The 144,179-nt window shown below is 35.0% G+C and overlaps 8 protein-coding genes across 21 annotated transcripts; 1 reads left to right on the top strand and 7 right to left on the bottom strand.

Annotated features, from left to right (window-relative positions):
- Positions 1-330: 330 nt before the first annotated feature.
- Positions 331-1,859, bottom strand: LOC113733766 (transcriptional regulator SUPERMAN). The gene has a single exon (XM_027259945.2). It carries the CDS (start codon positions 1,367-1,369, stop codon positions 671-673), a length of 699 nt encoding a protein of 232 aa, XP_027115746.2. The 5' UTR covers positions 1,370-1,859; the 3' UTR covers positions 331-670.
- Positions 1,860-7,792: 5,933 nt separating this feature from the next.
- Positions 7,793-12,978, bottom strand: LOC113734239 (cellulose synthase-like protein G2). Its single transcript, XM_027260662.2, has 8 exons — positions 12,206-12,978; positions 12,037-12,126; positions 10,210-10,338; positions 9,895-10,107; positions 9,602-9,701; positions 9,013-9,203; positions 8,586-8,933; positions 7,793-8,513 (listed from the first exon to the last, which is right to left on the bottom strand). The coding sequence occupies exons 1-8, from the start codon at positions 12,797-12,799 to the stop codon at positions 7,959-7,961; spliced, it is 2,220 nt and encodes a 739-aa protein (XP_027116463.2). The 5' UTR covers positions 12,800-12,978; the 3' UTR covers positions 7,793-7,958.
- Positions 12,979-23,410: 10,432 nt separating this feature from the next.
- On the bottom strand, positions 23,411-28,260 carry LOC113734237 (cellulose synthase-like protein G1). Of its 2 annotated transcripts, XM_072081951.1 has the most exons (8): positions 27,581-28,260; positions 27,084-27,170; positions 26,869-26,991; positions 25,200-25,412; positions 24,979-25,081; positions 24,683-24,856; positions 24,246-24,592; positions 23,411-24,003 (listed from the first exon to the last, which is right to left on the bottom strand). In XM_072081951.1, the coding sequence occupies exons 1-8, from the start codon at positions 28,199-28,201 to the stop codon at positions 23,455-23,457; spliced, it is 2,217 nt and encodes a 738-aa protein (XP_071938052.1). In that variant the 5' UTR covers positions 28,202-28,260; the 3' UTR covers positions 23,411-23,454. The 2 variants fall into 2 exon arrangements, with proteins under 2 accessions (XP_071938052.1, XP_071938053.1); XM_072081952.1 differs by lacking the exon at positions 26,869-26,991.
- A 5,440-nt stretch (positions 28,261-33,700) lies between these two features.
- LOC140037561 (cellulose synthase-like protein G1) lies at positions 33,701-38,799 on the bottom strand. Its single transcript, XM_072081950.1, has 8 exons — positions 37,902-38,799; positions 36,841-36,930; positions 36,077-36,205; positions 35,780-35,992; positions 35,534-35,639; positions 35,262-35,443; positions 34,830-35,177; positions 33,701-34,323 (listed from the first exon to the last, which is right to left on the bottom strand). The coding sequence occupies exons 1-8, from the start codon at positions 38,505-38,507 to the stop codon at positions 33,775-33,777; spliced, it is 2,223 nt and encodes a 740-aa protein (XP_071938051.1). The 5' UTR covers positions 38,508-38,799; the 3' UTR covers positions 33,701-33,774.
- A 965-nt stretch (positions 38,800-39,764) lies between these two features.
- Positions 39,765-43,945, bottom strand: LOC140037560 (cellulose synthase-like protein G1). 2 transcript variants are annotated; one of them, XM_072081946.1, is made up of 8 exons: positions 43,310-43,945; positions 42,366-42,455; positions 41,918-42,046; positions 41,560-41,772; positions 41,354-41,453; positions 41,020-41,198; positions 40,423-40,770; positions 39,765-40,308 (listed from the first exon to the last, which is right to left on the bottom strand). In XM_072081946.1, exons 1-8 carry the CDS (start codon positions 43,895-43,897, stop codon positions 39,835-39,837), a joined length of 2,121 nt encoding a protein of 706 aa, XP_071938047.1. In that variant the 5' UTR covers positions 43,898-43,945; the 3' UTR covers positions 39,765-39,834. The 2 variants fall into 2 exon arrangements, with proteins under 2 accessions (XP_071938047.1, XP_071938050.1); XM_072081949.1 differs by lacking the exon at positions 41,918-42,046.
- A 6,736-nt stretch (positions 43,946-50,681) lies between these two features.
- LOC113734236 (uncharacterized) lies at positions 50,682-91,375 on the bottom strand. 12 transcript variants are annotated; one of them, XR_011841470.1, is made up of 10 exons: positions 90,045-90,266; positions 88,326-88,437; positions 83,530-83,599; positions 80,206-80,462; positions 79,123-79,239; positions 78,539-78,590; positions 76,877-77,442; positions 71,653-71,739; positions 58,598-58,675; positions 50,682-51,404 (listed from the first exon to the last, which is right to left on the bottom strand). XR_011841470.1 is itself a non-coding variant. In XM_072081944.1 (9 exons), the coding sequence occupies exons 3-8, from the start codon at positions 88,419-88,421 to the stop codon at positions 76,889-76,891; spliced, it is 1,146 nt and encodes a 381-aa protein (XP_071938045.1). In that variant the 5' UTR covers positions 88,422-88,437; positions 90,852-90,978; positions 91,141-91,375; the 3' UTR covers positions 71,435-71,739; positions 76,877-76,888. The 12 variants fall into 12 exon arrangements, 4 of the variants coding, with proteins under 4 accessions (XP_071938045.1, XP_027116452.2, XP_071938046.1 ...); XR_011841466.1 differs by lacking the exon at positions 50,682-51,404 and adding an exon at positions 57,750-57,922 and having other exon boundaries at positions 58,115-58,675; XR_011841467.1 differs by lacking the exon at positions 50,682-51,404 and adding an exon at positions 57,750-57,922.
- A 9,718-nt stretch (positions 91,376-101,093) lies between these two features.
- On the top strand, positions 101,094-113,068 carry LOC140037559 (TNF receptor-associated factor homolog 1a-like). The gene is made up of 13 exons (XM_072081941.1): positions 101,094-101,375; positions 102,096-102,322; positions 103,926-104,037; positions 105,000-105,088; positions 105,196-105,264; positions 105,337-105,466; positions 105,923-106,081; positions 106,989-107,337; positions 107,724-107,836; positions 109,238-109,382; positions 109,796-110,253; positions 110,328-110,526; positions 111,470-113,068. The coding sequence occupies exons 2-13, from the start codon at positions 102,142-102,144 to the stop codon at positions 112,886-112,888; spliced, it is 3,423 nt and encodes a 1,140-aa protein (XP_071938042.1). The 5' UTR covers positions 101,094-101,375; positions 102,096-102,141; the 3' UTR covers positions 112,889-113,068.
- A 22,807-nt stretch (positions 113,069-135,875) lies between these two features.
- Positions 135,876-137,694, bottom strand: LOC113734234 (syntaxin-related protein KNOLLE). The gene is made up of 2 exons (XM_027260645.2): positions 136,931-137,694; positions 135,876-136,465 (listed from the first exon to the last, which is right to left on the bottom strand). Exons 1-2 carry the CDS (start codon positions 137,534-137,536, stop codon positions 136,136-136,138), a joined length of 936 nt encoding a protein of 311 aa, XP_027116446.2. The 5' UTR covers positions 137,537-137,694; the 3' UTR covers positions 135,876-136,135.
- Positions 137,695-144,179: the final 6,485 nt, after the last annotated feature.

Raw genomic sequence — 144,179 nt, 5'->3', positions numbered from 1 at the left:
AATTTTATTTGTTGACATCATCTTCTTGACTATGATTCCAAAACAATACTGGAATCCCAAATTAACTGTTTCCCTTATCCTAATTGACTTCCCTTTCTTGTTGTGTTTTGCTTGATATCCTTCAACATAATTCTAGCAAAATTTCGCTGCCTATTAAAAAACAAGCAGAGTTCAAAAACGTCCAAAAGTGAAGAAGGAAATGGAAGAAACCATAGATGGGACAAAGTATCAAAGAGAGTCATAGAACAGAAAACCGGAAATAGAGTTTGAATTTCAAGAAAGTATTTTACCTATATATCATACTAGGCATGAACTCGTGAGAACGAGAAATGTTCAAGGCTTCAAGCTTTGGCTCATTTGCATAAATGTGATCATAAAATTGGAAACATAAGTTAAGCTACCATATCTATTTAAAATTGAAAATTTGCATGGCCTTCCGCAATAACACAACATATAAGCTAGTTAAAAGTTTAGAAATCTGAAAAGGTACTTCTTCATGGAATCATCTCCCTGATCTCTAGTACTCCTACACTCTAATTTATCCCTGACTTAAATACTGCAATGCCATAATATAAAGCACTACACTTTCTTACTTTCCCTTATATTCCCCCAGAAAAGTTGAAAAATGTTGGAGGCTAAAATAAGACCATGAGATTCTTTAGGACTGCTCTCAAGTGTATCCCAGTCGAAGTTCCAAATCCAAATCCTGCTTTGCTTCACCAACTAAGCCAATTTCCAATTCCAGCTTAACAATATCTCCCCTCTTCAAAAGTGAACCTTCTTTCTCATGCAGCTCAAGAAGTCTTTTTGTAGCTTTACTCTTCATTAAGTCTTGATCTTTAGGATATGAATGGCTCAGTTGATGAACACCACCGCCATCTTTATCACCCCATATTCTCATTCCAGTGACAGTTGCTGGTGGAGTTGTGGAAATAGTGGAAACTGGGGGAGGAATTGGAGAAGGAAACGTGGAAGGCATCAAAGGACATCTTGCTGAAGGACTAGGGTTAGTATTGAAAGTACTGAAGTTAGGGTTTGGTTCAAGGTTGAGATTTAGGAGGGAATACTGACCATCCCTTGGTGGAGATTGTCTCAATCTAGCTCTATCCCTCCTATGAACATTCATGTGACCTCCTAAAGCTTGAGCGGATCTGAACTCCCTTTTGCAAAAGCTACATGAGTAAGATCTTGGAGGCCACGAAAATAAACCAAGTAAATCTGCTTCTTCAGTGCCATTGCAATCATTGAGAAAATCCCATGGAGGATTCTTAACCTTATAGCATCCTGCGTTCTTCTTGTGGCTATTGTTGTTGTTCATCTCTTTCATGCTTCTTCCACCACTATTTCCCCGAGCACTGTTTCTCTCCATTCTCTGCTTTCCACTTCAGTGACTTAGTCAGACCTAATAAGTTCTCTGGGTTGAGTACAAACTGCGGCAGTTACTATATATAAATTGTATCAAAGAACACAAAGAATTTCCTCCCTTTTTTCTTTCTTTCTCTCTTTTTTTTTTTGTTGGGATGAGTGGAGGGGAGGAAAGAGGTAGGTATAGGGGTATATGTGTGTATTTTGTGTGTAAGTGAGAGGAAGAGAGAGTGATGAATGAAAAGGGGGAGAAGTAATGTGAGGTTGCTGGCAGAGCCCTCAAATTCTCAGCCAAGAAGAAGCTGAAAATCCCATTGGAATTTGGGATGCATTAACACCAACAGTTGGCTAAGTTTGGTCATTACTTACTAATAATAGAACCTCGTCCTGCCAGATTATGCCTTTTTGCTAATTCTGGGAAACGACCCCTATGGATGATCCTCACTTCTCTTTTGAATTCGTGTCATATATCATCACACTTCCAATTGTTCTCTCTCTCTCTCTCAAGATGAGGTGTTCCTTTTTTCCTCTATTTGCAGACTTGTATGTTAGGTAATTTTCTGATTTTATAAGGTACTAATTAAGTGGGAAATTCCTTTAAATTCTGCGTTTTTAAGTTTAGTTCTATTTGAGAAGTTTCGTATTAACCCTTTTTGCTTCTTGCTTCACATGTCCAATAATCTAATACTCACTACATTTCTTCTATATTTCAGCATTAGATATCTTATTACGAGATATAAAGCCTTCTTCCTCTGACTTGAATGGGAGAACAAAATAATCCATAGATGAAAACTCACACATGTTGCCGAAATGAACATAGACATACGTTATTTTAGCAATAAAGCTCTCTCGAATTTAAATTCAAGAGGATGATTAGTATCTTGATCGAGAAATAATTTAAAATTTTCTGTTGAAGAGATAATAATATTTCAACAGCAATTAATTTGTCATCATTACGCTGAGGAACATGCATGATTTCGAGGTTCAAGATTCAAAGATTTATATCTAGGTACTTGGTTAGGCAATTGTCGTGGCACACATGGCCAGGATCCATCCACTTCATCAAATGCGACTCTAAACAGTTGAAATTTCCAATAATTCTCTCAGCAATACTTCACCGTGAGAGGTGGGATGTTGCCACATACTGGCAAATTGTTGAAACGGGATTGAGACTTTTATATGAACAAGTAACTTGGGATTCAACAATTAATTTTGAAATGTATGACTAATCAAACCTATACAAATATATATACGTATATTGGGTTTTAGCGTTTGTCACATGGTTGTGCAATTGATATAAATAGAGTATCAAGTGTTAATTTCTTGAAATAGTGAAATCAAATTAATAAAGCGTTTAAATGTGGGAGGAATAATAGATGTGGATATATACATGCATTTATTTTTGAACCAGATGCACTAACCTAGTGTGAAAAAGTCCGCAACGGATCTTCTGTCCCACACTCTGTGCCATTCTCTGTTCCACTTTTTATTATATTGCTATTTCTCCTTTATAAACATCATATTTTAGTTCTTTTTTGTTTCCTTAAGATCCAATAGCTATTAATTCAGCAATACACAAAATTTAACAAACTCAAAAAATTAAAATGCATAAAAATGAGATTTTTTATGCATTTTCTGCTGTATTTTTTAATTTTCTATTATATATTACTTTTTTTAAGCTATTATATTTATTTTTTTACTGAATTAATAGCTATTGAATCATAAGGAAACAAAAAAGAACTAAAACATGATGTTTATAAAGGAGAAATAGCAATATAATAAAAAGTGGGACAGAGAATGGCACAGAGTGTGGGACAGAAAGATCCGTTGCGGAAAACGTCCATATAATTTGTGCAATAGGGGCATTAATTTGCTCATGCACATGACCGCTATTGACATTCCGGGATCTAGCAGCCAAATGCAATTTTTTGCCTGTAAAACAAGAAAAAAAAAAAGTTTAGGTTATTATATTTACGGAGCAAGTAGTAACATTTTCTGAGTGCAAAAGAAAAAAAAAAAAAGATGAATCCATTCCATGTTCTATTCGTTCAAATTCTTTGGGGTGGGTCATATATACCAATGTGTTTGCAAGTCATGATGAGTAATAAGTGGTTGGTCACGTTATTTTGAAATGGAACAACAGTAGTGACAGCCAAAATATTCACTGAAAAAAGCTTTGATAAATGACTACAAAGCCTTAGATTTCAAAGGTGTAAGGATATCTGAGTGAACCCCAGATTTCCTTTGCCATTTTCTTTCTTATAAGAAGGAAAGTTTTCCAGAACACCCAAACAAACAAAAGATCGTTCCTCATATAGCTCAGATTTTGTGATTGACTGGTGGCCAATTGGATGGTGCGATCCCATTCTATAAACAGTTGTGCCTTTAACAAGTTCAGCTGAGCCGAAATTGCAGACATTACCCTTAGCATATGTACATTGTATAAATTAAATTAAATACACACTAATATCAGCTCTGGGTGTTTCCTTGAAGGAAAAGATAATCATTGAAGCATGCAGTAAAGGAGGAGACTTTACTTTTATTAAAAGCTCATCTCAACCAGCATAATTATCTGTGAATCCTTGCTTAATTTGTATAAGACAAAAAAGAAGGAGATAAAGGGAGGCTAATTTTGCTATATATTACTTTGATTGACAAAAGGCATGTGTATGTGTTTTTATCGTTGTTCCATCTGCCTTTTCAATTCTGAACAGCTTCAAAACTCGTATCCTCCTTTTATTAGACTGGTGGTGTAAATAATTGTTCTTATATGCTCATGATTTCCATATTTGCTTTAGCTTCCCTAATGTTACTTTAAAAAGTTTTTCGAAAGTTAAAAGGGTAAGCTTTTTCATGTCTTAAAAAAGACCTTCTTAATTCCTTTTATAAGCTTTTTTTAAGAAAACCACCTAGTTGATGAGAGGTCCTAATTAATTTACTTATAGGACAAAACAAAATTAACAGAACTGAAATTTACCGCTTAAAGTTGGTAAAAGGATGCATGAGCCTTGCTATTTAACCAAGTGACTAGGGAAGGGTTGGATTGAATGTTAAGGTGAGAGGAATTATAAATAGGAGATTCTAAATTTAAGGCTTTCCACTTATTAAAAAAATTTAAAAAAAAACTAGTGACTATGACCTGTAACAAGAGAAAATTAGAAAAGGCCATTGATAGGTTACATTTTTATCATTAATTGTATGATTGTTTTCCTCATTTATATTACCAAATATTGTATTAATTGATTGATTCTACTTATATTTGGTATTTTGTGTCAATTATAGGAAGGTGGAGCAAAAAGTAATAAAAAAGGTGATTTTTCAAGAGTTTTTCAATTCAAGATGGAGTCTACGTGGAGTATTGGATGAAAATTAGGAAACTATCACTTTTTATTAAATGTCTTATCAGGGAACAATTAACATTAGATGGAGAAGTTTTCTTTTGCAATTAGAATTCTATTTTTGGTTGGCCAATGGACGGCCGAAGTAGTAGACTTCAATTAGAAAATAAAGAGAGAGAAAAGGCCGGAATCCCGTGTGATTACTACCTTGGTAGGGAACAAGAAAAAGGAGACGGCTGCTGGTCTCTTTTTTAGTTAGTCTTTAGGGAAAAATCAGTGATTATCGATGGTGTCCCATGGATCTCCCTTGAGAATGTGTAGCTAAATCTCCATTTTCTAGTCGAAAGTCAATTTGAGAACTCGGTTCCGAATATCTGTGAGATCGAATTATTTTACTTATTTTTTTATTCATTTGTATTTGTACGTTTCCTGATTTAATTTCTTATGATTGTTATGTTATTTGAATGTCAAGGGTCTGATATTCGAATTAACCTAATAATCTACTGCCAGATTAATTGACTGAATTCGTAATTGTTCAATTGATTAATATCAGTGGCGACTAGCTTGATTGGTTTCATGTTAGGGAAACGTATGATCTAACTTAAACGAACCCTCGTAGCATGTTTGTTGGTTAGGGTTGGGTTTTTCTAATTCTTATTGCAATCGAGAAATTAAATCATATGGTCGTATTTAGGGTTATTTCTTAGTTAGGAAAATAGTTAATGGTCGTACCTTGACTATAAAAAAAGTAAGAAAAAACCGGTTGCATGTGTGTGACAACTACAATCTATTAATGAGTAATTGAATTATCTTTGCATCGATGATCAGTTGAATGGACCGTGTTTGAAAAGTTGGACCTTTGGCTAGAGTCGTATTGGTTATTGATTAATTCCTGTTTATTTCTATTAGTTGTTCCATTAGTTGGTTAATTAGTTATTTTATATTTTCCGAAAACCCCTCATACTTCAAACTTTGGAAGAAACAAATTATCCCCAGTTTTTGTGGATTCGACCCTACTCACCATTATATCAAAATTTGTATTTTTCTCGAGTAGGTTTTATTATTACACAGGCTCGATAATCTGTCAATTTTTGGCGCTGTGAATTAATTGGGATAACTTTGCTCGAGTAGAAGTCTTCAAAAGCTACCTTTTTTTTTTTTTGCTTGAAAAGCTAAATTGTACTTTCATTAAAAAAATCTCTTTCTAAAATTAACCGTTTTAAACTTATATTAGCTGATATAAGGGGAAAAAAAGGAAAACACATCAAAATATATAGTTCCTGTCCAAAATGAACATATAATCTAGACCCATTCTGAGCTAATAATTAAGAAAATCCTCAAGGAATCAAAGGCTTAGAAGCCAAACTTGCGATTAGTACTAGGTTGGAACGAAGCCCTACGATCTATAATTTTTTACTAATTAATTTATGTTAAAACATTTTGTAGTTTGGAATCTCAAAATTGTGCCTGTAGTAGTTTTTTTTTTTTTGGTCGAATTGCACCTGTAGTAGTTGCCTGAAGTGAATTTGTTTGATTCTAGAGTTGAAAGATGAACCAAGTTTCTTGACACTCATCAAGCTCCACTTGATAAAAACTCGTTTAAATTTGGTTCACTAACTAGTTAAATTAAAATTGAACAACGTTTTATGTTCGTTAGTTTTCAAACTCGATAAAAAACTCGCTCATACTTGGTTCAGCAAATTGACAAGTGATACTTGAACAAAATTTCAAATTCATTAAAATAATTAATAAACTTGAACACTAGAGTATTCAGTTTGATTAGACTGGTTTATATTCTTATTTGGTTTAAGCGTACTGCACTATTCACCGACTACCTTGGTTGTTTAGCAAAAATCAACTATGTACTTACATAGGGTATAGCCTAATTCATGGCATCATGTATACCTTTGACAATTTTGGAAGGATTTTTTTTATACACTGACAGAGAAGTAAAATTTTTTATAATAGCAATTTTGAATGTATGACATATGTACATGATTTGAAGTTCAAAGTCAAATTCAAATTCATGTTATGTGGCATGATTTAAAATTGATAGTATAAAAAAAATTATACACTAATCATGTATTAGAAAGTTATCCATTTCCAAATGCAATGCAGATATAATTTTCCACTTAAAAGGAAATACGTGTTTAAAAGGTACATAATATACTAGTCTTTCATATGTTTCCGCTAGTATCTAGTTTATTAGTTTGCTTTATCATGATATTTACGTTAATTACAAGTACTACTCTTGCACTGCAACTGTTACGGGCGTGGAGGCAGGGGACCAGGCGACCTGCACGGCCCTTGCGACCGGGACTTCTAATAATTGCATTTTTACCTATATTATTTTATAGTATTTTATTTTTAACCCCTTATCTTGCCCCTAGCTTTTTCCTCAACAATATTATAGTTATTTTCCTTCTTAAAACTTATATTTGACTGATTTTTACAATTATCCGTGGTATTAATTTGTGCAAAGAGGATTAATTTCTTCTTTAATCATATGTAGTCATTATACATTATGTGCAATTTCTGTACTTTTATTCTTCGTGCATAGAAAAAAATATTTCATTTGATTGAATCAGTTTTTATGTGCAAGCATTAGTTGTAATAATAAATACTAGAACTTTACTTCCAAATTAAAATTCTTTAACCACAAAGAGTTACAATTTTCCTTTTTGTTTTTGTAAAACAACTTATATGCGGCTTCTTGTATCCAAATTCACTCTCCTATTGTCCAATTCTAACTCCGCCACTGCACGCGTAGATATTTATTATCTCAAAAATGTCAGGTATGATCCATAAATGTACAAATGCATTTCTCCTAAAATGCTAATTTATTACAAATAATAAGCCAAAAAATATGTAATATCCACTTTATTGATGGATATGACTTTCTAAAGGTATCCACTCTATTAGAGGAATGGCTGAGATGTTTTTGTTTGATAGAGTTGACGAAGCCCTTCACTTGGCCGAAGGATCAACAGAGATGACTGCTACCCATAGAGTGGAAGGTATGCATGGATGCTCCAAAAGGAGGTGAAAGAATGGAAATGAACGATCACCATAATCTTCTTTAGCTATGGTTGGCAAAAGAAAACAGAAAATATTCTTGATTTGATTGCTTGAATTTTGGAAATCCGGATTAAATGGTCCCGTCCTGTAACTATTTTCACAATGAAAAGAGAGAAAAAAAGGAAAAATAGCATACTCTGTATAGAACTTACATTAGCTTTTAGCAATACCTGCATTTCAGCTCCTGTAAAAGAAAGCAGTATAGCCGAAAAGCAAGATTAGGAACGAGCACGCCAAAGAGAACAAAGTCGCAGATGGTGGAATACGTCCCTTGTCCTTCCTCAACATCATTCCTTCAATTATGGGATAGTTCACAATCAAGATGAAAAATGAAAGGAAGATTTGCCCAAACAACTCTCCCCATCCACCAGCAAGGGTCGATTTTCCAATTCCCCAGATGAAGGACACCATGTTCAATATGACCAGTGTGACCAGTGGTGCAAGTAGCATTGTTGATGCTTGGAAATCATATATGCCCAATTGATATCTCTTGACTTGTTCACCATCAGCAACTTTATTTGTGGGCACAAAACTGGCTTCTTTGACACCAAATAACTTCAATAAAGCATCCAAGCTTCCATAGAAATATGCTGTAACTGATTTTATCATCCATACACGCCATTCATTCCACCAAATCCTTGTTGTTCCTCCTGTTCTGAGAACATCCCACAGATGGATGCCAAGAGTTGATAAGAAAGCAACTGAATACGGGATAAACCAAGGACTTGATACCTGAAAGAGAAGAAGGGTCATGTGGTGCTATGGTTACTGATAACTTTTTTAAGTAATGACGACGGAATGTACCCTGGGATACACTGGGATGCCATTTAACAGACACAACTGAGGCACAATAGCCAAACACCAAACCGGGAAGCAGTACAGAGGCTGAGCAGAGAAGTAGGCATAACACATGCAATCGAGAAGAGGGACTCTTCCTAACCCGTAAATAATAGGACAGAACCTTGAAAGGAAAACCTCAAGCAATCCGGTATTCCATCTCGTGCCCTGAATTAATGTGTCACTCAAATTAGTGGGAGAGCTGCCCAAAAATGCTGGCCTTTGGGGATTGCAGAAGACAGAACTCCATCCTCTGCAGTGCAAAATGAATCCTGTGAAGTAATCTTCCACCACAGAATCGTACAAGAAACCTATCTGTTATAGTACATGTATTAGTCGATCTGCAGAGACATATAATAAGAAGAAATCACGTTTGAGATCGCCAATTGCTTGCCTCTTTACCCCAGGCTGTGTTTGTCTCATAAGTTGGGGAGCCTACAAATCTTGTTTCTTGAAGCAGTGCAGTTCCAGAGTCCTGATCATCGACGACCTTGTTATCGCTGTGGCTCGTTCTTTTAGTTTTAAGTGATCTTAGGAATTCATTGGAGGGGCCAAAGGATTGCTTGAGCTGAACGAGATCCACATCTAGTCATGTAAACAACAACGCACGTCAACTATTGATTCTCGTATTGCAAAATGCAAATACAGAAATTAAAGTTTCTCCGTGGATGACAGGAAAAAGCTGGACAAAATACATCAGAGTTGGAGATTAAATTTACAGTTGCATGCTAAAAATTCCAAGACAGGATGTGTCATAGGGAGTTGAATCAAAGTGATAAATCTTTTTTGCAATCGTGTTAGCTTGGATTGTGGCAAGAACTATATAACCTCCGACTGCAAAGGGAAATGGTACTATTTATAGTTTCATCAGGAAGCATTCCTATCTGCCAGAAAGGACACGCTTGGCTATCGAATTTCTGCAATTATAAGCAATTCAAAGGGAAAGGGTGTAGATTTTGCAACAAATTCAGGGCATGATGTACCTTTTTCTCTGCTACGCCCATATAGTGCTTCTCTTTTGATGTAAAAGCATGTACCAGACAATATTGGTCCCCTAAGCCCATCCATACCAGGCCACATGACCTGAAATTTAACCCAATTGTTACAACATACAATTAGTCGGAAAGATGGAACTAGTTAGGAGGCTGCTGGAGAAATTCTATGCTTTCAATGTATAAGTTGCCATTCCGCAACAATTTTTGTAGAGCACTACCACTTCTGAACCAAAAGTTCTTTAAGAACAGGAATGATATGAGGAACTGACATTTAGACATACCACAAATATATATCTCAGAGCAGCATCATATATGTCATTCTTGCTAATGTTACCGAATTTCTGTGGAAATTGGACAAAAGCAAGGGAAGAACACATTTTCTGGTCCAGATGGAAGCACATTGCTTGACGGGCCGATGTTGAATCATTACAGTACATGTCACAGTCCAATACCAATATGTAAGGGCTGTTGCTTATGATGCCAGACACCCGAAGCTGCAAAATTCATCACTTGTTGATCATATTAATATGACTGAGATGTCAATTGATATATAACTTTTCCAAGCATGTCAAAATTTAGGGGGAAATGTGGCGTACAAGAACATTCAGGGATCCAGCCTTGAAATTATGGGGATGAGATGGTCTTTTCTCTCTAGAAACATAAACCACCCGGGGCATCTTGGCATCATCGGAATCTGCTATTACTGGATCTTTGGAGCCTATTATCTGCAAAAGAAACAATGACTATCGACACGGTTTACAAATAAAATAACTTTTTTTGACCACGATTAGATACTTTTTTACACGTTCTGATAACCTTATTATTAATCAGTTTTAACTCTATAGAGGCTAAAGAAACCATGGCGCCATGAATCAGCATAAATCAAGCTAGACAGCTCCAATATGGACAAATTCCCAATACTCTGGTCATCAGTTACTAATGCAACAGAAAGGTATCTGCTGTCATTTTCTGGGATTAAAGTCACATCTTTATGGAACTTCCTATCAAAAAATTATGGTAAAAACAGGATTGAGAATCAGTTCTGAATGACACGCATATTTTCGAATGAGAATATAATCAACCCGTAAGAAACTTGAAGCTCATAAAATTGCTTCCCTGATTATACACTCTTTACATGTTAATATATGTAGTCAAAGACTTGATTGAATCCAGGAGAGGAAGATGAACCAACCGCCTATATATTTGAATCCCCCTCTGTTTGATAAGAACTCGTTCGAGTTAGTTAGCTGGCTAATTAATTAAGTCAAGTTTGAACAGCGTTTTGTGTTTAATAACACTAAATAAAAAATTTATTCAAACTTAGTTTGGCAACTAAACAACCCTCGACAACTAAACAACCCACAATTAAACAAACTTAAATATTGGGGTATTCTACTTGATTAATGTCATTTACATAACTAACTAAATTAATCAATAAGCTGTTGGGTTTTTGTTCACCAAAATGTGGGTGACCCAAACAAAAAGCCCATTAATGAAACTTGCCCAACTTGACTTGAGAAGAAAATAAAAGCCCAGTTACTTTCACTTGAGAAAGGATAGCCCACTGTGTGTGGCTTAAAGCACAATGCAAACTAACTAAATTTATCCAAGCCTAGCCTTGTGAGTTGCACTTGAGAAAAGAAAGCAGTGCTGGGCCCGTGAGTTGGATGAATGAATAGAGAGGAAAAGCTTGACGAAAGGGAGAGAGAAAGATGGCTGTGGGGTTGGGAAGGCCCAATAAAAACCTCACAAAGAAAATCCAGTTGGGGGTCCAATCCATTCACTACACCAAATCAACTTCCCTTTGCCAAGTTAGCTACAAGGCAACGAATAAATCCAGTCTTTGATTACAGTGCTGCTTTTGTAAATGTGGTAGATTGATTTTACCATTTTTCCCCTGGAGTTTCGTTCTTTATAACATTTGCTATCCTTCTTTAGCTAAACTATTCATTAGGTCCATTCTCATTTGTATATCCTTTCACGAACCTGCTATTTTTCAATCCCTAAATCATATTCTTCCCAGCTATACACTACGTTAGATTCTTTTTTTTTTTTTTTTTACGGCAACAATAATATTTTTACAATCTAATCAATCCTAATCTAGAGGAAGAAAGCTTGAAGAGACTATGTATAAGGAGATAATAGGTATAAGAACCTGATTAAATCAAAGAGATGCTCTGACACTTTTTTCAAATTTTTTTTATTACAGGTGTAATTCGAACCCGACCTATAACCTATAATCAAAGAGGACTTGGTCCCTTTTTGGTTTACACTACCCTTCGATCAAGCAACATAAAGATTCAGGGCAAGGGGGCCAAAACACGTTTCGGACTTAAATGTGCAGAACTTTATAGCTTTATCCGCAAAGAGCGGACCTTTAACTGAAGTTAAAAAGAGTATTGAGTCAAGTACCAGGTGGGTACCTCAATCATGGCGGGGTGATCTTGACTACTTTTAGCCCCTATACTTTCTCCAGCTATCCTCAAGCTCTCCTTGAACTTCTCATACTCCACCTGTGGACAGAATTAACCAGTCAATAAAATATCTGCTCTTTTTTTGGAGTATAGTCAGCATATTATATCATGAGCAAACCTCAATATTTTTCTGTTCTTCTTGGAACCCAATTTTGTTACCATGATCATCAATAGTTGTCGAAAAATAGGCCTCAGGACATCCATTCTTGATCGCATATTTCCTGCAAAATGGAACCCATAACCTTCCAAAGTCCCAGGCTTCATGAATAGCATAAAGGGTCAAAGACGAGCCAGCATCATCAGAAAGATAAACAGAGAGCTTCCCAGGTGGATAATCGAGAGCCATGGAGGATAAAACAGTGTTCATAACTTTCAAGGGTGGCTCTCTGACGGGATCAGCAGTGCATATGAAAACGTCAATTGGAGGAAGATCATCATCAGGTGGCAATCTTTCAAGAAAGACAGAACGAGAGATAGGCCTCCAGTTATAGGCAGATTTCATGAGCCAAATGAAGCCAAGGAGAAGCTCAGAAGAAAAGATTAACAGCCAAGGAATTAAAGGGATTGCTTGGGAATCTTTGTTGAAGAGAAATGAAGAAACCCTGTAGACAATCATGCATATTAACACCGTGGAGTGGATAAAAGTGTGTGATCTATTGATGTAGACTGACAATTTGTCGACTGCGATTTGATGAAGAGGAAAAGCTTCCATTTTGGGGGATTTTTTGTACTTTTTTGCTTAATTTTGTTTTTGAGGTGAACTATCAAAGCCTATGAGATCAATACAAGGTTTTAGGATAATGTCCGAACGAGGAAATAGCCGCACGAAAAAGTTGTTGAAGATATTGGTAGTACTTTTCCAAGCGAGTCTGGATGAAAATTTTGCTGACTTGAGCTAATTTGCAGCTTCTGCCGATGAATCTTTTACCATTGACTTTCTTTTCCCCGGAAAAGGTTAACCTTTTGTGAGTAGTTGCAATGTTTGACTAATCCAGTAAGTGTTATTGACGTAGTTGGGACAGCACGACTGTCAAGAATGGAAACACTTTAAAAGCCGTATAAGTTGAGCTTGATTTCACGGCTACCAACTACCAAGTGCACAAAAAAAAAAAAAACTACCAAGTGCACAAAAGCCCAATTTTCATATTGTCTAGCGGGATGGATTACAGATTTACTTTCTCAGATACTAAAAGTGTAAGGCCCAAAAATAATCTAAGAGGGGGTGAATTAAGTTAATTAAAAAATCTTAATTGAATTTATGCACTTTTTCTTTAATAAAAATTTACCTTCTTTTCTAGTAGTGATTAACCAAGTAAATTTAAAGAAGAGAACAATATTGATCAGAAATAAGAGAGTATATAAGTAATGAGAATTTTATTAAACAAAAAGAATAAGATAGAGTATCAAACCGATTGTCTACCAAGCTTTTCTCAAACTTGAAGACCAATCACAAAGATGAGCACCTTCTCTTTGAAGAACAAAATCAACTCAATGTACAATGGAGGGATCACTTCCTCCTTGCCCCAAGTCTCACTTAGTCAAGTTAGGAAGTTTTACTATCATTCAAATAACTCTCAATAAAGTTACACTATTGAAAATTTCAAACACAAGAGAAGAGATTACAAGAAATTCACACCACTTAGAGAACAAATCTTGTTTGGGAGACTATTTTTTCTCTAAAATATCTCTTGAGATCTTGTAAACAAAGTGTGCAAAAGTCCCTCACTGGTTCTGAAACGTTTGTATTTAAAGAGCACCAAAAATTGGTTTCAATAATGCTTCTAACGGATAGTAAGTAGATGAAGAGTCAGCTAGCCGTTGGGCCCGTTGGACGTCCGACAGATTAATCATCGTCCGATCCCATCGTCCGAAAATCAGTCAAATTGTCGTTCGGACGTCTTATGGGATATTATCGTCCGACAACATCAGCGTCCGATCGTCGACAGAGAATCATCAACACTTTGTGAAATTTTTAAGACGTCCGATGAGATCGATGTGCGTCCGAAGCATGCGTCCGATCCTTTTGGACGTCCGATGCTTCCTTACAAGCGTCCGACAGAGTTTCCTTCTTGATGTTCTTCATCCTTTCGGATGTCCGACAGATTCCTTTTGGACGTCCAGTATGAGTACCCTGTTTTTGTTTCTTCTTTTGGTTGATTTTCTATCCTTGATTCCTTTATACCTGATTATCTAAAAAGCAAAACTTTTATGTTTGGAGAGAATTAGATAAACATTTCAAAGTGCTTTTGTGATCATCAAAATCAAGAATAACATTCTCCCCCTTTTTGATGATGACAAAACAAAAGTTTGAAATGAAATTTGATGACTTCAAATAGGCTCCCCCTTTCTCACTCAATTGAAGAACAACAACAACAAAAAAATTGCTCCCCCTCAATCGTAGAATTCCCCCTCATTTGGCTACTTATTATCCATATTATCCGTATTCATATCTACACCATCTCTCCCCCTTTTTGTCATCACAAAATTTAAAGTGTAATATATCCAATCATTCAGTTATTCACAGCCATTCACAAACAAAATGTAAAGATTCAACCATTCACAAACATTACAAACATATGTCCAGTTTTGGACATTACAAAACACCAAATGACACCAAGCACCAGAATTCAAAAGAATTCGAGGCAACTATCTAACATTCAGCAAATAAAAACAGTCAAACAGAATGCAAATGATCCTAATAGAACTAGTGATCCTAGATGATAAGCTAAGAGGATCCAGGCATCCTTCGAGTAAGCTGATACTGAGAGAGATCCTCCTCCTCAGTGTCTTCATCATTTTCAGCAACTCATCAACTAGTTTCTTGCCTTTATCAGATGTGGAAGGATCATGTGGTGCCACTGGAGTAGAGGTGAAGTCGATAGGAGCAAGATTCATTGAACGAACAGGGGCTGATGAACTTGGATCATTGGAGCGTGGCTCCTTGCCAGGAGGGACTTCCTCAACCACAGGTGGGGGAAAAAGAAAACTCTTTTTATCTAGGAAGTCAGCCTGCTGCTGGGATGACATGGTGAGCATGAGACCATGTTCAAAAAGCAGAACATGTTGCTTAAGGTCTCGAACGAGCTCAACCACCTCAGAATTTGAAGAAGAAGATGCCTTAGTGACAGTCTTCCTAGGATGAATAGAGGTTGGTGCAACAGAGGATGGAGTGTGAAGTGGATCATGTGCAACCTTAGATTTAGGTTCATTAGAAGTGGCCCCCTTATACGCCCACAAATTATTCCTAAAGACAAGATTTTTGCGCTCAAAATAAGCCTTAGTAAAGGCAGAGGAAAATGTATCTTTGGGACAAACACCAAGGATAGGTACTTTGTAAAATTCAAAAACCTTTTGAAGGAATTTTCCATAGGACAGTTTTCTACGAGAATCAGTGGTATAGCGAAGTAAAAACTTGCACATGACAAAACCAAAGTCAATGCGAATTTTTTCTCGAAAACAATAAAACAGATACAGCTCCATTTTATTTGCATCTGTTCTATGACCGTCAGTAGGCACAAGCAGATTTGAAATGATTGAGAAAGCAACAAGATTCACAGGAGTAAGGTCATTTAATTTTGCATCAGCAGGGACAGAAAATTTGTTTTGAAAATAGGTTAGCATTTTAGCATTATCAAAGTGATTATCAGCAGTAGGATGCTCTTCATAAGAGAAGAAATTGACAATTTTACTTTTGCATCCACGTTCAATAGTAGTATTTAAGATGGCATTCACAGTTTCAGGATCAAATACTAAATCTACCCCATTTACCCTGAACATAATTTCAGTGTGATCAGTGCCTTTCCTAAAATTGGCAAAGAATTGATACAGCATTTCAGGGTAATAAACATTAGGCATGGAAATGATATGTGACCATTTCTGGAATTCAAAGAGATTAAAAATTGACTCTAAACCAATCTTGCGGAATTCAGAAAGATTGATGGTTCGTTGAGGAATGAAACCTTTTTGGGTTATCAAGGAATGTTTTTCTTTGGCAGCAGCATCAAAGAATGGAGAGACGAGGGTTGATTGGGAAGGCTGTTGAGATGGAGTTCCTTGTCCGGATTCAGGTTGAGCGAAAGGCCGGGAAGTTTGAGTCTTTACTGCTCCCCTTTTAAAGCGTTTGGATGATCTTATGATCTTAGGAGAACCCACATCTTCATCCCTGAGTGTGTGCTTGCGTCCGGCAGGGACTTTTCCTCCTTTTAGATTCACCATTGTCTTAAATGTGTGAGATGTGGGATGTGAATGATGCACACAGTGGTATGGGAGTGAATCACACAAGAATTTTGTGTTAAAGAAGCCTTGAAAATGATTGAGCGGAGCGATTATGAGAAAGTAGGATTTTGAGGGAAATTTGGGAACTATCGAAATGTGATAAGATTTGGTGAAAAAATCAGAAAAATCAACTCGCAATGATCAGAAAAAGATTTTGATTGAGTCAATTTTGGAATGAGTGCTTCAGAATAGCATGAATTGAGAGCACAAGGAGATAGAGTTTTTCGTCCGAGAGGGAAGAGAGGAAGATGAGTCTGAAGCAAATGAGGGGGGAAGTTACTTTAATAAGAGTACCGTTGCACTGTCGGACGGCCGAACGAAGTCGTGCATCTGACAGTTTCGTCCGAACAGCCAAGTCGTCCGATCCCATTGTCCGAAAATCAGCCAAGTTGTCGTTCGAACGTCCTACGGGATATTATCGTCCGACAGCATCAGCGTTCGATCGTCGACAGAGAGTCATCAACACTTTGTGGAATTTTTAGGACGTCCGATGAGATCGATGTGCGTCCGAAACATGCGTCCGATCCTTTTGGACGTCCGATGCTTCCTTACAAGCGTCCGACAGAGTTTTCTTCTTGATGTTCTTCATCCTTTCGGACGTTCGACAGATTCCTTTTGGACGTCCGGTATGAGTACCCTGTTTTTGCTTCTTCTTTTGGTTGCTTTTCTATCCTTGATTCCTTTATATTTGATTCTCTAAAAAGTAAAACTTTTATGTTTGGAGAGAATTAGATAAACATTTCAAAATACTTTTGTGATCATCAAAATCAAGAATAACAGAAAGAACATGTATACCAAACAAAATTGATTGATGTTCTTGTTCTTTCTTCATAGTGACCAAGGACTTCATGATTTTCGTCGTTTCAAATCCTAAAAGAACAGATCAGACCTCAACCTAACACATATTATCCCTTTGAAGCCACTGCACTTCTTCAGGAATTGATATTGCGATTCAACAGACCTTTTGAGAGGGTAATCAAGCTGCGGACTTCTTTAATTGGAACAGCCTCCCCGTTGGCATACAAACGATTTAGATAGCTTGTAAATGTTCCTGTTATTTTCCATTTTCTACCTGGAAAAAAAAAGGGAAAGCAAGTTGAAGCTGAATACTTCGGCGTGCATGAATAGAAGAGATCCCAATACCAAGATAAATGCAGCCAGCAGAGCCGCTGGAATGGCAGAAGATTCAGGAATACGGCCGCTGCCCTTCCTGAAGAACATTCCTTCAATCACGGCTACGACATATACGGAGATAAAAGCTTAAATAAACATCACATCATAATTTACAGTGAGAACAATCTTGACAGCACCTAGACGTAGGGAAGCAATATTGTCGTATTCCTAGAATAATCAAAGTACAGATTGGAGCAACGAACATTGTCGATGCCTGAAAATCATATATGCCGGATTGGTAACGCTTGAAAGTCATACATACCGTCTTGAAGTATCTAAGCTGACTGTCAGGTTTGTTTGGACAGCTGATTATTTTTCCAAATATATTTACTTACATCATCATTACAATTTTCAATACATTTTTTTATTTTATCAATTATCATTTTATCTCACATACATCACATCACAACAAGTGTTACAGTAAAAATATCTCAAATAACTTACAATTTCAACTAATATTATTAAGGGTAAAATATCAAAAAACTCCTATGGTTTGACAAATGTTCAATTTAACTCACTCTGATTTGGAAAGCTACATTATAATTTCCTGTGATTTTGACTAAATTCAAAATTGAACAGAAAGTATGAAATCTAACGGTTGTGTGTGAAATATCAATATTGCCCATATTATGCGTGAGATGCTTTCCATTCAATTTTCAATTTAATTGAAATCAAAGGGAGTCATAATATAATTTTTTAAATCAGAGAGAGTTAAATTGAACATTCAACAAATCATAGGGAGTTCTTTTATATAGGGGCAATCTTGACATTTCACATATAACTATTAGATTGGATGCTTTCCGTCTAATTTTCAATTTAGTTAAAATTAAGGGGAGTTATAGTGTAGATTTTCAAATCAGAGGAAGTTAAATTAAACATTTAGCAAAATACAAGGAGTTTTTTTCGTATTTTACCCCATTATTAAATGTCCGACGAACTGCGATAACCGGACATATACGAGCTGGAATCGTTGCAGTACATGTCGCAGTCTAAGATTAGTATGTACGGTGAATTGCTGATCATGCCAGAGACTCGAAGCTGCAAATACAAATGGAGATATTGTACAAATGTTACAAGAGTGAGGGTACAAAAGACGTCGAGGATACAAAAGGAAAAATCGGATATGCACACAAAATAAACTTGCTAGGGGAGGGAGAGAGGGGTGCAAGGACGTTGAGGGCTCTGCTCCAGCCCTGAAATGGTGAGGATGAGAAAGGCCTCTTCTCACCAGATACATCAGATGCAGCATTGATTACCTGCCAGTCATAGAAAAGCAGAACAGATTGGCTTAGATTTCGACCGATTACTACAATCATAATATTTTAACATAGAAGATTGAACATATATACCTCAATAGTAGGATGGTGATCATTGCTAGTAAGGGTGCCTGTGTCTTCTTTAATCCGTAGCACTCGACGGTCCTTGAACAAATCATAATGCTTCTGCGCCAAGGAATTTGGAATTGATGTCTATCATTTGATAAATTCTTTTAAATCCATATTATCACTAGGCATGTGCATAAATTATCAATTCAAAAGGCAGAATAACTCAGTGGGAAAAGCATCGATTAATTTTGACCAAAACAAAAGTCTTGAGGAGAAAATGACTCAATAGGAAAAATAAATTTTTTTTTTTGGAATTTGAGATTAATAATCGAGGTCCGCATCATGTGAATCGCAACTTAATATCGGCCATTCATTGTTGAGAAAATTCCCACAGTAAACTTTTGGAATTGAAGAATACGATCGACTGTTATCCTTCCTGAAAATGATCGCTTCTATCACTGGGCATTGTACTGCTAAGATGAAAAACCATCACTGTAATTTCTTGCGTCCATGATCTAATTAGCTCCAATGAGTAGTCAAATAATACGTTAAATTAACTTTTTCCCTTCTATGGTTTGGTGTTTTATCACATAACTCTTTTGTGATTTAAAACCTTATATACGATCCTTTCATGGTTTGGGTTAACGTGTCATTGTTACTTTTTTCATTAAAACTAATGGTCAATAATAAAAAATCAAAATCAAACTACGCAAATTTACCCTTTCATTATTTTTTCCCTCCAAACATAAAAAAGAAGAAATTGAAATAAAAAAAGATAAATAAGAAATAGAAAATACCATTAAAGATTTGGTTTAAAAATCTATAATTATATTTATAGTAAAAAAAGATTTGGTATTTTTTGTTTCTTATTTATTTGTTTTATATTTTCCTTCCATTTTTTGTTTCTTATTTATTTATTTTTTATTTCCCTTCCACATCTTTTGTATTTAGAGAAAATTAAAATTTTGTAGGCCAAAGTATAGGTTTTTAAAATCATCTATTCTCTTTCAAAAAAAAAAGAGAGAGAAAGAAAAGGAAAAAAATAGTGAAAGGATAAATAGGTTAATTTAATAATTTGACTTTGACTTTTCATTATTGATCGTTAGTTTTAACGAAAACATTAATGATAACATTTTAATCCAAACCATGATGGAGTTATATATAGTTTTTAAATTATAGGGGATTATATATTAGTCTTTTTCGATTAGTTTTAACGAAAAAACTAATGGTGACACTTTAATTGGAGCCAAGATGGAGTTACGTATAATAATAAAAAAATCAAAATCAAACTACGCAAATTGACTCTTTCAATACTTTTATTTCCTCCAAACATAAAAAAGAAGAAATTGAAATAAAAAATAGATAACTGAGAAATAGAAAATACCATTAAATATTTGGTTTAAAAACCTATAATTATATTTATAGTAAAAAAAGATTTGGTATTTTTTGTTTCTTATTTATTTGTTTTATATTTTCCTTCCATTTTTTGTTTCTTATTTATTTATTTTTTATTTCCCTTCCACCTCTTTTGTATTTAGAGAAAATTAAAATTTTGTAGGCCAAAGTATAGGTTTTTAAAATCATCTATTCTCTTTCCAAAAAAAAAGAGAGAGAAAGAAAAGGAAAAAAATAGTGAAAGGATGAATAGGTTAATTTAATAATTTGACTTTGACTTTTTATTATTGATCATTAGTTTTAACGAAAACATTAATGGTAATACTTTAACCCAAACCATGATAACACTTTAACCCAAACTATGATGGAATTATATATAGTTTTTAAATTATAGGGGATTATATATTAGTCTTTTTCGATTAGTTTTAATGAAAAAACTAATGGTGACACTTTAATTTGAACCAAGAGGGAGTTACGTATAATAATAAAAAATCAAAATCAAACTACGCAAATTGACTCTTTCAATACTTTTATTTCCTCCAAACATAAAAAAGAAGAAATTGAAATAAAAAATTGATAGGGTGTCGAGTCTGTGCAATAATATTAATAGAATCCTAAATACCACTAAAAGCAGTCAACAATTAATCTTAGGTACTGGAGCAGGGACTCTAAGTGTGCAATGGGTTACTTGATTCACCCTGTTCCCAAAGAGTTTGCTTAATCCGATATATCAGAATTAATTAGGTGACAAAAATTACTGAAAAGTAGACAGTGGCAAGTAGGGTCGTCTCCTCAAGGACTGGGGATATTTGTCTATTTTAAATTTCAATTGGAAAGGGGGATTTCACAGGAATGAAACTAAAAATAATTAAACAATTTAACTAAAAGTGAATAATTAACTAGCACAAATATAGCAGGAATTAAATCAAGAATAAATAAATTCTAGCCAAGGATACAACTACTCAGACACAGTCCATTTATCCGATCATCGATGCAAGAGAGTTCACTTAATTTATTAATAGGCTAGTTATAGTCGCCGATGAGCTCTAACGACCAATTTTTTCTCAATTTATAGATAATCAAGGTACGACCATTGATCACCCCTAACCAGAAAATACTCCTAGGTACGACCGTAGGAATTAATTTTCCAATTGCATTAATAACTAGAAAAACCTAACCCTAATCAATAACATGCTATGAGGGTTATTTAAATCAGATTGCACGTTTCCCGTAATGTGTAAACACATCAGTTGCCACTAATATTAATCAATCAAACAATTACGGATTTAATTGACTAAATTGGCACGAGATTAATAAATCACATTGAACATCAGGCCCTTGACATCCAATTAATAAAATAATCCCATGAAAATTCAAGCAGACAACGTGCAAATATTAATAAATTGAGGAACGTGTGAAAACTAATTAGATCTCACAGATTTTCGGGACTACGCCGTCGAGTTGACCCCTGACTAGATGGAAGGCTTAGCCGCGCCGCATAATTAAATCTCCACACAAATTAATGGATTGCAAAAACATTACATTTTTTACTAGAAAGCAAGGAATAAAAGATATTCTTCTCGTTGGGAAATATTGTCGAGCACCTGGCGTGTCAGAAGAAAGAAAAACTAAAACTCTGCTAAAGGCTAAACTAGAGCCGTCCTTTTGCTTCTGTACGTTCTCCCCTTAAAAAGCCAAAAGAGAGATGACTAAAAGCTATCTTCGGTGGTCCCCACAAATTTGGAACAAGCCTCCAAATTACTTCTTATTTCAAGTCTCTGTATGTTCCTTTCTTTGAAGAGCCCAAATGACTAAATGTCTTTCACTAGCTTTGTGGTCCCGCGAATTCAAGAGCTCAAGGATTAAAGCCCTTAGAAGTCTCCATTTTCTACAGAAAGTCCCTCCTTTTTGGTAGTTTTCTGTTCCATTCCCTGAAATTAAGTCCAGATACCAAATATAAGTAGATATCAACAATTAACACAATATTTGGCAGGGATAAAAGGGAAAATTAATAATAAAATTACTAACAAATGATACTCTATAAAAAATAAATAAATAAGAAATAGAAAATACCATTAAAGATTTGGTTTAAAAACCTATAATTATATTTATAGTAAAAAAAGATTTGGTAGTTTTTGTTTCTTATTTATTTGTTTTATATTTTCCTTCCATTTTTTGTTTCTTATTTATTTATTTTTTATTTCCCTTCCACATCTTTTGTATTTAGAGAAAATTAAAATTTTGTCGGCCAAAAGTATAGGTTTTTAAAATCATCTATTCTCTTTCAAAAAAAAAAAGAGAAAGAAAAGGAAAAAAATAGTGAAAGGATGAATTGGTTAATTTAATAATTTGACTTTGACTTTTTATTATTGATCGTTAGTTTTAACGAAAACATTAATGATAACACTTTAATCCAAACCATGATGGAGTTATATATAATTTTTAAATTATAGGGGATTATATATTAGTCTTTTTCGATTAGTTTTAACGAAAAAACTAATGGTGACACTTTAATTGGAACCAAGAGGGAGTTACGTATAATAATAAAAAAATCAAAATCAAACTACGCAAATTGACTCTTTCAATACTTTTATTTCCTCCAAACATAAAAAAGAAGAAATTGAAATAAAAAATAGATAACTAAGAAATAGAAAATACCATTAAAGATTTGGTTTAAAAACCTATAATTATATTTATAGTAAAAAAAGATTTGGTATTTTTTGTTTCTTATTTATTTGTTTTATATTTTCCTTCCATTTTTTGTTTCTTATTTATTTATTTTTTATTTCCCTTCCACCTCTTTTGTATTTAGAGAAAATTAAAATTTTGTAGGCCAAAGCATAGGTTTTTAAAATCATCTATTCTCTTTCCAAAAAAAAAAGAGAGAAAGAAAAGGAAAAAAATAGTGAAAGGATGAATAGGTTAATTTAATAATTTGACTTTGACTTTTTATTATTGATCGTTAGTTATAACGAAAACATTAATGTTAACACTTTAACCCAAATCATGATGGAGTTATATATATTTTTTAAATTATAGGGGATTATATATTAGTCTTTTTTGATTAGTTTTAACGAAAAAACTAATGGTGACACTTGAATTTGAACCAAGAGGGAGTTACGTATAAGTTTGGGGGTTATGTCCTACATATCTCATCACAAGAATAGATAAATTTCCATAATGCTGTCGGCCTGTTGAATTAGTACATGAATAAAAGAGATCCAATGAACAAGATAATTGCAGCCAGCAGAGCTGATAGAGTAGCAGAAGATTCAGAAATACGACCACTGTCCTTCCTGAAGAACATTGCTGCAATCACAGGGTATTGCAGAGCTACGATGAAAAATGAGATGAAAGCTTGAATAAACATCTGATCGTAGTTTCCAGTCACAACAATCTTGACGGCTCCTAGAAGTAGGGAAGTCACATTTAAAATGACCAAAGTGCAGATTGGAGCGATGAACATGGTCGATGCTTGAAAATCATATATGCCTGACAGATAACGCTTAAATTGTCCTTCATCCGCTACTTTGTTGGTAGGCTTGAAACTTGCTTTTCTCATACCAATTTTCACTTGGATTGCATTTAAGAAGCTGTAAATATAACATCCTACTGACCTTATCATCCACATCCTCTGATCGTATATCCACGGTCGAATTGAAAATCCATCAGCTAGAACTTCTTGTATATCCTTGAGATTTGATGAGAGGAATACAAATACAAAAACAAGGAAAAATGGATTTGATATCTGGAATTGAAAGGAAAGCATTGTCAAGAAGTCTGTCCAGTAATGAGATATAAAACATTTTCAAATGAGTAGTAAACTCAACCACTAAAATGAATGATTTGATGATTTTACTCAGTTCTAATGTTAGAAAATAAAAGCCAATGGAACTTTGTAAAATGATCAGTCATTCACGTTACACGGAGCTATACTGAAGAATGAATCAAGTGAATAAAGGCTAACACTTGTACTCCTCTTGTACATACCTCTGGATATAAAGGAATCCCTTGCAGTAGACAGAGCTGGGGAATGATTGCTAAACACCACAAGGGGAAGAAGTTCAAAAAGTAATATGCAATGTGTGAGATATACATACACTGTAGAACACTGGACATTCTTGGTGCACCATAAATCAGAGGAGAATATTTCGAGAGAACTATGTCAACCAAACCGGTATACCATCGCGTGTGCTGAACCAAATAATCACTTAGATTTGTAGTGGCTGAACCCAAAAATGATGGTTTTGGTGGATTAATATAGACACTAGTCCAACCTTTGCATTGTAACATGAAGCTTGTGAAGAAATCTTCCACTACAGAAAGGTACCTGAAGCCTATCTGCATTATACATGCAGTTTGTTAGTGATAGCAGTTGAGGGGGAAGACTTGGATGATGAAGAGACTTGATTTATAGACTAGAATACATGCCTCTTCTCCCCATTCCGTGTCTTTCTCATAGGAACAAGAAGCTAAAAGATCCATCTCTTCGAGCACTGTAATAAAAAACTCTCTTCCGTTGGTGTGGTTTTTCTGGTAGATAGATATGATGAAATCATTTGATGGACCAAAAACTTTTTGAAGCTGGGCCAAATTAGCATCTGCAAATGAGAAAAAGTACTAAATCACTTTTTATTAATGACTTGACATGCACGAATTACACGTAAACTGCATGATTGATTTCTTAATCTACAATTGAAAGCTTCGAGGGCTATCTGCATACCCTTTTGAAGTTGGGAAGTTCCATAAAGCGCCATTCTTTTCATGTAAAAGCAGGTGCCAGTGAACGTTGGTCCCTTGAGCCCATCGGCTCCATACCACATATGCTGAAAAACACATGCATCAAATTTGGAAAACAATTATGCAATACAAGACAAAGGTTATTAAGGAGGAGGCTTAATTTGGAATAGCTTAACTCGAAAATAGCATTATAAATTCCAATACCGAAAAGCAGAGTCTAAGCTGACTGTCATAGATGTCTTCAGAACTGATATTATGAAATTTCTGAGGAAACTGGACATATGCTAGCTTGGGAGATATTGTTTTATCAAGGTGAAAGCACATAGCTTGTCGAGCTGAGCTTGAATCGTTGCAGTACATGTCGCAATCTAAGATTAGTATGTATGGCGAATTGCTTAGCATGCTAGACACTCGAAGCTGCAAATGCAAATGGAAAACTGTCCAAATGTTAGAAAAAGTAAAAAATAACATCTTAAGAATTTCACATGCTAGTGATATACACATGATGCGTTTAAACATGGATCCATGAGTGAATCAATCTGCTTATTGTTTGCTTAAAGATGTGTCTCATTGGTCTAGTTTGTGGAAAAATTTAAGTTAGATTAATATCCATTATGGCAATCTAACAATAATAATTTAAGGTCGTCACCTTCCTCCATCCCCACCACATTCTGTAAAAGTTTCTCCTATCCCTATCCTGTCTCCTACTCCCCCAACCCTTGCCCCCCTTTATCCTTTAAATCATTTTTTTTTAATTTTAACAAAAAATTATGTTGACTATTTCATAAAATAAATTTATAGAGTAACAGCATTTATTTCATATTATATGTGTAAAAAAAACACACACACACACATACACACACACATAAAGTAGAGGTAAGGGGAAGGACGAGGAATAGGGCCGGGATATTTCCCCGTTCACCAACCCCATTTAATGTGGGGAAAGAAAAATTCACTTTGCCCCATCTGTGCCCCATTCCTCCCTCGTGGGGCGGGCACTTTCAAGCACAGGCCCCTCCGTGTTACGTTTCTTGCGGGTGGTAGGGAAACCACCCTGTGTCTAGTGGATTGCTGGAGATTAGGCTAGAGTGGCTGCTCTGGCCGAATCTCTAGTAGTCCACCGCTTTACCCAGAGAAACCCAATCCAACAAAATGTACCCCAAAAGAGATTAGGATTAGTGGAGATCAGGTTGGAGTGTCTGCTCTTGCCCAATCTCTAGCTGTCCTCTGCTTTATGTGCCAAACCAGAGAAAGCCAATCCAACAAAATGTACCCCGAAAGATATTAGAACACGTAAAACTATACCATATAGACACAACTTAGAGAGCATGCTGATGCACACAACGGGATGAAGAATTCTTTTTTTTGGCAGAATAAAGTTTTGATGGGTTTAGTTTCGATCATCACCACGGTCAGGACATGCCTCCTAAATCATAGGTTATTGACAGAGGCTCTTACAGATCATTTATCAATACAATTCTCACACCGATAGTAGGATGTAAAGAAGTGACATTTCTTTGCCTACTGAGTGAAACATGCTTATACACGCATCAAAATAGAATATGCACCGATTAAATAATGCTATTGATAAGAAATTTTACTGTTGCTTTTTAGTAGCACACCTTCAAGTTAAATTTATTATTAGACAGTGAAATAAGTGTTTTTAATTCTTAGATGATAACAATTTCAATCCTTTAAAACGTAGACTGCTATTATTATTATAATTATGGGAATAATTTTCTAACGAGAACATTGAATTTTTCCTACTTTTAATGATGGCTCCATTGTCCCCACCCCCTTCCTCCCGCCCTCCCCCCCAAAAGAAAAGGGTTATGCCCACAACATATATTAGCTAGGGAGATAGTGAGGGTACAAGGACGTTGAGGGCTCCAGCTTTGAAATGGTGAGGATGAGAAGGCCTCTTTTCTCGAGATACATAAACGAGAAGGGGCATTTCTGCTTGGTTTGCCCTATCATCATCTGCATCTTTGATTAACTGCCAGTAATATATATGCAGAACAAACTGGCTTAGATTTTGACCAATTACTACAATCACTATGGAAGGCTAACATTGAAGATCAAACATACCTCAATAGAAGGAGGGTGATCCTTACTGGCAGTGCTTGTATTTTCTTGAATCCGTAGCACGCGTTCCTTGAACACAGCATATTGTTTCTACACCAAGAAATTAATGTATACTATCTGATAAAATTCTGTTCCATAAAATCAAATATCAACCGGCACATGCATATATAAATTCATCAACAAAGATAGATGATGGTTCAAAAGAAAAAGCAATCGAAAATTCGTGATGAAAAAACAAAATATTGAAAAGGAAAAATTGACTCGAATTGCCATAACTTGTTCAGTTCCTCCTAACCCTCCAAAACCAGATAGTAAATAATTTCACTATACATGTGATAACAAGTTTTACGCAAAAAAAGAAAATTGACAAATTCTAAAAGGTGCGACCAACTCGAGTCTACAAAATTTTGTACTCGTACAAGCTTCTATAAGTTTGACGGACTTTCTTGTTGATTCCTTATATAGCATTAAGAAAAAAAAAAAAAAAAAAGAGGACCAACCTCAATTTCTTTCTTGTCATCTATGAACTCAATACTACTGCTCCTGCTTAGGCTCCCATCACAATCATCATCTTTTGAAAAATAAGCTTCAGGGCACCTAGTTTTGATCCCATATTTAGTGCAGAATGGAAGCCAAAAGCGTGCAAATTTCCAGGCTTCCCTCAAGGCACCAAGAGTCACAGGAGAGCCCCCATCGTCCGAAAGGTAGACATGAAGCTTGTCTGGAGGATAATCCAGTGCCATTGCTGAGATGACCGTATTCATCACTTCCACAGTTGGCTCTTTTTCAGGATCTGCAGTGCATATAAACACGTCGATAGCTGGAAGTTTTTGGTCCTCCGGTAGTCTTTCTGGGAATACGCTACGTGAAACTGGCCTCCATCGATATGATATGGAGAGAAACCAAAGAAAAGATAGTACGAGCTCAGAAGCAAAGACCAGAAGATAAGAGACAAAGTATGGCAGTTCCCTGCTTTCAGCTAATATTATTTCCAGGAGGGATGAAACTCTGTAGTATAACAACGCTAATAAAGCAGTACCATGGACAAAAATATAGGAGCGATTAATGATCATGCAAGACTTTTGGACATGACAACTATGAAGAGGAAGAGGATCCTCCATTGCTTACAAGTTTACGGTTCTTAGCTTGGTACAGAATCACATTCATCGATCTATAATTTATACACAGTAAGTTTTTTTTTTTTAAGGGAGACCCCAAGAGGGAGACGGGCCGAGAGGATGGTCCAATACGGAAGAATTGCCCCACAAGTCGCTTTCTATCTTGTTCCCTTTCGAAGAGGGAGACAAGGCAAGAAGAGGTTGGTCCAACAGTTTTAATGTAATCATCAACTCTTAATTGCATTAGTTAAAAAAATTCGAAACTTATACCGTCATTATATGTGTTTACATTAAAAATTTTAATTATATGAATTTATACTAGAAATCCTTATATTATATAAGATTGAGTTTTGGTCAAAGAATAGGTTGAATTTCAACCGCATAGATGGGGGCTTTCTGGAAATGTGAAATATTGTGTATTAGTTTAAAAACTTTAGGTACAAGTTAAGGAAGCATGTATTTGGGTATGTTTACTGAAATAACCTCATTTTAATACATTTAAAGTTGTCATTGATGAGCCATCTGGATATTGATGGAATGTTTAATTAGTATACAATCATTTTTGCATTTTGTACAACCCATATATGTTTGTGTGTTGGTGTAATTATCGGAATATCCCTTAACTACCAATAATTTCCTTTTTCAGCCGCAAATAACCGTTTGAGATGTTGCTTTGTCTAAAATGACAATCGGATTTAGGAAATGAGCTAACGATTTCTCTATCAATGGTAGGAACTCATTTCTCTATCATTTATAATCTGCATTTATGAGCCACAAACGTTGGTCAGTTCATTCCCTTTTAGTTTCAGGAGTTAAGTTTTCCATTTTTGCCTTTGTTTACAACGATTTGCCTCATCGTTTTCTCTTCCATCTGAGATCAATTCTGAAATTACCTATTATTTCGTTCATTAATTACACCTAATTCAATTGCTCAACCGTTGGTATATTAATTAGGGGTGGTAATCAGGTCCGTTTCAGGTTGACAGGTCGAGTTGAGACCCGAGTATAATAGAAAATCCGCTGATCTGAACCTGACTCACCAATCCGAAATGGGTCAGAATACCTGACACAAATCCGAAATTTTGAATTGGCGGGTTGGCGAGTCGACCCGAAATGACTTGAAACTTAATTTTTATTTATTAATTTATCACTGTAATTTATAATAAAATTAATTTTGTACAAGACTAATTACATAGCCAAGTAATAAAAATTTAAATAAATAATCCCAAATCAAATCTAAAATTAATTAAAACACTGTAAAAGTGTTTTATCCCAAACCAAATATAAAATAAATTAAAACAGTATAAAAGTAAAAAATAATATAATACATTATTTGTCCAAATATAATAATTTCAACTTCACATAAGTTAAATAAATTCATTTAGAACTAAGTCATTAATGCTTTGGAAAAAAAATAATTTAGTTTAGTTAAATAAAATAATTTTTATGTTCATTAAATTATTTTTAATTCATAAAACTGGTTATCGGGTCATATCAGGTCACTCACGGGTTGACCCGAATTCGACTCATTTTCTTTTCGGATCTATCAGGTTCGACCCGATTCTGACCCGAACCTGCGAAACCTCAACCCAAATCTATTAATTTCGTATTAGATTTGTATCATGTTTTCAGGTCATGTCGGAAATTGCCACCCCTAATGTTAATACCTAAACGGTTGATTATCAGTTTCTCCCTGTTCGCATTCTAGAATTGAAATAATTCTACCTGGTTTCATGCTAATCAGCTGTCTCAGCTACTCCTGGTGGTTCAGCGTGAGGTTAGATTTCACCCCCCTAATTTTTCAGTTCCTCCCTTAATTTTGTCGGTGTGTTCTTAGTACCTACAATTAGTGACTCTTATCGCATTGTCTAACCCCAATTGGTCTGGGTTAGTTATAATTTTATAGGTTTGCAACAATAGCAAGTAAGAGCTCTCGGTGGAAATTCTGGAATAAGGTTAGCTTTCTGTGTTGCTCTGCCTTTCTGTATTATCAACGACCTTCAATTTGATACAGTTTTATAGTAATGCTGTGTGAATTGATTGATTATATCGTTTATCTTTTCATACTAAGTTTTATTTCTTCTCACAATGTACTATTATTTGTTCAATAAAAAAATCTCTTTTCTCACAAGGACCAAATACTCGCGTGAGGCGTGGGCACTCCCTCTTAGTTATAAAGATTAAATTTACTAGTTTAAACACGATAGAGCTCACAACTTGTGTGTCCCAAGATGTCCTCAATACAAGGGCCTGGAGTGGACCATGGCTAAAGTGGCGTAATCCGGGCCTCTCAAGTTTTTGATCAGACACAATTTGAAATTAGCAGTCAAATCAAACTACGATTGCAACTCAATTTGAACCGCTAATTTTTTTTCGCTTATCTACTTTTTATGGACATAAACTTTATTGAATCTTGACAAGTAGATTGGCTTTGTTTCCGTATAAACTTAATATATCTGATTTTCTAGAAATCCCATATTGACCGGTTCTTTTCAAATGATGAAACTCGAGTTTATATTTAGTGCAATATGTTTTCTCTAATTTTTTTTCTTTTCACTTTCTCTAATGCAATTGCCAACTTGTAGTTTTCATTTCAATGGCCTATGAGTTTGATCAATCATGATTAGCGCGGAAATGGCCAATAAAAAAAATATGTTTTCGCCCAAATCTATTCCTGGCAACGAGAGTGGGTGCCCGAGGGGGTAGAAATGGGGGGTAAAAAATCCCCTTCCTCCTTAAAATGGGGCGGGGGTGGAGTAACATACACCAGCCTCTTTCTCTTCTCCGTCCCCCTCATACACAAAAATTATATATATATATTTATTTATTTAAATTTATAGATGTATATATCACATATATATATGCACAATATAATAAATTAGTTATAATTCAATTCCTTATATTTATAATACAATAATTGTATATCTCTAATGACTAATAAGTAATAATCTATTTTTTTAATAAGGTAACTAAATCAATAGTACTATATTATCCTATTACATTCCAGTCGGATGTTTTAATGTTATTTTTATGGTATTGACATGTTGCTAATCTTTTTTAGTTATTAGTATTTGTAACTTATTGAATGGTCTGAAGTTAAGTACTTGAACATATTTTTATTAAATATTTTAATAGATTGTTAAATATAATAGGTTGATTCTTTTCCCCGCGATTTTTTTTCCTTGTGGGAGATTGGCGAGGAAAACAAGAGAGGGGGGTGAAGGGTTGGGATGGGATCAAGTACAATATTCCTTCCATCCCATATATTTAGTTATGTTTGGAGATATGTACTTTTTATGTATAGTACACTCTGCTGAAAATTTTTCTTTTTTTAGTACTTTTACCCTTAATTATGTATTGATCAAAGTAAAAAGTAGAGTCATTTTCCTTTTTAAAATGCCCTTTGTCTCTGTAAAGGTTGTGATGAAATGGCCGTCCTTGTCAATGGCCGTCAAAAGTTGTCGTCGGAATCTTTGTAACCATTTCGAGGTACAGTTTGCGAAATTTTATGCGAAAATAAGGTTGCATTATTGCAGAACTGCAGCCCTCCTTGCCGCCTGCATAATTGCTGCCACAAATTTCAGGACCCACATTCAACCTAAGTCGCCATAACTATAAGTGGTAAATGGTCACATCGTCTCGATACTTTGCCTCCAGGCACTTGCAATACTTTTTGTTAAGCATTTAATTCCTTTGACTATTCTCCACATCTGGTTATACTAGAATACGTGTACGTGTACGTGCCCATTGCGCGCTACAAAACGGCAATAGATTGATTGATAATTTTATGTGTATCATTAGTTTTTTTGATACGTTGTCCACAATAATTCCAAATTTATTTTCTACAGAAATATTATTATTAGTTTGGTAATCATGAGATTTCTGAACTAAACTCTTGATTTTTTCCGTTCTTCTTTCCCTGTGAGAAAAAATGCATCTTTTCTATGAGATTCTAAATCGTATGAGTTTTTTTTTTTCTTTTTTGATCAATTGTCGCCATCTACTCTTACTCTAACATATTTTAAGGGGTGAGATTCTAATTGAAAAAAATTGCATCTTATGAGGTTTTTTTTTTTTTTTTTTTTTTTTTGCAAATCATCACTATCTACTCCAATTCTAACTTATCCTAAGAGGGTGATTCAATTGGATAAAGAAGAATCGTCCACATTAGTGATAATATGATGAGAGGTAAGATATTTAAACCCTTAGCCTCTCACCCAACAAAAGATATGTGATGGCTAACTATTCTATTGGTAGTTGGTTACATCTTACAAGGTTACATTACATCAATTGTAATAATACTGGAAAGCAAACTAGTAAATCGCAGCTCAAGGACAAGGAGAGGGACAACCAATTGCCATTTTGAAGTAGTTAATGCTGATACGCTACACAACCAAAACGTAGCAAAATGAGCATTTTTGGACCAGAGTTGTCGTACTGTAATTTTTCTTGCACTCCAAGCACTTTTTTTTCAGGTTGACACGCATATGGAATCGAACGTTGCTGTATGCATATTCACGAGAATACAAATTTTGCAGTTCAGTAACACTATTGGATGTTCATTTCAATGCCAGTCCCACATATTTGAGTAAAACCAAGCCAATTGAAGTTATTAAAAAATTAAAGATTATATGACAATTTAAATGAATAAGACACTTGATATAAATATAGAAACGACACACAGAATTACCACTGAAAAGTGACATCGAGAATGTCACGTGCAAATGCTTGTTTGGATGCAAGTTTTAATTATGAGAAGAAATTGCTTGAATTACAAACATATTTTCCGATCACAAAAAATGACAACTCAAGGACAATGAGAGGACCAATTGCCATTTCGATACAATTAATTGTCATTTTGATGTAGTTAATGCTGACACACTTCACAATCACAATACAAGGAAATGAGCATTGTTGGACCAGAGTGGCCATACTGTCATTTTCCTTGCACTCTTTCAGATTGACGCCTAGTTCCTTTTACATGGCCACATGGAATTGAACGTTGCTACACACATCTTCACGAGGATACAAATGTTGGGCTTGTTTGGATACAAGTTTTGCTAACACCAAAAAAAAAAAAAAAAAAAAAAAACTTGCATATATAAAAACATTTTCCAACCATCTTTCTATATTCCAATCACATTTTTATTTCACATACATAATATCATAAAAAAATTCTACAATATTGCACATGTTCTTCTTTGAAATCCAAACCTTTCTAAGAGAATTTTCTGAAGCTACAGATACATAAAACCAAACTGTTATTTCAGCTACCAGAATTCGATTGATTATCTTGGTAGTTGTGAAATAATTTGCCATTTCCCTGGTCTCTATATAGTTTATAACCTCGTTTCAGCTCACTCCTTCTTGATGGCGCATCCTATTAATGTCACCTCTTTAGTTCAATGCCAAGAGGCCATTTCTCATCTATCATTTTAACAAAATAAAAGATCGGAGGAAAAAGTCTCGAGGCATCACAATTTACCATAAAAAATTTTTGAATAAATAAATAGAGGCAATTTCTCAATATATTAGAAACAACTACAGAAGGATTTGTAGCAGATTGTGAAACTTAATTAGTAAATGAGGACAAGGGATCCTAAGGAAAGAATTATTCCTGCTAGCATGGTTGATAACAGAGATGCAAATTTGGGAATCCGACCATAATCCTTCCTGAAGAAGATCCCTTCTATGACAGCGTATTGCACTACTATGATGAAAAATGAGATGAAAGCCTGAATAAATATCTCACCGTAATTTCTAGTGTGGATAATCTTCACAGTTCCAATGAGCAGGGAAACAATATTTAGAATGACCAACGTACACATTGGAATGATAAACATTCCTGGTGCTCGAAAATCGAACATGCCTGATTTGTATAGCTTAGTTCGTCCTTCATCCTCCGCCTTATCTGTCGGCAAGAAACTGGCTTCTCTCATGCCAATTTTCTCCATGATCGCATTCAAACTTCCGTAGAAGTAACATGTGACTGATTTGATCATCCACATTCTCTGCTCATGCATCCACGTCCGGATGGAATGTCCAGCAGAGAGTGCCTCTTGTATGTGCTTCAAATTTGATGAAAGAAACAGATAAACGAATACCATGAAAAATGGATTTGATATCTGGATGAAAACAAAGAAAAGTTGTTAGTATCATGCGATGTAAAATCATATGGATTGCAGTGCCAATGCAGTGATTATCAGTTGAAAGAATTCTGTGCTAACTCTTTGTCATGTAGCAACAAGAGCTGTAAAACGTGATACAATCTAATATTGCCAAATTGTCATCTTACCACCTGAATCGAATAATTGGACTAAATGGTCGAGACACACGCTGTAAAGTAGATAGTTTGGCAAACATGGGATCGGATGCAGCTTTCAACTTTGACAAGATAGTTAGTAGTAAGAGGGATCCAGGGACTATGGGGTTGCAGAGAGCTTTTCATGTTCCAGATCGAACCATCTAAGTTCGATCCCATCTGGACTGTTCATTTAAGACTAAATTTCATTTATTACTATTTTACGCTATTACTATTTTGCAAATATGATGTCTAAAATTGGCAAAGGCGGGCAATGTTTATTATAATTATTTTGGTAAGAGTAGAAAGTCACATGAGTTGAATGCTTACCTCTGGATAGAGTGGAATGCCTTGGACGAGACAGAGCTGGGGAATGATAGATAAACACCAAGATGGTATGAAACCGAAGGGATAATATGCGAGTTGTGCATAACACATGCAGGCGAGTATTGGCATTCTTGATGGACCATAAATAATTGGAGAATACTTTGAGATAGCGACTTCAATCAAACCAGCGGTCCATCGCGTGTTTTGGACCAACATTTCACCCAAATTTGTACTAGCAGTGCCCAAGAATGGAGGCCTTTGTGGATTGTAATAGACAGAATTCCATCCCTTGCAATGCAACAAGAAACCAGTGAAGTAGTCTTCCACCACAGAAAAGTACCTGAAGCCTACCTGCACTTAGGGCCAGAGAATAAAAAGGGCTTCAATATTAGTTTGTAGAAGAAAATTATGCTTGTTTTTAGAAGTGGTCCTTGCCTCTTTCCCCCATTGCGTGTCGTTTTCATAGCTAAGAGAAGCTAAACATTGGGATTCTTGCAGCAATGCACTGGAGCAACGTGCTTCATCCTTGATGATATTGGACTTAATCTTTCGATTAAGGGATTTGATGAACTCGTTAGATGGACCAAAAATTTTTCGAAGCTGACTAACATTAGTATCTGTCATATCAATGAACAAAGTCATCATATTATTCATACTTCATCCCAAACATATGTAACTGGAGTGATTCCAAAAAAAAAAATGCATACCCTCTTGGATGCTGCCAGAAGTTTCACAAAGTGCTTCTCTGGTTATGTAAAAACATGTGCCACAATTTATTGGTCCTGTAATTCCATCCATCCCATACCACTGGTTCTGAATCATCCCATTAATGAGTGGAATCAATTGATTAATGGAGGAGTTAAACCGTAATTTAAAAGAATGGTTTACTAGCACTCTTTTATGCCTTTGGCATGACTAGAATATATAGTAGAATACCGAAAATTTTTACGTACCGTAAAAAATGTTCTGAGCTGACTATCATAGATATCATTGTCGCTGATATTGTGGAAGTTATGTGGGAACTGAACGAATGCTAGCTTAGGAGATATTTCAGAGTCCAGATGAAAACACATAGCTTGCCGGGCTGAGGCTGGATCATTGCAGTACATGTCACAATCCAAAGCTAGTATGTGTGGAGAATTGCTGAGCAATCCAGAGACTCGAAGCTGCGAGTAAAATTAATCAATTGCTTTATCCTTGTAGCTATATTGCATAACGCAGGCAATTAAAGGTAGGGGATGGAAGATTACAAGCACGTTGAGGGCTCCAGCTTTGAAATTATGAGGATGAGAAGGCCTTTTTTCACGAGATACATATACAAGAAGAGGCATTTCTGCTTTGTCTGGTTCCCTTCCATTATCAGCTGGATGCCTGATTACCTATCAAACAATGAGTACAAAAAAATTTTTTGTTTTATTTTGCAATAGAGATCTTATAATTAATGGTGATTATAGCTTCCATCAGTGATTCACTGGAATCAGTATCCTCCCTTGCTTTTGCTTTCTCAAATCATTACACATGGATTAACAAGGTAAAGCAGTATCCTTCTTACTTTTGTGAAGAGGCAAGATTTAGCAGCTAAAGTTGAGAATCTATAATTAAAGAAACTAATTCCGTTTCTTAAATCTTATCCCTCTTTTATTAATAAAAGAAAAGTACTCGCAACCATAAATCAAACTAAGAACGCAGCGTACAATGCACATTAAAGTGGGGTAGAGTGCAGTTTGAAGGCTTAATAGGTGGAAGCATATAGCTATGGATAAATCTTTCCTACACTGATCGTATATATACTGTCAGCGTTAGATGAATCACAACTATACAAAATTTGAATTTGAAATTCAACTTTTACACACATGTCATGAATCAAATGGTGATAGTGTATATACTGTCGGTGTATATAAAATTTACTATGTAGGTCCATTATTTGTGAGATATTTGTGCACTTTCTTCCTAAATTTTTTGGTAGCTTAGACCATGGAGCTTTTCAGAAAAGAGATACATATATATACCCTACCTCAATAATTGAAGGATGACTCTTGCTAATAATGGTAGTTGCGTTTTCTTTAATCTTGTTCACTCGTTCCTTGAAAACGTCATATTCTTCCTGCATCAAAAAATTAATGCACCTCATATTGTGCTCCTTAGCCCATTTTGGCAAGTATTGGAAAAGATTATAAGCATTTCCAGCCACCATACACATTATTGTGTACCCAACCCAAGTCAATCGTCGTGGTACTCAATCATATTTGCCTCGTTTTGGAAAAACTTAAAAGTATCTTCAGCGACCTTTTATCAATTGAGTTTGTTTGGACAAGCCAAATTTGGTTTGCAAAATTTGTTTTCACAAATCCCAATCACCTTTTTATCTTTCCAATCACCTTTTTATCTCACATACATCACATCACAAACAGTGCTACAGTAAATATCTCAAATAAATCATCCAAATAAACTCTTATCCAAACAAACTAATATCTCCATCAAAACTCTTGTACTTTTCCTTTTTTTCCGGAAACGCATTCAATGCAAACTAAAAAATAAAAGTGAATCAAATAAAAGGGAAAGAAACGTTTCTTAGTAGTATCCAAGTACTAAGTCTAAAATTAATGTTTGAAAATCGAAATCTAAATATGTTAAATTACTGAATTATTAAGTACTAAGTTTGATATATTTAAGTGTATATTATATTAAGTGATAAGTTAATAATTTAACACTTAGTTTTAAAAGTAAATTTTATGAGTAAATTTTATATACATTGACAGTGTATACACCATCATCGTTAAATTCATGACATTTGTATAAAAATTAAATTTCAAATTCAAATTTTGCATAATTGTATTCATTCAACGTTGACTGTGTATACAATGTAGGAAAGATTAATTTTAAATAAAATTTAGTGTCATTTAATTAATTTAAACGTTCTATTTTTTTTGTTATTAAATGTATCTGAACATGTTATAATTTTAACCCATTAAAATTATATACTGAGTTGGATGCGAAAAGAAAATGAGACATCTACATTGGCCAAGATATTTCAAAACTCAATGCAACCAGAAAAGGTGGACAAAATTAGGAAACCTTAATTTTCTGCTTTTCAGCTGTGAATTCTTTGCTGCTAACATTTCCATCCCCTGCTACCGAAAAATAAGCTTCTGGGCTGCTAGTTTTGATCCCGTATTTTCTGCAAAACGGAAGCCAAAAACGTGCAAAATTCCAAGCTTCCCTCATGGCACCAAGAGTCACAGGTGACCCTCCATCATCTGAAAGATAAACATGGAGCTTATTTGCTGGATAATCCAGAGCCATTGCTGAGATGACAGTATTCATCACTTGCACGCTGGGCTCTCTAGTTGGATCCGCTGTGCATATAAACACGTCGATGGCCGGAAGCTTATCATCTTCCGGCAATCTTTCCGGGAAGACAGTTCGATAAACCGGCCTCCATAAATACGCTTGATTGAGCAGCCAAATGAAAGACAGCATCAGCTCAGAAGCAAAGACTAAAACATAAAATAGTACAAATGGCATCGATTTATTGCCAGTTTTTGTTATTTCCAGGAGGGTTGAAGTTCTGTAGAATATCAAGGCCAGTAAAGCAATGCTATGAAGGGAAGTGTACAACCGATTTATAACTAAAGAAGATTTCTTGACTTGACAGAGATTAAGAGGAAGAGAGTCCTCCATTGTTGTAGCATTGAAGTCCTCAGCTGTATGTTCTGTGTATCTTGCTATTTCTGGATCTAGCAACAGAGATTCTACAGGATGAACGGTCTTTAGAAAGCCACGTTGAGCAAGAAATATATTTACTATGCAATAAAAAATTTTGAAAAAAAAAATTCAATCCAAATAGACCCCAATCTTGGTCATCCTGGCTTCACGTTGAGCAGTGATTGTTCGACTCATTTGTTTCGCCTCTATGCTACGATGTCCCACGAGCTCGTGCCGTGGACCAACGTTAGGATGGCGGATATGCAAGCGCACGAGGGTGACAATAGACAAAAGTGACAAGGAGCTGTTGCACTCAACCTTGTAACTGGGCTCCTCATGTCGGTGGAGTATGAAATGGTCAAGAAAAAAAGAACCAGGATGAGTAATTGGTATGTATCCGTACAATTTGCAGCTATTTCTTTTGTCACTTCCCAGAAGTATTTACTTCCGACTAAAGTACATGGTAACAATTTTATATTCGCGTGTTTATCTTAGATAATCACCTTGAATTTGATAATAGCCCGAAATTAAAGTGTACTGAATTATTTTTCTTACTATAAATCTCTTAGTATCCGGTGACTGCATTGGTTCCGATTGGGTTTTGAATTAATCAGGAATTGATTACTAACATACTCATATTTTTTTCGGGAGCGACTCTCTCACTATTATTTTCTCCTTTCACAAAATTCAAACTTGAGATCTTGCTTAAGCAGTATCAAAGTCCTAATTGCCACTTGATAAGTTGATAAATTGGATAACGTATTAAAGGCAAGAAACTCGATAAGTTGGAAGGAGGGCAAATTAATTCACAAAGTGGTAATAGAATGCAAGATGATAATTAGGCATCTTTAGGAAGACCAATTACAATTGACCCCTAGTGTAAAATGTGCCACGTAATCAATAGTCAAAGACTCATGCTATGTAGTACTTCCTCCATTCCAATTATTTAGTCATGTTTGAGAAATTCAATTTTTTAAAAATAATGATTTGATTGTGATATTTGTACTTCTCTTTTCAATTTTATCTCCACAAATTTAAAATTTAAATTTGAATGGTAATATGCATATAATTAGAAAGAAATATTATATTAGAAAGAGAGACTAAAATGTATTTTGATTTTTCTAACATGACAAATGTTTTGGAACATCCTAAAATAAAAAGTATGATATTTTCAATGGGACGGAGGAAGTAATAAGCAACTGGTTTCTCTTACTTACTATTTTGTAAATTCACTTAATAGAAGACATTAAGCCGACATCTCTTATTTATTCCACAGGGTGAGTATGGTAACTATCACATGAAGTTAAAAATTTTTCTGCTTCTTTCTCCCTTTCTTGGGAACAAGTCCTTCAAGAATGGGATAACTAAGAGCTAGAATATGGGACGAGAGAAGTAATTGCCCGAACATCTCTCCATAATTTCCCCGCGAAATCATCCCTTTCACTCCAAAGATGAAGCAGACCACATTCAAGATGACTAATAACGTCAGAGGAATCATGAAAAGTGTAGCGCCCTGGAAATCAAATTTGCCCTTCTCAAGCTTTTCTTGGTCGACGGCTTTGTTGGTCAACCTAAAACTGGCCTTTGCTACTCCTATTTGTTTTAGCAATACATCCATGCACCCAAAGAAGCAAGCTGTAACTGACTTGATCATAAAAATTCTTTGTTCGTTCCACCATGTTAAAATTGAGCCTCCAGTAGAAAGGACCTCGTATAAATGCTGAAGAAGAGAAGATGTATATACCACCGCGAAAGGTGCAAACCAATTGTTGGAGACCTGCGAATATATATATATATATATATATATATATATATATATATATATATTTCGTGAGAATGTGTCTACGGATGGAAACAAATATCATATCGAACCGAAAAGTTTGATGTATACCTTGGGGAACAAAGAAACTCCCTTTAGGAAATACAGCTGAGGAACGATGCCATACAAGATGCAGGGAATGGAGAAGAAGTGTGAAAATGTGAAGTAGGCATAGCACATGCTTTGGAGGATGGACATATTGGAGATGCCGTATGCTAAAGGGCTGTATTTTGATAATCCCACTTGAACCAATCCAGAAGCCCATTTCATGAGCTGAACCATGGCATCCTTCATGTCGATGGTGGTGCAGCCAAGAAATCCTGGCCTTTTTGGGTAAAGATAAACAGATTTCCATCCTTTGTTATGCAAAAGGTAACCTGTAAAAGTACTCTCCAACAAACATTCGTACGAGTAGCCAATCTGTTAAACAATAACGCAAATTAATACATGATTCTAAACGCTGCATAAGTAAATAAAAGAACTTGATCAATGTGTGTTGTGTGTGTGTGTATATATATATATATATATATATATATATATATATTAAACTCATTAAAATGTTTATCATCTTTTTATTACTTGTACTAGTCTAGACATTGACTTATTCTGGTAGATGAGACCTTCCTAATTATGTGATTATGGAAAAATTAAGTGGTGAAAGTTACATACTTCTTTTCCCCATTTCGTGTTTGCTTCAAATGTACAAGTGGCAAGGGATTTTGCCTCTTCCACAGTCGCATCGGATATGATTTCTTCCCTCCTGGACTGCCTTCCGTTCAAACTCTTGAGTGAAGCATTGAAAACGTTGGAGGAACCAAATTTTCGCTCCGGCTCAACAGGCATCTCATCTGCCATTTTGAAAAAGTAATTTGTAGGTAGAATTATTTGCAGAAGAATTAAAGAAGCATATATATATATATATATATATATATGTGTGTGTGTGTGTGTGTGTGTAGATATATATGTGTATATATATATCATATGTATAGGGTTATGTGGGTACCCTCATGATTTGGACGACAATACAAGGCCTTTTTCTTCAAGTAGTAGCCTGTGCCGGCACATACTGATCCTCTTATTCCATCCATACCTTGATACTTAGTCTGAAAGTATAGGAGACTTCACATATTATAATCGCGACCATAATATAGTCTTGGAAAAAAAAGACAAATAAGAGTACAAATGATTAGTTGAAGATTGTGTATATACCTTGTAAGCAGATCTCGCTTGACCATCATAAATATCATTCTTGCTGACATTGTAGAAAATTTGAGGGAATTGTACATAAGATAGAGAACTAGAAATCTCATGATCAAGATGGAAACACATTGCTTGTTTGGCCGAGAGGGGATCATTGCAATACATGTCGCAATCCAACACTAGAAGGTAAGGCGCATTGCTCATTATTCCAGAAACACGAAGCTGCAATATCATATTAAACTTTTGGTGTCAGAAAAAAAAAATTTCTTATTTATTTCGTTATAATGTTTTAAAATAAAAAGGACAAATATTATGTGTGTGTGTGTGTGTTGTTTTAAGGAAAAAGATGGATTGTAAATGAATGTACAAGAGCATTGAGAGCTCCAGCTTTGAAACGATGAGGACGTGTTGGCCTTTTCTCCCGAGACAAATAAACAAGAAGTGGCATCTTACTTTCCTTGTCCAAAGTCCCATCGTCTATGTTATTATGGATCACCTGCATATGTGATTTCTCTTAGTTTCTTTTCTTTTTTTTTTTAATCTACTCTTTTTCTTGATAATTAAATTGACTTTTTATTTGATAATATCAGTAAAATGCTGGATTTCAAATAAGTTAAAACATTAGAGCATTAACGATTAACCTATTATATAAGCCAAAAAAAAAAAAAACAAAGAGAAGTATTGGTACCGTATATACCTATCAACAAGAATACATGCATTTCATCAAATCTATATAGCTTTGTTCATTAGTTGACAGTGACTCGGGTTTTAGGTTTTAGCATTTTGTCATATACATATGTTGTTATGTTACGTACCTCAACATGGGGAGGCCGGTCGGGCCTAGCTGAGTATTCTTCAATCGCACCTAATTTTTCGACATTTTTCTTGAATAAATCATATGCTGCCTGCAAAGAAAAACAAAACTTGAACATCAGCCGACTCCGTAAATTCCCATCAACATTCTATAATAACCAAAATTTGAGTTACAACTTGTGTATACAGTTTGCATTTCACTTCCCTCAAGAAATTAATCTACGGACCAAAACCATTAATTGATGTTTACACATAAAATGGATTAGATTTCTCTAACTAGAGGTTGCCCAGAGAAGACAAACAGCATTAGGGGAAAAAAATAGTTTTCCCCACATTTAATCCATCCCTTTTTTTTGGGGGGGGGGGGGGACATGTTTCAAACTTCCCCATGCTTGATTAATTTGGATGAGAGAATCAATCATTAAATTATTTGAATTTGATAAATGAGGTGGATGGTTGTAAAGCATACTATTCAATCGTTACAATTAATACGTAGTATAAAGAGAATCAGGCAAAAAGAAGATGATGCATGCTTTGTTTCAGAAACTTAAAACAACCAATTAAAGGCAGCCCGCATAAAACATTGAAGCACCAAAGAGCGGAAAGGAGGGAGCAGGAAACCATTCTTCACGCAATTTTTTCTAAGTTGAATAAAGAAATCAAATGATAATTTATTAGAAATTTTTTATAGGTCACAAAAAAAGTCATACCACCAGAAATAATAGAAGTAGGCACTCCAAAATAAATGTGACGAGTAATACCTTAATCACTCCATCTTTTCTCTTACTTTAAGAGAAGGATGGAATACCCAAAACTTTTTTGGGAGAGTCATTATTTTTTTTGCTTGTTTTAAAAAATTTTTACATTTATAACATTTTTAGGAACAAAACATTTTTAGATCCATTGATTGATATGTCTAAATGCAAAAACTTGAAGATTTTGGTACCTTAATTTTTTCTTCCTCTTCCTTCAACTCTTCGCTCCAATCTAAGTGTGCACCATCCCTTAACGATGAGAAATAGGCTTCGGGACTTCTGGTCTTGATACCATATTTTCTACAAAATGGAAGCCAAGACCTAGCAAAAGAACATGCCTCCTTCATAGCATACAATGTCAAGGCTGCACCGCCATCATCTGACAAATACACGGCCAGCTTTTCCGGTGGATAGTCTAATGCCATGGCGGACAACACCGTATTCATCACCTCCATCACTGGCTCCTTTGCAGGATCAGCCGTGCATATGAACACGTCCAATCCAGGCAACATCTTATCCTTTGGAAGATTCTCTAGGTTTACAGTTCGCGCCACTGGACGCCACCTGAAAGCTTGCGTTAGAACCCAAATGAAGGTGAAAAGGAGCTCGGCTGATGTCATTAAACCCCATGAAAAAATGGGTACATCACCATGGAATAGATGAGAAATTCTGTAGTAAAGAAGGGATAGTATGGCCGCGAAATGGAAGGACATGTGAAGTTTATTAATTGCTGCACGAGGCTGTTGAACGGTGCATGTATGGAGGGACTCCATGGCCATGGCCGGTTACTCCTGATTTCTCTGTCCTTGTTATTTTTGAGTTTCAGAGTCCTAGCTAGCTCTCTTGTTTATATAGATGGAACCAAGATGTAAAAACTACAATACTAAAGAACTAACTTTTTTTGTCTCAGCATAAAGACATGGAAATGTTCCAGTATTTGTTTTTCAACTCGTAGTAATTAATGATGGTTTTGGACAGGTAGGGTTAGCCTTACGCGCGATTGATATGATTATAATACTTTTTACATATTCCTTTTTCATAAAAAATGTTACACTTTTTTTTTTTTTTTTAGTTGTTCCAAATTTTTTGTCATGTTTCATTTTTTTTTATCTACTTTGAGTTTTGAAATCTCCTTTGTATCCTTCTTTTATGATGTCATTAAGAATATGCAACTTCATCCCTAAAATGTTGAGTGGTCCTACAATCATTTCAACCAATAAACTTGGCACATTGTTAAAGGGCATATATGGAATAAAAGCTTTTGCTTTTGAGTGGAGTCTAATGTGCATGAAAAATACAAACCCCAACGTACGACAAAAATTATGCTATGGAGGCAGTAATTTGATGTACACGTATAAATTTTGTTGTACTTTGTGACATACAATAAAAGTTATGTAAATGTATATCAAATTATAAAATATAATAAAATTATTTAAGTGTACATAAAAAATCATGAATAGAAATACAACAATCGCACCCAAGTTTAATTATAACCGCCCCATTCCCATTAATGATTATGCCCTAAATCACTTTCGATTTAACTATTACGGTACTTTCACGGACTATTTGTTTGTAATCTGATGTCTTGAAAACCAGTTAAATTAACGAGAGGATAACGCAGTTGGCATAAACTAAGTTGATTAAGATTTTATTTAATGGAACTTATGTGTTTGATTACTACGTTATTTGGAGATCACTAGATTGATGTTTAACGTTGTCCCCTTAATTTTCCTTGGTTTTATCTAAAGCCCAAATTCCGGTCCTTTCTATTTCTTTTAAGTATTCTCCTGTTCGAAAATTTAATGCGTTGGCTTGATTCAGTAGTATTTGAGTTAAGAGACGCGTAAGTCTCAGATGGGATCCTCTGTCTAATATTTTTTGTCTCCCGTCTGTCCAATATTTTCTGTCCATTTTTCTGTTCAATGTAAAACTATGTAGTTTCACTTACTATATCTGCTGATGTGGCACATAAAAAAAAGGTTGCTTGGCTGCCTTATGCTTCTTCTTCTTTCTTCTTTTTTGGGTTTTCTTTGTTTACACAACTTTGTTACAATTCCTGAAACCCTATTGCTACCGTTACAATTCCCAAAACCTGTTGCCACCGTTTTCTGCCTAGAAGACAAAGGAAGTTCTTCAACAAAACAAAATTTTTTTTTATTCTGATGTAAGACAGTCAAACAACCTTTTTTTTATGTGCCACATTAGCAGATATAGTAAGTGGAACTATGCAGTTTTGCATTGAACAGAAAAGTGGACAGAAAATATTGGACAAAGGATCTCAGATGAGAAATTCTATTGGAAGAAGTGAATGAGAAATGAGGATGATAGTTGGGAATATTTTGCAGCTCTATCCTTTCTTGCTTTTTAAAGCAATTAAATGGAAGAAATAGTCAATATTCAAGGAAAAGTACGGTAGGACAAAGGCCTATAAAGGTAAATAAATTAAAGCTTAACACAGACAGTGGCTTGAGAAATTAATAGGTTGTTTGGGATACATTTTCTAGAAGAGATTTTAGGAAAATAATAATATAAAACTTTTTGGAGTGTGATATATGTAAACGAAGAAGTTGATTAGAGGTGTTAAGTATGCATTTCCAAAATACATAAAAAGAATTTTTCAAAAAATAGCAATCCAAACTACCTATGAATCAGATTTGAGCCTATTATTGTAAAATTAATTGAAACATATCATTTTTTTTCCAGCAACAATAACAGTTGTATAATCTATTCTATCTTAATTTACAGGGAGGGAGAGCCTAAGGAAACTTGTGTATCAGGGGCTAGTAGGCATATAGACTTGACTAGACCAAAGGGGTGCTATGACACCTCCCTTGAATTTTTTTTGCTACAGGTAGGGTTTGAACTCCCTACCTACAGCCTTGGTGGCCACTAAGCTAGCTCAGTGGTTATTGAAACATATCATTTCAGAGTAGCAATTTTCGTATTCATCTTGAATACCATAACTATAACCTCCGTCAATTATCTATTTCCTATTTTATCAAAATTGAAATTTTCAACAATTTCATCTATTATTCGTTATCTCATAAATAGAGTAGCCTAATTATTTATGAATGTCCTGTGGATTTCTGAATTCACACTATATCTAAATACTAATAAAGTTGATTCAAATTCAATAGAATTAAGTCTCTTAATGTTACTATAGGTTAGGCTGAAACAAAATAGCTTAGTATTGCTGTCTGGAGGAGTGTGTATAAGGCTTGTGGACTGGAATTTACTAGCAAGCTTCTAGTTACTAGTATTTACTAAAGTTTCATTTTAAGAATTAATGCGGGTATTGTCTTCTATTTTAGGACTAAGTAAGTAACAAATTAGCATTATATAATCTGGAAAACCTGTAAAAAAAATATTTGGTGATAATATTTGTAGTCATTTTGAGGAGGACAACATAAGCATTATAGATCTTGCAAGATGAAACCGTAATACCATTATCCCCTTTTGGAAATATTGATAATTTTTTTGGTCCCATATACACCTTTTGGAAATATATTCATCTCGATAATCTTGAAGCATACACCCCCTTTTTTTTTCCTCATTTTTTTCTGGAAGCTGCCTATTAATTTGCGAGAGCCCTTTTTCTTCCCCTCATCAGAATCCAACAATACAAAGGTGTTCAAAAAACCACAAATGAAAGAAACAAAAGCTATAAACAAAATCTCCGTATTAGCTGCAATTGAACCATTAAGGACAAACTTCACTTCCTACCTCCAAACTCATACTACTTTTTCACTTTGTACTCTAAATTTTAAATTTGAACACTTTGTACTCTAAATTCTTAATTTTGGATATTTTGCATCCTAAGCTTTTAAATTTGTCTCATTTAACTCCAATCAATGACAACTTTGTCAAAATTAACAAAGATAAAGGGGGGTACAAAATAATGAAAATGCATCGCTTTGTTTTAGTTGTGATCCCTTAGCTCCTTTAGACCACTTTCAGTACATTGTCATGATTTGTATGATCTCAATTATTAACAATGTTTGCAAAATTAATGAGATTAAAGACAGTACAAATTAATGATATTGGTTCCTTTTGACAACTTTTAGTAAATTATCATTGATTTGTAGACATCTATGCCGATAATTTTGCTAACGTTGTTATTGATTGAATTTAAATGCGACAAACTTGAGAGTTTAAGATGTAAAGTATTCAAATTTGAAAATTTATGAAAGTGTTCAAACTTAAAGTTTATGATGCAAAGTAAAAATATGATACAAGTTTGGAGGTGTAGAGTGGAGTTAGTCCAATCTTTAAAGCATTTGAGTTTTGGGTCAAGAAAATACTCAAGTACACTTAGTTAAATCACTATATTATTTTTGGGTAATTTTTATGCCATGCATGTTTCCCAGCCAATCAAAACTTTTGACTTGATTGAGTAACTTCTGTTAGGCATCCATCTTATTTTCGACAAGACGCATGTACTTAATAAATGAATTTAGAAAAGTTTGAGAGGCAGAAATGAAGCTTTGGAAAATGTTCTAGGACCAAAACCAACTCAATACAAGTTCTCCAGTTACGTTAGCACATTGCCATAATGTACCCAAAAATTATAATGTGTAACATAAACGAACAAGAGATTCATTCTTCCAGAAGGGCAACAACTCAATTGAGAATCTTCATTATTAAATTGACCACCTTAACTAGAGAAAGTAGAATTTATCCTTCAAATGAAATCAATTGGAATATTTTTAAAACTTAATGGCATGTACTGATGAGTACTTAGGTTGTGGATTGATTAGTCAAATATCTCTAGAAGGCCATCACCTTCTGTTTACACCTAAAATTTGCATTAAAACCATTATTACCAATTATCTTATAGTAGCAGATGCGGTAAACCAGCTGCTCACCTAAAGGTTCGTAGTCTTCTAGAAAGGCTGTACTTTGTTAAGAGTAACGTCAAGAACATCTCCTGCCAAATGGACTTTCATAATTTTATACGACTTACATCCACTAATTTTATTTTGGAGTTCTTAATGCAACCATTTTGCAGACGACTAATGGTAGAAGATGCTTTTCAAGTCCATAGTGACCAATACTACATTCCATATGTAGGATGCATTACTTAAAAGTGCTTCTTATGTTGAACAATCAAAGTTGAATCCAACACGGCCAAATAAAATTGAAGTGGAAGTTGATTCGTGCCTCATCTCTCATGTTCACACTAGATTTTTATGATTCTTGGCTGACTACGTTCATTTTTTTGTTAAGTAGGGAAAATACAAAAACAAAACCCCAAAAAACTTCATTCTAGATGAACTTCTCCATTACCTAGCTTAAGGGCCATGAATTATAGCTAGGTCTGCCCTCGTCTGGTTACTCTATCTGATTTTAGATTTTGATTTTACATAATCAATCGGTTTCTTGTGATGTTTTTATCTACTTCTGCATCTCAATTTTAGATTTTTGTTCATAGCCAATAATCCAATATATACCCAAAAGTAATTTACAATCAGCTCTTTAAAATTGAGATTTTTGTTCATAGCCAATAATCCAATATATACCCAAAAGTAATTTACAATCAGCTCTTTAAAAAAATAGGGTAAAAAACAAAAAAACCCCATGTGGTAAGCCTAATATACAAAGAAGCCCCTTATGGTTTCAAAATATACAACACGATACCTCATGCTTTGAACTAAATTGTAAAGGTGACGGAATTCGTTAAATTTAACGGAAATTACTTATTGGAACCTAAAAAAAAAAAATTTTATACCTAATTTTTATCAAATATACCTATTCTACCCCTTAACCCTCAATTCTCTCTATTTAGAGAATAAAACAAATGATTTTTTTGAGTTGTCTTTTGTTTTATTATATCAGGGCATTTTGGTCATTTTGTTCATTTTCGTTAAATTTAACGGATTCCATCACCTTTACAATTTAGTTCAAAGCATGAGGGGTCGTGTTGTATATTTTAAAATCATGGGAGACTTTTCTGTATATTTCGTTTATCACAGGGTTTTTTTTAATTTTTTACCCAAAAAAATATACAGCAAACAAGCCGTATTTAGTCCAGGCTCCTGTAGAGGCTTTCTTTTTCGATGTCCTTAGTTTAGTTCATCGAGTATTCACCTCAGTAATTCAGTCCTTTATTCTCACTCTAAAGAAATGTAAGCCTTCTGGATAAACTAATATCCAGGTCTGTCAAAAACTCTAAAATAACCAAGTTATCTCAAAATATAGAACACCACAAACAATTGCATGTTGGTATATTATCTAGATCAAATCCGTTCAAGAATATAACTCTTGCCTGCTTTTTCTCTATGCCAATACTTGTGGTATATTATCATAACCTGTGGTTTTGTAGGTAAGCATCTTGGGTACTTATCAGTTGCCAATTGATTCAATTTTTCAACTTCCCAACACATAAAATATGCTATAAAACTATGTGTCTGTTAATTGTCCATTTGCCAAACTCCACAAGTTTCAGGTACAAATGTACACAAAGAAGCATCAATATGTATCTACACATACAACCTTGTTTTCTCCATCGTCTCGTCTCGTCTCTAAGTTTCCACTTGATCAACGCACCTAGAATCACCAATTCTTGGACCTTTTTTACCCCCTCCATATGGGATAGGTACTGCCCCTTTGATACGTAACATCAAACTAGGAGGTTTTGGATGTACTTTTGTATAACATTGGTCCTAAACATATATGGGATTGGTGCCAAAGATGCTTGCTTCTAGGAGTATTAGTTTGACAGCGCTTGAGTTCGTTTTTAAGTGTTAGAATCAGATTACTCACTTGACTATTCGTTTGGCATTATAGGAAATTCGATGGACTAATTCCCCTTATATTTTTTTTCTTTCATATAAACCTTGCTTAAACAAATTAAAATCGCATAGACATGTACGCATGATTATCATTATATACTGGGTCTCGAAATTTTGGTTTCTAACATTTAACTCTTTTTGTCTGACCATATCATGTTTTTTTTCCTCTTTAATTTGTTTCGTCTTTGATCCATCTAGGCCCTAATCGAGGGTCGAAATTTCTCAAAAGTTTCTAGAATTATAGAGCATCATTATGCGATACAAGTGTTAATGCAGTTATTATTTCTTCCCAAAGAATGGAACTGAAAATGGAGTCAAAAGAGTCGTTTAGCTTAATATGTCTAGAGCAGTTGATCAATGACAAACATATTCTTTTTTCTTTTATTCATAAGAAACTGATTATTCTAACTATTAAAGTCGGCATCCTTGTTTACTAGATATGATAGTGCGTGCAATCAACAATAATGTTACTCCGTAATTATCACTACAATCTCCACATCAATGTGTACATCTTTAGTAATAAAATCTCTTATCTTTGTTTGAGTAATTTGTGCTGTATGATTTCCAGCAAATTCAATAATAAAATCTTCTTCGTAGAGCACCTGGATAGAGGGTAGAAATTCATCTATATAGATGACAAGGATTTTAGCCATATTTACATGGAAGTTTTCTAAAGGAATTCACATCATCACATGTAGACAGTTAACATACCAATGCATCAATAAAATATAAGCTGACCACACAAGGTAAAGAGAGTAATCTCACCCAAAAGTGAATAGTAACACGGAAGAGAGACTCTTCATTTTCTGAACAGAGAATTCTTTACAACCGACTCCATAACTTTTTTACTTGTATGATCATTTTGAGGCCTAACTTCCTAGTTTAATCAAAGCCTGTGTAGTTGCAATTCATAAGGATTCTATTCTTATACATAATCTCAGCTTCTTGTAGTCGTTACTGGACCTGCAGTTAAACAAGTACCGATGGCACTTTTAAGATACTAATTACACCAATCAGAATGTAGAAAAGGATACTTTTTGCACTTTCACACAACCAACTCCAACCAGCAAAACGAAGAACCATCTTTTTCCCCCATGCTTTTACCGTTCTTTCTAAAAGGAGCATAGCAGGCTCCATTGCTGCAATAATTTTCATTTGGTACTAGCAAATTGAGGCAGGAGAGCGGCGGGAACCAACACCTGAAGGAAAGAGACTCGCAACTATGGTAAACATCTAGGATGTTGATATCATCTTCGATGGTCTTCAAATGAAGGCGCTGGGAGGTTTAGTACAAAGGTTTAAAAGCAGTAAGTGGAAGCATTAAACTCAGAAAACTAAAGCTGATAACAGGAGAGATTTGACAAGCTGATGTGAAGCACAAATAACAAGCCATCAACAGGGAAACTCTGGACGCATCATGTTGCTCACTAGGGAAGGACAACGAGAGTCTGCCAACATCCTTCACAATCCCCGCAAAACATACGGGATGGAAAAACTGAGTAAAAGATGTTAAGAGAATATAAGTATTCTTATACATAATAAATTAGTAAGAGTATTCTTATAAATAATTTATTAGTTTTGTATTCCTATAAATACTAGTTGATCACTCATAATACGGTGACTACATGTTTTTTTTCCAAAATACATATTCTCATGGTATCAGAGTTAAAGTCCTAGCGTTAGAGTTAAATATCTAGCTAAAGTCTTGTTCACGCGACACTGTTCATCGCGTACTGTTCACGTGGTGCTGTTCATCACGAGTTTTGACTATTTTTTTATTTGAAGTGTTATTCGCTATGGCTGAAAGTTTATCAAAAAGTATCGTGACGTCTACTAATATTATGACAATGGTGAAGCTTTAAATCATAAATTGAAAGTTCTATACACTAATTATCAACAGTGGTCAAAAGCCATTAAGATTTATCTGACAGGTTTAAGAAAGCAACGATATCTCACAGATGACTCTCTTATGGAGGACAACAAGAGACTAATGTGGATTCAAGAGGATGCTCAAATTCTTGGAGCAATATGGGATTCTATGGAGCTACGAATTACTTACATGTGTTCTCATTGTAAGATAACAAAAGAAGTTTGAAATTATGTCCGGTTATTATACCGCAGCAATCTTTCACAAATGTATAAAATCTCTTTGGAGTATTTTCAGTTGCAACAAGATAACAAGACAGTAACTGAATACTTTGCTGATCTCAAACGAATTTCAAAAGAATTAAATGTTGTAATGTCTCTTTCAAATAATATTATAGTTATGCAGAGGCAAAGAGAATAAATGCTTATGCTCAAATTCTTGGCTGGCTTTAAATCAGAATTTTAACCAATCAAATCTCAAATTTTAAGAGGTGAACAATTACCATCCTTTGCAGAGGCGTTGCTCATGTCTTACGTTCTGCATCTAAAGACAATGCATAGGATGATGGTGCTCTAATTAATGACAAGTCTGCTTTAGTTGCTAATAACAATTGGATAAAGCAACTTAGCCCTGGACGTGAGCAACTTAGTTTTGGACGTGGCTCTCATGGAAGAAGAAGTAGAGGAGGTCGTGGGGGTCGTGGAGGTCGAGGCACCTGTGAGTGCACTCATTGTGGTTTGAAGAATCACACTCGTGATACTTGTTGAGATTTAGTTGGAAAACCTCATCGGTTTGCTAATGCGGTTACCACTAACCAACCTGAATCAAATTCTTCAGCACAAAGGTTCCAGAAGACTTTTATCATATCAGAGAAAAATTATGTCAAATTTCTGCAGTACCAAACTGTAAATCACACATCTTTTCCTTCTGCTTCTTTAACAAAAAAAAGTAATGCTATGGCTTGTCTCTTCACATTCTCTAATTTTGACTCATGAATTATTAATTCTGGGGCTACTGATCATATGTCAAGGACCTCTAGAAATTTTTCTAATTTTCAAGAGTCTACCTCATTTCATGTTACTTTAGCTGATGGATCTACAACTAAAATTAAAGGATTAAGCACTGTAAAAATTAACTCATCTTTTCCATTGTCTTTTATTCTTTACGTACCCAATTTGCCTTTTAATCTAACGTCCGTTAGTAAGCTTACTAAATTTCTACAGTGTTTAGTTACTTTTTTTTTCCTGATTTTGTTGTTATTTAGGATTTGAAAACAAAGAGGATGATTGGTGGAGTGTATGAGCATAATGGTCTTTATTTTGTCAACTCCAATGATCTGATTGCGTGTCCTGCTACTGTTTCTCATCTTGAAATTCATTGTCGTTTTGATCATCCGTCTCTACAAAATTTGAAGAAATTGGTTCCAACCTTGAGTCAGTTATCTTCATTAAAATGTGAGTCTTGTCAGTTAGAAAAGTATCATCGTGTTTCTTTTGTCTGTAGAGTCAATAAATGAGTTTTTGAACCCTTTTTATTAGTTCATTCTAATGTTTGGGATCCTAATCGAGTCACTTCAAAATTAGATTTTAAATATTTTATAATTTTTGTTGATGATTTTTTCAGAGTTATATGACTTTATTTAATGAAAGATCGTTTAGAACTATATTTCATTTTTTTGTACATTTGTTACAGAAATAAAAAATCAATTTGGTGTTCCTATACGTATACTTCGTAGTGATAATACGAAAGAATGTTTTTCCACTCCTATTTATACCTTTATTGTGACGGCCCCACTTCTTCCTTAGACAAACCCAATGGTATCGGCGGGACGCCTGTCTAGCACTTGTCAGGACTCTGTGACGGCTGAAAAATTCGTTCATATTTTCTTAAAATTTTCTACTATTTTGATTAAATTACTTTATAATATCTTTACTACTTATTTACTCTCTCAATAGTTGCAATAAATAAGAAATTTAAGAGTTTTACCCTTAATTTTATAGTTCGAGTACACTAGAATTTTCGCGTATTTTGGCCATGTAATTACTTGGTGAGATGTGTGTACTAAATTCGGTGGTTAAAAGTGAGTTTTATATAAGAAAAAGTGTGTTATTAGAAGTGTTAATAATAAGTGAATGACTCATAAGTGAAAACACTAGTGCGCGCGAGTTAGGAAAAAACGACTCGAACCGACGTGCACCGTTTGCTACCGATTGACTGCACTACTTGAACACTATTTTATTACCTTAATATCCTTACTTTTATTTCATCTAATTAACCCTAAAATATCCCTTAAACCAGCCACAATTTTTGACCAAAGAAAAGAGAGAAAAGAAGAAAAATTTGAGATTCAATCCTAAGGTGACACTTGGAAGTCATCCAATCAACTTTGACCCAACCCAAGTGCTATCTTCTTATATTTCTTGGAACTTCATTCCTTCCTCATTTCCTCCATAGTGGCCTAGAGTTTAAGGGAAAAAAGAGAGAAGAAATACCATATTTTCAATCTTAATTTTTGGCTTTGTTTGAATTGAATTCAAAATCTAAACCAATTAAACTCTCACTTGGGAACTTAGGAAGCTTTGTGTGGTAAAACTTTGGAAGGAAAAGTTGTGATTTTCTCTTGCAAACATCCTTGATGAGGTATTATAATTTTATTTCCTTTTCTTGTACTTAATCTTGTTAAAGTTTGATTAGAAGTTTATATTATTGGCTTATGTTGGTGAATTAGTTAGTTTTGAATGATATGGTGGAATGTTGAATTAGGATTTGAGATTTTCAGTTGTGTTTATGGTTGTTTATATAGCATATGATGTTGATAAACTTGGTAGGGATTTGGGGTAATGATTCAAGACATGAATGTTAATTTTTAGCATTGAATCATCAAATTTTCAACCTTAAGAATGAATCTGCCCTGTTATTGACCTATATGCTCATCCATGTTAGAGGCCGAATCAAATCCAGGTCAAAACATGAAAGTTGTAGGGAATGGAGTTAACTAGCTGCCTGCAAAATTCAATTCAATCGGAGTATTGTAGCAAATGAAATGACTAAAATACCCCTGACTGCCAAATACCCTAATTCGCGGGCAGTTTTCTGTCTTTTCAGAAATTACACATTTTGACCCTGAAAATGCACGAACTAGATGTCGATGCCTTCATAGGAAATGTAGTTCTCCGTCTTAGTTTCGAAATGCTTTAAAATTTATCCCAATCCGATAAGCATAGTTTCAGTTGTGATCGAAACGCCAAGAGACGTCAAACTTGCTATTTAGCCATTTGTCTTTAAAACTTGTTCTCGGTCGCATTGTTAGACTTGTCTTGTAATTGGATGAATTGAGGAATATTGCTGATGTGTGACTTTGGGCTGAATTGAGAAAAATAATGAAATCATAAATGGTTGAAAAATAGCTATATACATAGGACATACCGCCCGAATTCTCACTCGAGGGTTAGACGTGCGTACTCGCGACTCGAGCGAAGATTTGATGACAAATTGAACTTGAATTATCTAAGGTATTCAAATCTTCTTTCATAAAGGTGTATAAGCTGGAATTTGGCCGAAACTTGTATCCTTGAAGGAATGATAGTAACGACCAGTAGGAATACGTTTTCCTTGTCTTTTTGACTCAAATGAAAATTCCAAAGTTTTAATCGCTTCATTGTCAAAACTAAAACAAGCGCGCATACGTTTCTTTACCCTTTTTGCCACTTTGGTCATTTTATTTTTTATTTCCATTGTGATGGTTGTTTGACTGATAGTTGAGTATAATCTTCTATCACAGGCAGTGACGACCCGGACGGAGTCTGTGGACCTGTATAAATTGCCTTGATTTACGTGCTAATTATTTTGGGCGAGTAATTGGATTTGTTTATGTAATAAATTATCAAAATACTTTGTATAAGTTAAATGGGTACTTAGGCGAGAATGTACTTTATCTCACTCGACCTAAGCCCATTCTCTGTTCTTGATTTAATATGTGAGAATACATGTCTTGTATTAAGTATCACCCCTTTTACTGTGTACTATTGGGGTGATTACATGACTTGAGTATTTTGATGAGTACTTTGTTAAGAGATATCCTTTGTTGAGAGATTGGATATCTCAGGGTTTGGTTCCAGTCCGATTTCAAAGGTAGACAGACTATTCGATCCGATTGGGGTTTGGTCGAAACCAGTTCAATTTCCCGAGCTTGACCACCAGTTGACACTTCGTCAACCAAAATACTCATAGTCTGTACACTCCACTTACTTTCCTCGTTCACCTTATTAACCCTCGCTAACCAGTCAACAACACACAGTAGTTCGAGCAAAAAGCAAAATCACTTTGCTTTAACGAAGAACAAAATCCCAAGAAAAAAGCTATATACAAAAGGTATGCCCAAATTTTCAGCCATTTATGGCTTCATTGTTTCCGTTATTCAACCCAAAATCACATATCAGCAATGTTAACACAATACCCCTTCAACTAGACTCAATGTCATTCAATTACAAGACAAGTCTAACAATGCGACCAGAAACAAGTTTTAAAGACAAATGACTAAATAGCAGGTTTGACGTCTCTTGACGTTTCAGTCACAACTGAAACTACGCTTATCGGATTGGGATAAATTTTAAAGCGTTTCTAAGTTAAAGCAGAGAACTACATTTCCTATGAAGGCATTGACATTTAGTTCGTGCATTTTCAAGGTCAAAATGTGCAATATCAGAGAAGACAGAAAACTGCTTGCGAATTAGGGCATTTGACAGTCAGGGGTACTTTAGTCATTTCACATGCTACAGTGCTCCAATTGAGCTGAAATTTTACAGTCAACTAGTTAACTCCATTCCCTACAACTTTCATGTTTTGACATAGGCCTGATACACCCTCTAACATGGACGAACATACAGGTCAGTAACAAGGCAAATTCATCCTTAAGGCTGAAAATTTAATGATTCAATGCTAAAAATTAACATTCATGTCTTGAATCACATCCCCAAATTCCTATCCAAACTCATCAACATCATATGCTATAAAAACAACCATAAACACAACTGAAAATTTCAAACCTAACTCAACATTCCACCATATTATTCAAAACTAACTAATTTACCATAATAAGTCAAGAATATAAGCTTTTAATCAAATTTTAATAAGATTAAATACTAGAAAAGGTAAGGAAACCATAATACCTCATCAAGAATGCTTGCAAGAGAAAATCACAACATTTCCTTCCAAAATTTTACCACACAAAACTTCTTAAATTCTCGAGTTTAATTGGTTTAGATTTTAGATTCAACTCAAACAAAGCCAAAAATCAAGATTGAAAGTGTGATGTTTCTTCTCTCTTTTCTCCCTTCAACTCTCGGCCACCCTGGAGGAAATGAGGAAGGAATGAAACTCCAAAAAAGATTAGAAGATAGGACTTGAGTTGGGTCATCGTTGTTTGGATGACTTCCAAGTGTCACCTTAGGATTGAATCTCAAAATTTTCTTCTTTTCTCTCTTTTCTTTGGTCAAAAATTGTGGCTGGTTTAAGAGATATTTTAGGATTAATTAACTGAAATAAAAGTAAGGATATTAAGGTAATAAAATAGTGAACAAATGGTGCACTCAATCGGTAGCAAACGGTGTACATCAGTTCGAATCGTTTTTCCCTAACTCAGGCACACTAGTGTTTTCACTTATGATTCGTTTATTTATTATTAACACTTCTAATCACACATTTTTTCTTATATAAAACTCATTTTTAACCACCAAATTTAGTACACACATTTCATTAAGTGATCACATGGTCAAAATACGCGAAAATCATAATGTACTCGAATTATAAAATTGAAGGTAAAACTCTTAAATCTCTTATTTATTACAACTATTGAAGGAGTAAATATTATAAAGAGAAAATTTTAAGAAAGTATGAATGAATTTTCCAATTATCACAGACTCACTACGAGACAATTCAAACTTATGGATAACAATCAACAACAAGAGTCAAAGCTGCAAAGAAAAGGTCGCTTCCTCAATAATATTCAATTTTTACATTACAAGATACTAAGTACATCACTTTTCCCAAAATATACAATTTTCAAAAGTCATCTAATCAATTACATTCAAAACCCTAATCAACAGTGCATCAAGTCGGCTTCTCCATAAATCTTTTTATTTCGACTCCTGTTAAGGAAAACAAATCTAATATGATGAACTAATGCTCTACGAGACTAAGAAAAGCATGCAAAACAGATTATTCAAATAACAATAGCCCTTATACAAGAATTAAAATTATAACATTCAAATAGTTCCCAATTAACAGTAAAACACACTTGAAAAGGATATGTGACCTCTCAAGAGCTATATTACACTTACTCTGCCAATGCTGGATTCAAAACCTCAACAAGCTGACATTCCGTCAACCAGATTGGTTATAAGTCCGTAGAACCCACCAACTTCGCACTCTCGATCACCGTTATACCTCCTGTTCCGGGCCCGCGCTCTTTTTATATAAGGCGACACTAATTGAATATGTCAAGCGAGATTTCTCCAATAGATCAACCTTATAAATTTTCCTCGTGACTCACCAAGTTTCACGACCAAACTCATGTCTGCTCGAGTCGCAAGGTCGACCGATGAGTTTGGGCGTCCCCTACTATTATAATCTATAAGTCGATGAGATTCAATATTACAACACTTCACTTTATTCACTTAACAATTCATTTCATGCAATTCAAATACAATTCACTTAAACGAGAACGAGTGCAATAAAGTATACACTTGACTCAACACTTGCAAAATACTCAATTAATAAGAGCAATTAAGCACGTAGCAACACTTCATACATTTGACACTCACCAAGTCAAAAGTGGATACGTGAGCAAATAAATTTTCAGGCGTCCACTCCGAGATCCTCTTGAAAATCCTCTTGAGCGCCTGAAAAATTAACGATTTTCTATCATTCACAACCATGCATCAATTAAGGATGAATATACACATATTTAGATCTTAAGACAATGTCCTAAAAGTAAACTTTAATTGCAAAAAATTGAGATTCGAAAATGAGGATTTAAAAACTCAAGAGAAACTTGTCTCTCCCGTGAAAACGGGTTTAAAATGATTTATCAATATCAAAAGAAAGTAACAAGTTCATAAAAACTCATTTCCTTAAGAAATCAAAAAATTTTAGTTTTGCGCGACAATTTTCGAAAAATCAAATTTTGAGTTTGGCACGTCCAAAAATGAAAAACTCTACACCGTTGGAAACTAGGTTCAGAGTACTAAAAGTTCCTAGAAGCCATTTTTTTCAAGATTTCAAACGGAAAGTACTCATTTTTCAACTCAAAATTTCAATTCCAATAGGACAAGTTTGAACTAGTCTTGATTTTGCAGTCATCGTTGAAAATTCGACGTAATTCACAGAAAGTGAATCAGCCCTTGAAATTCGTAACACAATAAGAATTCTAAACAAGATTTCAAACACGAAAAAATGAACTAGATTCGAAATTTTGAACGTCAAAACATAGCTGTTCAAAGTCGGTTAACATTCACTACTAAAACAGTGAATTTTCAGATTTGAAAAGCATTTTTGGGTATGTTATTTGGATATTGAAATGGTATTGAAATTATACCAAATTTAATATACTTAAATTTTCATATGTGAACTAGCATTCTATAAAATTTCACGCAAAAACTCACGTGTTAAAGCAGTTAACAAAACTACCCAAGTTCAAAAAATGTTTCAAGGCCAATCTGCCCTCATGCTTTTCTTTCTTTTCCAAATATTTTGCACAAAGAAATCACCTCCAATTCGATCCATTTTGAAACCAAGGTCCTATAAACATTTAATAAGCAATTGACATCAAAATTTTTGAAACAAAACATCTCAAAACAACTCTAGCCATTCGGCTAGGAAGAAAGGAAAAACTTCCAATTTTTCAGCTTTATCGCACTTTCAAAATCAAACATTTCACCCAATACAAGTTCAAATTGGGAATGGTTTACGGCGTTACAAATTAGGTTCAAAACGGTACATTTCATCAGAAAGAATCGTTTTCAAAATCAGTTCAAAAGTGAGAGAAAATAAAGCCATAAGACGCAGCTTCTCCATTCCTCACGAACAGACAGTCACAACAAGACAGTCAACTTTGTTGAATTACTACGGTTCACTCAGTTCAAACTAACAAATAATTTTTATACCGTTAAAAGGTTATGAATGTCTAAATTTGAATGCCGTTAACGACACTCAATTTTGACTTTTGTACAGCAAGTTATGTTCAAATGAAGAGACACTATTCGACTGCCCAGATCACCATTTTCAAATTTCTTTCAATTTCGAAACTCTAGTTTTGAGCAACCAATTGAAACGATTTTTGCAAGACACTTTGTACACACAATACACCACATATAATCATCAATTTCATAGTCAAACAACCAACAAAAATTCGAATTACAAACAAGACAACAATAGGACAGTTTCAGCTATCTTGCACTTCCATTTCTCCTTCGATTTTTTCTTCACTTTCTAATCAATATCATCTCTTATAACACATAAACATCAATCAATCAATCACACCCCAAGTTAGCTACCTATAATCCACCTCTAGGCCGCTAATCTAAAAATTAAAACGAGAAATAAAATTCATCAAATCCTCTAATTTATTTCTTGTTTAAGGTTTCAAACCCATGCAAAATCAACCATGATTTCTTAAAAGAAATGGAAAGATTGGTAGAGTTCAAGGATCACCTCTAACCCTAGATGAAAAATCAGATTTTCCACCACAATTCCCCCAAAAAGCTCCACAAGGTGATGTCTTTCTCCAAGTTAGAGTGATTCTCCAAGAACTAGAAGCTTGGATGAAGTTTTGCTAGCAAGATGGAAGCCTGAAATGAAGAGATTTTTACTTCCTTTTACTTTGCTAGTTTCGGCGGACCAAGACAGAAAGAGAGAGTGTTTGGTAGGTATGAATCTTGTCTTGGAAGCTTTAAGAAATTGTGACCAAGAAGTTTTGCAAATGTCAACTTCAAATAGTGTCGTGCGCGAGTTTCGTACCACCATTTTCTATCTTGTTTGTTGCACTAGTGCACTAATTCTCAAATATAATTCCTTGAACACTGTATTTATTTACTCTTAGTAATCTAATATTAATTTCTCAAATATCCACTTAGCCATTTTGACGCGAAATACGCGAACTTTTGATTCGTGCGCGATAAAGCGAAATTTAAAAGAAATTCATATAACGATAATATAATTAACTAATATTAGGGTAAATAATTATAAAAAATAATTATTTTAAAAATAAAAATATGAGTCCTCACATCCTTTCCCCCTTAAGAGAATTTCGTCCACGAAATTCATACCTTGATTTAGAAATGGATTTAAATATTTTTCTCGAATTTCCTTTTCTACTTCTCAAGTTGCTTCCTACAGTCCATAGTTTCTCAATAAAACTTTCACCAACAGCATTCGTTTATTTCTCAATTTTTTCACTTTACAATGTAGAGGCTCTATCGGTTTCTCTTCATAGATCAGTGCCTCGTCGATTTCAATATTTTTCGGTTGCAGGACATAAGATGGATCTAAACAATATTTCTTGAGTTTGGACACGTAAAAACCGTTATGGATCCAAGATAAACTTGGTGACAATTCTAATTTTTAAGCCACATTTCTTATATGTTGAAAAATCTTATATGGTCTTATAAATCCGAGTTGTAGTTTCTTTCCTTTTCCTGCTATCAAATTCACTTTCAGATGAATAATCTTACGAAAAACTTGGTTTACAACCTCAAATTTTAAATCCTTCCTGCGGTTATCTGCATAACTCTTCTGACGACTTTGAGCAGTTTGTATCCTTTGGCGTATCAACTTCACCTTTTCGTACGCCTCCTCAATCTATGGCACTGTAATTGGGTCTAAATCCTTTCTTTCACCTATTTTATTCTAACAAATTGGTTATCAACATTTTCGATCATGTAGAGTTTCGTACGGAGCCCTTTGAATAGATAAATGATAAGTATTATTATAAGCAAATTCTGCCAATGTCAAATACTTACTCCAACTCTCTCCAAAATCCAAAATACAGGTTGTCAACATATTCTCTCGAATCTGAATTGTCCTCTCAAATTATCCATCAGTCTGGGGATGTAAGTAGTGCTAAAATTGAATTTAATCCCCTAATCGTGAAACAAACCGTGGGTCTCGATCGGACACAACCCTTATTGGAATTTCATTTAGCTTTATAATTTCATCCAAATACAGTTTAGCTAACTTCTCCAATGAGTACTTCATACTAATCGGCAGAAAATGAGCCGATTTAATCAATCTATTATTACTCAAATGGTGTCGTGACCTCTTTATGTCCAAAGGAATTCAGATACAAAATTCATGATAATATTTTTTCATTTTTACTTGGATATCACTAAAGGTTGCAATAGACCAGACAGTTTTTGATGCTCGATTTTAACCTGCTAGCAAATTAAGTAAGTCTGGACAAACTGAGCAATTTCCTTTTTCACGCTCTCCCACCAGTACAAACTCATTAAATTCTGATATATTTTATTCCATCCAGGATGTACCGTGTACTTCGATCGATGTGTTTCTTTCAAAATTTTCTTCTTAAACCCTTCGTCCTTTGGCACCACGATACGATTCCGAAATTTTTGTACACCGTTCATTCCTAACTTAAAATCCGATTTTTCTCCCATATTCACTTTCTCCAATCACTTTTACACTTCAAAGTGCTTCTCTTGAGTTTCCTTGATACGTTCCAACAAAGTGAATTTCACGATAATGTTCTCCAGAATCACTTTTCTCGGTTTGAATCGGGAATTCCAACAACTAACCTCTTTCAGCAAATGCAATTCTTTAATCATCAAACCTACCACCTGCACTTGACGACTTAAAGCATCTGCCACCACATTAGCTTTTTCAAGATGATAATTAATCGTACAATCATAATTTTTCAAAAATTCCATCCACCTACGTTGTCTCAAATTCAGCTATTTTTGAAAAAATAAATACTTAAAACTTTTGTAGTCAGTGAAAACCTCTAACGTCACCTCATAAAGGTAATGCCCGCACTTTTTTAATGAAAATACTACAGCTACTAACTCCAAGTTATGAGTTGGGTAGTTTCTCTCAAGAGATTTTAATTTCCTAGAAACATACGCTATCACTTCATCATTTTGCGTCAACATACATCAAATGCTTCTTTAAAAGCATCTGTATATACCACAAAACTATCACCTCCGCTCGTAAAGGCTAACACAGGTGCATCGGTTAAGCACTTTTTTCACTCTTGAAATTCTTCCTCATATTTAGAATCCCAAAAAATTTACCATGCTTTTTAGTCAACTTAGTTAAGGGTCTTGCAATTTTAGAAAAATTCTTGATAAGTCGAAGGTAATATTCAACTTTTGATACGTCGAAAGTAATATTCAGCTAACTCTAAGAACTCCGAATTTCGGTAAGATTTTCTGGTCGTTTCCTCTTGAAACGGCTTCTCCTTTAACTAAATCTATAACAACTCCTTTCTTATATATTACATAACCTTAAAAGGCTACTTCTCCTAATCGAACTCATAATTATTGAACTTAACGAAACTTAACGCTCTTTCGGAATTTATAAAACTATCATCAGGTGTCTTTCATGATCTTTTCAAACTTTAAAATATATCGATATATTGTCAATAAATGCCACCATAAATTAATCCAAGTACAATTCAAAACTCCGATGCATTAGATCCATAAATGCTGCGAGTGCATTAGTCAATCCTAAGGACGTAACTGAAAATTCAAAGTGCCCATATCTTGGATTGAAAGCGATCTTAGGCACATTAGTTTCTAAGATTCTCAGCTGGTAATACCTCTACTATAAATCTAACTTGGATAGTACCACGGCTTCTTACAGTTGATCGAATTTTTATCCATATAAGGCAAAATTGTTCTTAATGGCCACATTGTTCAAGTCTCTCGAGTCTATGTATAATCTTAAACTTCCATTCCAAATATTATATCTTGTCCCCTAATTGTTAGACACATCAAATCTATCAAATATTTCCTTTCACCAACTCAAATCTCACAATTTTAATACATCAAGTTGGCAATCAAGCATTGGGTCCCAGTTTTAACCCCAAGTTCTCGATTTTTAGTCCACCGCCGACCCCTAGTCACCTCCAAGACCTGAGGTCTACCCATGCTTTCAAGTACAATCCCGACCACGTTTACTACCGTTCATGTCTTATTACCAATCCAAAGGCGTGGGGCAAAGTTTAAATATACTTGTAAGCCATCAAATCAATTGAAAACAAGTAAATTATCATACGTTATAAAAAATCATAATAGCTACATCAATTTGGAATAAGATTTTCAAATCATTTTAAAAGAAGAAGGGAAACAACAAAATCATAACAAAACGTGTCGAATTGCCAAAATACAAAACAACAAAAGTACTTTCCCTTTTACAAAAGATTACTGCCTCTAAAATGTCAGCCTAGATTAGGTAAATCTACAGCTCCTATTCCTCAAGCGGAGTCAAATCCATCCCTACCCGTATTACTTCCATTATTTGGATCTCTCTCACAACCATTAGCATTAATCACCCCTTCTGGCCCTCAACTGCTTTACAGTTGATCTAGTAGGCTGCTAAGTATTTTCTCTTTTCTTAGAAGCTCTATGGCAATTCCAAAACTCATACTCGATACTACTACACCTCAGACATTTTTCTTATTTTCTTCATCACTCTATCTCAGCGTGATTAAACTTGCCACAATATTCATAAATTACGAGAGGAGTCACGACATGACCAATTTGAGAATTTTCCTTGTATTTCTTTTCCAGTCTTACGTTCTTGCGTAGCAAATCAATTTTCTTCGCATATTTTTGTTTTCACAGTCCATCTCAATAGTCAGCCAATTTCTTTTGAAATTTTACTTCCTTCCGAAGAATGTCCATTTTCTTATGCAACTCTCCCAAATTTGTCATCTCACCAGTTGGCTTAAGTCAACTGCTAGTTTGCGACACAAATCGAGAGATCAAAATAAGTAACTATTCACAATGGAAGCTCTAACCATATTATTCTTTTATTCTTTTGCTTCTAGGTTACCCTAAAATATCAAATTTAACTATTCTCCACTTAATATGAACGAGCTCTTGAGTTTCCACTAGATTACTATCACCACTTATAAACATAACAAAATACGAAGATCTTATTCCTTAATACAAAAGTTCCACAATCTAATTCACTCTTCAATACTCATCTACAACGTTGCTCGGGAAGCAACCCTAACCTCTTACTTCAACCAGTGCCTCATTTCATTCTCTCCAACTAATCTACTATTTTGAAGTTAGACCCTCCGTGAAACTTAGATGGGCGAACTTCAAGAATCACTCTATCCTCACACCTCTCTTAATATTTAGGTTGGTTGATTAGTTTAGGAATTTGGTTTGGTCCAGATACCACTCTCTAATCATCCCCTTGAGTTTGGGGTTGCCTAACCCCTCGTCCTCAACCTCTTTCACTCTTTTGATCGTTCATAAATTTAACATTTATAAAATCATGACGTAATATAAATACACATAAGCAAAATTTGAAAATGACACTTTGATCATGCAAACAAAAATAATTAGGGAGACCGAAATAATTGTAAATGTGTATAACCTATAACAGATTTGAAATCATAAAGCAACAAGGTCGAACACCTCATACGTAACATTCAATTACTTCAAAAAGGTAGGAAACATAGTGAAACAAAATACAAAATGCAATGACCTTTGAACAAATACCACCCCGATTATACTTCACGAAACTATTAAAGTAGACTAAATCACTAGTTTAAAGATTGACGGAACCAAAAGTCTCTGCTACTTCAGTAGGATCATTTCCATCTTCAGCACTAGCAGTTTCTTGCCATCCACCACTTATTCGATCAAGGTAACATGCCCAGCCATCAACTCATCCGTCCGGTCTCTAATTTCATGTACTACCTTAACAAGCCGGCTCTTAACCTCCTGAACCTGCTTACAAGAAGTCTTAGTTTTTTCTTCGCTCCTCAAGTACCTCCGTCTCCAATTCATGAATTCTAGTAGTTTGGGCATCCACAGTTGCCCTCAGTCATCGATTATCCTCTCGCACTACCCCATTCTTCTCGGATACCCGTCTCTGGTCATCGATTATCGCTAACATCACGTTATTTAAATACGAGTAAGTCCTTTAACAGTCACATAAAATCCTAATTCGGCGAGTTGGGTTATATCTCCAACGAGCACCTTTAGACTTTTCTTGATAACATATCACCGAAAGAAGGTCCCGAGACGGCTCAATACCACCATTACCTTCCATAACTTACACCTAAAATTAAAAGTTTAGATGAATCAAAGTATACTAAATAAACTATGTCCGATCATTTCATACTATCCCACATATCTTTCACAAGATCAAGACTCCTAATTGTTCACTAGTTCAAACTTAAGCTCTAATTTTCTTTTCTACAAGCGGTCACGTAATTCTTAAACCAATCCCACAATCCGACATCCTAAACTTCAAGTTTAGGATACACTACAACGATCTAAAACCTAAATTCTAATACCAACTGTGACGCCACCATTTCTCCCTAAGACGAACCCAAGGGTATCGACGGGACGCCTGTCTAACTCTCGCCAAAATTCACTGCGAGACAATTCAAACTTATTGATAACAATCAACAATAAAAGTCGAAGCTACAAAAAAAATATCGCTTCCTTAATAAGTATTCAATTCTTACATTACAAGATACCAAATACATTACTTTCCTCAAAATATACAATTTTCAAAAGTCATCTAATCAATTACATTCAAAATCCTAATCAAAAGTGTATCAAGTAGGTTTCTCCATAACTCTTTTCATTTCGACTCCTGTTAAGGAAAATAAATCTAATGGGATAAGCTAATCAAGCTTTTTGAAAGAATTGTGGTGAAAAATCTAATTTCTCATCTAAGGTTAGAGGTAACCCTTGAACTCTATCAATCTTTGCATTTCCTTCAAGAAATCATGGTTGATTTTGCATGGATTTGAAACCCTAAACAAGAAATAGGCTAGAGGACTTGAACAATTTCATTTCTTGCTTTAATCTTTAGGCTAGCGACTTGAGGTGGATTATATGTAGCTGATTTGAGGTATAATTGGTTGATTGATGTTGTTTGTGTGTCGTATGAGATGATATTGGTTAGAAAATGAAGAAAAAATAGAAAGCGAAATGGAAGTGCAAGTTGGTAGAAACTGTCCTGTTATTATTTTGCTTGTAATTCAAACTTTTGTTAGTTATTTGACTATGAAATTGATGATTATATATGATATATTATGTGTACAAAGTACCTCGTGAAAATCGTTTTAATTAGTTACTCAAAACTAGAGTTTTCGAAATTGAAAGAAATCTAGAAATGGTGATCTGGACAGCCGAACAATACCTCTTCAATCGAGTATAACTTGCTGTACAATAGTCAAAATTGAGTACCGTTAGCGGCATTCAAAACTAGACATTCATAGCTTTTTAACGGTATAAAAATCATTTACTAGTTCGAACGAGTGAACCGTAGTGATTCAACACAGTTGACTATCCTATTGTGACTGTCTGTCCGAGAGGAATGGAGAAGCTGCGCCTTGTGGCTCTGCTCTCTCACTTTTGAACTGATTTTGAAAACGATTCTTTCTGATAAAATGTAACGTTTTGAACCTAGTTTGCAATGCCTTAAACAATTCCCAATTTGAATTTGTATTAAATGAGATGTGATATGATTTTGAAAGTGCGACAAAATTAAAAAACTGAAAGTTTTTCCTTTCTTGCTAGTCGAATGGTTAGAGTTATTTTGGAATATTTTGTTTCGAAAATTTTGATATCAATTGCTTATTAAATGTTTATAGAACTTTGATTTCAAAATAGATCGAATTAGGGCTGATTTTATTGTGTAAAACATTTGGAAAAGAAAGAAAAGCATGAGGACAGATTGGCCTTGAAACATTTTTCAAACTTTGGTAATTTTGTTAACTGCCTTCCCACGCGAGTTTTTGCGTGAAATTTGATAGAAAGGTAGTCCACATATGAAAATTTAGGTGTACCAAATTTGGTTTAATTTCAATACCATTTCGATGCCCAAATAACATCCCAAAAATTATTTTTCAAATTTGAAAATTCACTGTTCTAGTAGTGAAAGTTAACCGACTATGAACTGCTATATCTTGACGCTCAAAATTTCGAATCTAGTTCCGTTTGTCGTGTTTGAAACCTTATTTGGAAGTCTTATTATGCTATGAATTTCAAGGACTGATTCACTTTCTGTGAATTACGCTAAATTTCCAAAGATGGCTGCAAAACCAAGATTGGTTCAAACCTGTCCTATTGGAACTGAACTTTGAATTGAAAAATGCTTTCCGTTTGGAATCTTGAAAAAATGTCTTCTAGGAACATTTAATACTCCGAACCTAATTTCCAACAGTATAAAATTTTCCATTTTTCGACGTGCCAAACTCGGGATTGATTTTCCAAAGATTGTCGCGCAAAACTGAAATTTTTCAATTTTTTAGGGAATGAATTTTTAAAAACTTATTACTTTCTTCTGATATCGATAGACTATTTTAAACCCGATTTCATGGGAGAAGCAAGTTTCTCTTGAGACTTTAAAGCCTCACTTTCAAATCTCGATTTTTAGTAATTAAAATTCACTTTTAGGACATTATCTTAAGTTCTAAACAAGTGTACATTCATTCTTGGTTGATACATAGTTGTGAATGATAGAAAATCATTATTTCTTCAGACGCTCAAAAGAATCTTCAAGAGAATCTCGGATTTGACGCCTGAAGACTTATTTGCTCACTTACCCACTTTTGACTTGATGAGTGTCAAGTGTATAGAGTGTTGCTACGTGCTTAATTACTCTCATTAATTAAATTTTTTGCAAACATTGAGTCAAGTGTGTACTTTACTGCACTCGTTCTCTTTTAAGTGAATTATATTTAAATTGCATGAGGTGAATTGTTAAGTGAATAAAGTGAAGTGTTGCAATAGTAAATTTCATAGACTTATAGATTATAATAGTGAGGGACGCCCAAACTCATCGACCGACCTTGCGACTCAAGCCGGCCAAGAGAGAGAGTGTGTGCTTGGTAAGTATGAATCTTGTCTTGGAAGTTTTAAAAAATTGTGGCCAAGAAGCTTTGCAAAAGTCAACTTCAAATAGTATCACGCGCGGATTTCGTACCACGTTTTCTATCTTGTTTGTTGTACTAGTGCACTAATTTTTTGATATAATTCCTTTAACACTGTATTTATTTACTTTTAGTAATCTAGTATTAATTTTTCAAATCTCCACTTAGCCATTACGACGCAAAATACGCGAACTTTCGATTCGCACGTGATAAAGCAAAATTTAAAAGGAATTCATATAACGACAATATAATTAACCAATACTATGGTAAATAATTTTAAAATAACTATTTTAAAAATAAAAACATGAGTCCTCACATTTATGACTAAGTTCAGTATTCTTCACCAATTCTCTTATTCGCATACTCCACAACAAAATAGAATTGCTGAAAGAAAATTTTGACATTTAGTCGAAATTGCTTGAACAGTTTTGTTGTATATGAATGTACCCAAACAATTTTGAAGTGACGCAGTTTGTTTAAACTGTATGTTATTTAATTAAAATTGCATGTCATCCTACATTTTTGGATGCCAATTACCTCACTCCATTCTTTTTTTTCATGAACCTATATTTAAATTACTTCCTCGTATTTTTTAGATTCTCATGCTATTAAGTATATTTTTTTAGAATACGCACAAGCGCAAAAAGCATATAGATATTATAGTCAAATTTTAAATCATTTTTTATTTATGTTGATGTTCCTTTCTTTGAATCCACTCCTTATTTTATGAAATAAAGTATGTCTTTTGAATTAGACCAGTGTTCCTCTTTTCCTTCTCTTGTTTTACCAATCCCTTCATCTTTATTACCCAAATTATCTAGTCCACCAGATTCCACAACTCGTCCTAATCTTCAAATTTATTCTCATCGTTCCGTAGTTGAGAAAGCTCCTGACATGCAACGCACTTCGCCACTTAAACTCTCAATTTTCAAATCCAGGTATAATGCCCTCCTGTAAGTAAGATCTTCCCATTGCTTTACGCAAAAAAAAAAGACATTGTACTTCTCATTCTATTTCTAATTTTGTTTCTTATTCTCGTCTCTCTTTGTCATATTTTTTTTTTTTTTGTTGCTTCCCTTAATTCTGTATCCATTCCTAAGTCTATTACTCATGCTCTTAATCATCCTGGTTGAAGATTAGCTATGCAAGAAGAGATGTTTGCTTTGGAAAAAAATAGTACTTGAGATCTTATCACTCTTCCTTATGGTAAGATGGTTGTTGGTTGTAAATGGGTGTACATTATAAAAGTACAGCCTAATGATTCTATTAATGATTGAAGGGCGTCTGGTAGCTAAGGAATTTATTCAAGTGTATGGAATCAACTATTTAGAAACATTTTCTCTTGTAGCAAAGATTACCTCTATTCGTTTTCTTATATCTTTAACAGCAACTTATAATCGACCATTGCATCAGTTGGACTGAAAAATACATGAAGATTTGAAAGAAGAGATATATGAATCAACTTCCTAAATTTGTTATTCAGGAGTAGAATTCGCGATTGGTTTATCATTTGAAAAAATTCTTACATGGATTGAAAGTCTCCTAGGATTTGGTTTGCCCCGTTTAGTAATGTGGTCATGGAGATTAGTCTGACAAGATTTAGAGTAGATCACTCTGTATTTTATCAACATTCTAATGTTGATAAAATTTTATTAATTATTTATGTGCATGATATTGTGATTGCAGACGATGTTGTGGAAATCTAGAAACTTAAATCCAATGTGCAAGCAAACTTTCAGACAATGAATTTAGGTCATCTAAATATTTTCTGAGTATTGAGATAGCTCAATCTAAATATGAAATTTATTTATATCAAAGGAAATATGTACTCGATATGCTGAGTAAAATTTAGATGTTAGGTTACCGACCTGTGAATACTCCTATGAATCCTAATATGAAATTAGTAAGAGATCAAGGTACATTACTAGATTGAAGACTTGTAAGTAAATTAAATTATCTCACTATAACGAGACATGACTTTTCATTTGCAATGATTGTTGCGAGTCAATTTCTTGATACCTCTTATACTAGTCATTTGGATGCTGTTATACGAATTTTCAAGTATCTTAAGAGTACTCCTGGAAAAAGGTTGCTACAGATTAGACTGGTTCTGCCTCAGATCGAAAATCAATCACAGGATATTGTGTGTTTGTTGGTGATCATTTAGTATCGTGGAAAAGTTAAAAGCAAACAGTTGTCTCCAGATCAAGTGTAGAATCTAAATACTGCCCTATGACTCACACTGTGTGAGTTGATTTGATTGAAAAGCATTTTACTTGAAATTGGATTTGAAAATATTGCGTCTAATCCAATATTTCATGAAATGACAAAACATATTGAAGTTGATTGTCATTTCATTCGAAAAAAATTACTTGATAGAGTCATCAAGACATCTCATGTATCGTCTGCAGATCAACTGGCTGATTTGTTTACCAAGAATTTAGGAGGCTCCAGGGTAAAATACATTTGTAACAAGTTGGGTGCTTATGATATATATGCTCCAACTTGAGGGGCAATGTTAAGAAAATATAAGCATTCTTGTAGATAATAAATTATTAAGGATATTCTTGTAAATAGTTTGTTAGGTTTGTACTCCTATAAATACTAGTTGGTCACTCATAATACGATGACTAGATGTTTTTCTCCCAAAATACATATTCTCAAAAGAAAGGGTGAGAGAAGAAAAACACAGGTGGAAAAGCCGAGTAAAAAGACAGTGAGAAAATAGAAAGAAACCTATTTATTTATTAGGCCATCTGCTATCCATCAACAAGAACCCTTGATGCAATCGAGCACATAAACAAGACAGACACACCACGCTTCCTGCAAGTACTCAACACAAAAGCTCAATTTAGGTAACGGAGAATTAACAGGAGCAAGACATTGAAAACAGAAAGGCAGCAGCAATAAGAGCAAAGAATTTTGTGCCCAATTACTTTCTCAAGTCATTTCCGGGTACAATGTATAACACTCGAATTGCTTTTAGTCATATTTTTTAGTATGCTTTAAGACCTACATATCATGAGTAGGAAATTCTTCAACCTCATGTAACACCCTAGTCCAGGCTAAAAAATAAGATTCTCCTGGAATGAGGAGCAGAACCAACAGTATCCATGTTCTCTGTTTCCTCATTTACCTACCTCTTCTACCAATGGAAATTTTTCATCATACTTTTGCAGGTAACAAATTTCTTTAAGAAATAAACATTACAAATCTAGCTGAAGATGTGGACACAAGCAAGGCAACAAAAATCTTTCAAACAATCCTTCCTTGGAAATCCTTCATCCTGTGGCAGATCTGGAGGGCTTGAAATGATAGAGTTCAATGCAAAACAAGGGAGCTCCATCAATGTCATACACAATGAAGCACAGAAGAAACGGAAATGGAAATGGAAAGAAGCACAGAAGAAACAAGGAGGCCACAAGATAACACAAAAACTTGAATCAGCAAGATCCTAGCACTGTTATAATGAAGGTGGCAGTGCTAAAACTGGCAACACCTAGGATGATGGGCATTGGAATACACAATGAAGCACAGAAGAAACGGAAATGGAAATGGAAAGAAGCACAGAAGAAACAAGGAGGCCACGAGATAACACAAAAACTTGAATCAGCAAGATCCTAGCACTGTTATAATGAAGGTGGCAGTGCTAAAACTGGCAACACCTAGGATGATGGGCATTGGAATTACTGCCACGGATATGCAGAATCAAGGTTTGGCAGCATGGTCACTTAAAGAAAGTAGTCTGGAAACAAACTGCAGGATGATGCTGAAGCAGTCAGATTATGCATTATCAAGGCAGCTGAAAAAGGATGGAGGAAAATTCAGAATGGATGCTCAAACAAAAAGGCTACTGTCCCAACTCCATTCTAAGAGACCTGCAGATAGTAGAATTGCTACAATTGTGGAGGATATCCAAAAAATGAGCCCCTGGTTTCATATGTGCTTCTTTAATAGAGTAATTCAGAATGATGATAATTTATGCTTCAGCCTTAGCAAGATTGCTTTAGACAACTTTTGTGATATGAAGCAGTCTTATACTATCTCTCTGTGATAGTGTGCACTGATGTAAAGATTGGGGCCCTTGCCCCCACACTGCAAAGTTTTTTTGACCAATATATAACAACTTATCATTTCAAAAAAAATGGAAATGCTTCATGCGGTAGTATTAGGCATGATTAAGCACTTGATTCGTTATCATTTTGCCATTAATCCAAATTGCATTTAAGCTCCTCAAAGAAGATGAAATATGACGCAAACATTCAGTAATTCCCAATAGGCTATTACATGGAGACAAGTTTAAACAACATTAGTCTATAATAAGTAGAAACTCATTAACATCACATCCCGTTCATACAATAGGTTTGCTGGCATACTTTTTTTTTAAAAAAAGCAGTATAATTCATTTAATGTCACCACCTATTAGTGACATCTTTAATCACTTGCAAGCCCACAGAACTGCAGTTCTTGTATAGAGCTTTTCACACTTGACTGAGCAGCAGACGATACAAGCTCTGATTTCTTGTTAAGCATTTAGAGAGACTAGTCACATTAAGTCAGTCCACCATCAGAATTGCAATTTTTAATGCAATATGAATTGAATTAACCATCAAAAAATAACTGCAATAGTTTTATTTCCAGATGCTTAATCTTTACCACCAAATTGTGATCTAGCAGGACAATTTCATAGACATTCGATATTTGATTAGTTATTTTTGGAGGTGTTTTTGAAATATTTTACTGTAATAGTGTAAATGGAAAAACTTTTTACTGTAGATGTTTTTCTCGATGTTTTTGAAGGTTTTTTTGGAACACGTTTTGGGGTACTTTTAAAGTTTAAACTACCATCACCACCCACCACCCCTTTCCTTCTTCTCCTCCCTCTTCCTCCCCTCCTCCATCTCTTTCCTCCTCCCTTCCCTTCCCCTCCCTTTCCCCTAAAAGGGGAGCAGTGGGGTGTGGCGAGAAAGGGAGGAGGGGAGAAAGAAGAGGGAGGGAGAGGAAAGAGGAGAAAGAGGGGATGGTCGCGATGGTGGGTAGGGAGAGTAAATTTTATTTTTAATTTTTTTTATATATTTGGAGTTGTTTTTGATATATTCTATGGATATGGTGTTTTTAAAGTTATTTTTGTTTGTGTATTACTGTAGTATTGTATATAAAAAACTTATTTTCAAAAAATGAGGAATCCAAATGGAGCCAACATGTTTGTAACAATGAGCACATTGTTGAAATATTATCCTTAGCCACACCTAAGTTAGTGATTAATAAAAATTTAATATTTTTTGACTACTACAAATTGCTCTGATTGCTACAAATTGCTAACAGAAACTGTAATAATCTCTTAGTTTCTTAACAAGTTCCAACCAGCATAGCATAGAAATGGCCACACTATAAATCCACACTATAAATCCTTCAGGAGTTTACCAAATAGTACATGGCTTTGAACAGGATTGAGGCCACCAGACCCCTAACACGTTTAAATAGTTAGGGGGTGTTCGGCAAACTCCATCAAATGCTAAGAAGAAATTCCGGCATGAAATCAACTAGTTTAAACAAAGTTCCCCTGCTACCAATAATATTAAACACCACCCAACTTGTATGCTTAAAGTGAAAAATTAGCAACTAAATGTAGTGATTTCTGGAACAAAATTAGAAACACTCTTTCACACATGCTTGCACACTCTTATCTGTCTCAAGCACAAATATATGCACACAGATTCTCGCATAAAGAAGCTTTCTTTCCCTTCTCCCTCTCTCTTCTCTGACAAAGCTCTCGCTCCCTATACATATCCACAAAGGGGTACATTCTTCCTATAAAAATTAGAAATGACAGTTTTTAAAAATTCTCGCTCAACATTTTAAAGGAAAATAGACAACAAAATAACATTTTTTACATTTTAGTTGAATTGTAAAATATCAAATCAGAGCTCAAATAACTAATAACTTCAGCACTTAAATCTTCAGAGTTCAATTTTACTAAATGACTGCTGGAGAACGTTTGAATTAATGAAAAAAGAAAGTAAAGAATGAATACAAATCGGGGGGATTAACTACTTCATTCAGATAAATTTTGACAGGGCAGGGAAAGTGAGGTTAGAAAATGAAGCAAACAGATAGCATAATCTTTTAGAGCTGGAAAGTATCCTTCTAAACATGCATTCAAAATAAAAGATAATGAGATCACTTTGATGAATTTCTTAAGACATGAAAGATACCCAGCATTCTAAGGAATTCAAGAAATCTTCAATCTTCTTTTGTACCGCTTTCCAAACAAAAGACACCATCAATAAGCAAATGACACAAGAATTCCACCAAGTCCAGAATCGACATTCAATATGTTAGAAAGTTAAATGATTCACAGCACCCCAAGCAGGCTATTAACAACTAGGCAAGAAAAGCTTGGCCATTGGTTTGGGTGCAAAAACTTGTTGGGCTAGTGCAACACCTAGGTAGTGCCATTTAGTAATATAGTTTACCAGTCTGATATGTGGGAATTATGTACTGTGGGTCGATGAGCACTTTCCAGTATAGACAGGAACTATCTACGAAGCTCACAGAAGCCACTTCTTCAATTCTTCACCACCTCCAAAGGCAATCTCTTTGCAGTGGTTTACCAAGCAACGATGCTTAGGACATTCAACGGGCTTTAAATGATTGTAACACCCCAGTTTTCATATCAAATGTGAGAGAAAATTGAATTGATAACAAAAGCTCAAGCATTAGGCTCTTAACATTTTCACTTATAACATTTAGTATAAATGGTTTAAATCCAAACATTGTTATACTAGTGCATCAACTAGGTCATTACATTAGAAAAAGTAAGTCATCGGGGAGGAAATTCTTTGTCCAGGCAACTTCTAAACAATGGCATGAAAGGAGCCTAACTTTTAGTGTGTCCCAAACGTAGGTTAATTAAATCAGAAAATGCAGACATAAAGACAGCAATGAATTCCAAAATGTGATCTATGTTTCTATGTAATTTCTGCTTCAATTGGGAAGGTTAAAAACCTATGAAACTGCTGAGGAGGCCTTGGTCTAGTGGCAAATGTTGAGGCCCCAGGACTTAGAGGTTCTAGGTTCAACTCCCCATTTTCCCTTCCTACTTCTCAAATCCCAGCCCTCCCCTACTAGAAAATATTGTTTTCCAAAAAGAAAACCGACGTAAGCTAGCTATTTTCATATGATGCTAACTTCTATATAGTGGCATGAAAGGAGCCTAACTTTTATAGTGTCCCAAACCTAGGTGCGTTAAATTAGAAAATGCAAATATGAAAAAGGCATTTAATTCCAAAATGTGTCCTCCATTTTCTATGTAATTTGTGCTTGAATTGGGAAAGTTGAAAACCTATGTAAATTAACTTGCTATCTTCATATGATGCTATGCAATGTCCTTCAATTAATTACAAAAGTAAAAAGCAGTCTCAACCACGATCATATTGTGTTGCTTCAATCATAACATTAGAAAATCTCTAGTGACCATGATTACCTTCAGAGATGATGTATTCAAATGCCAAGCAAAAACTACACATACACAATATTGTATGCAATATGTAATGTCGTACAAGAGAAGAGAAAGAAAGAAACATCTGGATGAAACACAACCCTGACTACATGCTTCAATAGAAGCATCCATAGATGTCTCATTTTGGTCACTAAACTTTTTTCTGTTGCAAATTGGTCATTCAACTATCATAACAGTCACAAGCTGCCCATTACATCCAAATTCATCCATTAACTCCAACAAAGGGCACCATATCTGATTTAGTTATTAGTTTTACGGCATTTTTGCTATTGGCTTTGCCCAAGTACCCATTACTGAACAAAAATGTGCATATTTATTGAAACTACCATTTGGGTGAAGCAAAATGATAAAAATGCCCAGAAGTATATTGCTATTATGAGACATGTAAGTTGAGGCAGCAAGTGTCAAGAAAAAAACCAAAGGTATAGGAACTTATACCTTATCAAGAAGTCACCAAGGCATTGAAGGCACACGGTGCTCAACAAACATCCATGAAGTGTCCACAGCATTGGACAAAGGGTATCCTCTTTTTAAGATGATTTTGAGCCATTTAATTTTGTTTGCAAGCTCTTCCAAATCCAAAATTAGAGCATCTAGGGTGTCAGACCTGGTGGAGTTTAAAGGAAGCCCAACAATGTTTCTCAGCTTCTTCTGTGGAGAACTAGAATCAGACAAGTCTTCTCCAAGAGATAGACCTGCAGCTTCAGCTGAACCATCTCTAGCATGAGGACAAGTACCATCTGAACAACTTAATTTCCTAGAGCCACTATCCCCTGGTACCAAGTTCACATTTTCTTCTTGTGCGCCCACCACCTCCTTTGGAAAACTCTCAGATTCTTTCAGCATCTCACTTGCCCCACAGGTCTTCGTCTTTTCTGAGGCTGGCAATGACCTTGCGGCACCATGAGAAGAAAGAGATTGAGCAGATGATAACCCACATGCAACCTCACCATCTGTTGTTCCTTCACCCTGTACAGGCATTTCAAATGCCAACCTACCACCTGCTGCATTATGTGTCAATAAAATTTATTCCCGTGACACCAAGCTAAAAAGACAGGTAACTAAAAGAATCAGTATTCAAGCTTGACTTCCTCATAGTACCTAGCCTACTCTATTTCAAAATCCTTCATTCCCCATCATAAAATCAGTAGCAGGTCTTAATATATCTTGTAAAAGTATCTCCAAAAGAGAGAGATGTGGACAGAGAACTAAAATTGAAGGGACCAACAAGGGGAACAGTGTCTGCTAGAAGTCAATGAATGGTTACTAGGCAAATAAAATTAAACACAGCAAATGATTATATCAGGAAATGCAGCTTCAGCCCTGCTGCTTAGACTATTGCGAAGTATAGGTAATCATGTCTTTCAGTATAGATAAAGGAGAATAAAACTGCTAACATTTATTTTAATTCTCATGAAAAGGTTGAGACATAAAACGAATGCTATGCATTTCAACAGAACAAACTTCTTAATGCTACCATATACCACACTACATCATGACAGTGATTGTCTACTCCGGCAACATGAAATTGCAAGTTGTACTGCTAAGCTGTTAATTTGCCATAGATGAACAACTTTACTTTCCCAAGCTAATGCAACATTAGCGAACCAAAGAGAAGCTTTGGGCCTTAAATTGTCCATTTCAGAGCATAAAAAAGTTTATCTTCCCATTTCAAAGAGCCTTCTATAGTTACATCCGACAAAAGTTTTGCCAATATCAGATGAAGTATCAAAACATCAATCACATTTCTCAATAAATAATAAACTTTTTATTGCAATTTCACTCTAATCATGCATATACTCCAACCAATGACAACACTGTAGATAACAGCATTGGTTCGTAAACATACTAAGATTTGCGAGTTTGTAAAATATACAGCATTGACATGTACAATAACATACAGCTTCTTCACAGGGGAGAGAGCTGCAAAGATGCGATCAAGCATGAGGAGCATGTCAATCACGATTTTCCTCAAAAGATTGGCAATGGCATGCAAATTCTATCTTAGGACCAAAGTAAAACCAGTCATCAAACTCACGAATTGACAATGAGCTAAGCAACTAATAAGATACTGATATGATGCAGTGATATTGATCTTACACTGATTCACTGGACAAACAAGTCGTGCACATTGACGATGGTTTGCACCATCCTGCGATATAGAATTAATTCAAGAGAGTAAGGATATCTAACTGAAGTTCAAGGTGTCTCAAGCTTCAAAGAAAGTAATATTAATTGGACAAAGGACAAAAACTAAAGGCAAAAAAGAGAGTGAAAAAAAACCTCCCAATAAATCAGAGACAAATGACAGAAGTTAGCATACAAACATTCTGTACTCGAAGAAAGGGTGAGAAATTTCAGAATTTAACGGGACCACAAAAAAGGTAAATAAGGTGGATATATTTCTCAGTAAAATCAGACAGATTATACAAAACAGTAGCTGCTATCTATAAGTTATGACTATAGCATCAATAATTGGTAAGCAAATTAGTAGACAACTAGCATCAATAAGTGGTTTAGTAAGCAAATTAGAAAACAAATAGACTTGCCCAATGTAATTTAAAGAGCGATTTACTCCAAGATGTGATAGGAAAGCAATGGAGAAACTGCAAGACTATCTTCTAAAAAAAAAAAACTTGATACATAACAGTTCAATACTGCAAACACAAGACAAGAGTAGCAACCTTAGGAGCAGGCAATTTCCAACCATCTTCCAGTGACCAATCTAAAGATGGGCGTAGATCAATCAGAGACGCTTTATATGAGGAACCTTCACCCATAGGCGGTGGGGTCAACTCGACCTACAGCAATTGAATGGTCCAAAGCCATTGAACATCATAGTTTTTCCACAAAATTATTAAACAAGTATAGGCAAAGATGATAGCATTCCAAAAACAGTAAACAACACAGTTTTACATGGCCACTGAGAAGATGGATTTCCACTCCAAGCCTTCATTACCATAACACTTTGGTTCAATCACTCAACCTCATTGTTCACCAGTAAGAGGAGCTAAAAATATTAAAAAATCTGCTAGATTGTTGCAATGCCCAAACCTGACTTTTGTCATGATCCAATTCTAAATTTAAATCTGGGTAATCTTATGATAAATTAAGATTTAAATAGCACCAAAAAAAAGTCAAACTGGTGATGTTCCTGCCTCATGGTGAATTGAGCAAAGAAAAACAGCTCCATTGGAATGGTAACAAACTTAAGAGCTACTAAGCGGAACACCTGATTCTTCATTTCTTCAGTTCTATATGCTAATGGCAATGCATATTGTACTTTGATCCTTCAGTACTAGCTTTTCCCACCAAGAATTATAGAAGACACAACAAGGGTACATGAAAAGAAGACATGATTGACCTTGCATTTTTTTCACAAAATTGGGACAAGTCACTCAGCTCTAGAGGCTTATAGTCTAGTTAATTCTTGGTACTAGATTTCCACAGAAGTTCAGAAGGAAATACTCTCGACAAAAGGCAGGAAAGAATCCAGATCTGCTTTTGAAATGACTTCACTCGAATAAAAAATTAGACTGTCTAGGTCAAGGCCAATTAATTGAGGTAAGCCCCATCCCCAACCCATCTCATGGTATGGATCAATCCATCTCATGGTATGGATCAATCCACATGGTGCACAAGGGGTAAGGTGTGCACCTTTCAACTTCAAGTCACCTTCATGAACATGTTATGCAAGCCGAGAATATATCATATTCAAATAAGAACCAAAATATCAAATGCAGAGGAAGAGAATTTGAATTGTTTACCATGGCTTCTTCATTGCCTAGTATTTGCGTAACTTTTCCAGACCAAAAACATTGATCCTTCCACCAATCGACAAGATCACCCACATTCCAAATAGCTTCAGTAATAACTATGACTTCTGAAGTTTCATTGGCAGGAGGCAATTGACCCTCATGGTAGATAGGTGGAAATGGAGGCCGCAGCATCAACTCTCTTTCAACCCCACTTCTTCTCTTATGTCCAACTGGAGGTAGTTGATATAATCTTATCGGTTTATCCTCTGCAGACATTCAACACAAAGAAAAAACTGATAAAGATGGTCCTCAATGATGAATGACAGCATAATCCAAAGAAAAGAATTGCACATTTCAGTTTGAAATACAAGCAAATGACCTAATTGACTAAATTATCTACTGCACCAATTTCAAGAAGCAAAAGCAATCTTTTCTTTTGCTTTTTAACCGCACGCGACTACCCAGGGAACTGAGAAGGAAATGGATAGGCAGTACAAACACCAGGGATGAGTTACCAAATGCCTTCATGTTCTAGATATGGTTATCCAAAGAACTGATAATGTCCAGAACCAAAACAAGGAAACCATCCCCATGTCTCAAAGTGCAGTATAGCTAAAATGCAAAACCCGACTAGAATACAACCATGCTTTATGTCAACAAAGAGACATAATAAATAAAGATAAGAATCTGAGATGCATTACGAAGAACACTAAGAGTTCACAATGATGGGCAACTAGCATTCACCAATATCAGCAGATGGGTGTCTATATCATTAGTCAGTACTTGCAGGTCTCTTGTCTACTATGCTGCCGACAACTCACAGCCACTCCAGAAACAAAGTATATTTGCCATACAAACTGTACAAGTACATATCATTAATCAATACATGGGTCTTATCGCATTAGTAATCAACATAATCTTCATATGTACAGTTGCAGAAGAGATTCACTCAAAATATCACAAGTTACTTCTGGAAATCATCAATTAAAAGAGATTCACCAATAAGCTCCAAGGCTTTCTACAACTAGCCAATTAAGTTGCAAGTCAGATACCAAGTCAATGCGAAAATAAAACTACACAAAACAGTGCTGGAATTGACAAGGGGCATTGCCAGTCTTCCAGTTCCACTAAAAACCTTGATGTGTGGCTTTCATAAATATTAGTTTTGGGACTACATGCGAAAAAGATGATTCTAAAGTCTATGACATGAATAACAAAACTCTAAAATAGGTTATCAAATCCCAAATTTATTAAAACCTAAATTGGTGCGTTGCAGGAAACTCCACTCGCCATCTATTTACAAAAGATTACTACCTACCTTCCCTCTGAATGGAGAAAGTTTGTACTAACTAGCATGGATAATCAAGTATGAGAGTCACTTGGTGATCATCCTACAATGAGTCTTGTCCATGCTTAAGAGTGTCAACCACGCAAAACTAGAATTAAAAATAGCATATTAAACAGTGATCCTTGGGTAGCAGCTGTTGAACAAAAAACTTAAGCTCCGTTTTTTAGGATTTTTTGAAATATTTTACTATAGCAGTGTATATGAAAGACTTTTTACCATAGATTATTTCCTAATGTTTTTGGAGGTGTTTTTGGGATATATTTTCAGATATTTTTAAAGTTTAAAAATGGTATTTCTGAAAAATTACCACCACCCCCTCCCTTCTCCTCCCTCTCTTTCGTCCTCCTCCGTCCTTCTCCCCATCCCCCTTCCTCCTCCCTTACTTCCTCCCCTCCTCCCTTCCCCTTCCCCCCTTTCAGATCTGACCGAGACCAGATCGAGGCCTCTGGTTACGACATCTCAGCTAGATCGCAGTCCTTCCGGTTATGATCTGGTCAGGGCCAGACTTGGGGGGAGGGGTGGGGTGTGGCAGGAAAGGGGAGGGGAAGGAGAAGGGAGAAGGAAGAGGGAGGGAGAGGAAAGAGGAGAAAGGAGGGGATGGGTGGCGGTGATGGGTAAGGGTAGTGGTGCTAGATGGAAGAAAAAAATGGTGTAGATTTTTTTTTATCTATATTTGAAGTTATTTTTGATATATTGTATGGATATGGTGTTTTTAGAGTTATTTTTGTTTGTGTATTACTGTAGTATTGTATACGAAAAACTTGTTTTTCAAAAAATAAGAAATCCAAACAGAGCCTTAGTCAACTAAGATCTAGCATTTACATTAAAGTCTTGAACAAGTTCATCAAGTTGATTTCACAAGTCTTGCGCATTAAAACACTCTACTCAATTTGAACATTAAACATAGACTGAGTAGACACTTATCAAATAGAAACAAAATAGCAAAGGCTAGAGAGTTATCTATCTGGAAGTGGGAACTCCATACTTTTTGAAGTAAATAACAAGTTTGTCACTTTGGACAGTTACTAGTCATTCAAGGAGTTTTTTTTGGGAAAAAAAACCCTAGTAAACTACAAAGGCCACACTATCACATTCATCAACTAGGTTCCATTTGATAAAACTGAATCTGAATTCTGAAGTCTGAAATCTGAATACTGAAACAATTAATTTGCTGAATTTTAAGTATTGAAAAAAAATATATGAATGTCTGAATTTTAACACTATACCTATTTATACCGTTTGATAAATTTTTATAACTGAATGCTTAATAAGTTTAATTTGATAATTTTGCCCTTATATCTTTTCATTCGAAAAAGAAATAGAACCTATGATTTAATTGGCTTAAAATAATTAGGTATGAATATGACAATATATATTTTTAAATCAAATTAATATAAAAAATGAAATATATTATATGAGGAGTACGAAAAAGATGTGAAAATCATTAAAAAGGGAGAAAAGAGAATCTGAAAACCATTAGATAGAGAATATCGGATTGTTTAATTAGATAAGAATTTTGAACATAATTAACAAACAAGGGTAGATTTGATAGACAAGATAAGATAGTTGAAATAATTCTATTGATTCTTATTAGAATTAAGCATTCAGTTAGGATTCTTGTGTTGAAAAAAATACACAGAAATGCAACACTGCTTAACAAGTTCAGCAGATAGATTTTCATTTATCAAATACTCAAAACATCTGAATGTCTAAAAAGGTTCAATTTCAGCACTTTTTAACATCCATAATCCTTGATGTGTGATTTAAAACTTTTATAACCTTCAAACTTAAGAAGAAAAATGTCAAAAAGCCGGGAGGCTCTCCCTATTGATTTTGACATTTCTAGTTATCTAAATTTTAAGTAGCTGCCCCTTCATTAGAGAAATAAGAGCATTCACTTTTATATAATAACAACAGCAAATGAAAAGCAAAAACACAAGATTCACAGAGTGAAAAAGTAAAACAATGATAAATAAATGGCTTACTTTCATCTGGAAAATCAAGGTAACGCAATCCATAATTGATGTGCCCATCTTTCCTTTTTGTATCTACTATCTAACACAAGATATACGAGAACTGTAAGTCAAAATGTTCTTGCCCTATAACAAGTCAAAGACGACAAATATTAAGAAACCCATGCTCTTCTATGTTGAAAAAGGATTACATGATTTATTAATTGATAGCATGAATAGGAAAACAGAAAACTTATGTTGAATCACTACCTTGAAATAGAAACCACTCACATTTTATTGGAGTAAAGAACATATGCTAGCTGTTGAAAAGGACAAACCCCTCCCACATAGAAGCCTAGAGCATGAAAGCAAGAAATCTTTTCAAGGCAATTCATAGCCTCACACATCGAATAATTGGTTCTGTTTCGGTGGTTAGCTCCATTCATATTGAAGATTATTTGCAACATCAAGTACTATAGGATTTGTTTCAGAAGGAAACTATCAGACAATATATTTGCATCCAAAACATGTTTTTGCAATCACATTTTAATTTTTTTAACCAAGTTTTCACCAAACATATGCCAGATTACAAGCAAGCGCAACATTAGTATTAACAGGTTTTTTCAAATAATCTTCAACACAAACAAATCTAAATTTCCAAATAGAGCTGCTTTTTTGGGGTGCTTTAACAAAATTTTTACTTTAGCCACTTTATTGGAGAGAGTTGTATGAAATGTGAAGGTGGTATGAGAATGTTTTAGACAGAGATTTCTAGAAACCACCCATCCAAACAAAGAGATTCCTGTAGATCTGTCTAGTTCATTAATAGAACTTAATTTTCATAATTAGGCAATTGCCTTCATAATATCAAAACCATGCACACACACTAGATTATTACAACAATAGAAAACCCATTATCCCACATAATGCTCCAAAAAGGGAAAATTGAAAATCACTCCTAGTTTCACAACCCATGATTCTAATAATCAATGTACACTGGTTGAAGTTAGGAAACCATCAACTATTTGACATGAAAAATTAAGACTTCCATCTTTTAGAAGGTGACCACAAAATAAGCCATTAAATTAGACAAGAAAAATCCAGAAATTTAGAGCAAATAGCCCCAGCCATGTTTCATTATGCTGCCAAAGCAAATACCCAAACCACCAAGTAAATACAATAATCAGGAAGAGAATTAAGGGAGCAATTAATTCAGTACATACTATCAAAATCTCTTCATAGTAAGGGTTTAACACTTCATTTTTATTGTCTAATGGCATATGCACATCTTTGAAATGAAAATAGAAAAGAAAAAGGAATGGACCACACACAACTATTCAAATATACCAACTATTAGTAGACACGCAAGGAGAATAATTTAACTAGTGAGGAAGTAATTTTTGCCCCCAAAGTCACTACATCTCCAATAGCTATGAAGATATTAGTTCAACAGGAGATGATTACTATGCCTCTTTTTCCATATTTTCAACAAAAAAGTTGAAAGTAACAATCTAACGTACCGTTTGAATTGAGGCAACACTAGGGAAAAGAAAGGAGATAAATCAAAGGAATTTAGTTTTTCTTGTTTGGATTAATTTTTGAGAAGAGAAAGGAAGCGATAAAGAAAGAACGGCATTATGCTTCGTATGTATTCCATCCAAAGTGGGCAGATAAGGACAGAGAAGAAGCCTATTTAATGAACTAATATAGGGTACATATGAATTCCGATTTTTTCCAAGAACGTGTATTTCAAATACACACCGACAACAACACTTGCCAACCTTTCGTAGGAGCGCCCCAAAACACCTTAAAACACAGACATAAACAACCCCTTAACTATCAACTCACCTCCTCTGTCCTGTCCCGCATCCCGCCTCCCTCCCCATGCAAACGTGCACAGAAAAGGAGAGAAGAAACCAAATTTATTGAATTCCGCATTCTAATTCTTTACAAAAATGTGAGGTCCGCAAGTTTTTGCATGTTTGGTTTAAACAATAAGTGTGTTTGGGTAGCCTTTATTTGCACAAAAATTATTTACTTACATCACACACATTTTTCAACACAACTTTTTATCTACCTAATCACCTTTAAATATCACATATATGATATTACAAAAAATGTTACAATAATTATTTTAAATAAGATCTCAAATAAAATCCTATCGACAAACACTTATTAATATGTTTTCGACTTTCGGTACAAAAACTTGTTAAAACATCCTAAGTTTTATTGTGAAAAAAACCCCAAAATACCAGAAAAGACACCCATTTCCCTCTTCAATCACCACTCTCCCTGACCATTTTACTCTCACCGTCTCTGCCTCCGCCTCCTACAACCACCACTGCCCCACCCCTCCTTCCCCTTTCCTTTGCCCCCCTCCTCACCCGCCATCCCGTCTCCTCTATCTTCTGCAACTCCTTCCCTCTCTCCCTCTCTCTCCCATCTACGAGTCATCCCCTTATCTAGTCAATCACCGACCAAATCTGACACAAATCTAGTCGCACAAGCAAAGCTATGTTGCGTGGAGAGAGAGAGAGAACAGGGGAAGAGAACGGAGAGGGTGGTGACGAGGAAAGAAAGAAAATGAGGAGATGGAAAGAAGAAGAGGGAAAGGAGGAGAAATGGTAGGCCATCGTGGTGTGGTGAGAGGAAGGACCAAAGGAAAAAAAGAGGGAAGGGTAGGGTGGTAGCAGCGAGTAGGGAAGGGAGAGGTGGTAGCAACGGAGAGAAAAGGAGAAAAGGGAAGGGGGTGGCAAGTAGGGATGGAGGACAGGTGGCAAGCAGGGAGAGGTGGCAATTATTGCCGGAGAGTGTGATGGCCAGGGTGGGTAGACCATAGAACGTGTCGAAATTTATAACTATCCTTTAAATACTTCTAAATACATAAAATTTTTGTAAAGACTTTGAATTACAGCAAAATTTTACACAAACTGACAAAAACCAAGCCAGCCAAACGGACCCATATATCTCAAATACTCATCTATAGTAACACTTCCCAGCCTTTCCTATGAACACTCCCAAAACACCTTAAAAGCCACACAAAACAATCCTTTAATCCCCAATCAACTTACCTCTTCCTCTCTTCTATCCTCCACCCTTGTCCCCGTGCTCACAAGCCCTAAAACCCAGCCCACCTCCCCTTTCCCCTTCTTGCATCGCCCTCCTTTCCCTGCCATCTCCCCTTTCCCCATCTTCCTCCATTTCTCTCTATTATCCCCCACCACCATCCCCTCTATTTTGCCCCTCCCTCACCACCTCTTACCTTTCTTCTCTTCTCCTCATCCTACCCTTTATTTTCCCCCTACCCCTATCCCTACCCCCTTCCTTCTCAATCTAGTCGCAATAAAACGTATTCTCCTGGCCTCTCCTTTTGCTTTTTCCCCTTCCAACATGAAGAGAAAAAAGGAACGCAATGACAATAGAAGGGAAAATAGAAGAGGTTATGTGAGAGGCGAGAAAGGAGAAGAGATTACAAGAGGAAGGGGAAAGAGGAGCTGGCAAGGGGATGGGAAGAAGAGCTATGAATAGGGGAAGGCGGTGAAAGATGGGGAAGAGAGTGGTGTTGGGTGGCCTTGGAATACAAAGACTATGGTTACTGAAAATTAACACAACCCAAAAACTATAAAAAAAAAATAGAACTACAGGTGGTTTTTTTTACTATATACAACTAATGTAGAGTTTTTTACACGCATTTGATAACATCTACTATATACGTAGCTGTATATATTTTTTTAAAATCATTGTTCTTCTTCCTTTGTAGTTAAAAAAACAGTTTCTATTCTCATTTCCTTTCTTTTCCTTCCTTAATTCAAAGCAAAACATGCAATACCGTTTGAATTATAATTTTTTGGGGATTTTAAGTAAAAAATTCATTGGAACACTTTTTTAATATGTGATGCATATAAGATAATAAAGTGGCCTCAATATTCACTTTCTTTTCCTATCATATTTAATCCAAGCAAGAGTAATAAAAACAGCTTTCAATTGCTTATCTTCCATTTCTTTTGCTTGGAGTCCATTCCTTTCCTTTCCCTTCCTTTCATCCCATCCAAATAGTGCCTAAGGACCAAGTGCTTCAAAAACTTAGGTCCAAGTACCATGGATGACCAAGTGGTAACCAAGGAATAAGTGCTTCAATAGCATGAGATCCAATGTTACTATTCCCATCAAGATTAGACTTTTGTTTCTACAAGGACATGTCAAGTTAGCTAAGGGCTCAGTGATAGATTATCAAATCTACCACTCTATTATTAGCAAAAATTAAACATTGGGCCATTCCATCACTAGAAAAAGTAAAATACATATACATATAGCTAAAAGCACTTAATGTTTGGACATGTGATGACTTGTTAAAAAAAGTACCTCACTTTATAGTGTCTTGGTAAAAGTATAATAAATGCTTAATTGTACTTTTTGAATTCATATCTATATAAATAATTTTCGTATTTGATAATATATACTATTTGAACTTTTGATATGCATCAATTTGTATACTAAACTCAAACTATGACAAAATTGTCAAATTGTATTTTTTTCAAAACAAAAAGGTCATTCCAAATACCACCAATTTTTACCTTGTGCTGAAACTGTTTTGAGGTCAAAAGCTCTAATCTTAAATTCAAATAACAACACCTAACAAACATTTTAAATATACTTGTACCAAAGAAAAAACTTCTTCAGCAAAAGCACCACAGCCCCAAACAGGCTCTTAAACCAACTAAAAAGCTAGATTAGACTCCCAAATGTAGCATGTTGTACAATTGGTTATAAGACAACTTAAATGAGATACCAGTACAAGCACACTTTTAGTATATATGTTGTGTAGATACCTTGCAACGAAACCACGCGCCTCGATAACCCTTCATGAAGGATCTTGCCTCAACTAGTTGCCCAACTTTAAAAGGTTGGTCGTTGTACTTCTCCATTTTGATAGCAAACAATCTACATATATGTATTACAGATGCATCAAACTTTAGACAACATGTCAAAATAGATGTTGCCAGACAGTGTGCTATAATTACAAGCTCTTCACTAATGGACGATTCCAAGTAAAACCTCTCCAATTGCATAGACCATTAATTTGTTATTATGATCTTTCTTGAAAGATTTATTTGTTGCATAACAAACCCGCTTCTAAAGCTAAAGGCCATTATGGTTCATTAATAATGCTATTAACACTAGCAAAAAAAATTCCACATCAAATTTAATAATTTCAACCCTATGCTTTTTATTTGCATTAATACTGGGAACATAAGGAAACTACACACTATGATTTTGAAAATTACATACAATTCTCAACCATCTCTTTTTCCAAATTTATGGCTGTTTTATTTCCCTTTTATAAAAAAAATCTCTCCCAAATTTATGGCTAGTTTATTTCCCTTTCATCCCAAAAACTTTGGTGTATCCACCCCAACGCTTTAAACAATTTTATAGAATAAGAATTTAAACATATATAATAAAAATATTAAGAATTAATTTTATATGCACTGACAATTTAAACACTATCACAGTTGGATATTTGACACGTGCAAAATTTGCATTTCAAATTTAAATTCAAATTATACATCATATATTCAATGGTGACAGTGTATACACTATTAGTATTCAGTATATAAAAAATAAATCTTAATAATAATAATAGTAACAATTGAGACAAACTTGCTTAAAATTGAATATCAATGAGAGTGTTTGGATTAAAATGATTTGAAAAATAATAATTTGCTTCACAAATCTCGATCACCTTTTTATCTTCTCAATCACCTTTTTATCTCACATACATCACATCACAAAAAGTGCTACAGTAATTATCTCAAATAAATCATCCAAATAAACTCCTATCCAAACAAACTCAATGTCTTGTTGATACTACAAGATTCGAATATAACAATCATGATCAAGTGGATATAAGGCCTAAATCGATAAAAAGAGATGCAAATCCAATCCAATCTAAAATTTAGATTGCAATAATACTCCTCAAAAATGTCTCCATAAGCATAGGAGCGACCAAAATAATCGAACAAAAAATAAACTAAGAATAACCATCTTTTGATAATCACTCCATGAGTTCATTTGGATTGAATTATTTTTAAAGAAGATACCTTTTATCATTCACCAAGAACATATTTTTTAATTATATTTTTTATCCAGCAATCATCACATTCAAAAAAGTGTTATAATAAATAATACTAAAATATTTTTTTAAACACCTTAAATCCAAACAAGTTCCTCACCTTTACAGTCATCATTTTTTTTGTCTAATTCCTATTTCTTTCTTAAACCTTAACCATTAATGAGTAATCAATTCAACAATTACAAAGTTGATATTCTTCCTTTACATCTTTCTAGATCTACTAGTCTGACAGTAAATCTAATGGAACTTAACATAAATCAATCAAAAAGTTAAAGATCCCATGATATATTTTACCTTTGTCCCAACAATTAAAAAACCTTAATATACCTCAAAAAATCTACTCAATAATTCAAAGAACTAAGAGATTCAAACTTAGATCTACACCTAAGCAACTTTGAATATTGCATAAACTTACCAAAAAAGTTGACAATCGTTAAGCAACTTATCACAGAAATTTTTCCACCTTAGATCTATCCATCAAAAAGCAAAAAGGGACCAGAGCGACTTTAACCGAAGGCCAAGAAAACAAGAGCTAAAAAGAGCCAAAAGGAACAAGAGCGAAAAGAAGCAAAAGCAAGAGGCGAGATGGGAATAGAGAAAAAAAGCAAGCGGCGATGGAAACCTAGAGAAACCAACCCCATTAAATAGAGGGCTAAACTGCCAGCAAATTTCCAAAATACCCTGTACTATGTCAGAAACCCCAAGAGTACCATGCGTCCCCCCTAAACACGTAACCTTTCAATATTTACGGGGAGGATAAGATTCCACCGACAAAAACAAATATACTAATAAATATCGGGTTTGTTTGGATCGTGAATTATTAGATATATTTTTACTGTAATACTTTTTGTAATGTGATATATGTGAAATAAAAAGATAATTAGAAAGATAAAAAGGTGTGTTAAAAATTATAATGATAATGTAAGTAAATATATTTTGACAAATAAATCGCAATCCAAACAAACCCTATCGCATGCTACAGACACAATGGATTTGTTTGAATAAAGTATTATTTAAACTAAATATTATAGAACTTTTTATAATATAATATATGTAAAATAAAATAATAATTAAAAATATAAAAAAATAGATTAAAAATATATTTATAATGTAAATAAAATATTATTTAAAAAATTTGATATCCAAGTAAACTCAAGAGACCTCGTATGAAAGAACAAACTCTGGGACAGAAGAGTCGTTATAAATTGCGTAGGTGTAATACCACAAAATTGGAGAGGGTATGGGCAGCCAGCCCAAAGACAAAAACGTGGAGATTTGACAGGAGCACTAACTTGTCGTCTGATTCAATAATAGTTTGGTCCCGTCGTCGTGGTTCAATTGAGCCCTCCCTGCAGTGTACGAGTGAAGTAATAGAAATAGTAGAAATAGTGTAGAAAGGAACGATTGATAAGAAAAGGTCAATTGAACCCTCCTTTAAATAGGTTAATGACTTAATGTAGAAATAAAAGTAGGGTAAGAAAACAAGGGAGGAAGAAAACAGGGACACTAACTTGGAGTCAGAGGATCTGATGGAAAAACAGGAAGCGTCGGCCAAACAAGCAGCTCTTGCTTTCTTTCAAGCACGATTCCGGCGAGTCCTTGCAAATTGATGGATGTGCGCCAGAAGTTTGTTTGTGGAAGCTTATATGATGGAGAACTTTTAAGACTTAGTATCACTGTACTCTCGGAACTCTGTGATGCCGCTCAAGAATTCTCAAGCACCCACCGTAATTCAGCTGGCTGTCATGGGCGGGTTTGTCACCGGAGGCAATGGAAACGGTTTTAGTTCCGTTAAGGTTGTGGTAATTAATACAACTTTTAATAAAAATATTTATTAATGTTTAAATACTTTTAAATATATTATTTGGAAACATAAGTGCTTAAGTACTTAAGTATTTTAATTTTTATTTGGTTCGTAGGATAAAATAGTTAAATTTGATGTTTTATTTTTTAAAATCACAAAATTTACTCCAAAACATCAAATTTAATTTTTTATTAAAAGTACTTTTAACACTAAAAATTTTGTTTTTAATTTATAACACTTTAAAACTGCTATCGGCACGTAAAAATGTTTTTTTTTTATCAAAAATACCACAATTTCAAACGGGACCTTAGTAGGGTTTAGTGGGGTCTTTAGAGCCGTCTAAACAATATAGAAGATTGATTTGATTCAATATAGATTGGATTGAACTTGGCTTGTTTGGATTAGGAACGTTTAGATTAGCAATTTTTAAATATTCAGTTTTTCAAATACAATAAATCTTAAAATATTTAAAATAATCTTCAAAGATCCTAAATTTACCCTTATTAAGATTTATCCTTCAAAATCTTTTGACATAATTGTGTATATTAGTGGATTTGAATAGGAGATTATTTGGGATAATTCTTTTAAAAAATACTATAGCATTTTTTGATATAATATATGTAAGATAAAAAGGTGATTAAAAAATGTGTTGATAATGTAAACAAGTCAATGTGTGTAAATTAGGTGTAATCCAAACACAATATTTCTTATATATACATATATATATGTATTAAGTATTGGTATTATATATTTAGATATATAATTATATTTCATATATATATGCATGTATCAATTATTGGTATTATATATTTAGATACATAATTATATTGCATATATATATATATGCATGTATCAAGTATTGGTATTATATATTTAGATATATAATTATATATATCAAGATATGAATATTTTATACACACACACAAATTAAAGGGTCGAGTATATATCGGATTTAAATCTAATAAGATTTAAATTTGACTCACATTTAATTTGAATTTAATATTTAGGCCCAATTTCAATGAAAGGTTGGATTCATCGGATTTTTTTCTCGAGTCGAACGGACAAAGTTTGAGTTGACTTGCCCCACTAACAGGTCTAATAATAGCTCTAACAACAACTCCAAAAGTATACACGATTTCAAATATAATTTACAAAAATAAAAAAAAAAAACAAAAAACTACCCAATTCTAAAATATATTTTTTCCACCAACTATCATCACCCACCACCGCCATCACATCTCCCCTCCTTCCTCCTCCTTCTCCATCCCTACCTCTACCAACACCATCACCCCCTCCCCTCTCCCCTCTCTTCCTCCTCCCTCTTCCTTTCCTTCCCTCTCCTTCCTCTCCCTCCCATCTCCTACAGCCCTTCCTCTCCCTTCCCTTCTTTCCAATTTGGTTGCATTTTGAGTTAAAAACAATTACCTACGAACACCAAGTGTTTCAATTGGATGCAACAGCAAACTAGCAAAAAATGTTTTACACTGCATCAACTATTTGAGATTGTTCAAGACAAATTGCACTTCTTTCAGGTGAGGGAAATATGATTTGCTTGACTCTAGAGTGCAGCTCTAAAATTTTTACCCGATATCTTTCTTGATAAGCTCAATCCCATGAAACAAATTAGCAAGCACTTTTGAGTCAATTCTTAATCTCTTTTATCATCTCTGGACTTGAAAATTAGGTTCTCCATCTCCATAAATGCAACTTGGGTTGCTATAAGAAGAGTTGGATTAAAGGAAAAGAACCACATTATAGGACCAAGGAACCACAACTCCTAGATGAGGATTTCAATCTAATCCTTCTTAGCAACAATTAAACCGCCATTCTTACCGAACAAATAACGAATAAAATAGTCAATTATGGAATCAATTATGTGCTAAGTATATTCATCCATATTTGGTAGCATTTGGAGATTTAACATCAAATTCATGGGTCCTCTTGGATAGTTATCCTTCAAGAAATACTACAAAGTAAAAAAGGAGGAAAGGAAAGGGTGGTGATGGTGGTGGAGGAGGAATGAGGGGAGGAGTGATGGGAGGGTGGTAGGTTTTTTAAATTTTAAAATATACTACATTAAAAATTTAAATTCTAAAAATACCTCAAAATACATTCTCAAAAAACACATAACTATTTACAATAAAAGTTTTTCACATATATTGTTATAGTAAATTTTTTTGAAAAATATCTGTCAAAGCACCTAATCCATACGAAACTAGAGTTTATATGGATAGATGTGTTTTTAGGTGTTTGTATAAAATTTTATTGTAAAACTTCTAAACAAAAACTTTTATGGAGAATTTAAAAAAATTTTCTTTTATTTTTTCCTTTCGTTTCTTCTTTTCATCATCACTGCTCCAATGACTATCACCTTTCATCGCTGTTAACACCTCTACCACCTCTCCTTCCCTCTCTTCTTCCCCCTTCTCTTCTCATTTTCCTTTCTTCTCTCTTCTTCTCCTCCTTCTTTTCCCTTTTCTCACCCACAGTGGTGAGAGAAGGGATAGTGAGGGAAAAGGAGAAGGGAGAAGAGGTATGAGGAAAAAAAAAAGGTGGGAGGCAGCGGCGACAGTGGTGGGTTCAGATAGAAAGGTGGTGATAGAAGAGAGAAATTAACAGTTTTTTTTTAATGTTTTAAGCTATGTATTTTAAAAATTTTATGGTGCTTTTAGAGATCACTATAGACAAAGTTAGAGAAAGACTTTATCTATTAAAAATAGAGCGAATTGCGCGAAATGTCACTAAATTATTTCAAAGTGCCGGTTCTGGTCACTAAACTTTTTTATTAGCGCGAAATGTCATTGAACTCGTAAATCTGTACCGTTTTGGTCACTCCGTGTATTTGTGCCGTTAGGAGAGACGGAAATCAATTTTTTGAGGGGCAAATTCGTCTGCACAGCCTTTTCTCCAACCTAAATTGTTTGCAGGAGGTGGGTTAATTCATAAATCTACAAACACAAAGAACTCTGGAAATGGGGGAGATAATGAGATCTTCTTCGAGGTCATGGAGGGAGGAGTTAGCTAGTTTAGTTGAAGATACTAGGATAAGATTCAATGGCGAAGTAATTGGAATTTAGACGCCAGCATTTGAGACCAAGAAATTTGGGGTTGATTCATTCGGGAATGAAACATCGGCGGAGCCAGAGAGCTTCAATGATCAAATCAAAGGTTTTGCCAACGACTCCTAGATTGTCAAGAAAACTAGAGCCCATTTGCAGGCACGGGAACTTGAAATTCAAATAACAAAAATCTTCAAACTTCGAATCACAGGAGCTGAGAACTCTACTTGAATGGTTCACCGAAGAAGATGTTAAGGAAAAGGCCTCAGTATCTGCTCTTGCTAGTGGTGATGGTGATGATTTCGGGTGGTGGTGATTATTTGGAGAGAGGGGAAAAAAGGAGGCTGGGTGATTTGGATGTTGATTATAAGAAGGAAATATAACTAAAAAGTGTCGTTGATGCTGATGATGTTTGAGGTGAAGGTTCAGAATGATCTGGAAATGAATAATGGAATCTGCAAATATCTTCCAAGAAGGAGAACAGCTAAGCCTGGGAAAATTTTGGGTGAACCAGGTCTACAGGCCCAGCGGTAGACCGAGTCACTTACAATATGCCATGTCATCATTAGACCTCCTCCTCCTAAACACAGACCCTGCACAGAGTTGCATTCAGCCGCTCATGGAAGTCTGCAATGGACTTCCCACCCGCTATCCTCAAAATTCATCACAATCTTTCTACCTATTACCACCTTCCAAAACAAATGTATCTCTTAGATCAGAAGTCATGCCAAAAACAAATAAATTTGGATTCTTTACACCAATTTCAGTAGGTTCATCGGATCTTATGTTCTTCAATTAGTTGAAACTATTGAAAATTTCCTTTGCTCTATTTCTTGACCATCTCTCCAAAAGCTCAGCAATTCCTTTTCAGAATTCCATTTCTTCACAACCGGGCTTCAAGAAAAGATAAGTATTTTAGATTCATAAACACTTCTTTTTTCAAAACCCTACTCTTGTCCCTTCATTTACCAGATGAAATTTTTCCCACTAAGGCTGTGGAGACGAATTTGCCTTCAAAAAGTTGATTTCCGTCTCTCCTAACGGCACAAATACACGGAATGACAAAAAAGGTACAGATTTATGAGTTCAGTGACATTTCGCGCTAATAAAAAAGTTTAGTGACTAGAACCGGCACTTTGAAATAGTTTAGTGACATTTCGCGCAATTCGCTCTTAAAAATATATAAAATAAAAAATTAGCCTTTCAAACTGACTCATATTTTTGAAAAATTATATTGTAGCATGAAGATCCGTATTTCTGAAAACTATTTTGTAGCATTGTATGGTAGATGAGTGGTATGGATTACGAAATTTTTAGATGAGTGGTATGGATTAGGTAGTTTTTAGATGAGTGGTATTTTTAAATATACCTTAAAGTATTTTTAAAATTTAAAATTTTGTTGAGATATTTCAAAAATTTATTAATTTTTCTCGCAGTTTATGTAATTCACATGCATGCCTAAACTTTTGACTTGTGGAAATGCTTAGACATCGATTCCATTGAATTCTAATTTCTATACCATCCAATGAATGAACCTTTCTATGCTGATCAAACTGCATAATGGAGAACAGTAATAGATCAAAACCGCTATTGTTGATTACTTGTGGTTCCTCGTGTCGTGCATGCTCTTTCAGTCATCACTCATCAGCAGTTGGTGTTACCACCGTTGTCCTTTTGTGGATTTGAAGGATCATCCCTCAGATTGGGTTGTAAGCAGAAGAGTGAAAACTGATATTTGGTTTTTCGTGAAATCCATGACTTGCTCTTTGGTCCCACACCCAAGTCATGGTTGAAATCCAAGTTTTTATCTTGTTTGCTTTATCTATTCAGCTGATATGGCTTCTTATGCAAAGTGCAACATGTGGCTGGCTCTAAACTGTTGCTGGTAGCATGAGTGGAAAAATAGGAAATGGATTCTTCCTCCATCCCCCTCTTCATGAATTTGTTTTGCTCTGAAGTACTTTCGATCTTGAAAAGTTTTGATTGATGAGTAACTTCAGTATATTTGACAAGAGTCACAAATACAAAGGCAATAAATGAGCTCGTCCAAAGAATATGGTACAGACGTGCTAAATAATGGAAATTATGCCTGGATTGGTCTGTTAGTTGTAAGCTGTCTATCTTGTTAGAACACGCATATCTTGCATCATGGATGCAGCAATGGAGCTCTTATTTTCGACATTATATATTTTCGTCCCCTATTATCCGCCAGTTTTAACATATACTATGTTATCTAGGGGAAGACTTGATCGTCCTTTTCCCTGCCTTGACTCACAATATAGAGCAGAGCTTGTCCTTGTATATTCCCCGAACATTGCATTATCCATGCATTGTCATTTACAGGTTCGTCAGAGACCTAGCAGACAAGGTGCAGTTCTCTGCGCCAAATCTTTGGCCTTTCTACAGGAAAATAAGTCTTCTTGGAAATAGGAGCAAGACAGCGACGACGACAACAACAACAACAAAAAAAAAGGAGACTAGATTGATATTAGGTTACTTTTCTGCTTCTTAGAACAATGGTTTGCTTCTATTTTCTCCAGTTGATTGGAAATAAAAGGAAAGGGGTTTGGGAAGGAGATCAGCTTAATTACCAAACTATAATAGGATATAAACCGAGTTCGGAATCAATATAAGAGAGTAAAAATTTAACCTTGTATTAAAACGGATAAAAATGTTGTTTCAATTTGCGGATACTCTACTCTCCTATTTTGCAGAAGAACCATTTTAGCATGAAAGAAACTTTGGTGTGGCTTTCTATTGCAGTCTTTTTCTGCATGTTTTTTGAGGCTATATCCATCTTTGAAGCATTTGTTGCTCGTATGTTTGGTTTCTATGCAAATTGGCATTTGAGCAATATTTCTGGAAAGTTGCAAGCTGTAATTAGCAGTGTGTGTTGAATTTTCAGTAACAACAATCACTTGAACGGCGAGGACTTGTTTTTCATAGATCTTACGCTTTAGTCTCTCATCTGGATGAGGGGTACTTCCAGCAGAGGAATAGCAAGTTTGTGGCTCTTGATGCTCCATTAATACATGAAAAAACATGATGGGATGGATCAAAGCCTTTTCTTATTCTTCTTCTTTTTTTTTTTTTTGGTTTTTTCCTTAAATCACTATCCTAATAGCCAGCCACTTGAGCCTATTCCAAGCAGCCTCGCCTGGACTCATTAGGAGTTCGACCACTGGTTCCCTGGGGTTGTGTATGAATAAATGCTAACCATAACATGCAGGAGAAAATCAGAACAAAGAACGATTCCATAGCGTACCAAGGTTTTCTTTTTCATTTTCCAATTTTCTTATTCGAACTTGTAATCCTTTGGTAAAAAACTGGGAAAAAGATACCAGAAACATAAACTTATATAAGGAGCTCGATCGGGAACACATGCAAGACCGTATAACGAGGTCCAATTATCTAATTGAAGATGAACTGAGAAAATGGTTTTTAAGCAAACGAAATTTCAGCTTTGAAAAGCCTCAATTCTCACTCTGGCATATGTATTTCTTTTGCGTTACAAAGCGTTGAGCATAGATTTGTAGAAAAGGGAGAAAGAGACTAAAACAAAGATATGCAGGCAGCCTTTCGGGGATTGAAACCAATAAGGCAAAAGCAGAAGATTCAGAACTAAAAGTAGCTTGAGATTGACATTCCTCAATCAGCCTCGGTATTTCGGGGCTTTTGTGGGTTGGCATACATGCCAGAGATTTGGTAAAAACTTCTGATTCAAGCTTCACGAGAGGGAACTCAGGCGATCTGTTAGAGCTGCAGATGATGTTAAAGAAGCCTTCAGTATGCACAGCGCCTGCAGCAGCAGCAGCTAAGAGCTTTAAAAACACTGAACAAAGTCATTACCCATTAGGATGGCATGCCTCGCATCCATTACAGTTCTTGTTTATAATGTTAACAAGAATTGATAAACTAATTAGACATCCTTAAGATTAATTGACAGTCGACGCTTTTTGAGTATCCAGAATAATTTTGTAAAAACCCTTTGATTTCTATTATGTCAGCAAGTAACTTTTGCAAATCCAAGTAGGAATCACCTCTGCCTCACTGACCAGTACAGCTCGCTCCTCAATATCAGAAACAGGCACATTGAGCTCTTTCAGGAAGCCAATAGATGATTCAGAGGACAAAGTCAAATTGTCTAATCTCTGATGCTACAAGCAAGGAAAGTTTCTTGACAAATCTGGTTTCTGAGTCAAAAAATAACTCATCCTTATGACACTGAATTTTCAGTGGCTGTTTCCAGCAGCATTATCTTTTCTTGACGCCAGCTTCAAGTAATTTGTCCGGCTCTGCATAACCCAACCCTGAATTGCCATCAAGAAGCTGCATCGCTGATCCCAGAGGAAACTTGAAGAAGCTAAATAGGAAATCAACAAAATCAGTAAGAGTCGGATTCAGCAAATTATCTAATTGAAGATGAACTCCAATATTGAGAACGAGCACTTAAAATACTATTACTGTTACGAGAAACACATACTGGCATTGTTTTGGGCATGGTAGATTGGACCTATTCCGTCCTAGTGCCCAGCCTATGTCAATATGCAGACTAATGCATCTTTGGACAAATCCGCGTAACAATTTGAACCACATCCACAGGGGATCCAGACTAACCCAAGCCCAACTGGCTGAAAGTTGGCCGTGCATCTTCAGTGCCACTCTTCTCCATCTTTGATTGGTTTTGCTACTTTGCCTTGCTTCTATTGTGATTGACTGCCATGCGTTCTCAATTCGTGCTTGACAAATCGTTTAAAGGATTGACGAAAGGACAACAATGGAACAAAAACTAGCAAGTAACTACACCCTAGATTATGGGATTGTTCTCGATTAATTATTTTAATTGATTATAGATTATCAATTTTTGTTTTTATGATGCTCTCGATTGCTTTTGTATTATGATTGTAGATATTTTAATGACCAAAAAGGTCAAAATTCATAATCATTCAAATTGTAGTTTTTGCTGATTCTGTTTATTCTTCATAATCAGTTTTTATAATCAGATCTCATAAACCTAAAACAATCAAAGAACAAGGGTCTTCTATGTTCTCTTGTCAATGCATCTAAAATCAACATGTAACCCAAAATTTCGTAATTTTTAATATTTTTTCCTTGTCGTTTTCTGTAAATTCTCAAATCAACGTTCAATCTTTAGTTTTCATTGGCCATAATGCGTGAGAAAATTTGCTATTAAAATGACAATAGTAATCACCTAATTTGCTTCGATCAAACAGTCAAAATATGAAAATTCTCCCCAAACCTTCCAAATTTGTGGTAAGCCACGGCCACATACACATCTATCTACTTCTAACGCTAGACAAACTTGAGATTTGTAAAACCTCAAGCATGTTGAGAAAAGCTATCAATTTTGTTATTGTTATGTACAAGTTTCAATAGATGGTAAAGAAAGTGTTGAAGCAAATTCACTTTGCTAGATGCTAAAAAAGTTCAGCTTGAAAAAGAAATACTCAAAACTAAAGTGGTCAAAATTGAATATCACATTTGATTGAGATCCAAAAAAATAAAAATAAAAAACCCTAGCCCAACTTGCTAAAAAGTAGGATATATCTTGAATGCTACCTTTTCCAAACTCGATGTATAGTATTTTTGTTAAATAGCATGTGTTATTAGTCGACAAGATTTGTTAAGGAGCAGAAGAATCCTAGCCCAAACCAAATTCTTAAACCTAAAAACCTTTTACTCAAATAATGGAATCTAAAATTCTTTTATATCACTCCTCACAAGGCCCCCCACTTTTAATATCTTTTTTAGATAGGCCCAAAACAAGGTTGAAGCCTTTCTATTCTATTCATTTTCTACCTAATGATAAAGAAGAATACTGCCAAAAACCAGTGATAAATCTTTCACTTTGCATCCACCCAAAATGTCAAATTATAATAAACTCCCCCAAGCCTCCCAATTCTATTATAATAGTCCCCACAGGCCCACACAGTCACACACTCACCGCTACCTTTAAGGCTTTTAATATTACACGCCTTTTTCTTTTTCTGTGTTAATATAATATAATACTACTAGTATACTACTTATCACCTTACCTGTAATTATATTAATTATTTTTTACAGATGCCAATAAAACTTGTATTCCTAATTCTTTTCTATTTATAATATTCATCTCTTTTACTGAGTTCATTTTTTTTAATTTATTCGTGCCATTAATATGACAAAGAGAATAACAGTCATCAGGTCAAACAGTTCGTATCGAGTTAAACATTTTACTAGGATTAAAATTTTAAAATTTGTAATTAATTGTACTTATTTTTAGGAATTTAAAATTTCAATCAGATATAAATATGTAATAAAAATACTTCTAAAACTATAACGTGACCATCAATATTTACAGAAATTGAGGATAAATAGAATCTACATACCCTTTTCTACATTGTGGAAAACTTTTAACTATGCTTAATTATAATTAATTATATACCTATTCTTAGTCAGCCTTATGCCTATGTTGGTAAATAGTAATTTAAAAAAAAAAAAAAAACAAGCAGGTTTTTGTTTGTTTTCGCTTCTCCCGTATCCCCCTTCTTCTTATCTTATAGTTAGTTATAGGGGGTTTCCTCTCGCTATCGAAAAATAGAAAATAAAAAGAACCCAAGACAAAGTGTACAAAATCCATTTCTCCAAAAAAAAGAAAAAGTATACAATATCCAACAATAAATTATTATTATCTTTTCCGGGCACATACGTATATATAAAATTGATAAATCCCACAATTTTGATAGGAAATAAATTACTAGTAGTAATATTTTTATTTCCGCCTCTGCTCTGCTGCTCCTTCGACCTCTCAAATCTCTTGTTCTCTCTCTGCAGCTTCCATTCGCCTCATTGACAAAACAAAGGCCTTTCTTCTTTGTTTCAGGTCTGTGCTCTTGTCCCTTGATCTATCCCCCCGATTTTCTTGATTCCAAACAATCCCGATATGGGTTTTTCTTGATTTTCTTATTTAGGGTTCTTTTTTTTTTTTTCAAACGAGAGTTGGTTAGGAATTTCATATTTGATTACTTTCTTTTTAGGGTTTTTGAATTTGTTTGTATGGTATTAAATCAATTCAATTGGGTTCGTTGACGATTTTATTGACTGTCTATGTTTCATACTTTTAGATGGATTCCCAGATTTTTTAAAATTGGCTAGGTGATTGATTGATGATTGTGTTAAATTATTTGTAATTTCAATTTTTATTTTTTTGGGATTTTCGGGAATCTGGGACTAGGGTTTATTGAAATTTGTTTCTCTTTAATGTGGGTTTTTGGGCATGAGGAGCTTCTGGGATGGTTTTTTTGTATCGAGTTCATGGATTGAATTATTGGGTTTTTCTTTTTTCAAATCAGTTCATTGGGAGGGTTGGGCATTTTTTTTAGGTTGAGGGCGTTTTTTTTAATTAGAACAGAAAAGCTTAAATTTTGGAGCTAAAGTGACTAGTTTGAGAATGTTGCGTTATTCCAGCGAACATCATCTAATACTTCATTTTATATTATTGGCTTTGGCTAGGCAATTATTGTGCAATATATCAAAATATTTGTTTGTAAGGCTTCTCTAGTTTTACTGAGTATGGGTATAAGTTTTTATACTGTGGCCGTAGGCGTAGGTGAAGTTGGTGGAGTGTGGTGGGAGTTGTGGAGTCCACAATGGCTGGGATTGCGGTTGACGATTCTGGGGTGGGAAGATCTTTGGAGGGGGTTTCAGGTGGGCAGCAGAGGTGCCATTCAGGTGAAGCATTGGCAGAATGGAGGTCTTGTGAGCAGGTGGAAAATGGAATACCATCGACATCGCCTCCTTACTGGGACACTGACGATGATGAGGATGGTGGTATGCACTTTGTTTACTTTTATTTTTGACCTTCTCTTCAAGTATGTCATTATTCAGATTGTGATGAATCCTAGGCAGTTTCCTTGTCTCAGGACCTTTTAGTTATTTTTTTATTGGTAGCCTGCTAGTTAATCATTCCCAGTTGCATGAAAACTGAACTGCATTCAAGTTTGCTGGAGTGGGATTTCATCAATTTGAAGTCATGTAAAGCTGCTGATTAGTTCATTATTTTACTATGCAGCGACAATATGTGCAGTGTTATTTCTAAAACATGGCTGACTTGTGACTGTCTTTTACACCCCAAAAAGCATTAAATGCATTTTAACAATCTGATCTCAAAAATAAATTGTACTTGGCCTGCACATTCAGTGTCCTTTGTTCCTCTCTCTCTCTCTCTCTCTCACATACACACACACTTCCTCTACCTTCTGGTTTGATCTGATTTCTAGTTATCTCTTTATAGTCTTCTTCCTTAGGAAATGGATAAAATGCATGCTAGATGCTGAATCTCTTCCTTAGAGCGACTATAGACTATTGGATTGGAATAAATCTGTATATGTGAATGCTTTTATGCCATACTCTTGCCTGGCATTGGGAGACAGTGTACCTTGATAATCATTTTCTGCCCAACTGCTGTAGTAGAAGCTTGGAACCACAATTTTGGTTATTCCATGTGAAGTGTATGATTCAAAAGTTTTAACTTGTACCTCTTTCTGTTCGGACGTTCTTGCTCTCCATTCTTTTCCTTGCCTAGGTTGAACTCTCTCTCTCTCTCTCTCTCTCTCTCTCTGTCATATCATTTTTTTATTAACTCATTGGTTGAACTGGGTAAAAAAGAGGAAAAAGCAAAAGAACTTGAAATGGAAGTCTTGGAAGCATATTTCAGAAAAATCTATTTCCTCTCAGATGTATAACTTGTGTAAGGATCCATTCTTTATGACCTTAAACACTAAATCATATCTGATGCCAGGATCAAAAAAGCTTATTCTGGCTGGTTTTTTATTTGTTTTGCTCATCTACAGTATCCAAATATCTCCATATCTTGTTTTGGCCCCAAAAGCTTGCTGAGGTTGCTATCTAACTTATACACATCTGAAGCTTTCCATATATAGAAGATGATCACTTCACACTTTTTGCGAACTCTGGTTCTGCTCCCGTCCATTGTTTTTCCTTTTTTACCAATAAACTAAATTACAATATACGATTCAATTGCATATTATTTTGATATGAGGGGGTTGACCTCCTAAATGACATATTATTAATTATGGAAAATGAGGACTTTGGTGATCCTTGGTATGCAAGCTGTTGTGCACCTGTGTATTCATGCAAGTATGCGATAGGTACTCAAAATTGGTTCATGTAAATACTTAACATACTTAATTTTGCCTTTCTGAATTGAAGCATGTGTAAATAAAGCATCTGGTAACATGCATCTCAAGATAGTATACGTTTAGACTAGTATTAAGTGGGCAGCTGCACTTTCCCTGGTGGATGGTTGTTTTCTGATTCTTATAGGCCTAACTGCAGGCATTTATTTGTAGCATGTTGAATTCTGGATATGTTTTCATTTATTTATTTACTTTTTTTTTTTACAACTTTGTAGGACCGAAACCTTCTGAGTTATATGGAAAGTATACATGGAAGATTGATAAGTTTTCACAAATAAACAAGAGAGAGCTTCGGAGTAATGCTTTTGAGGTTGGAGGCTATAAATGGTACGGCATTTGTGATGAATTTGTGCAAATTTTTGTGATAATCAGGAGCTTGATATATACACCATGTTCTGTTCTATCCATAACTGTAAACATATTCTTGGTGTGTCTAGATATGCATCAAGTTGATAACGTTCACTTGTGGGACGTGCATTCTTGTCTTATGCGCATTTTGAAAGTTTCTCCTCTGGAGACTTGATTAGTGGTTAGCTTTTCTCATTAGCTTTGAATTGTGCTAATTATTTTAGCATATGCAGTTTTAATCTAGCCAAAATAGGAAATGTGCTTTTATTTGAGTGATTATCTAGTAAGCTGTCAAGTTGGAGGTGGTGTTCAATAGTATATTTTACTTGAAAATCAGTCTTGATTATTTGTCATTTTGGTTGTCAGCTTGTATTCGACTAATCACTTTTCTCTTGTGATGCATGAAAGACTTTTAGCTAGGGCATATTCTTTGCCTCTGAGGTAATGATTGCTACAGTGGAATCATCTTACTTGCTTGTTTCTTGGAAAAATTGTCCTCCTATTCATGAGAATTTTTAAATTGCCCTTCTACATTGTTTGTTTGATAATCTTTAGAGATTCATTATATAAAATCAGGTGTATAGAATTCATAGCACAAAGGAGAACCTCTCATTTCATAGCTTTCCCTATGGTGGTGGTGTTGTGAGATCATAAGATTTTATCCGACATTGCAACTTAGTCTTGCTGGGGCTCTGAGCTTCTTTCTTCGTTACGTGGCTTTCGCTTGTCTTTATCTTTGTTTTGCTTGTACCAGGGCTAGTTGCTGTTTTAGGGACATTTACCTGGGCTAAGCTGCCTTAATAGTCCTAGTTAGCTTATTTGCATGATTTTCTAGGTATCATGTCCATTATTTTGGTGCAAATTTATTTTGTGCCAAATGTGGCAGCTATTCTAGTGCCATAATTCCTATAGTTTTATTCTGATTCAATGTTTCTTGTCAGGTATATTTTGATCTACCCACAAGGTTGTGATGTCTGCAATCATTTGTCTTTGTTTCTTTGTGTTGCTAATCATGACAAGCTTCTTCCAGGTATGAAGGAAGTCCTAATAAAAGTTTAACTGGCAATGTCCTATTCTGACATTGTCTCATGTGTTTTGTCAATTTTTTTCTTTTTTTTTGTTTCTTGTGATACACAGGATGGAGTCATTTTGCTCAGTTCACTATAGCTGTTGTGAATAAAGATCCCAAAAAGTCCAAGTATTCGGGTAGGATAATTAGATATTGTATACTTGTATTATTGAAACTTCTGCATTGTCATTTATCTGTTTATGATGCAGATACATTGCACCGATTCTGGAAGAAAGAACATGATTGGGGATGGAAAAAATTTATGGAGCTATCTAAAGTGTTAGACGGTTTTATTGACGCTGACACCCTAATAATAAAAGCTCAAGTCCAAGTTATCAGGTGCTTATAAGTCTATCATATTTTTCAAATTGAATTTGGTTTCTGTTGAATGGACTATTGAGATATTCTTCTTTATCACATTGACTAGGTATCGGAGTTATGATCCAAACTGATTTTTAAAATGCAGTGTTTAGCAATAACAACGTAGTCCTTTTTTTTGTGTTTTTGTTTTACAATTTAAATCCGTGGAGTATTCAAGTTCTGCCTGACCTTCTAGTGAGTTACTTTTCTGAATTTAGGTAATATTTGTCTAGTAATTCAAGATTCTCCCCAGTAACTTACCAATTATCTCTTATCTGGTAAACTTGTCTGTTATTAAGAGATTGTTGCACTTCATTACTGTACATGGATATCTGGATATTGATTGGTCTACACAGTCAGTTAAATTTGCATCGTTTTCTTATGAAGATTCTTCATCATATACCCAAAGATTAATGCAATGTTATTGATGTGCAGGGAAAGAGCAAATCGTCCATTCCGCTGCCTAGACTGTCAATACCGTAGAGAACTTGTCAGGGTTTATTTAACAAATGTTGAACAGATATGCCGACGCTTTGTGGAAGAACGACGAGGCAAGCTTGGGAAGTTGATAGAGGATAAAGCTCGTTGGTCAAGGTAGGGTAGGGGTTGCAAGTTTTTTAATTGTTGGTTCTCATTCTGGACTTGGGTAACGTAATCTGAATCTGATGATATCTTAACAAGTTTTAGCCAGAATGAATGTTTAGCTCCTTTAGGAGTGTTCCTCTGCATGTTATTTATTTGCTTTGACTTGAACACCTAATGGTATCTTTAGCTCCTCATTTAAAATTTCTGCCTTAAATGGAGCACTTTCCCCATGAAAATTATGTTACCCATATTGGGTGGCTTTGCATTATTAATATTTGGTTCACTTACTGGTGCTTCATGGAAGTCCATTGGTGGTTTGTTGCTCCAAAACCTAAGCCAGCTGTGCATAATTCATGGTGATATTTTCCTTTGAAGATGAGTTCAGCTCTGCATAATTCATAGTGATATCTTCCTTAGAATATGAGTTGATAATGGATAGAAAAAAAGAAATATCTTTTGTGCTTGAGATTTTGCCACAGTCGTCGAAGCATATATTTATCTCATATGGTAACCATGCTTTGTGAATTGTGTCCCTTATAGCAGCTTGGGAAGCTTGCCTAGATGGATTGAGATTTTTAGGTCAAACTTTTTAATAATTTTCTAACTTTTATAAAGATATTTGAGATCACAAATAAAAGCAAGGCAGGACAACAGCTTGCCCCTATTTGAGCTTATATTTTCAGATGTGTTATGAGTACTTCTTTTGGTGTTTCAGCATATCGGATAATGGAGATCTGGTGATGCTCACAAACCCACTTTAGAAATTATTCAATTCATAATTGAGTAAATGTCAGGACATGCATATACGGTGTCCTTGCTGTGTATCATTGTGTTTCTTTCCTTTTTAGAAATCCTACAAAATTACAAATTTGCAGCTTCATTTTTATGCTAACTCTCATAGTTGTGATGTATTTAGCTTGCGCTCTTTCTGGAATGGAATGGAGCAAAGCTCCAGGCGCCGCATGACCCGTGAAAGGACAGATTCAATACTAAAAGTTGTTGTGAAACACTTCTTCATTGAAAAAGAAGTTACATCTACTCTGGTGATGGATTCATTGTACAGTGGGTTGAAGGCTTTAGAAGGCCAAACAAAGGGAAAGAAAACTAAGGGAAAATACATGGATTCAGAAGAGTTACCGGTTCCAATTGTTCGCATGGAGAAAGACTTGTTTGTTTTGGTGGATGATGTATTGTCACTAGTTGAGAGAGCTGCTTTGGAACCTTTGCCTCCAAAGGATGAGAAAGGTCCTCAAAATCGAACGAAGGTGAGCAGCTATAATGTTTTATATTTGAATTCTCTTGAAGGGGAGTTTAAATTCAGTTGTGAAGTCTTGGCAAGTTCAGTTACCTGGATGATTGGTAATTAGTTGAGTAATCTGAATTTTTTGAGCAGTCCTGACTTTCATATTATCTTTTATATTCTTGGTTTAGTGCATAGCATCTGAGTTTTTTTTCTTTTTTAAAAATAATTTATAACCAGTGTTAGTTCTTTTTTGGCATTGTGGAATTGCTCTGGGGTGCTGGGATGTGTTCAAAAAGGGTGTTGCTTCATACAGTCACTCGTATGATGTCTAGTTTTCAGACATCTTTAAGGGATTTTCTGTTATACAGATGCATGTCATTTGCTGATTCTTGAATACTTCACTATCAGGATGGATGTTCTGGAGAGGACTTCAACAAAGATTCAATTGAACGTGATGAAAGGCGTCTTACTGAACTTGGTCGTCGAACAATTGAAATATTTGTCCTGGCCCATATCTTCAGGTTCTGCATTTGTTTAATTTCTCATTTTTAATATTTTTTTTAACATACAGTTCTAGATCTGTTCCTTTCTTTATAGTAAAAATCGAACTCTGAAGATTCTCTTGTCGCCAATTCATTAGTTTCTGTTTGCTTAAGCATCCAAGCTTTGTACTATCTGAGATAACAACTTTGCTTTTGGTCATCAATGTTAACTTTTGTTAAGATTCTTTGGTACCCCTTTTAATGGTTATCTCTCCCATCTATATTGAAGTCAATGACATTCTTGAAAGCATGCTTTGCTCATAAGTTTGTCACTTTCAAAAGTTGAAATGGATTTATTCTTGTAGAGAAGTAACTTTTACATTCTCAATTTCTTTCAGTAGGCGGTTGCACATGTATAATAATGATAATGGAAAGAGAAGTTCATTGCAACTTATGCATGTTGAGTTGGACATGCTTGTTGGCAAACAGCTGGGTCAACATTTAGTTGGCTTGTGGTAGTAAATATAAATGTGAATTTGCTCTCATGATCCTAAAGATTATGTTGGGCTTTTCAACTTCATCTGGTGAATAAGAGTACTCTAAAATTTTTGAGCATTTTTCTATCTAGTTCATTGACTATTCTTTTGATGTTCAAAGTGGAGATGCTATTTATTATTATCTGTTTAATGAGTGATCCAGCCATGGGATGTGTATAGCGAATTGGTTTGGACATGGGCACATTGCATATGCGCATATGTCATGATTTTGACAATATTAAGGAAACCTATGTGCTTTTGAAAAGGTTGTTTTGTAACTTCATTGGTTGCAAATGAGCAAATGTTGGATGTTATAAATGGTTTAGCACCATGACACAGGATTGTACAAGAGTTTAATTCTCTTGCTGCAGTGCTACTGGTGTTAGGGAACAATATTTAAATCAAAGTTGGAGTTTTGGTTTTTTTAAGTCACTAAATTAAACTAAAGCTCTAAAATGGACTTTCTGACAAGAATTGCAAGCTTGTCAAGATTTGAGTGCTTCTTAATGATGTAATGTCCTTCAAGTAAGCTGATGATTGTTTGTTTAATGAACAGTTTAGTTCTGTTGTGGAGTATCTATATTTCCTTCCACATTTTTGGAGTTTAATCTGCCATATTTTTGTTATGAAATCAAATTTGGTTGGGGCTCTTGGATAAGGCGAGGATATTTTAATATGCATTGATCGTCATATTTTTTCCTCTTCAAGTTTGTGAAACAAGATCAGGTTTCTTGAACATGTAATTCATTGTGGTATAGTTTTTCCCGTTTTACTTTCACTGAGGTGCAGAACCTGATAGACATTTGTTGGTAGTTGATTTTTGAGCTGGTTGATTATTATATTTCTTTAACCAATACATGGTTGTTCTTTCATCTGATTTGGTTGTTCACTTATGTTGCATCAGTAAGATTGAAGTTGCATATCAGGAAGCTGTTGCCTTGAAGCGGCAAGAGGAACTCATTCGTGAAGAGGAGGCAGCCTGGCTGGCTGAAAGCGAGCACAAATCTAAACGTGGAGGTGATAAAGAAAAGAAGTCGAAGAAAAAGCAGGTTAGTGGTTTTTGAATAGAAAGCACGTCACACAACTTATATTTTCTTTTGAGAAGATGATAGTTGTTCAATATACCAGACTAATGAAATTTGCAAAGAAAGAATAAAATGTTCATTTTTTAGAACTAAATTGGCTGCTCACCCATTCTACTTTTATTGGTTAATTTATAAATCTATCTTTTTTGCTTTTAGTATCCCAGATTCTTCCTTGTTTTATCTCATAAATTGACGTTGAAAGAAGTTTTCTTTTTTACTTTTACCTTTTCAATTTTGTTGCTGTTTTTGTGGGTTTATTTTCCTTTTCCTTCTCCTTTTTTTTTTTGGTTTTTGGAAAGAGAAGGGGGGGGGGGGGGGTTGGGATGGAATTTTGTTGCTGTGATTCTAATACCTTCATCATTATTTCTGTGTTTCAGGGCAAGCAAAAACGAAATAACCGCAAAGTAAAGGATAAAATGAGGGATGAGAAATCAAGTATGTTGGTGCAGGACAAAGCTGAAGAAGATATCCTTACTGATGAGAGGAAAGGTTACACGACTGAGGAGCCTGAAATGGTGCTTGAAAAGCCTGATGGAATTGAGGATGTTTCGGATGTGTCTGATTCTGCAGATTGTGCCCCGGAAACACTGCAGCCTGATTCAGAAGACAGAGACACTAGTCCTGTCAATTGGGATACTGACACATCAGAAGTACATCCTCCCACTGAAGCCCCTTGTCTTTTGGCTGTCCAGAATGGAATGGGAGAAAGGAGAGGTACATCTGTAATGGACGATAGCTCTTCAACGTGCTCTACAGACTCCGCACCTTCAGTTATCGCGAATGGGTCATATAAAGGGAATCCTTCTTCCAGTAATTATCAGAAATCGCCTAGCAGGTACATTGATGTCTAATTATTTGTTTTTTTTACTAATCTATGGATGGTGTTTTTACAATGGTCATATTATACAGGCGGAATGAGCGAAGCAAGGCAACCCTTGAAGCAGCTGATCGGTCTCAAGAGACTTCTAGTCATCGTTCTGATGGTGTGTCAGATGTGGCGCTGCTGAATGATGCATCTAGAAGTTGCAAAGCTGTTGAATCTGGGTCTCAAGCTGCAGTTTACTCACAGGATCAGATGAAATGGTCTAAGCAGCACGAGTTAAAAAAGGTTTGTTTTCTCATACTTTTAAGGAGGCTAAAAGGTGGTTATGCTGTTTGTTTTGGGCCAGTGCTGTGCACCTACTATTTTGAACATTTGGACATTCGTCTTAAATATTTGAATTTGTCCAAAATCTGCAAAATAAAAGTAAAATTTTGGGCACATTTTGCGGTCAATATCTGAACATTTGTTTGAAACTTGCACAATACATGTAAAAAGTTCATTAGATAATCAATACTTGAGTACAGTTGAAGTCTGAATTCAATCAGCTTATGGGATGAGGAAAAGCATGGTTAAGCATTTTTGGACGATTCATGTATAGGTAGTATTAGGTATTGCTCAAGAGTCAGGATGTTATCAAGTTTATGAAGGAAAGCTTTGCCAATGTTCAAGTTTTCTGGAGGATATTCACAGTTAAAATCCTCTAATTAGCAAGTGCTCCTTGATGGGTTGTGGTCTCTATAGGGATGTTTTTAAACAAGTATATGATTGTTTCTTATGCTTAAATAGCATATGGATGTGACACTGTTGTTCAACATGTATACTGGTGTGTTCTGTGGGGCAAATCTGAGTATTTTCCTGAAGATCTTCTTTTGTACAACTTGGTATCCGTAGATGCAGTGTAAAGTATCATTAGTCGGGACCATGTTTTATTGATTCAGTGTTACACTTAGTATGCTGTACAAACTCCAAAGGGAAAAGAACTTGGGAAGGAAACAATAAGTGTGAAGATTTTCCTATTAATAGTGTCACCCTTATTTAACGCATTGGACCTGTGAAAAATGGAATTTGTTTTTTCTTTCCTGGATATTACTTATAGACAATTTTGTTCACTGTAGAAGATGCAGGTCCACATTTTAGAGCAGTTATGTTAATTTGGAGCTTGTCGTTTTATCAAATTAAATATTTAGTTACTTGTTCTCTTTTTGACCTGCTGCTGTGTTCATGATAGGATGAAGAAGTATCTTCACATAGAAAACCTGGGGCAAAAGATGAGACCGATGCACAAGGATCCTCCCCAGAGAAGAAAACGAGTGTGCGGTCCCCACCCAGGAGCCCTCCCAAGCATATGTCATCTGTGGTTGATCTCAGGTCAGAGTCAAAGATCAACACATCTGTTGAGCTTACAGTTCAAAAGAAGCCTTCAGACAGCCTGAAACTCGCTGATGAATCAGTCAGGGTAATGCATCCAGCTGAAGTTGCTGTCACTTCGCAACCCGGTGTCCATAAGACTGTACCTCCAAATGCCTCTGAAATGAAGCTCTCTTCTCAACATGTGCCTGTGGGAAGTGAGAAGCCGTTGACACCACAAATGCCTGTGATGTCCAGACCATTGAGTGCTCCTCTCATTCCTGGTCCTAGGCCTGCTTCCCCAGTTGTTTCCATGGTTCAAACCCCACCTTCGTTGTCACGTTCAGTGAGTGCTGTAGGTCGATTAGGTCCTGAGTCGTCGACAACATCCCATAACTATGTGCCCCAGTCTTATCGAAATGTGATGATGGGTGGCCAGGTTCCTGGTAGTGCCGTTGGCTTTACACAACCTCATTCTCCCACTTCAGGGATCAACCATTCACATTCATACTCCCAGTCTGCGACCCTCTTATCAAAGCCTTTGTTTTTACCGCATAGCTCCGAAAGGATGGAACCAAATATTAACAAATCGAGCTTCTCCTTCGGAATGGTAAATCATGACATAATGCAGAATGGACAGCAGTGGATGGAAGGCCCTCCGAGGGATGTAAATGCTGGCGTATCTTCTGATCATTTGATGTTAAATGACATCCGGAACTTTGAGTTGTACAAGCCTCTTCACAGCCGGTCTCAGGATCACCTTCCATCTGAAGTTCCACCCTGCACATCAGGGCGGCAGACTCATGGGGTGTTGGCAGACGAATTCCCGCACCTTGATATCATCAATGATTTGCTTGACGATGAGCAAGCTATTGGGAAGACGGCCGCAGCAAGTTCTAGTTTTCATCCTTTCAGCAATGGGCCTCACCATCTGAATCGCCAGTTCTCGTTCCCTGGTGATATTGGCATGTCAAATGATATGGGCCCATCGACGAGCTCTTGTAGATTTGAGAGGACGCGAAGTTATCATGATGATACCTTCCATCGCGGTTATGGCTCTTCTGGGGGACCTTATGATACACTCAGGGATATGGTTCCTACGTCTAACTTACGACCTTATGTTAATGGGCACATTGATGGTCTAATTCCTAACCAGTGGCAGATGGCTGGTTCTGATAGATGCTATATGAATATGAGGAATATGGAGGGTGATGGTTATCCATATCAGATGCCGGATTACTCAAATCTCGCATCCGGGGTCAATAATTATACTGTTTTCCGTCCCTCAAATGGACTTTGAAATGGCAACTGCAACAGAGGTGGCCGGAGAATTTCAGGGCTATTTCTGTTGTAATAATGTATTTGAGGAAAGTGTTGGATTAGATTTGGAGTGAGTTGTAACTCTTTGCTAAGAAACATTTTGTAAAGAGTGATTTTCCTTTCATTTGTTTCAATCCTTATGCAAATTTGCTTTTTCTCTTGGGAATGAGTTCTGGAAGTTTTCCTTGTCGGCCTTTTTCTTCGTCCTCCTGCACTGCATAATTTACAAGGCCACGAGTTCTTACTGGGAATGAACAGAAACCTTCTAGGCCTTAGATCTGAAGATAGCGTGATTACACTTTACCATGACTTGTCACCGTCGCTGCTTTTCTTCTGGTTGAGTGCTTTGCACCTCAAACAACCACGTAGCTGGAAATGGTTCATTATAGTCACAAAAGGCAATCATGGTTGGATGTAGGCTAAAGCTTTTCTCCAGCTCCGATCCTTGAAAGCAAATCTCAAAATTCTTGGCTTTAACCTGTTGCATTTGAATCCTAAGCACTATTTTCTTATAATGGTTTTGACCTGAAGAAATTCACGAGCTGGGATCCTACTTTTAACACGTAATGTATGGTACTATACATACTAATCAGGTATTTGAAATGGTCTCAATTCAGATCTTAATGCGTTCCTTTTTTTCGTTCATATGAAAGCAACTGAACATGGTGCCACAAGCAAACATCAGATTAACGTGGCCGAAGCTTGTAATAGTTTGGTTTGTGGTGGGTGATTTTGACTGAAGTTCCTTGGTTTGGGTGATTGGTCAACTACGTTGAAGGGTGATTGATGCCTGCTAGCTTCTGATCTTCCCATCTTCTCCGAAATTTTTTTTTTTTAAAAAAGAAAAGAAGAAGAAAAGTGAACTTTTAATGTTTTTCTTTTTGTTGCCCTGTTGCACATTGACAAAATCTTTTCGAGGACTCGTCATGTTTCATGTCGAAAGTTAGTTTTCTTTTGAAGATGTTTTTATGTCAAGAATTGGACATTAAGAGGCACATGATTCTCAGCAACGTATTCACGTGAAAAATTCAACTTTGACTTCCCACTTTTTGGAAACAAGTGGCCAAATATATAGAAGTCGTGTTTTCTGCTATCTTTTTTTGTCAAAGCACCCACGATTTGTCTGATAGCCATCCCCAGAAACATGTGTCTCTAATGGCTATGACGGCCTTGGAAGATTCCATGCAATTCATCCAGCGCTTCATTCCCCAATTAAAGCCCTGATATTCTAATTAATTGAGTGATCCATGCAATGATTTCATGCATTTCCACTCAAAAATCTTGGTAACGTACATATCAAAATATATAAAAAGGACATACATATGCATTTCTACCTAACTCTTATATAGTTTTCTCTAATCCTTTAAAATTGTGGATATGCCCAAATTCACTGTTTGTAAACTGGATACAAAATCTGTCTCAGAAAAGCCATCAACTTAATGTGTTGAAATTTCCATAGAGGCCCAGAAGATAGAAGTGTAGAACGGATAAGAATTCCAAATGGACTTTGACTAGGAAGAGACATAGAATTTACATTTCGGAAGAATGTTTTTGCTAGTAAAAAATATATACATATGTGATGCTATTAAGTCAAGATATGTTGGAGGTCTCATACGCCCGTTGTGCTTTTTAGACCCTCCATTATGCTGAAAAAAAAAAAAGAAATATATATATATATATATGTATGTATGATTCTATATGACCATAGTACAATGTCATAGCTAAAGTTTAAAAGCACAACTTACATTAATTAGAGAGAAAAAAAGAGTAAATCTTTCTGACACCGTTGATTTACGCTGACGGTTCACTATATTGAGTCACCTCATGAATGGAAGTTGGTAACCCCTTATAGCTAGTTAGCTATCTTATCAAAATTACTTAATTTTGAATAAAGTAATCCTTAAGAATAATGTAAAATTCCATGATCTCTGGAACGATTTCTTCTCCTCCTTCACTTTCTTGCCATTTCACTACTACTTTTGCTCTTCCCAAATCCCCAGTAGGTCTCAAGCAATGTTTTTTTGCAATCAAAATACGCCCAATAAAAAAAACCTTCCATGACATTTGGACGAAATTAAAGTTTTGAATTGGATGTAAAAAAAGAAAAATTTGTTGATTCATGTAGGCATGGATTTGAGGTTTGGGTTGAGAAAAGTGACTTTGTTTGTTTTCAAGCTATTATGTAAAATATATCAGGAAGAAGTTGGGTGTAGGGCGCAAAAATCAAGAGTGAAATCCTGGGGTTCCTGAAATTCCTCCCAACTGACAATCCATCCCCACTGATGTAAAGAAATTGGATAGGTGTACCAATCAGGTCAATATACATCCACCTATGTAAACAGCCATTTCTGATTCATTTAGCAGAGTTAACTTGCCCCTTATTTTTATGAAATTTGGAGGAGTTTAAGGTTTTATAATTGGATGTGAAAAAAGAAAAAATTTGGTGGTTGACATTGGGTTCAGATTGACAGAAGTGGTTTAGTTTTCAAGCAAAAAAAAAAGAGAATAACAAAATTAGAGAGAGTTGGAGGTCCTTTTGGATTACCCAATCTCATTAATGAGATGATGTAATACAGTGAGCCATCACTATAACATTACTTTGACACTGACGGTAAGAAAACCTTTTCCAAAATCTCAATTTTGTACTGAAAAGATGTAGTTCAACCCTGTAAGAAAAGAATACATGTTACAAATTCAAACTATACTTATCCCTCTCCACTCAACAATCAAACCTGGGAATTCAAATAAACACACGTAAACGAGGATGATTTTAGCACGGAATCATGGAAACCGTGGGATTCAAGTTGAAAACAAACTCTCATTAGTCGGCAATTCACACATAATCAAAGGACAGGTTATGTAAGGTCAAATTAGAAAATCGACTCATTCAATATTCAGAAGTTTACTAATGACAAAATATTTTATAAGCACCAGTCAGATTCCATGATCTTTAAATAAACAAACACCTAGTATATAAATCCCTCAAGGTCCAACAATAACAGCAGACAAACACTATCTTCATTAAACCATCAAAATGGGACGTCTTAGCTTTGTATTCTTGGTAGTAACATTTGTTCTTCTTGTCCATCTCCAGCTAGGCCAATCAAGTAGGGTTTTGCATGTCCAACAAAAGGAGTTGATGGAGAGAGCTCATATGCTATTTCAGTTACTTCCAAAGGGTCCAGTGACTCCCTCTGATCCCTCCGGTTGCACCAACATCCCCGGAAGTGGAGGATCAGGCTGCCCGATTAGATAAATGAACTTCGCCGGCAGCGCCTTGCCGCGCGGTAGAGCACATCCAGAGCCCACCGTTCGCTTTGGTGTTGCTTCTAATCAGCAATGAAGTTCATCCTTCAAGTTGATTTGTTTGAGAGATGGGTTTTACATATCAGACTGAATTTTCCATGTCTCAGGTGATTTTTAGGAGCAAAGGCTATCTTTCCATAAGGGGAATATGGCGCATTCTCCTTTGGTGTTATTTTTTTAAATTACTTTTTCTATTGATTTTTACAGGATGTTCTTTTCTTTTCTTTCGTTCTTTGATCCCTTCATTTGTAGACTCGTGTTGTATATATATCAACTTGTTATTCTTTTGAAATGAAAATATATATATATATATATATACATATATATTCCACTATCTCTTTGCTGGTTGATCTTTGCAATTCTTAGTTTTACATCGGCAATCCACGGACAAACGAATGTTTCCTATAAGCAAGCTGTATTCTCCGGGACTTGCTTCAAGTCCATCATTTGAACATGAGATATTGAAGTAGCTTCGTAACCATAGATTCACTCTATCCTAATTGACTAATCCATATGTGTTTTTGTCTATCTTTTTGATCTTCTATTTTATTTTATTTTTTTCTATTTCGCCATTTGTTCTTCTCGGAGGCTACAAGAAAAGATGAAAAATTTTCTGGGTTGTTCCGGCGAAAACTGTTTGTATACTGCTGTCCGGTGACACAGCTGCTAGATATTGGCGCCACCAGCTGACCATTTACATTCGATCATGAGAACTGAAAAATACATGCTGACTAAAAAGTATATCCCAAATGGGCACGGCACCATATATTTAGTGCACGTCACCTAGCTGCGCACTTGTTCTTGATCTCCATGAATAAATTAAAGAAGATGGAGCAAGCATAGTGATGATGATCATTTTGTACATATGCTTGTTCATCCATGGGAAAACCATCTTCTTCTTTTTCTTTTTTCTTTTTTTTTTTTTATCTCCCAAGCAAAATTCCAAGCAATCATGAGATGCGATGAATCTAGCTTGTTTCAGAAAGAGGTAGTGTCAAATGTTGTTTCATTTTCATTTCTTGAGTTGGGAACTTTTGGGATTGGAATATATGAGATGATTAATCTCAAATAAAAGATGCAGTCTTTTAGTGGAGAATGACTAACAAAAGTAGGCCACAGATGACTTTTAAACAATTCCATAGCGTATGCGTGCAATTAATAAATTCCTGGATGGTTAAATGCTTAAAACAGGCAGAAAATGCCGAGTTTAGTTGGTAGACCAACCAATAGTAATTTTTTTTTTTTTTTTTTTAAACTTCTGGTCAGAAATGCTTGCCAATATGAAGGAGTCTATCTATGAATATTATTGCAGCCACTGGTCAAATCTGGCATCTTTGTTTTATCTTTTATGCTTAATGCGATTCTGGTAAATGAGGAATTAATGATATGCTGATTAATCTACGGAGAGTTTTAACCAATTAAACTGTGAGGTTTCCAGACATGGTGGAAACTGCTTTGGCTATTTATGATTATAGTCTTCACTCCATGAAAGAGCTCTTTAAACAGTTAATACCCTAACTTATACCAAAGTCAAGCATCGAGAATGAAAAGGTCGCCCCATATATAGTTTCACAATTTTTTTTTTTAAAAAAATTCAGTAATATCAAATTTCGGTATGTAATTATCAATCCTTAGATGTTATCAACGAGCCTCGATCTAGCGGGAAAAAAAAGTTGTATGCAATATGTCAATTAAATTTTACCTAGCAAGGGTGAGAGATTGGTTGGATGGTATAGGAGAAAGGAGTATAAGTGAAAGATCACGGGTTCGAAATTTTTTATTTATACAAAAAAAATAAGTTACCAGGCGCATTTCTCGAGTTTCACAGATAAAAAAAACTGCGTGATTTGAAATTTTTGGTGAAGGATATTGAACCTAGTAAAATTGCTTCCTTTTCATGTTGTTTTTATTTTTTCTTACTCTCTTCAAAGGCAAATATGGGCTCACAATGGGGAAAATTTTCACAAGATATTGGACGGCACTGATAGATGGCTGAAAATTAAAGGTTGTATATAATGGATTCTAGATATCAATAGAGATTACGCACATATATCCATCTATTCAGTTGGCAATTATTCTCGGAAAATTGTACTTCCCCCATATTCTCAAAAAAAAAAAAAAAAAAAATTGAGGTTGAGAGATGCCTATAATGATGATAATTTTGACATTAGGAGAGCCCTTCGTAAAGGCAAATGGTCCAGCGGCAGATCATAATTTGTGGTAAAGTTGCAAGGTTGTTGTTGGAATTTTTAGAGAGTCAATGAAAGGATACGACTTCCATCGCAGGGTCTTTTCTCCAAGCTGGGGATGAAATTGACCAACAACAACAACAAATTAATTACCGCTTTCATTATGTTGTCCAATCCAATTTGCCGGCCAATTTCTGAATTTTTTGGTTGAAAGATGGGGTGTCACCGGATTTCCAGTTCTCTTTTGATGTTAAGCTGGCTACTGGCTAGGTTGTTTTCCTTTTCCCGGAGATTTAAGCATAATTATTTTTTTTTCAATTTTAAATGGATCAATAATGATTTCCCGCATACTCTCTTGATAATTTTGAGAACCTGTGATTTATTAACTACAAGTGTGAAGTGTCTTACCACCTAAGTTAACTTACAGGTCATTGACGTCATCGATCACTTAAGCAAGTTCAAGTTAAAAAGAAAAAGAAACACTTGCATGCAAACATAATCGTAAAGATTTTTTATTAGTGAACTGTTAAAATACAATAATATCTTTATTTTACTTAAAGACTTTAATTAAGGTTGGTATTAGGAGCCACGTTACAGTAATTAATACCCCAGTTCTAAGCCACCGACTTGGTAGATTGAATTAAAAATACTCCCTCCGTCCCACTTTTATAGTCTTGTTTTCCTTTTTCGTCCGTCCCAAATTGTAGTCCACTTCCCCATTAAGGAATGTAGTAATCTTTCAAATTGTCTAAAATACCCTTATTAAATATCTTGTTATTAATACATTGTTATTAAATACTAACTCACTACATTGAATACATTGAGCTTTTCCAATGCACTCTTCGTGATTAGCATAAGGGTATTTTAGGAAATTATTAATCTAAATTTATGTTTCCAACCAAATTAATTACACTTTCTTAATCTGTGTGAAAAAAAAACCAAAACTAATAAAACGGGACGGAGGGAGTATGTAACATCTGGAGGTTTGGCGTACAAGGCAAGAGAATAGTCCAAAATGGATGAAATTTCAACAGTTCAGATTCAAGAGAGAATATACCCCTCGAGTCCAAAAGTCCATGTTCGACTGCTTCTCATCCAATAATTAATGTATGCATGACAAAATTTGGAGAGCTGCCCTGACCAGATTACCTTTCTATTTAATTTATTCTTGAGTTGAAATTCAAGATTGCCTTTGAGCACGAAACTTGATTTGATATGGACCAAAAAATTTTTTAAAAGAAAAAAACACAAAGAAAGAAAAACGCCGCAGAATTTTTTTTTTTTTTTTTAACACCTAGCTAGGTTTCATAACCTTTCAAGCGAAGATCAGTCTCTAACCACTCTATTATAATAACGTTCGCAAGATCAAAAATTTTGGTATAGGTAATAATCTATAACTTAAAAAGGAATCGGTTAGACTAGTGCACACATGACTTACGGATTAAAAATTGTGGGCTGTTTTCTCTGTTGCAAGTTTCTCAGATTAAGGAATATTTTAACAAAAAAAAAAAAAAATTCAAGGAATCATAATTCCTTGTACTTGGCCACTGTATTGCAATTCATATCAAACCATGCTACGTACAAGTGCATAAAAAAAGAATGTGCTGATTCCCTTGCTATTAATTGTTAACTCCCATGTCATATTTGTCCTTCAAATGATCAACAAGAGCTATCAACTACTAGGAATACAATATAAGAGTATAGTTATCGGGAATCCATATGCAATAAAGAGCTGTTATTTCCTTCAAATAAAGAGCCATGCAATGGTGAACCACCGAGTTGTCATTTCCTTCAAATAAAGAGCTGAAAAGAAATTAAAAAATAAGAAAAAATTGAAAAATTGTTTATATTAGCAAAAGTTAGGCTACTAAATCTTCCTTCGAGATGGTTTTTCTTTTTCTATAGGTTAATGTATTGGCTGCTACAAAATTCAGCTGGACAGGAGATTATTTGAAATATTATTTGGAATAATTACTGTAGTGCTTTTTGTGATGTGCTGTATATGAAATAAAAAGGTAATTGAAAAGATAAAAAAAAAATGTATTGGAAACTATGTTTGGAATACAAACAAATAATTTAGAACCAAATATTGACTATCCAAACATACTCATTGCCACCAAAGGGGCTGTTTCAGACGGCCACCGTCCGACCGGCCATACCGGTACCACGGCCAGCGAAGTTCATACTGCCCTGCAAACGCCGGCATATGCCTGAATTGCCCGGAGTTGGAATGTAAGTGCAAGGAGATGGACCAGAAGGTGGCACGGGACCTTTAGGAAGAGCTTCGATTGCTAATGTTGTTGTACCTTCTCCTTTGCTCAGCTGTTGAACCACAATATTGACAGGCCTAATTGCTTCTGCTGGGCTTACACTTGTCGAGGTGAAGGAGATTATGCACAAAATCAACATTAATCTGAGGATTAATTTCCTTGAGAGAGACATGTTCTTGTGATGTCTGAATGAGAGCTTTAATGAGAGATATGAGGGCAAAGGAAATTGAGAATATGGGTTCTGGGGATGTTGATTATGAAATATGAATTTATAGTTATAGTAACCAAGTGTAAGTTTAATTATGTGTTTTATTCTAGGAGGGAGGGAGGAGGCTATGTGTTTCTTTGACTTTAGACCAGAATTGATTTTTTTGCTGTTGACTTGGCCAAGATCACGAGTTTGAATAGGAACATGTTAATTTCTACATGAAGACGCAGATTTTTCAATCCAATGAGTGATAGATAGTTTGAGTTTAAGCTGGCGGATGAAGAAAATAACCTGAGAATGAACATATGATTGTCACAATACAAACTCCCACAAGATGAGGGCAGGGGTCCGTCCAACTACAAATTACAATGGGTACGTTCATTCTCTTTTGCCCCTTAGACATGCAAATGCGCCCATCAAGTTAGACTTAGACAGGCAAATCATTAATTTTCTTGAGCTAGTTTGTTCAAATATTGCTACTAAACCATCAATCACACTTTGATGACTACGCATTAGGAGAGATCCATTTAATTTTATTCATAAAGATCAATTGCACCATAACTAAATTGACTTCCATATATATAATAACCACACATATCACAAGTACATAAATAACATGAAAGAAAACATCAAACGAGTCCCAAATACATGACTTCGCAAAGTACATTAATAGCAACCAAGTCCTTCGAAAATTCGGAAATTGAAATATTGTAGGGTGAAAAAGCCAAGGCCCAAATATATATGGAAGCTTTGTGCCACTTTTGGTTAATTAACCAATTTTGGGAACCACAGAAACTTTGCCTTCTTTATTTACGAAGACCCAAACTCTGGCACAACGAAAATCGGTGGTGACAATTGCGCTTTCATCCAAAACGATGGCCTTTTTCACTCTCTGGTTTTCTTGCTCAATCTTCGCCGCGGCTTTGTCTCCATCTTCCCCTACTAACTCAGGCCAAGAGTTTTTACCTTCACAGAGGATAAGAAAGTAGTACTAGAATTATTTTCTAATTTGGCACAAGGATAGGTACATTTATGAAAAAAGTGACATGCATGTAATCCACATTTCACATCTTGTGCCTTAAGGCATCGATCGAGTAGACTTCATCTATATGTGATATGAGTTCTTTTTGCCACTATATAAAAATGAGTAGGATAAAAGAATGAGGGGTTCTTAATTCAAGAATTCATGACTATAAACAGTCTTACAACTCTATTCTTGTTGTCAAGACTGACGAAAGCTTACCTGCAGGGCACTCGGACATTGTTGATGCTTCTTTGAGTGCTAGTTTCTGTTTGACCTTCCTTTTGATGTTTCACGAGTGCTTGTGGCTTCAACAAGGACTTGGGTATTCTATTTATAGCCGGAAAAAGATGATTTCGAGCATCCGAAAAAAAAAAAAAAGAAAGAAAGAAATTGTGTCCTAATTAGTACAATTAGAATTGGATGGCCAGCAAATTTTGTAGCATTCGATAGTAAGTTTGTAACGTTAAGACCGAGGAAGGCATCAAGGCAATAATGCATATCTTGTAAGTTTGGACGGATTTGATTGTCAGTTTTAGGCCATGAAAGCATCAATTGCAGACAAGATGAAAGCATTTTTACACGTCGAAGATGTTTGTCGGATGGCCAGAGAAAATGTATATATGGAAACTTTGATTGACATGGTCCTCCGGCAAAAACAAGAGAATACTTGCAAAAAAAGAGGGGGAAAAAATAATAATAAGAGAGCAGACAAATGGTGGAAGGGTCAAAGAGTAGCTGGAAATTCTGATTCGTTGTAGTCTTTCTTTCAATTTAGAGTTTCTGATTGCATTGGATTTCGTGATACTTTGTGTACATTTATATGTGATTAGAACTTTTTTGGAAAATCAAGAGAGTGGGTCAATTTAGCAACCAAAGCGTCCAAGATTGTTGTTAAGTTTAGTAGTGTTTTTTCTATTTTTAAGAAAAATAAAGGTATAATAGTACTTAAATAGGTTTTTGTTTCGCAATCACAAAGTGTTATCTTTAGAATTAATCTTGTATACATTAGCACTCTCAGATACATGCCACTTAATCTTAAATTGAATCTGATTTTTTTTTTTTTTTTTTTTTTTTGTATACGTAGCATGCGCTAAAGATGTTAGTGTGTATAGTGCTAGGATATGCAAGATTAATCTTTATCAGAATTATAGGTGCATTTTTTCACTATAACAATATTTATGAAGACAATAAGATATCAATTTAACTCATATGGTGACCGGCTGAATACCTGGGTAATGTTTGCAATATATATATATGTATGTATGTATTGTTAATCTTCATTTTTGTTATCATATAGTTTCGTCTGGACGGAAACGACTATGATTTTGATGGTTTAATTTTCCCTCTTGCCTTTTAGTTATAGCTAACTTTGGATCCATCGACACCTGGACCCACTTATGTATAAAGAAAATGAATAAGAGCTATATTTGTTTTGTCGTTATTAGTATAGTTAAAAATGAAAAACGAGAAATGAATCGGGTTGTCGTCTTAGGCTCCGTTTAATAATTCAATTTAACATTTAAATCTAATAAATTCAAATTTTAACATATTCAGACACGATGCATTTGATAACCAAAACTTAATATGATATACACTCAAACGCATCAATTTAATACTTAATGATTCACTAATTTTTTATATTTCAGATTTCAGTTTTTAAATATCAATTTTATCAAACGCATCTTTATTTTCGTTCACTTGAGTCGGTTGAAAAAATTCTATCAGTCGAGATTCAAAATTCAAATCTCCCCAATTCAAATCTCCCGGAGTCAATTAGTCCAATTATTTTTTTGGGCTTCAGACCTCGAAAAGTATTCATGCCGGCCCAAGATTTCTACCCTGTGAGCCACCCTTGACCTTGACTCTTGGTACCGTTAACTAAAAAGCTTGTTCTTGAGGTTCGCATTTATTTTAGGGGACAAGTGTCTGCGAATTTTGAACGACGGCTTAACATCGACACCGTATTTTTCCTCGAAAGAGAATAGGATTAAGAGTGTTAGGATTAGCTTGACAGCTAATCCTTATTTTTCCTGTCTTTCGCAGATGAGGTGGAGCATTATTCTCTTTATTCTTATCATTTAATTCGTTTAGTCGTAATTGTATTTTACACGTTCGAATAAATGGCATAAGATGGACAATATTATACATAATATATTAAAATATCTAAATTCTGCAATAACAATTTCTTGCGTTAACAACTCTGAAACCGAAAGCAATATTTAATGCATAATTTTTATTTTTTTTTGGGGTAAGAACGTCATAGCCATATTATTCTACCATTTTTGGTGAGTACAGCCAACACTATTTTATACTTTGTCTTTTGAATTTAGGCAATAAAGAATGGCAGTCGAATCTGGGCCTATAGCCTCTAATTGAGCCAAGAAGTTGGCCTCTAATTGTCTCAGTATATACCCTGATTTAATAACCGCTCAGTCGCCACCACCTTTCCTGGTGGAGTGGGAGGTCAGGGGTTCAACCTTTGCCTCACATCAAATTGTCTGTTTCTCATGGACAACTCGATTGGTCTCAACAAATCTCCTTATGAACTGGTGTCCAGTGCCCGCAAGCGTCCGAGTCCTGTGGTTATCGTGTTCGGGGAATGGGGCCTCTCCTCCCGGGGCGAAGTGGAATTAGTTGGGTCCCGTAAGAATTGACCCGGACACTCACTCCGTCAGCAATATATATATATATATATATATACCCTGATTTAATAACAAGGCAGAATCCGACCACCCTTAGATATACCACATAAAAGATTATCCTAAAAGCATGTAAAATTGAGTACAAAACCGAGAACCAATTTATATATAGACTGGCTCATGCATGAAATGGCAATAAGAAGCGTTGAAAATAAAGCTGATCCGAGTCTGCAAGTGTCTAACCATGAAAGGGATGTATTTCCACTCAGAGAAATGGCCGAAGTCTTTTGGACCATAGACAGCAGGCCAAATAGCTAGTTAATTTACGGAAAAACGAATTTTAATTTTAGTGGCTCTCACCTAAGGCAAAAGTTAAGATATATAGGCAAATATCATCAATCACAGCAGTGATTGAACCCCGTCACTGAAAATTTAAGATTACATACAGATGAACCTTGTGGAACGGAACAATCGCAGCAGTGACAAGAGGATTTTGCTTCTCAATCAGCACTGCTTTTGCATAATCACCATCCACTCCAAGAAGCTCAGGCCATGAATTCTTACATACAAAAACAGAAAAAGAATAAAAGAATGCACAGATTAAGCACAAAGAACGAAAAGAGGATAAAAAACTGTGTATTGCAACAATATATATATATATTTTTGCCATATTTGTGTTGTCAAAATCTATTGTCTTAATTCCCTGTATAACCTTGACTCTCCAAGACTGATTAAAGCAACAATTTTTCTAACATTTTTTTGCCCCCTAAAGCATTGATGTGCGCGCTGTTACACACATTTGGTAAAGTGGACTTATGATTGTTAATTCCATTTCACTTGTTGGACAAACTAAAACGAAAATCATAGTCTAGCATTTAAAATGCTAGACTCCATTGTTTTGACAAGAAGAAGATCAATCCTCCTAAGTGGAGAATCAAGTTTTGGAAAGGAAATGTGCAACAATTTCAACCAAATCGACCTTAAGCTAATAAATGACAAGCTAGCTGCTTGTGCAAAACTTGTAGGCCAAACTATTGTCGCAATGCTCAATCATCCAAACCTTGTTGTCTCAGGTATAGCTCATGCTCATTGTAATTTATACATTACACGTTTCAAACATCCTCAACCTCAAAATCCTACAGCTTGGTTGCGTTTATGTAATGGGATTCTGCCATAAAACACTGATTTACTTCTTTCGTGATCACAACTAAAATGACACTTCTATCACTTAATCTTTCTTCCACTGAACTACTTGATGGTTCCTTTTCTGGTCCTGTCAAGTTTGCAAAATACAAAATTCAATGGATGGGTTCTCTAGAGTTCTTTGGTTTCTTAAAATTTTGCCCTCAGAAAGTCTCTCTGTTAACTTTATGTTACTCTACTTGAACGAAAAATTAAGTAATTGAAAGCTCAAAATGGATCAGTCCGGAGGACCGAAGTTTCTCGGCAGTTTTGCCTCTCTCCCGGCCCATTACTACAACTTTATAATGCACGTTCTGATCAAGTAGATTCAATGCAAGGATTTGCTCCTGATAACTTCATTCCACATTCTTCACTTTTTTAATGATAAAATAAAGAAGTTACTTTTGTTCATCATCAGATAAACATGGTATATAACTGTGGGATTTAAAAGTTTTTTTCCCTCTCGAGGGCATAAAACTTCTTGGTTTAATGTTTGCAGCAAATATAGGTTTTGTAGGCTGGATCACATGTATTTCTACTTTATAAGAAGCGCTGAAAATAAAGCTGATCTGAGTCTAAACATTAAAGGGATTTATTTCCCACTTAGTTGGAGAAATGGCCAACGTCTTATTGACCTTAGGCATCAAACCAAATATGTAATTGGCTCTCACCACATTTTAGTATAGTCAGATATCACGTTATTCATTTACCTCCATTACTTATTGATGGAACTTTTGTCTTGGGCCAAATGCAGCCATCGAAGCGGTAAGCAGAACATTTAGTTACATTAATAAGCTCCTGGGGAATTTGGTGTTTCTAAAAAAGGGATGATTTCAAAAACCTCCCTTGAGATTTCTGACAATTTCACTCGGCTCCCTCCAATTTTAAAAAATTACACTAACCTCTTTCGATTCAATAAAATGACTATAATATCCTCCATTTAATAGATAATTTACCACATATGTGGGACACAGAAGCCAAACCAAAAGTAAAAGAAAAAATAAAAACCTACAGCAACTTGTCATCATCTCTAACTCTACTTTAATTAACAGCAGTTTTTTCTCTCTTTCCCTCCCTTTTTTTTTCTATCTCTCATGGTTCTCTCCTTCCTGCCTCTAATCCCATAGTCTTTTCCACCCATCAACTACACCACCATGTAAACCTACCCGAAGTGTTTATTTCTTATCTATTTCTCTCTTTCCACGGTACTTAACTATCAGCTCCTCTTGTTTATTTCTTCTCGTATTATAATTTGCATACATTAAAGAATCAAAATTTTCAAATTTACAAATTGAGGGAGCAAATGAAAATTTCATGATCAAATTAGATGGAGATGATGAAGATCATTGTGATAGAGGGGAAAAATGAAATTAATGGGCTATGGTTGGAAGAGAAAAAGAGACGAATTCAAGTTATGCTATTATGTATGTTACGCACTAGAATATAATATCTTCATTTGGTTTCATTTTCGTTTGATTTACAAGTATTGGTAGTGGTTTGTCACAAAAATTAGTTTCTCTATTCCTAACGCCATTGGAGTATGGGGTTGCTCTTGGCATAGGCATCAATAGTGGTTGGTCACGTCATTTTCTGTTCAAAGCAGGTGATAGGCGATAGGTGTTGGTTCATACTTAAAGTGTGAGATTATTCAATAGACAAACTATAGTGTTAATTTGGGGCAGGAAGCTTTTTGAGGGTATTTTAGTCGGTGGTGGCTATGGTGGATTTGTAGAGGAAGTGATTCGGGTAGAGTTTGGAATTGCCGAAATTGATAGAATTTGAGGATTAAATTGAAGTGCGATTTTGGTAAAATTTGGGATTTTAGTGATGCCAAAATTAATAGAATTTGAGGATTAAGTTGGAGTTTGTTTGAACAAGTTGACGAGGTTTTGGATTTATAATTATCATGGAAGCATAGTAAGTTTGGATGAAAGTGTTTGTTACTTTTTTTTTTCACTTTCTTTTGATGCATGATATAGCATAAAGGCATTTTAGGATACTTAGGTATAATTCTAGTTTGATGGGTCTATACGGTTACTTAAACAGTAAAAGCAAGGGAGGTCAGTGTAATTTTCTAAAATTGGGAGGAGTTGAGTGAAATTGTCAGAAATCTCAAGGGAGTTTTTTGAAATCACCCCTTCTCAAAAAGTAAATGAATAAGGAAATATAGGAATTCTTGTTCATCCTCTGTTGCAATTTAAGTCAATTCGACACAAAGAGAGAGAGAGAAAGAGAGAGTTGCATGTCGTGAACATAATTTACCAACGAAAATCTCACTTTTTATTTATTTATTCATCACAACCATATGAAATACAAATACAACGTCTACAAGTGCCCAGACAGTGGAATACGTAAAAATTACAACCTTAAACAATCACTTATTGATTGACAATAACAGTAGTACATATGACATGAGAACATCAGCAGCTTCTTGCACTTTAACCAATATGAGGTACTTCAGTGACAATGTTGTTCTTGTTAACCCAAACCCAAACCCTGTCACATCGAAAATCTAGGATCACAGATGATCCTTCAGGGACAATCATAGCAGTAACCAGAGGGTTTTCTTTCTCAATTACTGCTTTTGCATAATCACCATCCACTCCAAGGAGTTCAGGCCATGAACTCTTACCTGCAAAACCAAAAAAAAAAGGGAAGGAAAGAATGCATAGATTGGTTAGACCATGCATTAACGAATTGTTATACCATACTTAATCATAACAAATTAAATCGCCATAATAGCGAAACATCCATGATTATAAATAATACTAATCCTTTGTTTGCTGAAAATTAAAAGTTTACAGAATTACCTTTGCATTTTGTTGCCATATTTCTCAATCTATCTCTTTTTTTTTGTGCTCGCTGTAGATTGATCTTTGCTTGTAATGGTTCGGTGGTGAATTGCTTTCTATTTATAGATAGTCGACATTCTGGAAATTTCAACTACAGCCTACTATTTAGTTTTCATTTGACTATTAACAAATATAGTTTTGAAGTATGAGGTTTTGCAATTAACAAAGATTTCTTGAAAATTAGCTCCATTTTGACTTTTGCTCTTACAGACAGTTTGAGTTTGCTTGATTTATCTAGCCTGTTACTTTGAAAAAAAAGGCTGATGCTTGCTATCTCGGAAATGTGCATGGTAAAGATCAGCATAGGCTGAAATGTTTGTGGAAAGGTGCATGGTAAAGATCAGCAAAGGGCTGTTTCATAATATTTTCCGTGCACGTAACTTGGTAATGTGTACTTTTCAAGCTACCAAATAAGATAAGGTAGTACTCTATTATCTTAAAAAAAAAAAAAGAAAAAAGTTAGTGCTCTATTAGAAAAGTTAGCAGTCTGCACCTGCGCAAAACTTTTCAAAGATCATATCTCGGACAAGGGAGGCGGTTTTATGCATTTTGCACACCGTAGAACTTTATTTGCACATCACGTAATTTTATTTACACAATGCGTAACTTTAATACATAATTTTGTGAGTCTCACACACGTTGTAAAAATCAAAATATAAGAAATAATCTGGACCACATTTTTTTTGATCAAAATTTGATCGTGAATAGCTCAAGAGCGATCTTTCTGATGACCGCTCCTACCCTCATCTATCATATCTATGGCTTACTCTCTTGACCTTTTCTAAACTGAAGTCTAGAAATTCGGCTTTTATAAACCTAATCCCAGAAGAAACCTCAAAAGCCGGCTTACTCGATCGTCTGAAAATCAAGTCACCTAGCTGGCCTAGGTGAACTTGGTCACCACTAGGGTAGGTGAACTTTGCCACCACAAGGGAGTTAAGTGGTTTTGTGGTGGGAGATGAAGGGTGGTTTATTCTCTTTTGGATTTTCAATGATCTAGTTGGATTTGTTCCCATCCTCGTAGATCATTAGTAGTCATAGATAATTGACAATTGACTGAAAAAAAAAAATCGTTTGAGAATCAAATTGCATTTGTAATTGTCATGGGAGAGGAGACAATGGTGTTGGAGTCCGGTACGTTCGATTCCATTGTTATATTTTTTATATTATTTGATCTACAATTACATTATATTATTATAGTCGGGATAAAAGTGATATACATGATAAAATATTTGATATATTTATTCATTACAATATTATGATGTATTTGTACACCCAATATAAATATGTACAATGACATGATGGAATTGCACCAAACACAATTGTACTAAATCCTTGTCCAATTGTCACCACTAAAATAACTTATTACTTGGTTGAAAATTTGTGTTTGCAACTTCCTATGGGCATGACAAATTGGATTGCAGTCAGATTATCCTATAACTTATCCTGGCTTTGAGGATCCGGACTACATCTAGTCACGCACTCAGCCGGAATAATAGATTTGTCCTGATAGTATTGGAAATGCAGACTGTTAGAAACATCCATGCTAAATGCTAGAGGTCAAGACATGGCAAAAATGAAATGGGAAAAAAGAAAAGATGTACAGTCCAGATTGTACAGTTTAACTTTTCAATAATTTCTCAACGTGCAGTCCCTATTACGATACTGCATCCAGAACATTCTTTTTTTTTTTTTTAAAAGAAATTGCCAAGAGATTAGATTAGGGGTCTTCTTTTTTTTTTTTCTCATACTATCCTACTCTATCCTAATCTAAGAAGGAGGTCCAACTCGGTCTAAAAGTAACTGGTGGGAACTAAATCATCATCGGACTAGACGGGTGCACTATGCATCTGTATAAATTTTTTTTCAGAGAAATCGCATATTATGATAATTGATGGGAGATAAGGGTTGAACAGTTGACCTTCCACTTCACCAAACCGTAAAGACTTGGTTGGGACCTTCTTTTTCAGACTAGTTGAATGTGGGCCTAGAGAAATTAAATGGGTTTCTCCGAGTCCAGTGGTATTGAGCTTGCACCAGATTCAGTCCATGGACAACCTCTATCCGGGTCCCAATCCACCAATATGAAGCTCCAACTTTAGTCTAAGCCCATATAACTAGATCTTGGAACAAGATAGCCCAAATTTTCAACCAGTTGACCTCCATTAGATGTTGAATTCAGGGTAAAAAATGATTGAAACAGAGTGCACGAAATTTTGTAAATTGAATGTGCAATGCAAGCAATAAAATAGGAAAATGGTGAACATGATTGATAGAGAAGACAATAATCCAATTATCAGTTTTTGATGTTTCATGCACAATAATTCAAAATGTAGAGTGAGATCATGAGCATGACTGACACACAAACGAGTACATGGAGAATAAGGTAATATTGCAGTGAAAGAGTTGCTGCCAAGATGGTAATTCTATTGCATTCTAACCAATTGAAGGAGTTAATATTACATTACCCGGCCTTGTTAATCCAAACCCGAACCCTATCAAAGCGGATTTCTTTTGTGACAGATGAATTTTCAAGAACAATCACAACATCTAGGGAAGGATTTTCCCTCTTGATTATTGCTTGAGCTACTTCACCTTCCAATCCTACGAGTTCAGGCAGGCCATGAACGCTTACCTAAGAAATTATAGATTAAACCAACAAGAAAAAGCATTAATGTTGCCACTAAAAAACCATAGTTTAATCTCTAATAGGGGGTTTAAACTAGACTAGAAAAAAATTGAAACGTGGTTAGCTGCTAATAAATGGTTGAAATTACCTTGGCATTCAGCCATTTTTCTCTATGCTTTTCTTCTCGTACTCGCTTGAACTTGAAGATACTTTCTTGTGATCACTCGCTGTAGACGTGTTGTATGCATTCCATTGTGGACCATAATAGCTCTAGAACTTGTTTGCCTACATCTCGGGCAAGTTGGTTTTTGATTTTACTATTTATATCAATTCCAAAAGTTTGAGATACTGGCTCCTTTGACTATGGCCATAATTGAGTGAATTTTTTCAAAGTTTACACACTAAAATTTCTCCTTCCATAATTCACTTTTGTGTTTTTTCCATAGTCGAATCAAAGGTTAAAATTAGTGATTAATTTTTCTTACACTGATAGTATATGCACTATCAGCGTTGGATGAATGACAATTATGTAAAATTCGAATTTAAATTTTAACTTTTGCACATATGTCATGAATACAATGATGGTAATGTACATACTATCAATGTATATAAGATTTCATCTAAAATTAATACAACGGACTTGACAGAAATATATCGTCTTATTTTGACGGCAACATGCCTGATCGCATAACACACATTAGCTTGTCATGCAGCATATACGCAATTAATACTAACACAACTGCTTCTTTACTTAGCCATGTCTTAGATGGTGTCTATAAATATCCACTCCCAGCAGTTCAGGCCATGAAGCCTTACCTTCAACCACACATAAAAAAAAAAAAAAAAAAGAAGAAGAATATTTAGTCTGTTAATCCTATTTTATACAGTTGACAATCTAAAACGAAAATAATAGTCTAGCATTTTAAATGCTAAATTCCGTTATTTTTTTACAATAAGCTGATCAATACTAACTTTCATTAGATATGGTTTTGGAACATCAAAATTCGGGAGGACATTTGCAACAGATGGATCGTAAGCTGATGCTTGTGTAAAACTTGAGGCCACTACTGTTGGCTGGCTAAGAGACCAATGCTCAATCATCCAAAGCTTGTTGTTTCAGGTTGTTCATGCATCAAGTAATTCATACATCACACTTTTTAGACAACCTCAAAATCGATCCCACAACTTTGTTGCGTTTATGAAACTGGATTCTGCCATAAAATCACTGATTTATTCCTTTCGTGATCTCAACTTAAACGATGTACCTTTTTCCTCCACTGAACTCCTTGATGGTGCCTTTTCTGGTCCTGCCAAGTTTGCAGAAATACGAAATGCAAATGATGGGTTCTCTTGATTTCTCTGGTTTCTTTGAAAAAGCCACCCCACCAACCCCTCTTCCCCCCACCCCAACAAAAAACAAAAAACAAAACGAAAAAAAGAAAGTCTATCTACCAAGTAATTTTGTTGTACTCAACTTGAATGGTAAATTAATCAATTAAAAGGTCAAAAAGGGTCAATAAAGAAGATCAAAATTCTAGGCAGTTTTTCCATTCTCCCATCAATAAAACCTTGCAATGCAGCTTTTAATCAATTCAAGAATTTGCTCCCGATAACTTCATTCCACGTTCTTTATTTTTCTTATAATAATAATAAAGAAGTATTTTTTGGTCATCATCACGTAGCATATTATACAATTGGGACTAAAGAAATATTTATTTTTCAATGGCACGAAAACTTTTTTGGTTGGGATATATATGCAACAAATGTAATTAAGTTTTGCAAGGCATTGGATCGCATGCATTTCTACCCCTGATGAGTCTCAAGGTTGTCTATGCTTCTTTTCTTTCCTTGGCAAGGCTTTACGGGTTCTTTCCGCTCAGTGGGCAAAGTGTGATTACCCTTGTTCAAGGGGTACTTAACTTGATTCTTGTGTAATACACGCCTAATTAACACATTAATTAGTGTTTAGACGTTTCTCCATTAAAACTCGAAAATCAGAGAAAAAGATTAGCGTCCAGTCATGCATTTATAGGTTTATGTTCTCATTTGTTAATATACTTCAAGGTGCTTTTATGCTTTCTCGACCAAAAGAACACAAAATAAGATGAAAACAAATTAATACACAGGAAATTAGACCAAGCCGCTTTTATTGGAAACCAGAAGTTACATTGGATAAATTTGACAATAATGAAGATAAATCCAATTTTATTTGTCCGAGGCATTATTTTTGTTCATGGCATAAATAGTATACTACTAGCTAGTTGCTAGCATGTGCGATACTCAGTGTCAATGGATCTGCAGCTGGTTGGATTCTTGGGCACTCTCTAACCAATAGTAGGAACACTTGTGACAACGTTGTTGGTGTCAATCCAAACCCAAACTCTGGTACAACGAAAATCTTCAGGTACTCCTGTTCCTTCCAGAACTATTATAGCAGTGACTAAAGGGTTTTCCCTCTCAATTGTTGCTGCAGCTACTGCACCATCCGTTCCCAGGAGCTCAGGCCATGAATCCTTACCTATAACAAGACCAAAAATCCACTATAATTTGATTTTGGCAAGAAAAATTTTTCTAGATACAAAAATAGAATCCTATCGACTTCAGTACATAGGAACTGACATAAGTAAGCCCTGCAATCCCAAATGCAAATCAAATCACGATAACATTTGCAATTACCTCTGCATATTGTTGCCATTTTTCTCTCCTTTCTTCTTGTGTTTGCCTGTGATCTCAGTTTGTGATTATCCAATGGTGGAACTATGCGTATTTATGGTAGTGCTGCAACAAAGATACGTGCAATTTTATAAGATTTAAGCTTCCACTTGCATAAAAGAAAGAAATGCAGGTTTGGTACGATTTTGACTAAGCTGATACAGCCACTTTGAATATGCATGAAATTTCAGGTCCAGCATGCAAGAACGCTTAATCATCCATTCCATGGTGGCTACGTCTGAAATGACTGTTGGTTGGTGCACGGAATGTGTACTTTTCAATCTACAAATAATTTTCTCATCCTTATCTCCTGTCAGTCAGAATATGATTCATTTCTCGAAGTTCATTTTATATTAGTTACTTACTCTTCTTTTTTTAATTTTCTCAAAAATCTCTTTTCCTCGTTTTATTATTATTATTTTAAAGCTTTATGCATGTTTAGGTGTAGGACTACTGTTTTCGGACCAGTTGATTCTGGATCTGGAAACGTTATGTGGGTTCGGCTCACTCCAAGAGGTTCTCTCAGGATTCACTCCATCGATCGGAAAACCTGTATTTGGGTCCAAATCCAAAATTCTTTGGACTAGTGAATTTGATACAACATTCTTTGTTGGCTGATACGAATACTTTTTTTTTTTCCCTTTTTTGAAGGATGATACGAATACTTAAGTTAATTCTTGTTTAATACACGCCTTACCACGTTAGTATTAAAACTTTTTTCCTTTAGAACTCGATAGTCATATGCAATTAAAGGTTTATTTTCGTTTTCTAAAGTGCTTCAAGATGCTTTGATGCTTTCTCTACCAAAAGAACCGGAAAATTAGTAAAGCCACTTTCATTAATTGCAAGTTCATAGTCACATAAATATACATATGACAGCAAAGACAATATATTTGCCTGGCACATTATTTTGTCCGCGGTCCATTTGTGATACATCAGGTTTTTGGGTTCTTCAGCATTCTAACTAATAGAAGGAATTCTTTTGACAATCCTGTTGGTGTCAACCCGAACCCAAACTCTACTACAACGAAGATCATCAGTTACTGCTGGTCCTTCCCCTACAATTATTGCAGTGATTCTCTTAATTGTTGCTGCAGCTGCTGCACCATCTGTTCCCACTGAGGCACGAGCTCTGGCCAAGAATCCTTACCCATAATAACAATGATAATTTGACAAGGCCATGAATAATTTTTCTTGCTACAAGGATTGAATCTTGTCAACTATAGTGCAGAGGGACTAACATAAGAATACTCCCACAATCTCAGATGTAAATTAAAGTACCAAAACATTTGCAATTACCTTTGAATTTTGTTGCCATTTTTCTCGCTTTCTTCTTGCATTTCCTCATGATTTTGTTATTATTTCCTTGCGTTTTGATGCGTTATATATAGTAGTGCCACGACAAATATGAAATAACACACGTAATTTTATAAGATTTAAGTTGGCTGGGAGGCATGGAAGAAGCTTAATCAGGATTTGATGGTGGCAGCATCAGAAATGTGTTTCATAATATTGGGGTACTTTCATTCTATAGAGAATTTCCTCATCATCTAATCATAACAGGTTTTCATATATTTTGGGAAATTGCAAAAAGGATTCTCTTTGTTTGAAAATAATACGTATAACAACTTCAGTCTGAAAATTGAATTGATCTCAATGGGAAAAAGGGGTATTTTGGGTTGGAGGAGTAAGAGTTTGTAGGCTTGAAATCATCCAACGTTTCACTTTCAAATCCAAGAACATTTGTTTCTGTTCCCTGTGATTAGTGTTCAACATATTTTGCTCCAAAATCGTGTTTTCTGGTTGTCATGAAATTGGGATCTGGTAATTTTTTTTTTTCGGAGGCGCGGGGTGGGGGGCCCAAGAAAAGCCAGCAAAATTCCTGTAAGTCTGTAGTTCAAATAGAAATTGCTTTGATGAGAAGGCAAGAACGTCTCCAGAGAAAATACGAAGAAAAACTTTGAAGGATTGTAGATGAATCATTAGAATACGATGAAAACAGAAGATATAAAGAAATGAAGCAAATGACTATACATATATATGTTCCTCAAGTTGCCTTTGCTTGAGCCACTAAGGCTACAGCAGTAACCAATGTAACACCCCCTCAAATGAACAATAGTCAGTCAGTCCCAAGACAAAAGGACCAACAGAGTCTTGCAAACCACTATATCATAATCAATTAAAGAATACAAGAATTGTCTACTAAGATGTGAAATTCATGATTTGCTAAAACTGGTAGCAATTGGGATTATGACAAGAAGAATGATCACAAGGAGAAGGATGATCCCAATGCACATGCACTTTCTGCTGCTCCTCTGGTAGTCTTTTGCAGTCTTGAGATTTTTGGTTCCATCACTCACATACTGAGCAGCATTCATCACATGGTGCTGAATGTCATCCAGTTGCTCCCCTTGTGCCTCCACCATCACAGCCATGTCCAAGAATATTTGATGCAGCTCTAGCAAACTCTTCTCTATTTCCTTTGCTGCATCATACCTGTCCTGTATTTCCACCACTGTTTCCAGCACCATTCCCCTCCCATGTTCCTGGCGACAAAAAGAAAGTTATCATATATAGAACGGGCCAATTAGATAGATCATATAGAAAGGGTGATTTGAGATGCATACAACTTTGAAGAAGATAAAGAATAAGTAAAATATCAAATGAAGGATCTTTGTTCTATTATAGGTTATGGAACAAAAGCTTCCAAATGCCAGGCAAGATGAATTATACTAGAGAATTCTAAAATTGGCACTTCTTAGTTAAGAATCTGAACTATCAGATCATTAGAATTTGAAGTACCCTTTCCTCCTCACCCACTAAAAAAAAAAAAAATTATAGCAGAAAGGCCCATTTTAAAATCGAAATTGAAAAAGGGAAACTAATTAAAATCTCAAACCAAGAACCAATATAAATCCAAAAGTTAAGATAAAATTCAGAAATGAGAAAAATTTTTAAAAAAAATGAATGAATAGAATATGAAGTATACTAAAAGTTTTAATTCTTCAAACCTGAATGGCCCTGGACATGAATTCCTCACCACCCTGTCCATTTCCACTAGAAATAATCTTCTCAATCACCTCCTCATCGGGGTACTCGCCCGTCACAGTAAAGTACCTTCTACCTACAGTTTCCTTATATTCAGTCATCATCTTCTGCCTCAACCCCTGAAACTCCATCATTAGCTCCTTCAGCTTCTTCCTAAGCCCATTAGTCACCGCAGACCTGGTCCGATCAACTGGGGTCCCCTGTTTGCACCCGGAAAGTCGCCGACTCACTGCATTAGCCCTGTCCATTTCCTCCAGCTGAGACCTAATACTCTTAGCCCTCTTCAGCACTGCCAGAATATCGGCATTTATGCGTGTTCGAAGAGATTTTAAGGCCTCGGGCTTGTGCAGAGCCTTCCCCTCTTCATTGGCTTCTTGCAAACGAACCAAGATTTCTCTGATTGAATTCATTTCTTTCTTGACCAGCTCTGCTTCTTCCAGGAATGAGCTGAGGTTTTGGTCCATATGGGTCATCCCCATTTCTAGATCTGGACCGGCTTCGAGATCTTTCATTGCTTCTTTCTTTAGATCGACATAGCTTGTGAAGGATTTCGTCATCAAATCATTCATCTTGACTTTTTTTTTCCTTGGTTGGGTGCTAAAAATAGAGAAAGAAAAGGCAGACGAAAATGGAAACACAGTTTTTTCAGGTGGCAAGAAATTGGAGCGGATGCTGAATTTCAGATGGCAAGTGAGGGAGAATCAGATTGAGATTTTGGGGTTTAAGGAAGAAGCAATATAAGAGTAGCTGATGGGATTTGGGGATTGATTACAGATATAGCCGTTAGTGTTTCCCAACGGCTATATTTCAGGATGAATAGTGTTTTATCGTCGGGTTAATCTCACATACCTCCCCTGAGGTTTTTATCAATTGCAGAAAACTCCTCTCAATTTCTAAAAATTACACCTACCTACCATAATTTCACTATTTAAGTAATATTCTAGATCCAAAAGGTTATACTTTTTTCAAAATTCCTATAATGCCCTTGAGTTATCATTCATAACAAAAATGTAAAGGAAAAAAATGCTTTACACTTTACAGTGTCTATTTCATTTATATTTATTTCCTACCACTATTACCTACTTATTAACATCCAAATCACCACTAAATAAAGACTTATCTTTATTCTAATGTTCCTTTTTTACCTAAAAATTTCTGATGCAGACCATTAGATAAACTATAAATGCTATATCATATACCCAAAAACCTATCTACAATTTCATAATAATATCATATTTTACTTAATATACTACAATATTCATCAATATCCCTAACTTTCAATTCTATGGTTACCACATTTTTAATACAAAATAATCTAAACCATCACTACTAATATCAATATCCAATATATTTCATTGGCACAAAGTTCAAAATCAATCAAATTCTTTCTATAGGAATAATATCAATAATTATAAATAAAAAATAGAAACACAATGCAGTTATAGATATATACCGAGAACACTTTTTTTCATGATAACCATAATAGTATAACTTATATTTAATCCCTATTCCACTTCTTATTCTTAATGTTTATTTTTTTATCACTGTCAGTATCTTCATCTCCATCTAATTTGATAGTGAAATTAACACTCAATTTGTCATTTGACAATTTCAATTTGCTAATACCTATAAAAAATTGGAAACAAAACTGGGCGCAAGGAAACTATTTACTAATAATGAAAAACCGAGAATTGGGAATAAATACCAAGATATATAAGTATTGGTGGTTTAATGTGTATGACGATTTTATTAATAGTGACAGTACACATTTGATTGATAATAATAAATAAATGAGTTTGAAAGAAAAATAGATATATGAGTAAGAGAATAGATAGTTAAATAGAAAAAACTGTGATTTGAATTATTGGTTAATAATAGATGAGAGAATTTTAATATTTGATAGAGTTTTTTAATGAGTTGACAATTAATAAAGGACATTATTGTCTTTTTACCGTAACAAGGGAGGTCTCTGTAATTATGTAAACCTCAAAGGTACCGAATGAAATTGTCGAAAATTTCAGGGGAGGTTTCTGAAATTATCCCTTTGTCGTCCAACGTTTGAACACTTTCAGGTCCATTACTTGTTTCTGTTTTTGTTTTTTCATCCTTCGTGTACTAATAAGCTTCTTCATGGTACAGAGACCATAAGTTGGGAATTTAGTCGAAATCAAAAGTAGAGCTTCCTCAAGAAAACAAAAAATTTAAAAATACAGGTAAAAGTATTTTTCAAGAATGTTATTGCAGTTAAACTTTCCAATTTGTTTGAGAAAGAAAAAACTATTTGAGTAGTTGTAGATCTTTGAGACAGTAGTAGATCTAGACACATGAGATAATGAGCCATCCAATGAAGAGTAAACTTGTATAATTATAATATGGTAAGAAGTTGACACTTGGTTCGTAGTGATGCAGTAAGAACTTGTAATTTTTGTAATTGCAAGAAATTCAACCGTTAGCTTTCACTTTTGTCTCTTATTAGTCACTGCATATTTAATTATGACAAATCTTTTGAGCCATTAAACGTTAGGCATTAGGATTTCAAACCAACGGGATCAAATAATCCAAAATCAGTTTCCAAATCCCAATGAATTAAAAAAGCCCTAAAATTCTTAGGATTATTTGAAAAAATTACTGTAACACTTTTTATGATGTAATATATGTAACATAAAAAGATGGTTGAAAATATAAAAAAATAGATTGAAAAATGTGTTTATAACGTAAACGAAATATTATTTGAAAAAATATGTATCCAAACACACCTGTCATTTTGAGTAAATTGGTTTGTCCTGAGTCCCATGCAACTTAGAGCTAGCTTTTGGGTTAAGTAGATACTAGGTAGTAATAGTATAAAATTTAAATGTTTTTTGACGAAAATTTTAAAATGGCCAACTTGAATATGATTTTAACGAAAAGCAAATGAAGATTCTAAATTTACACTTTCTTTTTGTGTGTTTGTATGCTTTGAGGAACAATTAATTGAATCTGCTCCTATTGAAACTCCTGGTACAGTATGATTTTTGCAACGCTGTAACAGAGATGAGAAACAACGCAGTTCCAAATTCATCATCGATGACTTTCACAAGGGAGTGGCAGCACTATAAGAGCATTTTTATCTTTGGAAAAATTGCAGAAACCTCCACTGAGGTTTCTGCAAAGGTTTCTGACACTTGCACTCACCTTCCCTGTAGTTTGAGAAATAGCACTGATCTCTCTTGAACTTACTAATTCTTTGTATATTTAGTCCAGACAATTAAAATATCATTTTAGGGAGTGAAATGAGAAATTTATGCCAGATTTGACCCTTATGTTACATGCCAAGTAGTATTAGCAAATGGATGATAAAGTATTACAAATCAATTAACAATTAATAAACTTTAAGGGGTGTAATTTATGAGCAAATGTGTATTACCTATTCAAAGTACCAACCCTTTATGGGTATTTTACTTTTAAACATTTAATTTATGATAAATATACCAATGTTTGTAAGTAAAATTCAAAAAATGTTACAGTAATATTCTTACAAAAGGAAATTGGTAGGTTATATATTTAATATAAATTAAATATTTTAAAAAAGAAATGACCCATAAAGTATTAATTCTTTATGGCTTTCCTCCATTACATAAACAAAGTATCGGCTCTTTATAGGTATTTTATTCTGAATCATTTAATTTATGTTAAATACATAAATGTTTGTAACTAAAATTGAAAAAGTGTTATATTAATATTTCTGTGAAAGGGAAATTGGTAGGTTTTGTATTTAGCCAAAATTAAATATGTGAAAATGAATACAAATTTAAATTTGATACCTCTATTAGTCAATTTAAATTTAAAAAAAGATTTGTACTTTACCTCTATTCACGTGATATGACCTCAAAATCTGAAACCTCTATTTAAATTTGTATTTATTTTCACATATTTAATTTTTGTTAAATATAAAACCTACCAGTTTCCCTTTCGTAAAAATATTAGTGCGACACTTTTTCAATTTTAATTACAAACATTTTTGTATTTAACATAAATTAAATGATTCAGAATAAAATACCCATAAAGAGTCAATACTTTATTCATGTAATGAAGGAAAGCCATAAAAAATTAATACTTTATGGGCCATTTTTTTTTAAATATTTAATTTATATTAAATATATAACCTACCGATTTCCTTTTGTAAGAATATTACTATAACATTTTTTGAATTTTACTTACAAACATTGGTGTATTTATCATAAATTAAATGTTTAAAAGTAAAATGCCCAAAAAGGGCTGGTACTTTGAATAGGTAATGTTTATTTGCGCCTATAAACTACACCCCTTAAAATTTATTAATTATTAATTGATTTGTAGTATTTTGTCATTCCTTTGCTAACACTACATGATATGTAGCACAATGGGCAAATCTGACACAAATTTCTCATTTAACTCCCTAAAACAATATTTTAATCTCCTGAATTGAATATGCAAAGAATCAATAAATTCAAGGGAGGTCAGTGCTATTTCTCAAACCACAGGGACATATCTGACGCAAATTTCTCATTTTACTCCCTAAAACAATATTTTAATCTCCTGAATTGAATATGCAAAGAATCAATAAATTCAAGGGAGGTCAATGCCATTTCTCAAACCACAGGGGAGGTGAGTGCAAGTGTTAGAAAGCTCAGGTGACGTTTCTGCAATTTTCCCTTTATCTTTACATGCCATCTCTCCACCACCTAAATAGTTAATCTTGAGTTAAATCATACCTCCTATATAATTTCCTTGACAACTTCAAGTTAATATCTTCAGATTTGAAGGATCCTTAATGTATTTGCTGCCACTGGTGCAGCTTTCAGTAATTAGATATATATAACAAAAAATAGTTTCCTTCACAACTCCCAAGTTGATTTTGTTGGTCAAAATTTTAATGGGGCATAGAACTACCTTACTTTCATCTTTATGCAGTCACAAAACAATTGAATAACCTTCAATTTGCATTTGAAGACTTCAACTTATTATCTGGCTGCAAGGGACTGATCATCTCATCAAGGATAACAGGCTCTTGCCCTTCAGATAGATGTTGATCTAGTGCCAAAGAACGAGTATATTGATCAGGGGAGAAATCAAGCCTCCTCATTTCCTCCAGAAGTAGCTTCGCCTCGTGGTGCTCACTCCTTCTAAGGAACTCCCGAACAATAGTGTTGTAGGTCACACTGTTGGGTGGACAACCATCCTTGTCCATTTTTTTAAGCCACTCTTTGGCGTCACTCAGTAGCCCTTCTCGACAAAGGCCATTTATCAAACTAGTATATGTTATGACATCAGGCTGCAATCCTCTAGATGGAAGTTTGTCAAACAAATCTTTGGCAACATCAAACTTCCCATCCCTACATAGCCCATCAATGACAGCATTATACGTTATTATGTCAAGATTTAAGTGACTATTTTCCATCCGCTGCAATAATGAAAGAGCTTCTGCAACAAATCCATTCTTGCACGCGCCAGTTATCAAGATATTATGAGTGGATAAAGTTGGACTCACTCCTTGAGCTTGCATCTCCTTGAAAAGCTCAATAGCATCGGCAGATCTGCCTATATCAAATAATCCCTGTAACACAGTGTTGTAGGTGATGACTGTTGGCTTCAGTCCTTTCTGAGGAATCTCATGAAACAAGGTTAAGGCATCATCTATGTTCCCTTTCTTGCAATATCCCTTTATCAGGACACTGTAGCAATAAATGTCTGGTGCACATCCTCTAGCCATCATGATCTCTAAAACTTTTGCTGCTTTGTTCATGTCCCCTCGCAAACAATATCCATCCATTAGCGCAGAGTAGGTGAATGCATTAGGACCTTCACCACTTCGAACCATGATCTGAACTATCCCCTCTGCCTCTTTAACTAGCCCTTTTTTGCTAAAAGCATGAACCAATTTATTCAAGGTAATAACATCTGGATACACATCTAATTCCACCATGTCAGAAACTAACTTTTTAGCCCCCTTCAATCTGCCACAATTGCAAAGGCCTTCAATTAACGAACTACATGTGATAACATCAGGTTGAATCCCCTTCTCAATCATTTCTGAAAGAAGTTGGAGAGCATCATCAATCATCCTATCCTTGCACAGACCACTAATAACAGTGTTGTACACTACGGAATTAGGCTTGCAATTTCCTCCCTCCATCATTCTCAACATTCCAATCGCCCTCTGTGTATTACCAGATTTGCACAGCCCATTTATCATGGTCCCATACATTACTTCATTGACCTCACAGATTTTTTCTCTGACCAACTTGTTGAATAATTCCTCCGCCTCCACAACATTGTTCCCAAAAAAGAAACCCTTTATCAGATTAGTGAAGATGGTAACATCAGGTTCATAACCACTCTTCAGTAACCAGCCTAAGATTGCAAAACTCAAATCCACCCTATTCAAATGGCAATAGCAGTTGATCACTATTGACACGGTAAAAGCATCAATGGGCATATCCAAAGTGCACATTCTTTTGAAAAGAGAAACAGCAGGGGCATAATGCTTCATCTTAACAACAGCCCCTAGAAGTTGGCAGAAACTTACGACTGAAGGAGGCGGCAGCACTCGGGTCATTTCATCAAACAGACGAAGTGCCTCATTCAAATCCCGGAATCCTGTTTTGCTTTTCACTGACAACATTTTCCGTACTTGGTTTCGAACAATCTTCTTCAAGAATGGTGATTTTTCAGGTGGGTTTTGGATAGTAGTTGTGGCATTTGAGGTAGAATAACGAAACAACGCAAATGATGTATTGGGTGAAGGGCGTCTCTGAATTCTATTCATGATCATCATCATCTCTCATCCAACCTAGAAGAATTGGGTGAAAAAAAAAAACATCACATCTTGTTTGTTGAGACTGTAATAATGGAGTGTTTTTCAAGGGTTTTTGTGTGTTAATATTTGCTGTTCTGAATCAATTTGCACTTCTGAAATATATAAAATTAGAAGCATCCATAGCCCAAAAAATTAGAAGCAATTCTTGGCTTGGAAGAGGACCTGAGATTCGAAAACAAAAATAATAATAGTCCGGCTACTTTTTTTTTTTTTTTTTTTTTTAATCTTTTCTATGCGAATTTCAGTTGTTTCCTTACACTTGTAACGTTTAATTGCAAAAAAATTATTTTTTTAAGCCCGATGTCCAATGCAGAGTATTTTTCCTTATTCAACCAACAGAATAAATTTTTATAGATGTAAAGAATGAATTGAAA

Source organism: Coffea arabica, chromosome 3c (assembly GCF_036785885.1).
Source record: "Coffea arabica cultivar ET-39 chromosome 3c, Coffea Arabica ET-39 HiFi, whole genome shotgun sequence".
In the NCBI taxonomy this organism is placed as follows: domain Eukaryota; kingdom Viridiplantae; phylum Streptophyta; class Magnoliopsida; order Gentianales; family Rubiaceae; genus Coffea; species Coffea arabica.
The sequence above is the reverse complement of the archived record's forward strand: the minus strand, read 5'-3'. Positions and strand labels throughout refer to the sequence as shown.

What these genes read in the sequence shown, in the direction of transcription:
- LOC113733766 (XM_027259945.2), bottom strand. Translation starts at nt 1,369, where the DNA reads ATGGAGAGAAACAGTGCTCGGGGAAATAGTGGTGGAAGAAGCATGAAA.
- LOC113734239 (XM_027260662.2), bottom strand. Translation starts at nt 12,799, where the DNA reads ATGGAAGCTTTTCCTCTTCATCAAATCGCAGTCGACAAATTGTCAGTC. An exon ending in CTCTGAGATATATATTTGTG is followed by an intron (nt 9,702 to 9,894) that starts GTATGTCTAAAT and finishes GTTAAATTTCAG; the next exon opens with GTCATGTGGCCTGGTATGGA. An exon ending in GCATCCCAGTGTATCCCAGG is followed by an intron (nt 8,514 to 8,585) that starts GTACATTCCGTC and finishes CTTCTCTTTCAG; the next exon opens with GTATCAAGTCCTTGGTTTAT.
- LOC113734237 (XM_072081951.1), bottom strand. Translation starts at nt 28,201, where the DNA reads ATGGAGGATCCTCTTCCTCTTCATAGTTGTCATGTCCAAAAGTCTTGC. An exon ending in CTGGAGCCCTCAACGTCCTT is followed by an intron (nt 25,413 to 26,868) that starts GTACCCTCACTA and finishes TTGCATTTGCAG; the next exon opens with CTTCGAGTGTCTAGCATGCT. An exon ending in AGCTTAGACTCTGCTTTTCG is followed by an intron (nt 25,082 to 25,199) that starts GTATTGGAATTT and finishes TGTGTTTTTCAG; the next exon opens with CATATGTGGTATGGAGCCGA.
- LOC140037561 (XM_072081950.1), bottom strand. Translation starts at nt 38,507, where the DNA reads ATGGAGGACTCTCTTCCTCTTAATCTCTGTCAAGTCAAGAAATCTTCT. An exon ending in GTCATCCTTCAATTATTGAG is followed by an intron (nt 36,206 to 36,840) that starts GTAGGGTATATA and finishes ATTGTTTGATAG; the next exon opens with GTAATCAGGCATCCAGCTGA. An exon ending in ACACGCAATGGGGGAAAGAG is followed by an intron (nt 35,178 to 35,261) that starts GCAAGGACCACT and finishes CCCTAAGTGCAG; the next exon opens with GTAGGCTTCAGGTACTTTTC.
- LOC140037560 (XM_072081946.1), bottom strand. Translation starts at nt 43,897, where the DNA reads ATGGCCATGGAGTCCCTCCATACATGCACCGTTCAACAGCCTCGTGCA. An exon ending in AAGAGGAAGAAAAAATTAAG is followed by an intron (nt 42,456 to 43,309) that starts GTACCAAAATCT and finishes TTTTCTTTGCAG; the next exon opens with GCAGCATATGATTTATTCAA. An exon ending in ACCGGCCTCCCCATGTTGAG is followed by an intron (nt 42,047 to 42,365) that starts GTACGTAACATA and finishes TCACATATGCAG; the next exon opens with GTGATCCATAATAACATAGA.
- LOC113734236 (XM_072081944.1), bottom strand. Translation starts at nt 88,421, where the DNA reads ATGGAGAAGTACAACGACCAACCTTTTAAAGTTGGGCAACTAGTTGAG. An exon ending in GCGCGTGGTTTCGTTGCAAG is followed by an intron (nt 83,600 to 88,325) that starts GTATCTACACAA and finishes ATCTTGTGTTAG; the next exon opens with ATAGTAGATACAAAAAGGAA. An exon ending in GGAAATTGCCTGCTCCTAAG is followed by an intron (nt 78,591 to 79,122) that starts GTTGCTACTCTT and finishes TCTATATCGCAG; the next exon opens with GATGGTGCAAACCATCGTCA.
- LOC140037559 (XM_072081941.1), top strand. Translation starts at nt 102,142, where the DNA reads ATGGCTGGGATTGCGGTTGACGATTCTGGGGTGGGAAGATCTTTGGAG. An exon ending in GAGGTTGGAGGCTATAAATG is followed by an intron (nt 104,038 to 104,999) that starts GTACGGCATTTG and finishes GTTTCTTGTCAG; the next exon opens with GTATATTTTGATCTACCCAC. An exon ending in GTCCTGGCCCATATCTTCAG is followed by an intron (nt 107,837 to 109,237) that starts GTTCTGCATTTG and finishes ATGTTGCATCAG; the next exon opens with TAAGATTGAAGTTGCATATC.
- LOC113734234 (XM_027260645.2), bottom strand. Translation starts at nt 137,536, where the DNA reads ATGAATGATTTGATGACGAAATCCTTCACAAGCTATGTCGATCTAAAG. An exon ending in TCATGTCCAGGGCCATTCAG is followed by an intron (nt 136,466 to 136,930) that starts GTTTGAAGAATT and finishes TTTTGTCGCCAG; the next exon opens with GAACATGGGAGGGGAATGGT.